Here is a 144,179-nt window from a genome sequence, read left to right on the forward strand (position 1 = left end):
GTACGTATTAGGAGTTAAAGTAACCGCAGAAGTAGTAGAATATAAATAAGCCACGCCCCTTTTCAGTGACACTTAACGACATGCGTTACTTTTGTAAGATAAACAGATTTAACATTACAGACCTACTCTCTATCCATTTGTTTTCAGCAACATTCCCCATGTGGACTTTTTTTTCTTACCACTCCAGTGATATCTGATTAAAATCTGGGGGGGGACGAAAAAAAAAACCCAAAGCAAAACACAGATTAAAACTGTCGTCTTGAGTAAAACCCAGAGTTTAACAAGGTCTAGCCTCCGCTGATTACTCCCTACGAATCCAAAACCAACTCTTGACTTATGGTTAATTTAATTCAAGCCACATTATTTTACTCCCGAGGGGATAAACAAGGACACAATTATTCTCCAAATAAACAAGTTCAAGTGAGCTATAGAATAAAAATAAAAGAGAGAGTTCGCCGGGTCGATCCCTCAGGACGAGGGAAGCATGTTGTGGCGTTTTTGTTTTATGAGGTTTTAAAACGGAGTGTCTTCTCACACCACCAGACAACGCCTCTCTCTCTCTGCCATTTCAAAGCTCTATCCTGGTAGGACGCTGAAATCCTTTCTACTGCTGACAATGAAACGCCGTGCTCTGGCAGGGTTCCTACACCTTTTCCAAAGTCAAATTCAAGCACTTCCAGGTGCATTTCCATGCTTTTCCAGCACCTTCCAGCTGTGGTAAACTCCATCTTTGTATCAATCCAATGGTCAGTATTCAGTCTACTTATGATGTCACTTGTTCATCACATTAAAGGAGATGTTATTGTCCTCTAAACAACCAACATGATGTTTGGAGACAGCTTTTTACAGAAGGACCACAAATGAAAGTAGGGATGCACGATATTGATTTTTTGAAGCCGATACCGATATCGATAACTTTCTGCTCCTCGGGACCGATACCGATACCGATAACCGATAATATTGTTATTCGTTTTTGAATGTATATTCAGATCAAATTCAGGTCAAAAACACTAATGACTAAGCTTAGGTAGATTTAGCATAGCTTTGCCTTTTACCAAACACCTAACCAGATGTATCACAGTGACATGATAATTATTACTATGAACAAAAGAAAGCCAAGAACAGTTTTGACTCTTCAATAAAATGACAATATTTATTTTTTTCAAATAAATATGTAAGTGAGTCAGTCAGTCAGTCAATGACAACTTTCCCTGAGCAGCATGGGATATGCACACACAAGTGCTGCTACATTAAACTGTTGGTCCTGATCCACACAGAAATGTAAACTACGGTAATAGGCAGAAATATCAGCAAAGCAACAGCCACTACTGCGGATGTGATCCCCTCCATTCAAGCGCTGACGCGACTGCTAAAACAAACGTTACCAACAGACCACGGAGTGAAAACATCAAAGGAAACCCCGTTAAAAGCAGTGGAAACGCGTTTTGGTGACATCGAGGAAAAGCCACTGTATTATCTCTCAACTATATTGGACCCGAGGTACAAGGACCGCTACTTCACCCGTGCATCAAAACGCTAAGCTACGGGCTCGCTGCTTCTTTAGCGGCGCCGGCGTCTTCATACGCTTTTAACACACCGTCGTAGCGATGGTGATGTGCGAGGTGACTTTTAAGGTTGGATGTATTAAAGCTCGATGCCTTTTTCCCTCCTCTTGGAACTTCTGCATTGCATTTGTTACAAATGGCAAGCGATTCAGTTTCCTCAGAAACTTTGAAGTAGTCCCACAGTACAGACGCCATGCGTGTTTGTTTACTAGTCTTCCTCCTCCACTCGCTCGCAGCCTCTACGTCACAGCCAGGCATGAGAAGGGAGCGCTCGATTTGTGGATTAACTCCCTCCTCCGAAACCTGTGATACCACAGTAACCACATCACATGCTAAACGGGAGGCGCCTAGAAAAAAACTAACGTCCCTCATCCCAATCCACCCGTATGACTGTTTTAACACAAACATCCTATCGTCGGATTATCGGAGGTATTAATAATTGTATCGGATTTATCGGGTTGACGTCATAATTCCTATTATCGGGCCGATAATTATCGGTCCGATAATTATCGTGCATCCCTACTTTTTACAGAAGGACCACAAATGAAAGGAAAACTAATTCCACTAACAGATCCACAGAAATATAATCACCAACTATTTTCATCATCTGTTCATCATCAAAAGTCATTTTTCATAAAGAAATGTCAGAAAATGCTGTTTTCAGTCCCTCAGATATGGAGATCTTCTTTTCTCTGTTCTATCATAGATGTCATCATAGAACACACATTTCAAGACCTTTAGTCTAAATCCAAGCACTTTCCTAACCTTGGAAACACCACACTAAAATCCGCTGCCGTCCTTCACCTCGGCTGTAGAAAACCACACACACTGCGGACCGTTTCAACCGCTGCACAGAAGTTTGTTTTTCTTGTTTACAGATATTCTTTGACGTTGCAAATATTTGCAAGGATGATAGAAATTCCCTGACAAAAATAAATATCTGAGCAGTACCGGTGGACGGCGCTAATGGCGAATGCAGAATATGGTAATCAAATGTGCTTCGCAAATTACCTCAAACTCATCAACAAGAGCTTTTAATGAAATAACATCCTTATATGAACACTGGGAGAGGGTGAAAAGTGAGCAATGGCTTTTCAGGGTGGTTTAAATTTTTAATTGCCTGTCGGGAGAATATTAGATAAAGCTTGATTAGAAATAAATTGAAAATCTCTGCAGAATGCATCTACTGATAGACACACTAAAGGAGACAGGCAAAGGCAGGGCATCCATAAAAAGCCTTTGTAGACTTTAGAAGTTGATTGATTGACAATCTATTAGTGTGTTTTTTTTTTCCTTAATATCTTAATAACCAGCGTTCACACCACAGTTGCGGGACATTAGAAAGTATTTGGTCTATAGGGATCTTCTAGGACTACGTACATCAGGGAGGGGAAGATATGGGATTTTATAAGAGATCATAAAAAAACTCACTTAAAGTTGATCGTGGTGAATTTCCGTTATTGGGATGATCGTAAATATCGTCATGAGTGACTTGAAAAAGAGTAGAGAAGAGTAGAAGTGAAAAATAGAGCCAAACACAGGTTCCACAAATACATTCAACCTTTATTAATGCAGAAGAGAATTACAGTAAATCCAGGCGCTGCTCTTTCTATGATGCTGTATTAATGTGACGTGTTGTAGTGACCAGCAGCCGACACCAGAGGTCACCTCTGTAGTCTAACAGGCATCTGACCTCAGACAGATAGAAACTCAGCGTTGCCTTAAAAAGCTTATAGTTTATAGTCGGGATGTACGTTTGGATTCATTTTGCTCTCGGACAAAAACATACAAGAGTCACTTGACTCATCTTTGCTGCCGCATTTCAAAGAACGACATTCATCCAGTTTTAAGGTTTGCGTTTGTGTTGCAAACGTCTTTTATGTTATTTTCCTGTTGGCTTTGCTGCCGTTGCTTTGGCACATTTTGATCAGGTTATGGGTGAATCCCCCGATCAGCTGATATTAGTTCTAAATAGTTTGATCGGCAGCCTGTCTAATGATGTCAGGAATGTATGAATAAAAACAGATACAGCCCAAACCTAAGATTACATTAGTCTGCCGTTGATGGCTTTAATTTAGTCAAATTAGCTCTGAGAGCAGCGATGTTCTCTGATATCAGGCATCGTTTCATGAACACGGTAATTCCCATGAATCCACCGTGTCCAAACATCTGAAGTCTAGTGCCGACAGCTTCACTGCTGTCTTCCTGTACATATGTCTCTCTCATGCAGGTTTCCGACCTCCGACCTCTCGTCCTGATTTATCCTGCACGTCTGCAGTCATCATCGCTTCCTGGCCAACTGGTGATACTCAATTAAACCCAAAGGTCTGCGGGATGAATCAGACTGGTGTGTGGGAGAAAATTATTTGAACTGCAGTTATGTAATTTCCACCTCTGCCTTCTCGTTGAACCCAACGGCCAGTATCAATGCTTCAAATGTATCTCACCTCTGATCACAAAGTAGTAGTGAGTCACAGCACATTTCTCACCATTAGCTCTGCCAGGGGAGAATGAGAACATCATCTTTATCTCATGACTGTTTGGTCCAGGTTTTTCATTTAGCCGCTCAGTCAATCCTCGCAATTATCGTGGCATTTCAATAGATAATACGATGCAAGTATTCATTATTGGACGTTTATGATGAAAAAACAGCTCTTCTTTCAGTAAGACCACGGTAGGTTAATGTCTCAAACCTACAAACAGATTCTTCACATTGTCGGTCGCTAACTTTCGGAGCAAAGTGAGTGAATTCCTTGAATTCAAAGTAGTTTTACTTTTGCCAACGTTATGTTTCTGTGTGGAAACAGCCACATTCAGAGCCAATACATTGAATAACAGAGATTTCATGTAGTGCTGAGATGTTATAATATATATTATAAATGTAATTTGTGGTTCTGTTGAAACCTCATTGGAAGAGAGTCTTGAGCGGTTTGTCATCCAATCACAGACTCCGTCTGTCAGCGGCTCGCTAACCTTCGCCAGGCCGACTGACAGCAGACATTTACTGAACCAAAATCAGTTTTCGTGGCGGCTCCATGGGAAGAAAACAACAGTGTGTTTGCGGGCCGATGTATTGATTGATTTTATTTCTCCGACAGGCGAGGTCACAGAACGCCCGTTAATACAAGTGCAGGCCGGAGCGTAGACCGACCAAATCATGCTGCGAGTTTTAGGAAATAATCATCTTTTTTTTTGTTTATAAATGTTGACTTATGGAAAGGGATGATTATGTAGCGCCGCTTTACTCGCTGTGTTTTTGAGAGAAAGAGAAATTAAATGAACATCATGCTGGATTGAAGAAGACTTGAAACTAGAGATTGAGACCATAAACTCATGTTTACAATGTTTACTGAGATAATACATCAAGAGAGAAGTAGGACCATTTTCTCATAGACTTCTATACAACCAGAGAGGAGTCGCCCCCTGGTGGCCAGCAGAGAGAAGTAGGACCATTTTCTCATAGACTTCTATACAACCAGAGAGGAGTCGCCCCCTGGTGGTCAGCAGAGAGAAGTAGGACCATTTTCTCATAGACTTCTATACAACCAGAGAGGAGTCGCCCCCTGGTGGCCAGCAGAGAGAAGTAGGACCATTTTCACATAGACTTCTATACAACCAGAGAGGAGTCGCCCCCTGGTGGCCAGCAGAGAGAAGTAGGACCATTTTCTCATAGACTTCTATACAACCAGAGAGGAGTCGCCCCCTGGTGGACAGCAGAGAGAATGCAAGTTTAGGGCACTTCAGACTTGGCTTCACTTTTAAGAACTGGAGGTAGCCTGCCACCTGGTTTATCTGCATTCCTTGGTAACTTGCCTAACACTGTGTTAGGCTATGCTAATATGAGAATTATCAGGACATGCAGTAGCAGAAACATATGCATGGTAAATCATCCAATCACAACATGACGGCAAAAATGAGATCAACTGGCGAAATGAAAACACCTTGAGGAGTAACGTAGCGTTGTCGTCCAGGTGGAGAGGTAAAGAAAACATCTGTACTATATAAATCACAGCGGTCCTGATCCACGCTGATCGGTGAACACGTTTGTGAAATTGTGAACTGGAGGGAAAATCGTGAGTGAGAATCTCATCTATGTCTGCAGATGGTAATTCAAGATCACGTCGGGTGACAGCTAATGGATTTATAAGGTTGTGCGGACAATAAAATCGTCTATATTAAGTCAAATATTGCTTTTAAGTCCATTTCTCACACTCCTGCCGGGGTAATCGTTCTAATTATTATTTTCAATAAAAAGAGCAGCAGGGAGGGAGGCCATCTATATGAAATAACTACTTCCAGATAACTGAGGCCATCACGGTGACAGGCGGGTCAAGAGGTCGGCAGACTGCCGAGCATGTGCAGTGGGCTGTGTGAAATAAAGGACACTGGGGACGCCGGCTCGGCTCCTCTGACCAGCCACCGGGATCCGGGCTGTTCTTTTAGTCACAGCACAGGAACACAACACAAACAGACCTGGGGAGGAATATCTACACGCTGGATTTCACTCTTCTTTGTTTGGGCTTTGAAGCATTAAAGCCGAGCACACAATGAAACATGTTTTAAGATCACATCCCATCATAATGTGCACATATTTAATAATATATGATATACATATCTTTGTATTTCTGACTCAAAATGGAATATTTTTGTGATCTACCATCTCTGCTTACATTCATACATGCAATGTTGTTCCTTATGCCTGATATGCACCGAAGAAGTCAACATTCTCAGACTTGCTATGACTCCAGGCTGGTTCCACCTGAACAACACGATGTAGAACAATAACACAGCCTCAGAAACACCTTTCAACATGATGCAGTCCAATATGGCTGCAGCACAACCATGCCCTCATAAATAAAAAAACATATATAAATAATGATGGATACTAAAATCTTAAAGCAAATGTTGATAGAAATACGCACACATTGTTCAACTATTTAACAATATATGCTGGAAAAAAGAAAATAAATTACATTTTTAAATCAACTCCAATGTTTTTTTCTTCCTGGAAAACAATCCAATATCCAATATCGAAATATAATGGCAAACTACAAACAATAGTTCCCTGAGGTTTCATAAAGGTAAATTAGATCAAATAAAGAGCAGAGAGTGGTGACTGTGCAATTAAACAATGAGATTAGTTTAATCTGCAAAATGGCTTACAAAAATAACACAGACAATCATAAAAATGCTGAATATCGACACAGATAATCAATCAACCCCTATTTTGTATCTTTTTTTGTTGTTGTTTACATCAGAACATTTTCACGACAGCGAGTGAAAGTTTATTGAAGTCACTCGTGACGATATTCACGATTATCCAGATGGAAATTCACCACAATCAACTTCATAATGGTGCTGTGTGATCAAACATCCCTGGAAGCCACCGTCGTTAGGCACATCTACTGAAAGAAGGTGAGTGTTTTCACCCTTTATTGCTTGTTTTTATATATTTTTTTCTTGCCTGAATCCAGACAGCCAAGAAAAAGCTTAAAAAAAAAGAAAAAACACTCCTTATTCAAACGTGAACGTCGCAGCAGTTGCATGAGGAGAAATCACAGAGAGACAGAGAGAGAGAGAGAAAAAAAAGATGTATTGTTGAAATGTGTCTGTGTTGTTTCATATATCATTGATTAGACAAAATAAAAAAGCCATAACATTGGGTCAGGAGAACACGGGGCTCGGCTGCTGACATTCTATCACGGCAGACACATATTGACTGGCGCTCTGAAACTAGTCACTCACTCATCAGTGTGAGGCAGGCTGATTGAGTTGCCAGCAGCCACTAAATGAGGCCTCCGTCCAGCGTGGGTCGAAATGAACTGCAATCTTTTCAGACCTTGTTGCAGCCCAGAGACCGGGCGAAGGAGGGAGGGAAACACGGGGGATTTCAAATAAGTTTACTGCAAAAAAAAGATGCTGTTATAGATGATTCTTAACCTGCATCGTCTCATCAAACCATGCAAAGACCGAAGAGCAGTCGGACTTCTGCATCCTCACCCTCGGTGACTTGAACTCTCTTGGTGTTGCAAAGACAGAAAGCATGCAGTTAATTATGGCTAATGAAAGCTTGTTTGAGCAGAAGAGGAGGGGGGAGGTGGGGGAGGTATGGGGGGGGAGATGGAGAGTCAAGCGGCTTGAACCAGAGGGTTCCACGCACAATTTGTTTGAACCTGGGTCCTCCTCACTCTCCGCATGCTAATTTACCTTGGGGCTGCACCGCCTGTTTTTAAATATCGTTAATTGACTTAAGAGCTCATCAACGTGCTTCGTCTTCATTAGGTTAATGAAAAGGCCCAGTGTTTATTTTTCGTAACAGATTGTGGCAATGACATAATCTAATCGGTTACTTCCACTTCCTGAAGGATCGAGTCCTTCTGACGTGAGCGGTTGGAGCCGCTCAGATGTTCGGCGTTCGTGGGTGTCTGTCTCTGACAAAAGGGGAGACGGGGGAGGAATTAGAATAAACACATTTAGCCCTTGGCATGAATCTACGTTGCCCTCCTCTAATCGACAGTGTGAACTAACAAGAACGTAATGGTAGTTTTGATGTGTGGGTTGTCGGGGGGGGAACGGGTGAAGAAAGAGGGTCTCTGAAAATGGGGAGATTGGTCTCAGTAATCCTAATGGGTAGGAATAAATCAGCCGTGGAGGATACTTCCATGACCCATGTCACGAACCTACGCGGGCCTCGTGAGACCCTGAGACGAGGATCCTGAGGCAAGGATCCTTAGGCGAGGACTCTGTAGGCGGCAACCGGTGTGAATATTCACGTCAACATACCGATGCATCGTGAATCATACCGGGTTTTCACTCACGCTTGTGTTGTCGGCAACGTAATGTTGTACTTTCTTCATTTAATCATCCCGAATAATCCATTTGTCTACTATTAAATAATGAATATTATGCATTTAATAGCCTATTAAATGTGTAAAATGGCTACCGATGCGGTTACAAGAAAAGTGTGCTGACCTCTAGTGGCTGTAGAAGTCATGACGGGTACAAAAGGAGGAAGTCAGGTGGATGGATAGGGTCGACATAAACGCAGGATTTCTCTGACCCCATATTCTGTGTGAGAAAACAAAAGTCAACTTTATTTTATTATTATTTAACTCCTACTTACAAAATCCAGCAGCACAGTTAGCGCTGACCACGGCGGGGTGTTCATCAAAAATACATCTCCAAAACAGCTGGACGGTTTAGAATACGTTTGTTGGTTTGAGTCTTTTTGTTGTGTTTCTGATCAAAAAAAATAGCTGTACGTGTTAAACTACAACGCGTCTCGCCAAAGAAACTTAGACTGAAACCTCAAGGAAGTTTAATGTTAAGCTTATGTGGGGAATAATATATGGTTAAGATCCAGGGTTACGGAACTAAAACACTTCAGATTAGGGGAAAGACTGCAGCTATGGTTTCTAAAAAAAGCTTTAAGGGCATGCAACTTAGTGAATTAAATTACAATAAATATAAATATACATTTCCATCAGTGTTGTAACAAAGAAAAAAAAACACTGAACTTCATATATATATATAAATATATATATAAAATGCTCCCCATTTAAATGCTGTGCTGTAAGTTAACCTTTGCCTCGGTTGATGCATCACTGGGATCACAGTGTGTCAGCCGCCCCTTTAAATGGTGAACTGATGCAAACGCGTGAAGCCAGGAGGAGCACATTAGGTGAGTAAGTCAGCCGGAGCTGCTGTAACACTTAGGAGAGCGTGTTGATCCTCCTCCCGAGGACGCTAACATTTGAGGCCATCTCTCGTGGCGTGGCCCATAAAGAGTGACGTGGTGGTAAAATAAATCACTCCCCCTCCCCTCCTCCCCTCCTCTTACCGAGCCAGTAACCATGTGGCCGTCAGAAGGCTGAAAAAAAAAAAAAAAAAAAAGAAGCTCATCAGAGAGGAACTTGAGAAACCTCCCAGGAGCTGTTCCGGGGTCAGCTCCGTCTCTTCCCCCCTGCACCATAAACAGCTCCCATCTCAAGTCGGGTTCATCGCTAACCGTTTCCCACCGCACTTTCAGCTGGCTGTCCATCCTTGCACTCCCGTTCCGTGGCACCCCAACAGCAGACGCTTCCAATAAATCATCTGACCCCCCCTCCTCATCCTCCAGCCTCCCGTCTAGGAGCCCCCCTGTCTGTCCCCGACTTGGCCCGAGATGATGCGTTCTGCTGAAGTCACTTAAATAAAAAGATCGCGGTGGGAGACATAATGTGTTAAAGTAATAAGATGGTCTCGGGCAGGTCACGGCCCCTTTCCCTGCTCCAGTGCTCCTGTGGAGGCTCTTTGAGTTAATGGGCTGTGGTCAGTGCACTGGTGAGCCATAAAGGCTGCCCTCCCAAACTACAGCCCTATTCAGAACACGGGATCCTCCAAAAGCCACTAACTGGCCCATCTAGATAACAGCACACCCAGCACTATTTCCACAGTGCATCTGACACTCCCAGGACCTGTAAATCTCCTGTATTTATCATCTCCCCCCCAGCCGACTCCCCCCTGACTCCCATCCTCACACAACTGTCCTTCAGTGTCAGCTGTGAGCTGGACTTCACTGTTTGTCCGGTGAAATACAGACGTGACACCAGCACTTTTTTAACTTGTCTAAATGTACTTATTCTGATTCGACCTGGACTGGAGCCATGCATAATGCCCCTTTTCCCATTTAAATCTCCCCATAACGAATAAAAGCGTGTTCTAATTAATTAAAATGGAAGTATTAAGATTGGAGAGAGCTATAACAAATTATGCCGGTGCATTTCTCGGGGCAGGTTATTTTTTGTGACGGCGAGTGTGACTTCACTGTGGGGGGGTGGGGGGGGTGTTCAGGCTTGCTGAACGGAGGGAGTGACCGTTAATGAATGTAGCTTAGGGGATTAATGAGAAGAAGCAGGGGGACGCGTCGCGGAGAAGTGTTCTGGCGTCGCCACGACGACACCGCAGCCCCCATCCCCGTCTCCACTTACAGTGATTACATGTGAGCCCCTGTCATGTGCTGTAAGTGGTTTTATGAAATTGTATTAAATGCCATTGTTTATGCCTGGCTTTCCCCTTCCCCATTGGTCTCCGGCTGTGGGTTTTTTCTTCTTCTTTCCGTTGCCTGATCTCAGCACGCTTCGTTTGAGTCTCACTTCAGGTTTCATCATCGAGGCGTTAGCATGTTAAGTCAAATTAAGCTAATTTTTTTCTCGTGCCACATTTACGGAAGATCAGATTTTTTTTTTTTAAGGCCACTGAATCCTTTTTGCTTGTGGATGATTAATTCGTACGGTTCTCTATTAGTAGCAACAGCAGGAGATAACTAGTGTCGATAACAGAAGCAGGTGGATTTAACCTCAGAAAACACGAAACGTTCTGCTTTTATATTCAAGCCTGCAGAACAAGAGCTCGACAGCTGAGAGGAAATTAGGACTCACACCAATATTTCTTATAGGTGTTGACGGCGTGCTGATAGAGTTAAGTCAAATGCACATCAGACCCAGATCAAACAAACATTCACAGCTCCACTGTCACAGGTCTCACCAATCCCTTTGATTTTACATCAAAAGATTATTGAACTTTTGTTCCCAAATGTCTAAATGATATTCATGAAAAAGCAAAAACAATGCTTAAAAATCTTTTTGTTTTTGCACATTTGACACCTAATTTTAAACTTTTTACCTGATGATGAAAAACTCTTAACGAATGCAACGTGATCAGAGAATAAAAGGCAGAAAAGGTGATGAAGCATGAAGCAACCAGTCTCTTTAATATATCATACTATTTTTGTTTTGTTGTTATTGATGAACCAACAGCGACTTATCACCAAACTACTGCAGATTCCCTCAACTCTGGAGCCTTTTAGCATCTTTCAGCTCAGTGTTTGTTTTCTGGTCTGCAACATTTTTTTTCTGCAAAAAAGTTGAAACCAAACAAAAGATGAATAAAGAAAGAACATGTCAGATAGATAGTTTATGAATAAATTAACGGGGGTGAGAAGCTGATCACATGTCTTGAGTTGAGTGGCAAAAAAATCAATGCATTGAACTCCATCTGTTTGTATCAATAGCAGTGTTCACATGTGTTTATTTCTCAGCCACTATCTTCCCCTCTGTGTGTAACATATAGCTGGGGGGAGGTGGGGGGAGCAGCATGGCTATAATAACCTCCTGGAGCTGGAGCAGACTCTGTGAGAGATATCCTTGAGCCTCACCTCCATCTCTCTAACAGGTCACGCCGAGATCCAGCAGATAGTGAGCTATAGTTAAGGTCCAGATCTGCTATCTGGGCTTGAATGATGGAGGAAACCATGTGGCGACATGTTTATTGTCACCCAGATGGTCCACAATGCAGCGGCTCGGCGAGCCACATCCGTCCCTAATATAATTCATGGGGTGGCACCATTGTGGGGGTGACTGATAAGGCCTTCACTTTGGCCCGTGCTGGTCACTTGTCTCAAGGAGACTCCCAAAGAAACTTCACTCTGTACAAATGGTGGCCGAAATATCTAATCCCGCCAAGGGTTGCACTCCGGCGCTAAAACTCGCAGCGAGGTTACCGGGCTGAGAAAGGCCATTTATAATAGGAGAATTCTCTCTTTACCATTTGGCTCCTTGGAAGAATTCTTATTTACAGAGAAAGAAAAAAAAAGCAATTCCTTGTGAGAAAACAGAGGAAATTCAGAGTAGATGAGAGAGACTAGAATAACTGAAGCCCACCCAGAGTCGGCTGTCCAACACAGAATTAACCCCCCCAGAGTCGCGTTCGCCTTGACGTGTCAAAACATCTCGCCGCCTTCAACTGAAGAGAATTTCAACTTTTGCTGAGCAATGTTATTCTAACAAATGATGAAATTGCGGTGCGTTTGGAGAGCGTTTTGATAGCGAAGGACGCCGTCAAACGCACATTTCAGCGGCGAAGGTTAAATGGAACCAAATGCAGAGAAGAGAGCAACGCGGCCGCCGACCAGTCAGATCACAGGAGATCAGCTCGCCGCCGCGGCGACGGCCCCCGAGTCTGTTTCCCATCAAACCGTCGTGGTTCAGACCCTCCAGAGACGCTTTCCTTCTGACAAGGAAAATATGTGTAACTGCATAAAGATATTTGGAGAAGCTGGACACCATTATCTCTGTGACTCATAGTAATGTGTTACTTCCCATTTGCTCAGCTACAAACTCACAACTGTCATCACCCTGAAAACGGTGAGACTCCGTTCTCCTGCACAGCTAAGATGACGGCAACAAAATCAACCATCTTTCACTGAAAACAATATTCACTACGACGAGGATTCAAAGGTTTGTACAAATACTTCAGGAACCTCCGAATATAAAACAAGAAAACAACGTAACGCTGTAAACAGTACTAGGTGGAGGTATACAGTACTAGGTGGAGGTAAACAATACTAGGTGGAGGTATATAGTACTAGGTGGAGGTATACAGTACTAGGTGGAGGTACACAGTACTAGGTGGAGGTATAGAGTACTAGGTGGAGGTATACAGTACTAGGTGGAGGTACATAGTACTAGGTGGAGGTATAGAGTACTAGGTGGAGGTATACAGTACTAGGTGGAGGTACAGAGTACTAGGTGGAGGTACATAGTACTAGGTGGAGGTATACAGTACTAGGTGGAGGTATAGAGTACTAGGTGGAGGTACATAGTACTAGGTGGAGGTATACAGTACTAGGTGGAGGTATAGAGTACTAGGTGGAGGTACATAGTACTAGGTGGAGGTATATAGGAATAGGTGGAGGTACATAGTACTAGGTGGAGGTATAGAGTACTAGGTGGAGGTATACAGTACTAGGTGGAGGTACATAGTAGTAGGTGGAGGTACATAGTACTAGGTGGAGGTATATAGTACTAGGTGGAGGTACATAGTACTAGGTGGAGGTACATAGTACTAGGTGGAGGTATACAGTACTAGGTGGAGGTATATAGTACTAGGTGGAGGTACATAGTACTAGGTGGAGGTATACAGTACTAGGTGGAGGTACATAGTACTAGGTGGAGGTATAGAGTACTAGGTGGAGGTATACAGTACTAGGTGGAGGTACATAGTACTAGGTGGAGGTACATAGTACTAGGTGGAGGTATATAGCACTAGGTGGAGGTACATAGTACTAGGTGGAGGTACATAGTACTAGGTGGAGGTATATAGTACTAGGTGGAGGTACATAGTACTAGGTGGAGGTATATAGTACTAGGTGGAGGTACATAGTACTAGGTGGAGGTATATAGCACTAGGTGGAGGTATACAGTACTAGGTGGAGGTATACAGTACTAGGTGGAGGTACATAGTACTAGGTGGAGGTACATAGTACTAGGTGGAGGTATATAGTACTAGGTGGAGGTACATAGTACTAGGTGGAGGTATACAGTACTAGGTGGAGGTACATAGTACTAGGTGGAGGTACATAGTACTAGGTGGAGGTATACAGTACTAGGTGGAGGTAAACAGTACTAGCTGGAGGTATATAGTACTAGGTGGAGGTATACAGTACTAGGTGGAGGTAAACAGTACTAGGTGGAGGTATACAGTACTAGGTGGAGGTACATAGTACTAGGTGGAGGTACATAGTACTAGGTGGAGGTATACAGTACTAGGTGGAGGTAAACAGTACTAGGTGGAGGTATACAGTACTAGGTGGAGGTAAACAGTACTAGGTGGAGGTATACAGTACTAGGTGGAGATACACAGTACTAGGTGGAGGTACACAAACAGTAGTTGTGGCCTAATTCAGCAGCCACATCCTTCGGAGGCCTATAGGGCATTTCCTGTTTGCGTCACTCGCCGTCACTTTACCACTCCCGTTGCCTAGCAACCAGCTGCGTTTACAGCTATAGCATATTTGATTCGTTACATTTGATTTTACGACGGAGGATCTGCTTCACCTTCATTATATATTTGGGGCTGAATGGATTTATTCTGGTGATCCTCCCTGAATGAATCCTGGGACTCGTTGGGTCAAACCTGGATCCTCATGACTCCGTGGAGAAGGAGGTTGAATTTCTGAAGGCTTGTTGGAAATGCGACAGCTTTGTCGCAGCCAGCGTGATGCAGCTGCTGGATGGGGGGAAACAGCTACCGCGAACAGCCATCTCACATATTCTCCTTTATAAATATTAATATGCTCCTGGTCTTCCGTTATCACCCTCTTCCTCCCCTTCAGCATCACCTTTTGATTGTTTCCCAGCTTACTGCTGCGTTAACAAAACAGCCAAACAGACCGAGCCGCCTGAAAAACAGAAACACCTGTTATGATGCAACGGAGTGCAATCCAGAAGTCCTGCGTTGAATACTTTATTAGTTTGTGTATTGACTAAAACTCTATGGTACTCTATATTTATTTGAAGTGTAGTTTTTACTTTAGATCAAAAAAGCAACGGCTGATGGATTTTTAATAAAAGGTCAACGGGGCAAATTTGGATGCTCAGCTGAGCTCAATGTGGAGAAAAACAAATGTTCACTTGTGAATCCACAGATAGACAACACTCCCATTACAACTAATTGTGTTTGGTGTGAAACATAAAAAAGTTAATGTTAACGAGACCTTACAGCTTCTTTTCTGTTTAGTCCGAAGATTTTAAACTAATGGCTGAAACATGTTTTAATGAAAGGTCACCGTTACCTGCAACAGCAAATAACTGCTGGATTCAGCTGCAATTACACAAACAAACAAAACATGTTGACGCACTAAAAATTCAAAAGGCATTCATAAGTGGACGTCCAATATACATCATCGGCCGGGGGGGCTTATTTTTCAGCGAGACCCATAGTTGGAGTTGTGCCTATCGAAGCAGCATCTTTATTCGGATGGAAAATGAATCCTCAAGGAACACGGCCAGCCGCTTTATTGTGTATGCAGTGTGTGGCCAGGTTCAAATTGGCAATCAATTATCCAATTAAGACTGACAGAAATGCACATCAGGAATTCCAGCCCATCAGTCCAAGCTTCTGATTGGAACACGATTAGAGGGACTTAATTAAACCCTAGGTGCTGGGTGTTTAAACATCATTTGTGCGGCGTCGGAGGGCTTGGAAAATATAAATCTGGATTCTCCACACTTATCTCACACGGAGGAAGGGAAGAAGACACGAACAAATGTCCCTTTGACGTGTGATCGCGTCCTCTAGTCGTGCAGAGGAGCGAGGGATTGTAGGAAAAATTAAAACACGTGCCCTTGGGAAGATCAGACGGGAAAAAAGGAGGTAAATATTTGTGAAAATTGCACAGTACAATGCAATAACAACAGCGGGTCATGATATTGTGCCACATTAGTCTTAAAACCATTCCCACGGTTTAGCGGGCTCTGAATAATTCAAGGACACAGCGTACCAGGGAGAGCTGTATAAGTGTGATGTGTAGAATGAAATGCAGCTTGCTGCTGAGATTCGTAGGGGTATGTTCTTACGTGCCCGGCCTCTCCTCCTCCTCCTCCTCCTCCTCCTGTGTGGTTGTTTAGTGCCTGTATTGATTTCTGAGCTGTTTCTTCCTCCTATGTCAGACGGTGTGAAATGGAAGGCACTGCATTTTAATATTGGGTTGTGAATTAATCATTTTTCCTGATAGCAAAAGCTCAGCTCCGTCCCTGTAGGAGAACACCTTATCACGGCAAATAGGATTCAAAGGGAGAGGAGCAGTATAATCCACAGCTAATTGGATGAAATGGCTGCGTTTCTCCCTCCTCGCAGGGTCGGGCGTCCACGCCGCCCCCTCCACAGGGATCTCACAGCCACCGAAGAGGTTATTACAGTTTGTCCTGGGGGAGCATTAATACCTTAGCCCTTGTTCAGACATGCAAATAATCTAATTCAAGGTCTAGCTAATTAACAACTTAGCTACAGTAAAGATAAAGAGGCTCAATAAGAAGCCGGAGAGTTTTTTTGTGGGACCCACCTCAGACACACCGATGTCACAAAAACTGGAGATATAAGCAAACAGCCGTGTACTGTCATGAAAGAGAGCTTTGAGCAAAACGGAGAACTATTGTCATGAGAGACGGATGTGAATATGAAATTAATATTTCCTTCCTCGAGGTGGGCGATGTGACCTGGAATGTATATCACTGTTGTTGTTTTATGGTGACGGTTCGACATGCGACCATATGAACATTTCATGTTTATCCTGTCCAACATCATTACGATTCACGATATTATCCTGGTAAATCAAAATGTGCTTCACTTCATGTTTAGTTAATAAACTAATATCTCTATTTATCCATGGATAAGACAAGCATCTTCTATTAGTGAAAATCAAAGCATCTTAACAAAGATAATCATAAATAATAAGGTCTCCCTGCAGAAATAAAGGATAAATACATTTAAAGAATGTAAAATGTACTCTGTATTTTTTAAATCAGGCACTAATTTTCACTTGTCTACGTTAACTAACTAGTCAGCTTTTTTAAGTCACGATATTTAAGATTATCACGATAATGGAAAATCCATCCTACACGATCAAGTTTGTTGAGTGTTTTTAACCCGAGCTGCGATAAAATCTTACATCATCCCATCCATGCTATGTTATAAAGGTGTCATAAAGACACTATAAAGACTGTATGAAGATGTTATAAAGGTGGTATAAGCATGTTATAAAGGTCGTAAATTGCTATAAAGACATATAAAGATGTTATAAAGGCTGCTTAAAGATGTATAAAACATAAAGATGTATAAAACATTATAAAGACAATATAAATATGGTTTAAAGATGTTAAATATTATAAAAAGGTTGTAAAGATGGTATAAAGACATAAAACATAAAGACGGTATACAGCATTGAGACAGAAAGTCCATTTTCATTCATGATAACTGCTGTATTGTAATATTCATACATACTTATTTCTGCACACATGATTCCTGTGGTTCATTGAATCAATGCTTTAGTTGTGTTTGAACCTCGGCTGCTAACTGTTGCCATCCACATTCTCACGTTATGTACAGTCTGACGGTTTTCGGTGAGCGATCAGAAGGATACGTCAACATTTTCCTGACACTCACCATGCTTAAGTCTACTAAGAGTTTCTCCTTGAGTGCTCATCCACTGCGGGCTCTGATTTAAAAAGCCTCTGTAGGCTGTTGTCTCATCGTAAGCAGCAGGAAAATGGAACATGTTTTAAGGCGTCTCTGGCTTATCGGGGTTAAATGTTAATCCAGCTTCAGCAAGGTTACGTGGTCAAGGTTGCCAAATTACCACCAAGCACTAATCACCCCTGCCCCGGAGCCAGTCTGGCTCGGAGAGCGAGCGATGTGGAACGCTGCTGCCGGCCGCCCGCTCAAAACGCCTCGCCACGCTCCCCGCCACGCTCCCCGCCACGCTCCCCGCCACACTACCCGCCACACTACCCGCCACACTACCCGCCACACTACCCGCCACACTACCCGCCACACTACCCGCCACACTACCCGCCACCGCTCCACCGCTCCACCGCGTGAAAGTGTGATTTACAACATCAATTTACATCTGCCAATACCAAATAACTTCTCCTTAAATACATGACGGGTCTGCTCCGAAAGGCCCTGCGTTCTCACCCTCAGGTTGTTTCAAACATACTCTAAGGCTACGTTCACACCGCAGTTACAAGTGACCTGAATCTGATTTTTTCGCTCATATGTGACCCATATCTGATTTGCTTTTGACAATGTGAACAGCACAAGTCGCATTGAATCTGACATTTTCTAATCAGATTCAGGCCACATTTAAATGTGGTACTGAATCGGATACGTATCGGATTTTTTTGAATGCGACCGCAGTCTGAACAGCCAGGTCGCATTTAATGCGACTTTGACGTCATTCTGACCCGCGCTGCACTGTTTTGTAAATGAATGACAAATAAAGTTGATTGAAAAGCGGGCGGGAGCCAAAACAAACATGGAGGACAGCAGCGAAGCAAATTTGCCGGCTGCCGCCACACACTGTTTTTAGCATGAAGCCATACAGCCCCACGTTACCGGTTGCCGTTGCCATGTTCGCTTCCGTAAACACCGCTGTGGCGTGATGTCATCAATGATCAACTGCGCATGCGGGTCACTTCAGGAGCGTCAGCTGTTCACACAGCAATCCGTAGACAGGCCGCATTTAAAGAGGTAATGTGAACAGCCAAACAAAAAATCGGATTTGAGCCATAAATCGGAATTGTGCATTAAGACCTGCGGTGTGAATGTAGCCTAAGTGTATTAAACACAAATCAGACTTCAAAGATCACCGACCTTTAGAAACAACAACATGACCTCCGATTCCAGGCACTTTATTTATACTTTTTTTAAATAAAAACAATGTGCTCAACCAGATTAAAATGACTGATCTAACGGCTTCCTTAGCTACCAACCATATACTGTTTAGTTTTATAGAAACCATAAGGAAGGTCATAATGGCCACTGCCTGTTTGTAATGTATTCAACATGTTGTTAAGTAACAACCTATAACCTGCTCTTTGTTAGAGAATACAGCCGGTAACCAACGATGAAATGCTCACACTAATAAACGCTGCCTGCAGTTTAAACCGCTGCGGGGCTTAAATCAAGCCAATGAGGGAACTTTGAGTTTACTTTGAGTTCATCCTGCTTGGGTATAGGATGCAGGATCTTTATCATGCATTAAAATAAGTGCTCAGGATGAGTTGGATTTCCATTATCGGGATCATGGTAAAAGATGTTGATGTTTATCGGTGGGAAGTAACCAGGTTACTGTACTTATGTAGAATTTTCAGGTAGCTATACTTTACTTGAGTATTTATATTTCGGACAACTTTCCAACTTTTTACTCCCTACATTTTTAAACAAATATCTGTCATTTTAAAACAGGCCAATTACTTTAGTTTAAATGGATTTGAGGGGAATTAGCAATCATTTTTTTCCTTATTAATATGACGTCAGATTCAGTTAGCTTTGCTAGACGCTTCATAGGAATACTTTATACTTTCAAATTTCAGAGCCTGTACTTTTTCACTTTTTACTTGAGAAAAGATGTTGAATCAGTACTTCTACTTTTACCAGAACACAAGTATGCGTACTTCTACTCGAGTAGAGAACACCTGTACTTCTAAATACTCACTATTATGTCAAATCAAATAGTCCTGAACAAATTCACGATTCAGCCCTGTTTCAGTGCTGCTTGCTGAAACATACGATAACCAGCTGTATTAGAGAATTAGACAATGGAACTTAAAACTGAAACTATACATATATGAGCGTTTTTTAAGGATCTATGGTTATTGGCTCTATAAGTAACTGAAGTTCAACAAGAAGTAGCCTCCTGGTCATGTGACGATATCGTCTTACAACTTGACTAATGAATACTAAATCAAACTAAAAAACATGGTGAGATAATACATTTTATAGAATCTAATCTCAAAACAAACACTCGATTTCAAAATTCGGACGCGTTCCATCGGTTTCACAACATACATGATCTGCACATAACGTGCATACCATATCGCTCTAAGTGGTATGTCTATTAGTTCCTCTTATTAAAAAAGTATTATCACAAAGGGTTAATGAAAGTATAGCATAAAACACGGTATACCAAGTGTTAGAGTCCAATCACTCTTTTTAATAGCTTTGTAGCGGCCAGAAAATCAAGTATTCATGAAGATTGAGGAAGATGATCCAGTGAACTTCAATTTAATTGGTGCAAATTAAAACAATCCATCTTTTGCAGCTGTCTATCTATCTGCTATCACCACTTCATTGCTCGTCTTGCACCTTGATTACAATTATCTTTTAATAGCAAAACTTGTCAGCAATTTCTCTCCGTTCTGATTTACGCGGCGGCCCGACGCAGCGTTGTTCCCCTCGTATTATTCATGTTTTAGTGTAATGCGTTGGAGTGAGCCTCCGCTGGGCAGACTCCAGATGTATTGACACCATCGCCTCATATCTGCTGGGTGCTTTGACATATGGCGTACTGCCTCTCTCTCTCTGCAGTACGGGCTGCAATCCTTCCCCCATTCATACAGAAAAAGAGCGTGTTTGCATGCCGGGGGTTTGATCCCCGCAGACTGCAGCCAGAGTGAAGCACATCAATGGATTACTAAATAAATGCATATGCAGACACTATTTTTTCTCCACCTTTTTTTGCAGTGTCCAATAATGGTTCCAGGCAATTAGACGGAAAGATGACACTCTGGCTTTTAATTTGGGACAAAGTAATCTCTCTCCTCCATCCTCCCCTGCCTCTCACCTGATATGCTGAGCTCAGGCCTTTTTTCCAAAAGATACATAGCTGTAGTCTTATTTTATCATAAAATGGGATCTTGGGACCATCGGCGTGACTGGTGGTTTGAAATGCTCGTCTTAAGTGACTTAAGATGTCACAGACGCCAGCGGCTGCTTTGGGAGCTGAAGACAGCGAACGTGACGATATTTGCGCGACCACAAGCAAAAAAAAAAAAAAAAAAAAACGCGATGAAACTCTCTCTCTGAAGCCAAACTGTTCTGACTTTTTTGCAAAGTATTCCTCGGCAATAGTTTGCCAGAACGGCCTTCATTAGGGGGAAAATAAATAATTGGTTTTTGTCTAAATCTTCCTTCCGAAGTATCAGCAGCAGACTCGTTGATGCAGCAATAAAATACATCCAAGTCAAGAGTTTCGGCGTTTGAAATTGCCGGACATTACAGCAAATGAGCCATGCGTGGGCAATAATCTACAGAGATGGAGGAAAAACAGAGCAAATATACATACTTCATAAAACTTCATATCAAGATATGTGATCAATGGGAGAAAAAACCCTTTGCTCTCTAGTATTTTACGGCCAATAATTATTCACTTACCGAGCATTATAGATCCATTGCTCTCTTACGATTCCTTATAAAACTCGACAATTAAAAAAAAAGGCACTTTAGGAGAATGAGAATATAAATTTGCAACTGATTTTTGTTGGGGAATCTCCATTGGTGAATAAGTGTTTCCTCTCTTCCTCGCTCACACCTTTAAAATAATAAAATAAAATATAAAAATCTGTTGGTGCTTTGGGGAATTGTTTGGCCATTTCCACCGTGCCCCAAATAAACTTGGATGTTCTCCATCCATCAGGTGACTACATGGAGAGCTGACCTGTCATAAATTCACTCAGTGGGGACGATGACAGCGCTGCAGCCAATCTTCATGAAAGAATAAAAAAAATGGCACTAGGTTCCCATCCCCTTCCCCCGTTCCCCGAGCCGCCGCCCCCTCCCTCCCAACCCCGACTCACCCTTCACCCTCAGTACCGGAGCCCCCTCGCTCCCTATCTTCCTGCCTATCTCTCTCTGCACTTACCAGCCTCCCCCCTCTCTGTCTCACCCCTTTTTTCTCTCCATGGGTAAGCAGGTAATCATGAGCTGTCACAGAAAGGTGACCCATTAATGTGATGGATACGGTGTGAAAAACAAATGGTGTGAAACGTGTGGATTGCTGTCCTTACTGCACCTTGGCCTTTTGTTCTGTCATATCAATATCCACACAGGGCCTCATTACACCGCTGCACTACACAATGAGTGGAGCGCCGGGGTCAAGACTGCGCCACGCTCCCTTTGACTGGCTCCGACTGGGCTTTTCAGCTCAACCTCACCCCAAAGGACTCCCAGGTAAACAGGAAGAGGGGCAGGCTCCGGAGCCGGAGACAGCACACATCATCCCGGGCTAAATAAGGAACCCCCCCACCCCATCCAGCAGTCCTGTATCCATCAGGGGCCCTGACTCTGCTGCTCACATATAAATATATATATGTCTGCAGACAATGCTGACAATAATTACATGGAGAAATCATGGTGTTTTCAGTTGCCGGTACGATCACTTGTACGTCCACAAGGTCAAAATTTATTGAACAAACGCCGGCGGTGGCGATGTATTTTTTTCTACAAACTTTCAGGTTCCCTGGCTATAGATCACATTTCCCCCCCCCCCCCCCCCCCCTCCAGACAATGGCAGGTCACATAGTGATAATTGAAACTCTACATTGCCAGACTGTGTGTGAACAGCAGCAAAAGAATCAATAAGCTGGACTTATATGAATGTGTATGGACTCTTAAATTGCTTCAGGCTTACTCGAAGATGGGCACTTAGATTTTCAAAGAGCCCGTACTGCCAGTCAAGGTCAGGAGGCGAGGCGGCGGCGAGCTACTGTATCACAGTCCCGGTCTAACCCGGCACTTCCCATTACCCCCCCACCCCTGCCGGATGGTCAAGCGCTTATTAAAGACCGAGGCTAATTCCACCGCCAGGACCTGTGATCCGCCAAGTTAAAGCTAATCGCCAATTAAGAAATATTATGGATTGCAATCGATTGATTTTATGTGCAGGATATAGACTCGCCGGGCCCCGGAGAGAATTGTCTTCAGACTGTGGCTGGAAATGAAACTGCGTGCAGGTCGGTTTTGTCAGGAGATGAACCGTGAAAACCTCATATTACAGAAAATATATTTACAGCCAACGTCATCAAAAGAGTTAGCAAGCTTTAAAAATTAAATTAAAACCATTACCAACATCAAAAATGTCTCTTTGTTGCATGTTTGGTCTGGAGAACCGATAATCCAACAGCGACTCAAGCTCCACAGAATCCCAACAGGATCACGCAAACGGGTGTTTCACTTCGTCGAGTGACCGTGTTAACTGGTGACTTGCGTCCACAGTTGCTCGTTACCTAAATTGTTGGCGTAGATCAGGAACACAGGTGCATTTAAAAATGGTTGCAGGCTTTTATGAGCACATCTGCAACCACAATCTGACAGTCACCAGTTAGCACGGTCACTGGTTTAACCTGAACACCACTGCCAGACTATTTCACACTATCGTCACATGTTTGACGTTCTGTACATGACCACAGATAGTTAGAAGCATCGAGTGACTCGTAATGAAGTACATGTCTATTAATATACAGCACACAGATGTGGAATGTTTTTTTCGGTTGCATTTCTTGATCTGGAATAGCTTGACCATCATTGTTTTCAGACTGTAAACGGATCCATGCAGCCGAGGTGAGATATAAACGCTGTGGCGGTCTCCACTTGTAAGCCGGTACCAGAGATGTCGATACACCCTCTGTGCCCCCCCTCCCCCGAGGTCTACACTACAGTGGTGGTCTACTGGACACCTCGGATGAAACGCCGGAGACTCTATTAAGGACAGCGGTTACGGGCCACAGACTAATCTAGTATGACAAACTGGAGGTGTCCTGTTATTTCCAGACCCGGTGATGAATGGAGGCCTGTGGTCCCCCATGCTGTCATGTCAGAGTGGAGCTGAAACAGATTGAGAGGGAGCCGACAGCAGATTGATGTCGCAGGCTTCTTCTCTCTCCTCTAAAAACACACAGAATCAGTCCATTAGCACTCCTCCCATTTACCTATCGTTTTACACAGGAAGCCCCCCCCCCCCCCCCCCCCCCCCCCCATTCAGATCAGAGACTCACATCTGGGATCAACAGAAGACCTACAGCAGACCAGTCCACACTAATAAGGCTGATATCACGTTTACGCTTTTAAGTAAAATCATGTTTTTGCAGTCTACACCTGTATTTGTGATATTTTGTCAGTTAGGTCGCTCAATAAAGATAAACTCTGCATAATAACTTTTACATTTATTTAATAGTCACATGGCAGCTATAAAGCTATTTATACCGGGCCAAGTCAAACATGCTACTTAAATTAGCAATAGTTTGCTGGGCAGATACATATAGGAGAAGTAGTAGTAGTAAATATGCTTTAAACTCTTAAACACACTGTAATCACGTCACAGTTTGTTAGACAAATATATGCATTTGTTATTTATACGTGTGAAGTGTCCTGAGATAACTTTTGTTGTGGTATGACACTATAAATAAAATAATAAAAATTAAAAAATAAATCTATTGCGTCAGAGATAAGACGCATATCTTTTTTTACCCTTTTTAGTGAAAATAAGTAAAAATGAGATCATGAATCATTTGGTCTCCCTGCATAAAGAAAGGGTAAATAAATAAAACAAATTTTTTTCATCATCATCAGGCTCTATACAATACTTGATGATGAATCCTGAGATGCACAACAAAAACAAACTTTTTCATCAAACCTGCCAACATTTCATTTATCATCTCTGTTCTCGTTGTCCTTGAAAGTTCTTGTATTTCTTGCCTCGGCGAGTCCGACAGCGGCATCGAATGTTACGTTCCTCGAACACGACAAACAAAGTCCTCTAGGGGCCAGAACAGACCCCTTTGTAGGGGACTGGTTCTGGCCCTCGGGACGCATGATTGACACCCCTGATGTAGGGGGGACGGGTCAAACTCAAGACTTTCACTCAGGAGACCGGGGTGTGAGTCCTTTGATTTACACTTATCATTTAGAGTGTTTTTTATTAAGATAAGCTCAGCTAATATAAGGTCAGATAAACTATGATTGTTTATTTATTATTTGATTTAACTGTGTTTTTAATGAAATATGTTCCACGATGGTGGACAGTAAAGTTTTATTGTATTGTATTATATTGATCCTGCGAGTGGGGTCAAAAAGAGGTAGAACATAGAAATAATATAAAAAAAATAAATGTAAGATCTATGCACATATATACACCTATATACACCACGGGAAGATCAATGAAGATGGAAGAATTTTTGGTTAGTTTTAGGAAAAATTAATATGGACAATTGTGGATTTGTATCTTATGCGAGTTCTCCAGACAGATTTCCTCAAAATCCGTAAAAGACAGAAAATATTGGGTTAACGCCAACTCTTTGATGTAGTTTAACCGTTCGTTCAAACACAACATCTAAAACATAAAGCTGTAATCTGAATTATTCACAGCGATGCAGTAATGGAGGGAACCTTCATCATCCGGGGGGTTGACTACGGTTATCGTTAGCGGGGGAATGAAGACGACGACAGTTCCCACCATAGTGGGTCCTGGTGAGTCTATCTACACCCCCCTCCTCCCCCCTTTCACCCTCCCCCCTTGCGATGACCGCATCCCCGCTGTAATGTACCTGTGTGTGTGTGTGAAGGACATCCCGACCGGCAGGGCTATCACAGACACAATCTCACAGCACTTTAATAACTTTGAGAGCGGTCAGCACCCTGCGCTTTAATAACACTCCCTGTCAGCTCACCCCACACTGCGCAAAATTGTCTCGTTGGAATTCTTTATGGTGGAGGCCAAAGAACTCCGGTGATGGGGATGGAATATAGCCGCGATCAGCCCCGCTTCTACCTCTAAATGGCTTTCCCAGAGTATGTTTTTATCTGGGGCCTCAAAACAAACAGGGGAGAGGACAAGCACTTGCTTTATGACGCGGCAATAAGCTTTTAAAATCAGCACTGTCACCTTTGGCGGAATGGAAATAAATAAATAAAAGACATGTAGGTGCTTTTCAACTCAAGTTCACTCATGTGATAACAATGTCAGAGCTGGCTTTGCTGCTGAATCCTGCTGCCATCAACCGCACTAATTACTAAACATCCCAACTATAAATTACATGGTATACAGTTCATATTTTTGATATTTATCCCTCAAAAACTCCCGGTGAGGTGCATTATGTACACGGGACGAAATAAGATTTTATCAACACTCACAATAAGTTTAATCGAGGTGAATTTCCATCATCGGGTTAATCGTAAATATCGTCACGAGTGACGTGAAAAAGCTGGTTAGCTAGCTATCGTGGTCGAGACATGAAAAAAGAAGTTTTATTCATGCAGCGAGACCTTTTCAGTCAAGATCATATTTAAGATTACTGACTATTTCTATTCAATAAAAAGACATGTATCTTATCTGTCGCATAATAAAAATATGGGTTTCTTAATAAAATGTTAAGTGATGTGCATTTGTTTGTGACATTAAAACATTTTCTGATATTTATCGGGATAATATCGTGAATCAGGGAGACCTTATGCTTTAACATCATCTTATCTATGATTGTCTTTCATTTAAAAAAGGTGTGTCTTATCCGTCACACAATAAAAATATACCTGTCTTAACAAAATGTAAAGTGATTCCAGTATAATTCAGCGTTTGATGCGTCTTTTGATGATTATTGATAATATGGCAAATATTTTGGGCCGGTTAATCATGACATGAAATATTTACATCACCCCACGTCTAAATATACATGTGTGTGACATATATATCAGGTGTGGGTGGAGTGTTACACGATTTCTAGAAATAAAAAGGAGGATTTCTTGTTTCCTCTCGGAGCTGCAGACATGCAGAGTGGCCTGGTGCAGCCTCAGTGTTCTTATCATTATGCAAATATTTGATTATCTGTTAAGGGAGATCACAGCTAGTAGCTTCACAAATGCAGCGTGTTTATCTCCAGTGTACATATTAAAAGGAAAATTCAAGCTGAGCATGTGAAGTGTAAATCACCCGGCGCTGCACGCAGTGTGTTTCAGAGCTAATGATGGGCTCGGGCTGTGTTTTTGTGATGCGTCTGAGATTATAGCTCTCTCTCCTGCAGCACTGGTGCTGCCTTCCTGGTCATCACTGCCTGGTTCTACTGATTAACATAATCAGCCCACATTAGTTATTCATGTGATGTGCAGAAGCGCTTGGGGGTCAAATCTTTGCCCTGTCTAATAACCTATGTTAAATATTAAAGAAGTACATGGGCTGCCTGATTTACATGCCTCTCATCCTGCCGTTAGATGCAGAAGTAGTGAGAGAGAAAGGGGGGGAAATCACTCCAGGCCTGTGGTCCATTACTTGGACCGAGAATAAATATATATTGTGCTGAAAATGCATTGCTTTGAAGATCCGAGGACGTGCCGTTGTGATATTACAATGCAAGCCGGCGCTGTATCGAATGCTAGATCATGTGCAAGAGCTTATATTCGTGTAAACTGAATATGTGATCATCTTGCATACAAACCAGCCAGCGGTAGCCATCATTTCTCTACACAATTCCTCTGTGTGTGTGTGTGTGTGTGTGTGTGTGTGTGTGTGTGTGTGTGTGTGTGTGTGTGTGTGTGTGTGTGTGTGTGTGTGTGTGTGTGTGCAGCATAACAGGCTTTTTCCACTCGGCTTCATCTGACAAAAAGGACCCCACTGGGCATGCATGGAGTGACTTGCTGCATCTTTATGCCTCACATTTCTTGATTAAGAACAATGAGTGCAGGGAGGCTAGCCGAGCGTTGAGCTGCCCGTGTTGGGTGAGCCATGTGCTGGGTGGAGGGGGAGGGGGAGGGGGGTGGAGGGGGTTGAGACCCCGTGGGCCGCAGAGAAGGAGACCGGCTATGAACCCTGAGGAAGTCATTAGGAGACCAGTGACCTCACTGGTGCAGAGCTCAAAAAAAAGGAAAAAAAAGCTGCCCACTGGCATGATGTCATACTTCACATGTCAACCTTCATCACAGCGACAGAGTGAAGAGGCGGCCTCACCTATGAATCAGGCAGACGAGCATCACCTGCGCTACTGTAACCGCAGACAATGAGCAATTTGTGTTAAAGCAATCTTCTATATCCAGGTTCAATTTTCCTAGTGCTTATAAACTTTACAAAGGCTAAATCATTCCGGCTTCAAAATACATTTAAAAAGGCCATTACATAGTTGGCTGTGTTTATTTCAGGCGCTCAGCCGTTCTCTGTGGGAGTTATAAAAGTCCCCGCAGCCCGACAGAATAAATACAAACACAGCTCCCGCAGCAGGTGGATCTCAAAGGTGGCACTATAGTCCAATTCCAGACTGGGCCTTTAATGACAACTCGCACTGTGGAAGTGAACGGATGCACAATTTATCACCCATATTCCCCTCACCCGGTAGGACCAGCAGGACCGAGCGTGTAGACTAATGAACTACAAACTCTCCTCTAGGCTTCCCTTTGTAATGATGGAACTACTCAGGATTTTCTCTCTCCCTTTCTTTTTTTCTTTTTTTTTTTAATTTGGTCCTTAAGAAAATAACAATCCTCCTTGGCCCCGCTCATTACTGCTTGGCTGGGGTGACCATTAGGAAATGAAAATAACTTTGCTCATTCTGTGCAAAGCGAAGGCCTGTAGGCTGAGGGTCTGAGTTAGGAATTGAATTTTCTAAAAATAACTCACGGGCTGCAGGGATGCTGTGATGGGCTAGTTTACAAGGCCACTAAATTGCAAATAGAATCATTGCCGGGTGCGAGGCAATGAAAAAGAGATTTAAATCAAAACATAAAACAACTTCATTGTGTATTTCCTCATTAGAAAGAAGTCCGGCTGCTGTGTGTTGACCAACGTCGGGGAGATTTGCTGTGTCGGAGGTGAGCTCACCCCAAAAGAGGTCTCACTTGTTTTTATGCCCAATGATCAAACATCATCACAGGTCATTTTCTATAAAAAGAAAAAAAAGAAAAAAGGTCTTACTGAGCAGCGTTAACTTGCATTGTTGTAAGAATTAAAAGCTCCCATAACCGTCACTGCAGAAGGATCTGTGACATCACAGACAAGTGAAACTGCCCGGATCGTACAGATTCATCGTTTTATTGGATTTTTCAGAATGGTAAATATCGTAAAAACAAACATTTTAGAAGATATTTTCTAAAAAAAAAGGCGAGACAGATGTCTGGCTAGTTAGCTAGTTAGCTTGTCCTTCTTCGTAGCTGTCTGGCTCAATCTCTGTAACCAGTGTAGCATGAAAGAATGGTGGAAGCTAACTAGCCAGCTATTGACTAGTTAGCCCGTTAGCTTGCTAATTCCACGAGCCGAACAAAGTTGTCACTCACCTGACAACGTTCCTACGATGTTAGTGTTTAGATGAAGCTTTAAGTTGTTGCTTCGTAACGTTTTTCCTCAGTACTTCTATTTTACATCTATATCTTCTTATATCATGTGTTACACCACTGAGGACACAGACAGAGGATCAGCGTTGTTATTTTATATTTTTAAATCTAATATCACACTTGTATGTTAGAGAATGCTTCTTGTAAACCAATGCACAACAACGTATTATAACTTATCAATGCAACCAAAGCAACTATTTGCTCAACATGTTTTCTATTCGACTCTTCAGTTGCTCACATTAAAGCATATTATTAGTTAAAACAAAGTAATATAATGCTTTATATCTCTGTAAGAAAGACATAGACCCCGTACACTTGCTATACACCAGCTAGGTAGCAGGTAGGCATGGGAAAACGCAATAAAGTTTTGAAGTCATTGGATTTAACGCTCTGACTCTGCTCTTGTCAATATATGTGTTGAATGTGTTTAGCGCGGCGTTAAGGGAACGTGGCACACAAGCACGAGGTCTCGCGGCGCTCGTACGCCATCGATTCTCTCACTCACAAACACAAATGTGGTGGCACGCCCGACGTGTTTGGCAGAGACCAATGTCCAGGCGGTTGCTGGATGAATGGGTCACAATATTGCACTGTGTGCGAGCGCACTCCCACATGGAGGCTGGACTGGCTGTTTAAATCAAGCGGGCGGTCACACTCGATGTGTACATCACCACTGAGGCATGGTGAGCAATGAGACGCCTGTACAAGGCCCCTGCTGGCCTATTGCAGGGCTGGACTGCTGAGGCCCCTGGGCTGCCTAATCAAATCTGAAACCATCACATTCACTGGGCTCTCAGGCAAGGATGCATGCAAAAGAAAGGGAAAAAAAAGACCACATCACCAATCATACCCCTCCCCCCACTACTCTTAAATACCGCCATTAGGGAGGCATTACAAAGGAATATGTAAGTAATGGAGGTATAGCATTTCATTTCTTTCTGCTGGTTTCCCCATCAGGAAGTAGCGTCGCGGTTAAACAGAGCACACATCTCAGCCGGTCGATCCATCCGGCAGCAGAAACACACAGAGCACACAGTACAGTATCTCCATCATCAACCATACGCAGCTGATAAGTACAATCTCTAACTTTCCAGACCTATGAAATTGATGTGTTTATTTAGCGTGTCCACGCCGAGGCAGAGCAGTAATGGCCTTGTCTAGGGGGCGAAGATGGAATCCCGTCGCTTTACCATCGATGTAGGATAATGGTTTCCTTTGATGGAGATTTGGGCCATCTCGACATAATTAGGCAAGCGTGAACAATGATCTCCATAAAGTGCAGAGTACTAATTAAAACTGTTCAGCTTTACAGCATTTCAAACATGACAATAAAAATAACAAGAGGACCCAAATGGATTACTATTGTGCCAATAGTTCCGAGGGGAAAAAAACCCACTGGATCAGATGTTTAAAAAAGAAAAAAGGGATTCACTGGAAATATGCCAGAACAGGGGGAAAATAGATAATATATACGTGGTAAATTCATCTCTTCTCGGTAGTTTCCTTTTATCTGTTTCTCTGTCAAAAAAATACAGAACAAAGATCCAATTACAAATCACTCAGCAATAATATTAGTGGACTGAGATGCAGAAGGCTAAACAATAACACACCTATGCAGCGATTATTGTGGCCAAAATAATTCATGATATTATCGCGATTAACATCAAAATATGCTTAAAACCGTTAACATGGTGCTTAGAGAGTCTGGAATCACTTTAAATGTTGTTTGCATCACAGATTAGATATCTTTTTTAAGTAAACATCCTTTTTAGTGAAAGAAATCAAAGAATTTTAGATAAGATGATCATGAATCAGAAGGTCTCCCTTAAAAATATCATATTTTTCACTTCTCTGCCATGATAGCGATTCACGTTATTATCATAATAATCATCAAAATATGCCTAAAACTCTAAAAATGGCACTTTTTAAAAGTGAATATCCTTTTCAGTGAAAAATAAATCTAATAATCTTGAATAAGATAATCATAAATCAGTCTCCCTGCATGAATGAAGGATAAATAAATGAATTAAATATTTTAAATTTTGAAATAAATAAAGTAAATCCACCATGATCAACTTTCTGAGTTATTTTTAAATCACAATCCGTGATAAAAACCCTCCATCATGCCGTCCCTAAACACTCCAGTTATTACTCACAGCCTCTGAATACAAACTGTAGATATTCTGTTTGAGTACTGTTTTGTTCACTGCTTCTAATTAACATGTTTCATAAGTGTTGAGTTAAGCACCATTACACGCTAGCCCTCTAAGTATCTGCAGTCCATTAATGCTTGCTGTCTGAAAGCATTTAAAGCTCAGAAGATCAGAATAATAACAAAAGGGTTTCCGATTGTGCGCGTGCACGTGTGTGTGCGTGATCCAAATAGCCAGTCTCTCTCGAGAGGCACATTGATTTCTAAATGAATGCAAGGCTAGAGAAAAATGGATTTCTTCCTTAAGATGTGACTTTATATCTCTTCTTTAAATCCCCGCAGCACTGTGTGCATTTGATTACACACCGAGATGGAGGAAATCTTTGCATCTTTATAAAATATTCATTGGAGTGGATGGGTGAGGCAAGGCTCTGTAGATGGTTGCTTGGTGATGGGAGGAAATCTTTGGAAGTTCAAGTAGATAGAAACAGAATTCGGTGTCTGCTGTGTAAATCATATAAGTAGGTCAGATGTTTTAATGCCCCCAAAAAAAGAAAAATCTGTTTAGTACTCCTATTACAGATATGGTGCAACGTATTTAATGAAGGGCTCTTTTTTTTTTAGTCCTTTAATAAATGCTGTGCATCTAGCAAATGAGCTGATCGAGTGATTTACTGTTGTGAGATTGCTTTTGTTACAGCATCTTTCATCCATGTTACGCTGACGAAAGATTGATTTAAGATATGATCGTGATTAAATTACTGCTGGATCCTTAATTACCCACTTGGCAGTCTATGGTCTTTGTTGCCAGTGTTAGCAGGAGCCTTCTTTCTATTCCCCACGTCTATAACCATGTGGTGACATTCCTGCAGTGATCACACGTTACAGCTTCTGTTCAACACTTTACCATAAACCCCCAAAAAGGGGGTTTATTCAACACAGACTGTTGATCAGAATGTATTCAACCAGAAAGGTCCCATTGAGATACAATATCTCATCTGCAAGGGAGTCCTGATCGAGATGGGCCGATAATTGGCCGACAAAATGAATGGTGAGTAATGAGGTCTTAAAACACAAATGCTAAGGCAATTAGCTAGTGTCCTCTCAGGAGTGCTTACTGGTAGGTTTTTTTGGCATGGATTTGCAGGTATAGTTTATTGAGGGTTGGTTTAAAAAATAATAAACTCAGGATATGGGCAGCTCAAAGTTAGCACAACAGTGCTTTGTAAAATCACTATTAACTTATCAATAAGATATTTATTATATAAATGAGAAAGCTGATTGGATGGAAGTCTATGAGATATGAGTTTATGGTCTCAATCTCTAGTTTCAAGTCTTCTTCAATCCAGCATGATGTTCATTTAGTAGATTATGGTCCATTTAGAGTCCACCAGACCAGAAAGCAGGGGATGCTTTAGGGGGCGGGGCTACCTGGTGATTGACAGGTCGCTACCACAGACCTGTTAGCATCGCTACCAAGCTACCAAGTTAGCTATTAAGACGACTTTAACACTTTGAATAATGGAATCTATTTTTGTTAGCAGCTTCACACCAGAATCCACATGGATCCAGATCCAGTAAGGTTGCCTCTCTGCTTCAGATCCACCCGTCGCTCCTCCACACTCCAAATATGGTCACTGACGTGGATTTCCCTCCTAGTTTAACCTAAAGAATTGGATTTCTGTGCAACAATCACAAACTGCATCCAGCAACAACTGAATTAATGGACTATATTATAACGACTGGTTCTCCTGCAGAAGACACGGCTGCAGTATTTAGTGCTAATTATGACTTTTGTAGCTCTTATGCTAATTCTGACTATACTGCACACCTTCAAGGTGAAATAAGTACCAAGAGGAAATGTAAATCCAGTCACACGTGGCCTTTCCAGCGAGCCAGAAGGTGTCACTGTTCATGCAAACGCTTCCACGCTCCTGGAAAGTTGAAAGCACCCTCCTGGTGCACTTTCTAAAGGCCGGCCCGGGATAGTTTACGGCATAAATGATTTTTAATGTGCTGCCACTATGACAGAAAGTCACTGTTACTGTTTCCTTAATCATATTTAGGAAATCAGGGGTGTAATCTGAGTAACAAACAAAGAGCTGACGTGGAACTAAAGAAGCCAGAGGAGGAGACGCAGCAGAAAAACACACACAAACACACACACATGCACACCCACACACACACAGATTGAGTGGAGGGACTTGTCAAAGCACTAATACCCCTTGCTTGGTATCTTCAAAACTGACTGGATGACAAACATGTCTGTCAGCGCTGTGCCAATATAGTTTAGGGCCTCTCGTGATGGGGCACACACCCAATGACAGAAGCAGGTCATTTCCGCTCTCTGGCATCATAAATCCACCGTCTGGCCGCTGTCCGGCTGCTGATGCTGCAGAACGCCACACACGGCGGACCTGTCGGAGCGCCGTGAGCTACTGCTGCCGTCCCCGTGTGGCACGCAGACATGCACACAAACACAAACACACTCCGTTCTTACGTGGGAGTGGTGGCGGCCAGCATGCCGTCCCATCTGCTCTCGTACAGCATCTCAGGTGAGTGCGGGGGGGGGGGGGGAAATAAATTATCTATCCATCTATCTATCCGAGTGTACGTTTTGTTATAGCTTACAGAGCATCTTTCAGGATTCTTTTTTCCCTTCTCCCCCCTTGTCAAGGAATAAAAGCAAAGCCGCCACGCTGCGGTTCACTTGTCCTTTGTGCAGAACCTGACACCTCATATTCCTGTCTGCAGTAAAAACTGCACTTAATATACAGTAGCATGGCAAAAAAAAAATACAGTGTGAGCATGTCAGCTGGCGGGGATGAGGGATACTGCATGTAATATATTCATGTTTGCTTAAATCAGGCTCAAGGTTAAAACAACACCTATTTCTCTTGGCGTCACATCTCTTTGGCAGAACAGAGTCTCGAGGTGCCAAACATGACACATCCACTCACTAATACCAGAGAAATAAGGGATGAATGATAAATAAATCTGCATTTTCCTGCAACCTTTACGCCGTGTACGCCGCCGCCGCGTGTTCTTCCTCCTCTCCTGGACAGAAATGCAAATAGGTCATTGTGCTCCCCCCTTTTTTTCTTGCCCTAACATGCAATGACAGTCTTTAAATTTCCAGTTTGAAGCCTCTCCCCTGAGAAAAGAAGAAATAAAAAATATGGGAAACTCTCCCAGTTAGCATGAAAACGGCACTAATGCCCCCCCCCTCCCCTCCATCGCAAGGCTAGGGATCAAAATATGTGCTTTAGGGAAGCCGTGACCGCTTTCAGGAAGCCGTGGCCGGGGTTGAGCGGAATGCTAAATGCCATACATCCTCAAGGTTATCTCTGAAGACAGAGCCCTTTTGGAGTCTGCCTCTGCTTTGGTTTCTTGAATGCATGCATCAAAAACCCGGCACGACGGGGAAAAAAGATGAAGGTGACTCCTGGAGTCGGAAAACGCTCTCTCTCTCTGCGTGCAAACGCTGCCTGGCGGGGTTGCAGGGGCGCGCACCTCGCGGCGTCCGCGATGAACGCTGGTAATTTTGGCAGGTTGGCGGCGCCGCCGGTTCTTCCTCTGTGGTGCTGGGATCAGGGCAGAGAGTACAGTAAGCCAGGGGCTAATACAAAGCACTTAAATGTGAAAAGTGTCATTTCCATCCCCAAGTCCCTGAATATTGAAATTAGGTCATCAGTGCAGCAGAGGCCAATTTTCACCCTCATATATCACTGGCTGCCCCTGCACCCAAGGTCTCATTACACCATACATGGTCAATAAGCCATTAACATGCAGCAGACAATGTGTAACGTTCACACAAAAGACGAGGTGTCTACTGTACGCTAACTGTTTGTGCCAAATAATCCACATCATCTACAACGTGGAGAACGAGAAGAAACCGTCACTCGGTGGGTTTTTGCAGGTTATTTTGATGCTGGTAGTCATTTTGTAAAAGAAAGGGAGATGCTTTTGTATGCAGAGTCCTTTTCTTTTTCTTTTTTTTTCTTTTTCTTTTTCTTCCCAACATCAGTTTGCCAGTGTGATATTCATTTGTTGGAAGCTGTGCTGCATAAACAAACAACGCCCAAGGCTACCACTGGCTGGTTAAACAACCACGGGCTGTTTTCTCTTTTTCTCCACCATAGCACATTGTAAATTCCTTGTTGGACCACAACATGCTCTGCGATGTTTATTTAAAAAAAAAAAAACAGCCTTGTGTTCTGACAATTTCACATTATGATATTTACACCGATGCACCTCGTGGAAGAGTATCCGTTGCACGTTTCTAGTGCCCTTGATTAATTAATACAGGATGTTTTTGACGGTGGAGTTGCTTTAGTGCCGATGGAATGGTTTGCACCGCACATCCTCTCTAAGTTATAATGATACGAGCGCTCCTTTGTTTGTCGGCATCCTGCGTTTCTTCTTGCCATTACCCGGCAATAAACCGAAGGCATCAACATTCTTCTAACAAAACCGAAGGCAGATTGAGGCTCCTGCCACTGCTGTAACAAATGGGGCAAATCATTGTCACAACCCATGTTTCTCTCTGCTTTAACGTGGTTACACGACTGTGCCGGGACATTTATGGACTGCCTGATCCAGTGCTGGCAGATTAAAACAAAATCAAGCCAAACTGGTTTAAACCTCTTCTGTGACGAGTCTCCCAGCACATTGTGCACCCAAAAAACCCAAACATTTTATTAACAATAAAACATTGTTTTATTTTATTTTCCCCGCTCTGATTCAATCTGTTTTCCTCAACGTTTTTTTTTTCCCCGAGTACCTTCTTCCTGCTTGTGAAAATGGGGTTTGTATTGATGAGCTGGGCCCAATATTGATTTCCCATCATTCCTGGTGTGGACATTTTCTGGTCTATTATACTACAGTCGCAGCATATTCCCCTAGCAGCCGTAAAGTGGATATATGGACAACCTGACCTTGGCAATATGGAGATAATGAAATATCCTTAATGACCCTTCCTGAAAGATTTTACAGGCTGGACTATAGACTGCCAACCCATGTACAATAATAGTTAGCGGAGGAGGATTTTAGAGGCCCAACTAAATCTACAGCCCTCTACACGTATTGGGAGGACTGTTAACTTGTCTGTTTACTTGGCTAATGTAACCATTAAGGGCACACGGTTATATGACGGCAGCTAATATCACAGACTGGTTTATATTTAAGGGCAGCGTCGGCCATTGCTCTCTGACTCACGCCGTCATTATTATAACCTTTATTTAACCAGGAAAATTCCATTGAGATTAAAAACCTCTTTTTCAAGGGAGACCTGGCCAAGATAGGCAGCAGCATATACAAAACAATTACACAGTTACACAATTAAAACACCAAAAAACAAACAAACAAAGGTATTGATTTTACAAGTAGATCATTAAAAACAAGAACATCGATTGGAATCAGCTTCAAGTCCTTTTAACTTACATTTAAAAGAGCTCAATGAAATTAACTCTGCCAGTTTCCAGTCATTTTGGAGCATATTCCATGCAGACGGTGCAGCATAGACAAAAGCCTTTTTTCCCATTTCGGTACGTGCAAAGGGTACAGAAAGCAACAGGCAATTATTTGACCGGGAAGAGTAAGGACCAGTACTTCTCAATGCAATTAAAGCACAAATGTAAGAAGGCAGTAGGCCAAGTATTGCCTTATATATAAAAATAAACCAATGACTAAGCCTTCGGGTGGCCAGAGCAGTCCATCCAACCCGAGCATATAACTCACAATGGTGTGTCAATGATTTGCAATTTGTGATGAACCTGAGAGAAGCATGGTAAACAGTATCAATCATATTAAGACATTGAGCTGGAGCGTTCATGTATAAAAGATCTCCATAATCTAACAAGGGTAAAAAAGTCGCAGCTACTAGTCGTTTTTTTACATCAAACGAAAAACAAAGCTTATTTCTAAAATAAAAGCCCAGTTTTGTCTTCAGCTTCTTTACAAGATTCACCACATGCGGCTTGAAAGTGAGGGAGTCGTCAATTAGTACACCCAGGTATTTATACTCCTGAACCACCTTGTGATCTTGAGACGAGAGGAAAACACGGCGCTTCCTGTGGAAATACACAAGTACGTCACATGATTTAACTACGTTTAAGAGTGGAGGATGTTCATACATAATAGTAAATAATGATAAAATATATACTTTAGCCGTAGGCAGAATAGAAACACTTATAATATATAACATATCTGTAATCGGTCTGTATTGATTTAGTTTTATAATACACACTACAATGAAGCTGTAAACAGACGAGGACATTTAATGGGTTAATTAATGTTTTTGTTAAAAACATATAAACAGTTCATTAATTATTGATAACCCAGAAGAACTTAACATATTTGTATTTTTGTAATCACGTTATGTCTTCAATCTTTTTCCAGTTAAATGTTGCTTTTTATTGCATCTATACTTTTATGATTCTGCTTGTAAAGATTAAAAAAAAAGTATTCATGTATAATGAATGAAACATTTTCTTTTACTTTAAGCTCACCGTCCCAGAAAATCAATGTTTGTACCACATTAATGATATTAACTGGCAAACATGACAAATACACTTGTATCAGGAAATGTTTGGACTAGATGAACCTTCATGCTCGGCACAGATAAATGGTGTGTTTTTATAAACTGAAAGGCACTATTGCACCATTCTGACAAGTGAATTACAGTTAAAATATATTTAATTATAAAGCAAATTCATAGCAAACAAAATACCCTTTTAATGGTAATACATAGTTAATTATGATATCTTAGTTCTTTAAGCAAACACAGGTTAGAAATTGTTTATAATGAATCATTATTATTATTCTGTCTATATATTGACTTGACTGTTTGTACACGTTTACAGCTTCATCACGATACGATATCATCACGATACATCATCACGATACATCATCACGATACTTCAGTCACGATACATCATCACGATACATCATCACGATACTCGAGTCACGCTACATCATCACGATACTTGAGTCACCATACATCATCACGATACGATCTCAAAGCGAGTATTGCGATAACATATTGCGATATATTAACTATTTTCTGCTGCAAATTATACTGTTTTCAACATCTGTTTCATCCATTAAGATTATATTTTCACTTGGTTCATCTAACTTTAATGATTTTCAACTTCCCTCCATGAACGTACCGAAAAACCCCCAACTCAGCACCATCTAGTGGACAGAAAAGCAATTGTTACCTGAATGTTTAGCTTGTTTTATTTAAAAAAAGATCGTACTTGGTGTTTGCTCATGGGAACAATATTGCAGGTAAAATACCACAACACTATGCTGCATGGATTTTTTTCTCACCTCTAGAAGACATACAGCATGAAACAATATCGATTTATCAGGGATTTGTTGCGTCAGTTACAAATGCTTGCTAGCATTGCACGCACAGCATCATTACAATGTGTTATAAAACCACTTATTATAGTTTTTTATCTGTTTACTGTTTACGTGGTGCAAATAAGTGCAAAGTTTGAAATTCCAATCATTTCCAAGAATCGTCTGGAAGTGCAGCCAGAAGGGAGGCATGTCTGAACTGCAGTAGCGCTGAAGGTATTTAGGTGTCAGAGTGGGTTTGGTGTCAGCAGGTGGAAGAAGGCAGATCATTATTCACACGTCACGCTGACAGTTGTTTCGGAGATCGGCGCCGATAGCAGCTGATAATCATCCCCCGAGCGAGCAGCGATGAACTCGCCCCGACCACTCCACTGTCTTCAGAACACTTCAAACATGCTCCACTTCAAACACAAAAGCAGCCATCTCCTTTGATGTCATTGTCAAAAAATGAGTTTTGTTCCATTGCATTTAAACCCCACCCCCTCCCCCCCGCCGCTGAAACCTAGACGGAGACGAGCGCGAAACAGATTTCAAACATGAAAAGAGCAGCTGTGTTGTCTGATACAGCCCTCCATCCTCAGGCTGCCATCTCGCCTCAACAGAACAGGAAATGCAGTCAGAGCTGTGCATCTCCTCCACACGCGTTAATAAGGTTTACATTGTACGAGGCACGGACCGTGCACTCAATAGTGATCCGCCCCGTGTGAGAAATCACCGTTGAGCCAGGGAGCGTAGTTGAAACATCCAGTGTTTCATCGCTTCTGCACAGCTTCCCCCTTTTTTTTTTTTAGCTAAAGAGGAGCTGGTTTGCAGAGGCAGCTGGCTGAGCGTGTCTGCTCCTGATGAAATCTCACTGCAGACACGGCTGCTTCATAATGACTATAATCACAGCAGATAAGCAACTAGTGCATGGGAAGGAGGGTGGAGATCAGAGAGGTGAAAGGGATAGAAGGAGAGGAGGAGGAGGAAAAAAAAGTAATTGAATCTTTTGGAAGCACATTCAGATGAAAAGCCGTTGGCTGTGTGGGAGATGCTTTTCAGTGAATGACATTTAGATTACAGAGGTGCCCCCCCGTTCACCATCACGGTCAATACCTCCTCCTCCTTCACAATAGCACTCCTAAGTCTCGGGCAACGGCCGCTCTCCGAATAAAGAAGGTGTTTTTTTTTTTCGGGCCCGAGATGCGGATTTCGGGGATACAGAGTTCAACGTGTGGATGTTCTCAGGGATTTGGGAGGGAAGGAAAAAATACACTCTCGTTTACAGGCGGCGATGAATTCACAATGCACCGGCGTTACAATTGTTGTTGCATTCACATGTAAGCGTGTGGTCATTTCAACCACCGCCTTATTGGAATGTAACCCACGGCAACCTTCTCCCCGGCAGCAGCTTTTATCCTTTATCTCCCCCCCCCTCCCGTATTGACACAGACCAGCGTATTCCTAATATTAGAGGGATCACATATTGCCCCGGTGACACACTTCAAATGCATCTCAGATTAATGATATATCACGGCGAGGGATCTACAAAAACCATTAGTAAGCCTGACACTTTGACATCAGATTTTAAAAAATTTCCAAGTAATCTTTTTGATTTATGAAAGTGTGTCCAGGTTCATCGGGAGTGATTCCAGATTTATCACATCCTGGTTAGAATTATTAATGATTTTCAATTTGTAAATCTGATGCTGCCATGTTCGGCGGAGCTCCGTGGAATCACCAAAGGCTGATATCAGAGTCAGAGCTTTGCTCCCGAAGCATGATTACTTTATCAAAATATTGCTACCTATGACTTACATTTCACTTATTTTCCACTCGCTGTCGCCTTCATTTCTCTCTCCTCACGTATACGGCGTGCCACACACATTTCTCAAACGCAGCGGCCTCCGAGCACCGGAGCAGCGGCACGCCTGCAGCCGCCGCTCGGCTAATCTCCTGAAGTTAGACGTTGTGCTATTAGTTCTCGGGGTTCCTGACACATGCACTTTTAAGGACCTACTGTGTCAACATGTCAAATGGATGCAGCGCGCCGACAGCTGTACATTGCAATCTTTCTCACCGTTGATGAGAGCCACAGCTAAGATCATCATCACTTTCCAAAGATAGCCTGCTGCGTGTTGATGTTTGAGGTTTTTTTTTTTTAATGTCAGCGCATCAGTGCAACCTGCTTCACTTATGTGGACGACTACAATGCATTCTGGGTGAGGTGCCCTTTTGTGCGGCATATGAATAAGACTGGCACTTTGCAAGTAAGCACTATGACCACATAACAAGATGTATGGGTGTGACACCTTCTGCTGAAATGCGCTTTTTCCACATTGAGGCTCGGAGCAAACAAGTTGACGTGGACAATAAAAATAAAAAGACCTCACCGCCCGGCTTGTTCAGTGGAAACACCTCAGTTAATTACTTTAAATGCTCCGCTCCATAAATAATTACACAATGAGAAATGTTTCGTTTCTCGTGTTTACGTCTTTGTGGTGAATATCTCACTTCAAAAAAACGGGGGAATCAAGAGGATGTGTGAAACTGCTGATAAGCCTTCAGTCCCTGTCCTGTTCTCGGATAAATATGTCCCTTCACCGCCGTCCCATGATTCATCGCCGATAGTGCCCACATGAATGTGTTAGTAATAGTGTCTCTTTACTTATTCACAAGACTCGGCTGCACTGTTTCCTCCAATGAATACCACAGGCAATATCGGTTCTTATAAAATATGTAAAATAAGTGTGCTTATTCGCGTTCTTGCTGAGTGTTAAAGGAGAATGGTAACCACTCTTATATCTGTCCACGAAGGCTGCAGCCAGTTTAACTTAGCTTAGCATCGACACTGGAAACAGCTTGGCTGGCTCCGTTTGAAGGTAACAGAAACATGAAGGTTGCAGAGGAAATAAATCAGAGCTTTAGCTTTTAATTGCTGGTAGGTGTATTTTGTTACATTTGGACAGAGGCAAGCTACCCGTTTCCCCCCGTTAATTTAAGCAATACATTACACTATGCTACATTTAGCATACCAATATTAAGTTGGATTGATCTTCTAATCTAACTCTCAGAAAGAACGCAAATAAGTCTATTTCCGAAATTCTCCTTAAATGAAGCTTTGTATTAAAAAAAAAGTTATAGGAACGTGTTTTTCCTCAAACTGTTCTATTAGCATCACAAATACAGCGTGTCAAGAGGAGATTATGACTCCTCCGCAACCCACACACATAATCACCACGCTTTTAAAAGGCGATAAAACTGGAATGACTGCAAATGTGAGGAACTCAGAGAGTGTTAACTAGTAAACAGACAACTTGGCATTTATTTCCCAGCTCCAGCGACCACAGACAGCCCAGCCGGCGTGCTGCATGCTGAAGTCGGACCAAATACCCTAACAGACCAAAAGTACACAATATTCTCTGCATTCGTCCCAACGTCGCCAGCTGGGCCCGACGGTTGCATTTCAAAATTATAGAAAACAATGAAGACAATCTGCCGTGTATTCGACAAGAGTCCTATAAATACATCATTATGTTAAGATATAAAAATGATGGCATTGTGTTATTATTTTAAGTCACTTCACCAGGAAATAACTCACAAAATGCCCAAAAGCATTTAAAATAATATGCAACTCCAGAGAGATGAGACTCAGAGAAATGTTACTAGTGCATAGCACATTCAAATTTTACTAAAAAATAATTCATAATTAAAATATTATGAAATATTTAACAATATCCAGCTTTATTATAATTGAACGTTCCACCTTGAACAGACTTTGAACAGAGAATTTAAGCACATTTTATTGGTAATTCCTCTCTTTCACTCTTCACTGGAGGTATTAATGGTTTTATTATTAACAGTTTTACTTCACTTCTTCTTCTACTGCCAATACCAACTTTCCACGTTGGAGAAATTATGAAAAAGTAAAGCTACATGGCGTTTGCCTGGGGGGGCCCCCAAATCACTAAATCGACCCCAGAACACACAAGTCACGGCTAATGGTGGTCAGACAAAACGGGTGAAATTATTACACCCTGGTTCAGGGGAATAAAGCAGACCAGGTCCAGACTTTACCACCGGGCAAGGCAGCCCACAGCCTGGGGCCACACAACCAACATGTACTGTTAGATACTAAACTGAATTTAGCTCTCCGTGTACTGTGAACAATGACAATGAAACTGAATCTAATCTTAAATATAATAAGCCTTATTGTGTTTTTTAAATTGTCTTAACTGTTTAAAATGTTATTTTGTTGTCTGACCATTAATATAATGGCAATAAAACTACTGCTACTACATACTGTACACCTTTTTAGTATTAATACTTGGATTATTTTAAATACAGTATTAATAGTTATTTAAAGTTATTAAATAAGCTGTATAAGAATTCAGAGGATATCTCAACATAGCGACGAATACTAATTAGCACATCTCCAAAGGAGCTAACGTTGCTAACAGCGAGCAGAGCGCTGACAGAGCTAACGGCTAAGCGGCCACCAATGGGGACAGACACGTTTCCATGACAACAGAGCGGGTCGGCGAGGGTCAAGAAGCGCCCATTAGCAAGCTAGCTAGCTCGCTGGCTAGCCTGAGAAGCTCACATGCTAGCATCGCTAGCGCGGCCGGGCGGCCGCACAGCTTCGCGGTTACTTTGCCAGCGGCACCGTTATTAGTTTTATAAATAAGTAAGATTAAAAAATAACTTACACAAGGTCCGGTCGGCTCGTGCTTGTTGACTCCGCGGGACCCCGGGGGCGTTTCCGGTTGTAATCCGACGTTCGCGTGGCGTTAGCGGGCCAAACATCCGAAGTAAACGGCAGTCAGTGAATCACACTCCACTCTTATCAACAACATGACAACATTCCGAATTTGATATTTGTCACGTTAACGTCGTATTCCGTCTGGATATTCCGAATTAAGACGTGCGTGACGTATGTTATTAGAGTTAGAGGAGCTTTTCAAACATGCGTCTCAATGTGGCGTTTTTACGGCTTTTCGCGACACACGGCCCCTTTACACTTTACGGCCAGCGTCGTGTTTGTAAACAAACCAACTAGCCAACAGACCCCCAATAGAAAAGCCCACAGGTCTGTTCAGAAGGAGAAACCCAGATACTTTTAAGCTTTGTGAAGGATTTGGACATCAACAGGTGTTTTTGCATCCGCAAAAAAATAAAAAAAATAAAACAACAAACATCAGAGACAGAGGGGCACCTTTACTGGATCTGGATCCATGTGGACTCTGGTGTGAAGCTGCTAACAAAGTGAGCTTCTATAATTCAAGGTCAAATTTACAGCTAAGCTAAGTCATCTTAGTAGCTAACTGCATTGGTAGGGACCTGTCAATCAGCAGGTAAGCCCCGCCCCCTAAAGCATCCCCTGCTTTCTGGTCTGGTGGACTCTAAATGGACCATAATGTACTAAATGAACATCATGCTGGATTGAAGAAGACTTGAAACTAGAGATTGAGACCATAAACTCATGTTTACAATGTTTACTGAGATAATACATCAAGAGAGAAGTAGGACCATTTTCTCATAGACTTCTATACAACCAGAGAGGAGTCGCCCCCTGGTGGCCAGCAGAGAGAAGTAGGACCATTTTCTCATAGACTTCTATACAACCAGAGAGGAGTCGCCCCCTGGTGGCCAGCAGAGAGAAGTAGGACCATTTTCTCATAGACTTCTATACAACCAGAGAGGAGTCGCCCCCCTGGTGGCCAGCAGAGAGAAGTAGGACCATTTTCTCATAGACTTCTATACAACCAGAGAGGAGTCGCCCCCTGGTGGCCAGCAGAGAGAAGTAGGACCATTTTCTCATAGACTTCCATACAACCAGAGAGGAGTCGCCCCCTGGTGGCCAGCAGAGAGAATGCCCGTTTAAGGATTTGGCTTCACTTCCAGTCTTCTCTGCTCTCATTTCACATGGCTGATCTAGTTGCTAAAATAATACACACATTTAGATTTGCTGGAAAAATCAGCAAATGTTTCCAAATAACTTAAAACAATAATTCAACAAATGAAGGCACTTACATGCAACATCGAATTTCTTTTATGGCTCCGGAAAACATTTTCCCATAATGTAATAAATGCTTTTTTTTAAGTGTGAAAATGTGTAGTGCTCTGTAAAAGATGAATTTTATGTTTCCTCTATTGCCTCTGTATTAAATTAACTAAATCTAAGACAAAACAGCAACCATGAAATGTGAAGAAACTGAATAATCCGAAACTAGAGTTTGAGAAAGTCTTTATGGAAAACATGATAATTGTCCCCTACAGAGTCATGACTTGGTTACACGCCTAATAATTTAGTTTCAGATTGCTTGTTGTTGTTGAAAGAGGGAAGTAACTGCAGAGTTCTTATTCAGAGTCAAAAACAGGTTTGTAAAAGGTACAAACATGTCGTTATAAATACAAAATGCAGCTGTTGTACACAATTATATGAGAAGGTTGATGCCACTACTACTTCAACCTGCTCATCTAATTTTGGACAAGAAGCATATAATAATAATATGATATAATACAAAATAAGGAGCATCAGAAACCTGTAAGAGTGTTTATTGATGTTAAAAGTAAACAGGTATTCAGCATCAAAGCTATTTCCATGAGCATATATTATTTTTGAAGGCTAGAGGAGCATTTTTATGCCGACCTGAGGTCAAATACAGTCGCTATTAAAAGTGTAAGTGCTACCAATCAGGGCAAATGGGTTTTTCTGGTTAATTGTTTATTTTATTTGTGTTTCTTTTTGCCGTTGTTCACCGATTGGTGAGTCAGTGTGATACGATGTTTATTGTTGCCTTTGGGTGAAGAGCCCAGGGGATTCTGGGTATTACTGTGGAAGTAATTAACAGAGACGGAGGGCTGAGATGATGGCTGACTCCCCGCCTCCATCACACTCATCGTTCTGTTTCCTCGTCATGAGTGCAGAGTAATCTATTACCTTCTGGATTACATGCAAAGATATTTGTTTAGATGCCCTGCTGTTAATCTTCTTACATGTTCAGTGTTGACTCTCAGTTATGTGGTCAGAATGCAGATGATTTTTGATTGAATGTTCTGAAGAGTGAAGCCAAGACTGAAGTTCCTTAAACTGTCGTTCTGTCTGCTGGCCACCAGGGGGCGACTCCTCTCTGGTTGTATAGAAGTCTATGAGAAAATGGTCCTACTTCTCTCTGCTGGCCACCAGGGGGCGACTCCTCTCTGGTTGTATAGAAGTCTATGAGAAAATGGTCCTACTTCTCTCTGCTGGCCACCAGGGGGCGACTCCTCTCTGGTTCTATAGAAGTCTATGAGAAAATGGTCCTACTTCTCTCTTGATGTATTATCTCAGTAAACATTGTAAACATGAGTTTATGGTCTCAATCTCTAGTTTCAAGTCTTCTTCAATCCATCATATGGGTTTTTTCCCCCCCGATTCAGTTTTACTCGGTGAGCAACAAAGTTTCATTTGATTTTAATTTGTGTCGTAAAAGCCAGATGCTCAGAGACGAAACAGAGACAGGTTGATTCCTTCAGTGGGGGGGGGTTAAAGCCAAAAGGGCATCGTCTTCCATTTTGGACGGTGTTGAATTCCATACTGTGTAAGAAATATATGTATGAAGGGAGACACACAGCAAACATCTCCAAGGATTGTGTTTTACATTTTGCCTCAGAGGCATTTAGGTGGAATCAGAGTGTGAAAATGATCTCTCTCTCTCTCTCCCTCCCTCCCTCTCTCTCTTCCTGCCAGGCTTTGACAAAGGGAGCTGCGAGCTAACAGACTTGACAACAAGTGCCGGCGACAGCCATACAAATTAAGGATGACTTATGATGAAGTATTGTGGTCTGAGAGGGAAGAAGCAGGAAGTAGCGGGACTTCATTTGTGTCAGACTAGTAACGACGGTAATGGATTCCTGCGGTCGGGTCGACGCCGTTGCCAAGGTCTCGGAAATTCATGCAGCGAAGACGCAACACAGATTCCCGACCCACGACGGGAGCATGTATTAAATCAAACCTAAACGATTTTTTTAACAATTTTTTTTTTTACATCCTTGTCAAATTTGTGATTGTTGGTCGTTGCTCTCGACCAGAATTTTCCCTCCATGTGCCAAGGAGGCCGATTTCATCCACATACAGTAAATGACCTTTTATTGAGAATGTCAATAGGAGGATCTGGTTACCTACACCGAAAAGGAGAGGGAGGAACTTAATTGCTCCCAGTGAGCGCAGTCTGAGGACTTGATTAGACCTTCAACCACTTCTCATGTTTTTCATTTGTGTGGTGACGACCTTCCTCCTGACTGGAATCAGCCCGGCTCATTCCATGTCCACCGCTCTCTGGAGATTCATGCCCCAGCGACTCCGACCGGCTGCTGATTTCATTCTGCTAAAAGAGGAGGAGAAAAAAAATCTGCTAAAAAAAAACAACAAAAAGGGTTCATTATATCCAGAACCATTCTGAGAAAAAAAAATATTTGGTACAAAAAAACACTTGAATCAAAGGTGCGGCAGCAGAAAACACTGAACTCTCCATCCTGACGATGTGTCACACGTTGCTTTTAACTCACAAAAAAACACACAATTGAATTTGCATATCTACTAATGATATGGTAAAACGTGTTGATGGCCGTCTTCTTTTAAAGCTGCTATTTTTTTATTAGATCAAAGAGCTACAGCCAGAGAGAGAGAGAGAGAGGGGGGGGGGGGGGGGCGGAAATCACAATTATAGCGCTCAACTGACCCACCTGCCATTAGCAAGATGAATTAGTCGGGTCCACGCTAGTGACAACAGCTACAGAGGGAAAATGAACCTGGTGCCTCGTAGACCTGGGCTCCCAGACACCACCAGGAAGTAGACGGGGGCCGCTGGGGCCCCAGAGACCCGGAGAGGGAGAGAAATAAACAAGATAAACACATTTACCGAGGCTGCGATTGTGCAGAAGAGTGATAGGGTTTTACTTCTTGTGCAATAAAATAAATTATGCAGCGCAGATCCACATGCAGCGGTTACACCGCCGCCTCAGCATCTTCAGGTTTAACGCAGAGACACGGGAGACATCTCAGAAAGTATATATAAATGACCCTTGTCTGATACTCTGAGGGCTAATGCCTGCTGAGTAATAAAATACGTATAAAGTGTAGAATCCATGAAAAACACGTGTACACTAGACAGTATTTATGATTCTACGAGTGTTAGAGCATCAGATATCACCCACAATGCAATTCAACACATGGTCCACTACTCCCTATATTCCCTCAACGCCGTAACCTAAACTTCCCAGGATGCAATGTAATCTTTTTGGGTTAGGGTTAAATGTCCGTGTCAGCAGAATCAGTGGAATCCTGGGAAATGTAGGAAGATTCTGTCCACCGTTTGACCTTTAATCCTAAAAACATGAACACTCGTCTTAAAGGGAATAATTCCACTCTTCCAGTCACTGATGCAGGAAGAATTTATGATTTATTATTATAAACCTATGATTGTTTGTTACCAAAAAAAAGATGCTAAATAAAAAATGATAAAGATATTTGTTCATAATAAAGAATAAAGCCGTTCCAGTGTATTTTGACTGATTATTGGGATAAAATCGTGAATCTGAGTCATGAAATCTAATCTGAAACGTGATCTAATGAACGTCCACGTGGCCGATATCTGTACGCCAGTGATCCACGGATGGCATGTAAAATATGACATCACACCAGCGTGAGGTCACCGGTCACCGGTCTCCTAATGACCTCGGGGTTCAGAGCGCCGCCCTCCTTCCCTCCTCTCGCATCCACCCGGCCAACGACCGCCGCATATTCTCATTCTTCTCAGTCAATAGCAAAGATTAAAAGATTAAAAATGTCCTGAAAATGTAAAAATTGTACGACATGTTCCTGTTGACTTTTATACGATGTAAATGCACTACAGTTTTGTTTTTGAATGTTTGTTTGTTGCACATCGTCGACTTAAACGTCCCCCGTGAGACACCAAACCACCAAACCTCGCCGGCCAACCCGCCCCACATCTGTGTTTGTTCTGCTCTGAATCATAGGTGGCCCAAAGCCGTCTTGATAAATAGCTGCTCCGGGCGAGCGCCGTGTATGCTCTCTGACACTATAGGTCACGTAACCTTGTTGTCGGGACTAAGACTAATGCAATGTGAAGTGTCAAGTTATTATACTGGGACTAGACTGCGGAGCGGAACCGCCGCCGTGGCGACGGCACGAAGGTGAAACGAGGAAGGTGAGCGTTAAAAAAGGTCATAAAGAGGAGGAGACGCCAGCTCCTCCACACTAAGTGGCTCTGCTTGGTAGTGAAGAGGGACACGGAGGTTCCTCGCAATCATAATTGGCCGCCACACACACACAATGCTGACTCGTTATGTTGCAACATGAGTCTTCCAGGAAGGGGAATGTGTTTGTTTATTTTTCGGGGGAGATCTAAATAATGCAGTAATAATCCTCAGCGCCGCGTCTCCCGAGCAAATGCCTCAGCACCTGTCACGGATTCTGCTGCACCATGTCTGTCGAGAGGAGTTGCACGGAGAGAAAACATGTTATTATCACAAAGCCGAGTAAACTAAAGTAATTGTCTGCAGATGGCAAAAAAAAAAACACAAAACAAGCCGCAGCTGTTAATACAGTGTGAAACATGAGATATGAAATATAAATGTAGCGGCGAGGGACCGAGAACAAACTGCATCAGACCAGAAGCTAATGACTTCCCATTACGCGGCGTAGCCTATAGCCACGCGGCGGAGGGGATGTGTTGGTAAAAGAAATAAATAAAAATGGTTGTGATGGTTTCAAGAAATTACCAGAATCAAACAGCTGGTTGAGTCTGGGTCGACTTCAGTGAAATTAATCATTTTATTTGTTTTTCTTGCTGAGACATGAATGAGAATATTGATGCTGATTTCTGTCCTCTAAATATAAAACTACAGCCAGCAGCAGCTTAGCTTAGCTTAGCATAAACAGATAGCCACGCTAGGACCTTAATCACCTAGCATGTTGGTACAAGAAGTGTTAAAGTGGCCATTTTACTGGGAGTTATTAGTTATTATTATAGATAAGAAATCAACGTAGTCATGGTGACGTCACACATGGGTTTGTGGTCTACGCTTTTGAAGCTTCGAGTTCGGAATTTTTTTGCAACCAGAGAAGGAAGTGACCATATTTGGACTGTGGAGGAGCGACGGGTGGATCTGATGAACACAACCTTACTGGATCTGAATCTGGTAAATAAACAAAGAGAGAAGTAGGACCATTTTCTCATAGACTTCTATACAACCAGAGAGGAGTCGCCCCCTGGTGGCCAGCAGAGAGAAGTAGGACCATTTTCTCATAGACTTCTATACAACCAGAGAGGAGTCGCCCCCTGGTGGCCAGCAGAGAGAAGTAGGACCATTTTCTCATAGACTTCTATACAACCAGAGAGGAGTCGCCCCCTGGTGGCCAGCAGAGAGAAGTAGGACCATTTTCTCATAGACTTCTATACAACCAGAGAGGAGTCGCCCCCTGGTGGCCAGCAGAGAGAAGTAGGACCATTTTCTCATAGACTTCTATACAACCAGAGAGGAGTCGCCCCCTGGTGGCCAGCAGAGAGAAGTAGGACCATTTTCTCATAGACTTCTATACAACCAGAGAGGAGTCGCCCCCTGGTGGCCAGCAGAGAGAAGTAGGGCCATTTTCTCATAGACTTCTATACAACCAGAGAGGAGTCGCCCCCTGGTGGCCAGCAGAGAGAGAATGACAGTTTAAGGCACTTCAGTGTTGGCTTCACTCTTCAGAACATTCAATCAAAAATCATCTGCATTCTGACCACATAACTGAGAGTCAACACTGAACCAATCGGTGAACAACCGCAAAAAGAAACACAAATAAAATAAACAATTAACCAGAAAAACCCATTTGCCCTGATTGGTAGCACTTACACTTTTAATAGCGACTGTATTTGACCTCAGGTCGGCATAAAAATGCTCCTCTAGCCTTCAAAAATAATATATGCTCATGGAAATAGCTTTGATGTTAGAACAAATCTGAAATGCATGTTTACTTTGTAATATCTACAGTCTTACAGGTTTGGGATGGACAAAGAATGCAATGATTGTTTGTCAGTTTAATTGAATAAAATGGGCCAATGTAGAGCATTTTGAGTCTGAACTTTGCATCCATATTGGCATCTTGAAGGCTTCGAATGCATCCAAACTCACAATAAAACACCTTCTGGAATGTGTGTGTTAGCAATGATCTGCTTTCACTGCGCCTTTTTGCCATTTCTACGGCATAATGACGGAAAGAAGACACCTAAATATGCAGTGAACGCACCGTTTCTCCAGCTTCGAGGAACCAGAGAGTATGACGTAACACATCGGCGTCGGTGTTTAAGTATTAAATAAGTGTTGTAACCTCCAGCAAACCAGAACGACAACTTTCTTTTGCTCGTCGTTCACATTAACACGACTCTTTAAGTGAAGTTGCATCAAAACATGAAGCTTCTTCTTCTGAGCGTTTTTAAATCCCCCTGGTGGCAGGTCGCCCACATTGCACGTCATCAAAACGGCACCTCCTGATCCGGCTTCTAGACTCCCTTTCATTTCTCCTCCTCCTCCTCTGAGACGACCTTCATCGCTGCTCAGAGGAGGATTCTTTTACACCGATGCCGTTGTGAACAATGAGGTTCACGCCGGATCCAAACCTCAAACGTTAGCACGACTTCGCCTCCCGAGCAGCTCAAAGCCGTTCTGAATGTTTGCAGAATCTTTTGATAATCCTCCTCATGTTGTCACCCGTCTTTGAATCGTCCCGCCTCCGGCACCAAAACACGCAGCAAAGCATAATTAAACAGGCCGTTTTATGTTTCTGGGAAAAAAGGAAACATCAGCGACACGAAGTCACAAACATGTTGTCACTTAACGTAGAACTTGTCACTTTATACCTTCTTATATATAAAAGGTTTTGTACGTGAGTTTAGTCTGTTGTCTGGGAGACGGAGTCGATGACCCACATGCCAAATCCTGGATAACAAATCGGTTCAGCCGCTTTATCTTTTTTCCAGAAGTTGACAAGAGGATCATTTGTTTTTTGGATGTCAGGATGTAAATCCAAGCCGAGACAAAGAGATGAAGGAGACTGAAGTCACATGTTACACTTCCATCGTCAAGCCTCTGGGAGACCAACATTTATTTAAAAAAACAAATCCTGCATAATAATAAAAACTAAAATAAACTTAATCTATATAGCACCTTTCATCCATTGAACTATATATTGGTTTGATTTATTCCAACGAGACGTCACCGGACTCTAATTCTCCGTGTGAATTACAGCTGCCTTAGAAACTCTCTTAAACCATCAAAACACTTACATTCAACGTTTCTTCCCAGAATGCATTGCGTGACTAAAAAATGCATTTCTTCCTCAGGAAACATTTGCAAATTTAAAAAAAGTGTATAATGTTATATTTAGTTATTGATCTTTAATTAAAATGTTTATATGAACTGCTTCTACATTATTACATCACAATCATAGACGAAGAAGACGGCACCGGGACTACGATTTTGAAGCCTCCAGTTTTGGACATCTTGTTTTTTTTTGCAACCAGAGAAAGGAAGTGACCATATTTGGACTGTGGAGGAGCGACGGCTGGATCTGACAATCAGCTTCTAGCTGCTCTGAGAGTCGAGGAGTTCGCTGTCCGATGACACTAAAGCTAAATTAGAAACCTGAAATGAACGCAGCCTTTGATCTGAATAACGTTACGACGTGTTTATTGAATTCGTCTGGTGTTTGTGTGTGAGAGACAGACGCAGAGAAAATGACGGCTCTTTTTTTGTGTTGTTTTTCTCTTTTCCGTGACTCGTGTCAGAGTATCTGAGCAGCACAAAGGCAGCTGACACGCGTCTGCTAAGAGGTGCGGCGAACATCTGTCTGCTGTCACTCGCCTTCACCGCTCACGCTCGCCAACCGCCACGATAAGCCGAGATGAGGCTGTGCGACTGTAAAGCAGAAACACCGGCCAAATGGGCTGAGAGGAGAACTTACAGTAAAGATGTACGTGAGGTGTGTGTGGGATCAAACGTTAATTAACTCGGCTGTTTTAAGCTCAGAGGCCACTCAGGACTCCTCGGTAATGGGAGTCGGTGCCGTCCGAACAGATCAGAGCTCCATTATCCTCCTCTGAGTAAATCAAAGTACTGTACACCACTCAGGCTTTATGAGGACTACGCAGGAATCAATATGCAGACGGGATTTCTTCCAGAAGGAATTAAAACGGCACGTTAACCGGATCTGATGAGGGGCATCGCAATGGATTTCAGGATATTTGTGTAAATATATGAACCCAGAAACACAAAACACAACATCCTGACGAAGAAAGTAGATCAATTAAACACATTCTTTGGGTGATTCTGTTTAAATAAAGCACATAATAGATATCAGCATCCCAGGACCCTCCAGGAGGAACCCAGGACCCTCCAGGAGGAAACCAGGACCCTCCAGGATGAACCCAGGACCCTCCAGGAGGAACCCAGGACCCTCCAGGAGGAAACCAGGACCCTCCAGGAGGAACCCAGGACCCTTTGCATCAGGAGGAACCCAGGACCCACAAGGAGGAACCCAGGACCCTCCAGGAGGAACCCAGGACCCTCCAGGAGGAAAACCCAGGACCCTCCAGGAGGAACCCAGGACCCACCAGGAGGAACCCAGGACCCACCAGGAGGAACCCAGGACCCACCAGGAGGAACCCAGGACCCTCCAGGAGGAAAACCCAGGACCCTCCAAGAGGAAACCAGGACCCACCAGGAGGAACCCAGGACCCATCAGGAGGAACCCAGGCCCACCAGGAGGAACCCAGGACCCACCAGGAGGAACCCAGGACCCTCCAGGAGGAAAACCCAGGACCCTCCAAGAGGAAACCAGGACCCACCAGGAGGAACCCAGGACCCATCAGGAGGAACCCAGGCCCACCAAGAGGAAACCAGGACCCTCCAGGAGGAAACCAGGACCCACCAGGAGGAACCCAGGACCCATCAGGAGGAACCCAGGCCCACCAAGAGGAAACCAGGACCCACCAGGAGGAACCCAGGACCCACCAGGAGGAACCCAGGACCCACCAGGAGGAACCCAGGACCCACCAGGAGGAACACCAGGACCCACCAGGAGGAACTCAGGACCCTCCAGGAGGAACCCAGGACCCTCCAGGAGGAAAACCCAGGACCCTCCAGGAGGAACCCAGGACCCACCAGGAGGAACCCAGGACCCATCAGGAGGATCCCAGGCCCACCAAGAGGAAACCAGGACCCACCAGGAGGAACCCAGGACCCATCAGGAGGAACCCAGGACCCACCAGGAGGAACCAAGGACCCATCAGGAGGAGCCCAGGACCCCCCAGGAGGAACCCAGGACGAACCCAGGACCCACCAGGAGGAGCCCAGGACCCTCCAGGAGGAACCCAGGACCCACCAGGAGGAACCCAGGACCCACCAGGAGGAACTCAGGACCCTCCAGGAGGAACCCAGGACCCACCAGGAGGAACCAAGGACCCACCAGGAGGAGCCCAGGACCCCCCAGGAGGAACCCAGGACCCACCAGGAGGAAACCAGGACCCACCAGGAGCAACCCAGGCCCCTCTGCATCAGGAGGAACCCAGGCCCACCAAGAGGAACCCAGGACCCCCCAGGAGGAACCCAGGACCCACCAGGAGGAAACCAGGCCCCTCTGCACCAGGAGGAACTCAGGACCCACCAGGAGGAAACCAGGACCCTCCAGGAGGAACCCAGGACCCACCAGGAGGAACCCAGGACCCTCCAGGAGGAACCCAGGACTAGGGTTGTCACGATACCAGAATTTCAGTAGTCGATACCAATACCTGTGAATTTCCACGATTCTCGATACTAATTCGATACCACAATTTAAAAACAACAACAACAGGACCCATGTACTTTTAAATTCACTAATTTATTGAAAACTGCTTCAAACTGTCTATTTAACACCACTGTGCTTTAAGATCTTTTTGCACAGAATTTAAATTGCAGTACCAGCTGCCAACAGACCTATAGTCATCCAGTATAAAAACAAACAATACTGTGCTTATAAGGCACTTTTTGCATGTCGGCTTGTTTGAATCAAGAATTGCTCCGGATTCATCCGCCTCGAATGCAAAATATTTCCACACGCGACTCTTCGCACCCGTCTTGTTGACGAGCCGACGTGTTGTGCTTTCGCTCCCACCTGCTGAAGCCATTTTTTTCGAAGTTTTCTTCTTCAGCGCCGCTTACTGCTCTGTGCTGCTCACACGCGTATACTGCCCCCGTCAGTTCCGCCAAGAATCGACACGGCTCGCCGAGTGAAAAGTTGTATATTCGGTTCTGACGTTACCAGAAAAAAGCAAGTATCAAATTATTTTTTTCGTGTCGGCATCGAATTGGTACCGAAGTATCGGTTCTTGTGACAACCCTACCCAGGACCCACCAGGAGGAACCCAGGACCCACCAGGAGGAACCCAGGACCCACCAGGAGGAACTCAGGACCCACCAGGAGGAACCCAGGACCCACCAGGAGGAACTCAGGACCCACCAGGAGGAACCCAGGACCCTCTGCACCAGGAGGAACCCAGGACCCTCCAGGAGGAACTCAGGACCCATCAGGAGGAACTCAGGCCCCTCTGCATCAGGAGGAACCCAGGCCCACCAGGAGGAACCCAGGCCCTCCAGGAGGAACCCAGACCCACCAGGAGGAACCCAGGCCCCTCTGCACCAGGAGGAACCCAGGACCCACCAGGAGGAACCCAGGCCCACCAGGAGGAACCCAGGCCCCTCTGCATCAGGAGGAACCCAGGACCCTCCAGGAGGAACCCAATCTCGGACACTCGGACTAGGCGACTCGTGGTGATGTCACGGAGGCTCTCAGGACGCAGTAACGACTCGCTAAGTGAACAACAGACACTAATCCTGTTTTTAAGTCACTTTGAGAGTGAAGAACAGAAACGTGCAGCTCGTGAATCCCGTTTGAACTCTCCAAGGATTCAATTTAGCGACGGTGTGATGCAATTACAGCGTTTCACGTTGTAGAGTGAACAATCTCACACGGGTGTGTGCACAACGCTCCACCAGCTATAAATCAACCCGCGAAAGAATTACATTTTATATTTAATCTAATATGAACTCTACCTTAATAATATAAATGATATCTTTCTCTAATTTAATTGGCACCAGCTATGTGCATATCGCTAATGTAATTCTGGATTTCCATATTTAATGATGCATGCTTTTCACTGTGAATTTTACTTAGAAAATGTCGCCTTTAATGAACCTTGGAAAAATCTCTAATAGGCATAATCTCAGAAAATGTAACTTCTTTATTTAAAAGGTTCTGGAGGCCAATATTGCTGAGTGCAGTACTTAAATCCAATAGTTGAAGTCTTGGGGAGGCAAATGCATCTATTTGTGAAGGAAGAATGAGCAAATAGATTGTAATTTAAATGGCAGAGTGGAGCAGCAGTCGACTTCCAACCAAACAAAAAACACTTTCATAAATGCTGCGGACGGAAATATGCAAAGACACACTCGCATGTTATTAGAAAATAATAAAGCAGCATGAGAACGGAGCGTCGTGATGCGTTCAATGTGGAAGGAAATGATGAAACGCTGCAAAAATCCATTAATAACAACACAACAAAGTTGGATGTTGAGTCGTGTAAAGTGAATATTTGCTTCTTAATTTATAATACTATGAAAGTGAAGTACCGTGCATGTGGACGGGTGTGATACAGGATAAAGACGTGATTCAGAGAAAAGGTGTTGAATGAAGTCCTCGCTGGTTGAGTGGACAAATGTGCTCTCTGGGGAAAACGTCTGTTACATCTCTTTCCTGTCAGCCGGCGATCCGTCGGAGTCACAACAAACACAGAAACCTGGCGTTCAGACGATCTGGACTCCAGTAGAAGTACACGTGTAAAAGTACACGCTCTGACATGTACTCAAAGTAAAAGTATCCCTATGAAGGACATTTCTACTGGCTGTTTTATTTACAAAGCTACTTGAATCTTGTTTCATATTCATTATAAAAAAAAGGATGCATTAAAACAAAAGTGTATTTTGAAAATGTGAAGAGTAGAAAGTACAGATTTGTTGTAACATGTAGAGGAAAAGCAAAGAGTAAATAGTCAAGTACAGATACTTGAAAATGCTACTTATTTGTACTTTGTTACTTCCAGCTGAAAACACGGGAATGAAGAACTCTGCTGAGCAAATGAGAATAAATGGATGTCAATGTCAACGTGAGGCAGCCTCTCTGCAACACACACACACACACACACACACTCAGACACACACACACACACTCAGACACACACACACACACACACACACACACAGACACACACACACACACTCAGACACACACACACACACACACACACACACACACACACACACACACACACACACACACACACTCAGACACACACACACACACTCAGACACACACACACACACACACACACACACACACACACACACACACACACACACACACACACACACACACTCAGACACACACACACACACACACACACACACACACACACAGGTGGCTGACATTTCGGTTGATTGCGATAACCGCGTCGGCTGCACGCGAGCTGCTAACCGGGTTAAATCTCCACCTTCGATCCGCCGCATGAAACCTATATTTGTACACATTTTTGTGTTTTTTTCCTACCCTCGATGTGGAGGAGGAAGAAGGAGACGAGGAGAAGACGAGGAAGGAGACACAGAGGAGACGATTAAGGGGACACAGAGGAGACACAGAGGAGACTCAGAAGGAGACACAGAGGAGACTCAGAAGGAGACGGGGAAGGAGACGGGGAAGGAGACACGGAGGAGACTCAGAAGGAGACGGGGAAGGAGACGGGGAAGGAGACACAGAGGAGACACAGAGGAGACTCAGAAGGAGACACAGAGGAGACTCAGAAGGAGACGGGGAAGGAGACTCAGAAGGAGACGGGGAAGGAGACACGGAGGAGACTCAGAAGGAGATGAGGAAGGAGACGAGGAAGGACAAAAAGCAAAGCAGCAGCTGTTGTCATGAAAGCAAAAAGGTTTATTCATGTTTTGAAATCACACAACTACCACAAGGAAGACTTTTCAGTCCAGGGTGTAGTCTGGTTAGAAAGTAACACTAAACATCTGGATACATCAGAATCACTGCCACACATCGTTGTCATGACCGCTTTTTATCTGTTTTTTTTTTTCAGTTTCAGAATCACATACAATAGAAAAAAGAGAAAAAGAAGTTTGAACCCTGTTGAACAGAGCTGGAAATGTACAGTTCTGAATACTGAAACCTCTATGCATTACAGTTTTATAGTGAGTTTTTTCATCTCCCCCGGCCCCTCCCCCTCCCTCCCCCCCCCCCTCCCCCGCAATGATTTAGTAACAAGATGAGCAACATTCAAAATGTTTTTTTTTCTTCTTCTTCTTCAGTATTTACAACAGTTTCACTGTTTGGTGTTAATTTATCAACAATGTTCATCAACAACTTCCTCTTCCTCACCCCGCCCCTCCCCCCTTACACCCCCCCCCACTCTTTTTCACGTATTAATATTGTTAATTTTTTTTATTTCGGTGTTTTAAAGTTGCGGTAGGGCAACAGCATTTTATTAAAAGATTAAAATATACATTAGATTACATAGAGAGATGGAGAGTTTACAGTGTTACAGGATGTAATCAAAAATAACTACGTAAAAAAACAAACATTAAATAAGAGAGGGGCGGCGGTGACGTGGTTCAGAGGTAGTAAGTGAAGCACTCTAAGCTACAGAAACGGTGGAGATGATTGGATCGGATGGAGTTCAATGAGGTAATAAAGCTGCGTTTTGATTAGTGGGATGTATAATTACTCTTAAGCTATATTATGTACAACTTTTCCTGTGTAACGGGGGGCGGGGGAATGATATACTGTGGGGGGATTTGTTGATAAGTAGTATAAAAAAAAGAAAAAAAGAAATGTTTACATATGTACACACTAAACATCAAATTATAAAATATGGAACGTGTCATGTTATTGTCAAGCCATCAATCATCACAGTCCGTGAAGTTCGGATCGCCGTTTCCTCCCGCTAATGTACGCGGCTGTAAGGCGGCGGGAAAAAAATAAATCTTGAACGTAACTACAAAGCTGCCACCGAGCTGTCAGCGGCAGCATTGTCGAGTCGCCGGACAAGATTGCAAAAGCACATTACAGTCAAAGAAACAGCTGCTTTGAATCTATGTGTGTGTGTGTGTGTGTGTGTGTGTGTGTGTGTGTGTGTGTGACGGACTGAAAGAGAAAACCAATTATCGGAATGGGAGCGGCGATTCAATCGTGACTCAGAAAAACGAGCGTTTCTTTGAAGAGTTCGGATCGTCCTGAAAGTTTTGACGGAAGGTCACATGACGGCTGTTTTTTTTGTTTTGCGTGCTTCCTCCTTACGACAGACAGATGATAAAACTAAAGAAACGACGACCAGGAAAACACGTAATGATGGTGTGTGTGTGTGTGTGTGTGTGTGTGTGTTGTCAGTGTCCGGGTCCAGCTCCAGGAGCGGATCAAGTCGAGGTATCGGAGTGCACACTTCCGGGTCCTTCTGTCAGAGAGATCACAGAAGACGGAGTCGCCGCATCGTGCCATCCCCCATTAGCCTGAGACACAAAAAAAACATCGGGATTACAAACTGTGACACGACCTCGGTGCATTTCCCCCAAAATGCAACACAATACCAGACCGTCCCGACCAATAGGAGCGGCCGACAGCTTGTCGCTACATATTCTGCTGTCAGTCAGGGGGAGGGAGGAGGGGGAGGGGATCCGGCTGGGTGAGGAGGTGGGGGAGCTGAGTGGAAGTGACAAGGCAGGGCCTCTCCGAAGAGACGCCAGCCTGACTTTGCTGCCTTGCTCCAGGGCTGACCTAGCCTTTACTGGATCCGCAGCGTCACCGCCCGACCAAGCTAAAGGTTAGTCTATGCTAATAAATCTAACTTCATATCCCAAAATACTCCCATCTATCTTTCCTGTGTGTGCTTTTTGTTTTTCCGAGTCTCCGTCGTCACGGCGACTCGGCCGGCTTGCTGGTCTGGTTGGGGGATCGGTGCCGGGACTCTGGCGATGCAGAGCCGCGGTGTGGATGCAGGCGGCGGTGGAAGTGAGAAACCTCGTGAGGAAGTGGAAAGCAGCTTGACGCTGGTCGGAGCTGACAGGTCTGAAGAGCTCAGAGCGACGAGCTCCGAGAAGACGGCACCGCGAGCATCGGACGCCCCGACGCCGTTAATTCTTCTCCACATTAATATTTATTATCTGCATATCTAAAACCTTTGTTTTTGATGCTGAAGCTGGACGCTATATTAGACTGTGATAACAATATAAAGAGAAATCGCTTCCTCTCTATATGTTCATCCTCCCTCACCACAGAAATTAATCTTTACTCCGACGGCTTCAGATCAGATAGTTCGTATCAAAGTTCATCACGTGTTCCTATTTTATCACAAAGATAAGGAGACGGGGGGATTCTGTGAAGCATTTAAAGTCAAACAAACTTATGATGTTTCCAGGGTTCCTACACCTTCCAAAGTCAAATTCAAGCACTTCAAGGTGCATCTCCATGCTTTTCCAGCCCCTTCCAGCTGTGGTAAACTCCATCTTTGTATCAATCCAATGGTCAGTATTCAGTCTACTTATTATGTCACTTGTTCATCACATTAAATGAGATGTTATTGTCCTCTAAACAACCAACATGATGTTTGGAGACAGCTTTTTACAGAAGGACCACAAATGAAAGGAAAACTAATTCCACTAACAGATCCACAGAAATATAATCACCAACTATTTTCATCATCTGTTCATCATCAAAAGGCATTTTTCATAAAGAAATGTCAGAAAATGCTGTTTTCAGTCCCTCAAATATGGAGATCTTCTTTTCTCTGTTCTATCATAGATGTCATCACATACAACACACATTTCAAGACCTTTATTCTAAATCCAAGCACTTTTCAAACCTTGAAAACACCACACTAACATTCAAGTGTTAAGGTAACAAATGACACTAAAGGGAGTTTAAAGCGTGGTACTCACGTTCAACCCGTGTGGACTGTACATGGTGTTCCCCCCGACAGCATCACTGTATCCTGCCGTCTGACTGATAACATGGCGCAGGGTATCCACCTGAGGGGACAGACAAGGGGGACGGCCGGTCAGCTGGACGTCTCGCTGCAGCTCAACACCAAACATGCTGACTAGTGTTAACCAATCACAACGGGGGTCCCATTCCTAACGAGGCTAAGACTCCTCTAACGAGACGACAACAAAAAGGCCGATGACATCACTAGCATGCTCAGACCTGCTACGTTATAAAGCGTTAACTAACTGCAGCAACATTGACGTGACTTTAAATCGTTGTGTTAAACTTTACAAAATGGAAGACATCACCAACAGACAGTAACGAGATGAGACAGGAAGATAGCCGTGTAGGAAACAGGGGAAGAAGAGGGGGGGGGGGGGGGGGGGGACACGGTACCAAAAACCCAATACCAACCCAAGAGTTCAAGTCAAAGCCAAATGCATTCAGAGAAATGTTTTGACTTCAGGCGTTTTGGAATCGTAACCAGGATAAACTGCTTTGCGGCGTGAGAGCGGTGTGGGGTGGGATTATATTTTGGCTGCCAAAATATTCCATCCAAAGCGAAATAGTCAGTGAAACACTTGAGCCAATCGCCGTGGTGATTTGAAGTTCCCTCCCGACTGCTGGAGCAGCGGAGGCGTTTGTTCTAATGTTTGGTTTAACATGTGTTCAGACTGCACTGTGGATGGCTCAGTACACAGGCAAGACAAGGAACAGCTCTGCACCGGTGGTCAGGAACTGCCCCCCGGGGTATCGGGGGTCCTACCTGTGACTGTACATTGGCTCCGACTTGTGCCCCTTGGTAAGAATCCCCATTCAGACTCTGCATGCTCAAGAACATGTCCCCAGAGTGTGGGAGGTTAAAAGAACCTGAAGAACCTGGAAAGGGAGGATGTAAGTAGCTGAATACATGAGACGGCTAGAGAAAAGGGGGGAGACGCACACCACACACACACACACACACACACACACACACACACACACACACACACACACACACACACGTCCGCCACACAACAACAGTGAGGAAGACTCCCATGAAGCAGGCAACTACAGGAGCGAGGAGGGGGAGCAAAGAAACCAACAGAAGATGTGCAGGGAGACTGAAGAGCATCTTTTTTACAAATGCAGGAGACACAAATGAAAATCACACCACATGGGTGGGGTTGGAGGGGTGGGGTGGGGATGGGTGGGGGGGGCAGTTCTATATGTGGTTGGTCGCCTAAGCTCCCAATTGTTCCACATGGCCTACTTCCAATCTAGCGTTGGCGGGGAGGTATCACATGGTAAATGACAAGGACAATAAGAAGCTTATGAAAAGACCAGTACCAGTAAACATGTTGGTTAAAAGAGTGTTTTTGCTCTCGGCAGAATCCAGCTGAAACTCTTCGTCTTTCATCTGGAATCCTGGGTGCAAGAAAAAGGGGACCACTTCATAAAGCTTACCAAATCCCAGACGGGGGTCACACCTAGTCCACACTCTCTCAACAGTACAGTACTCATGAAAACCGGACTAAGGATTAAAGCACGCCCTCCCTTTCAGGCCTCATTATTTGGTTTCATTCAATATGAACTGCATTTAATGCCGCTTTCATATATATATTTATATATATAATGTAGGTAAAATGCTCCCAGCAATTATTTTATTTGCCACTAACACTCTGCGGGACTACACATTACAAATGACAGGAAGTTGACAGAAAGTCAAGGGAAAACAAATCCCTTCTGAATTTTTTTTTGTTGCCAAAAATACATGTGTTCTTGGTTCACAAGTCAGGAAGGCTTTCTGCATGAGTTTGCTTGGCATCAAGCGTCTTCTAGACAGGAGACGCTGTGATCCCCGAGCTGGGAGCAGAGCCTGTCACTCTGGTGTGTGGAGGCTGCATGAGAGAGTGAGGCGGGTAAAGGGCTGAGGTGGAGGGCAGAGCTGCTCTGTTTGCTGTTGTTGTTGTTGTTGTCTATATGCAGGAGTGCCTACCGGAGTTGGGTGTGGTGGGGGAGTTGGCCTGGCTGTTCTGCACTGCAGCGGCTGCAGCGTGTGCTGCATTTACAGCAGTCTTGGCGGCATACAGGTTGGCCTCTTCCTGAAACTTGCCGATATTTTTCTTGTAGCGGATCCGTTTGTTGCCAAACCAGTTGGATACCTGTGTGGTAGAGCAGAAGGAGGAGGAGCAGAGGAGTCAGACGTCAAGCAGCCACAGCACCGTGCACCGAGCAGTGTGATTGTTTCAAGATGTCACGTTTGGGTCCATCAAGTACCCAATCCCCAGCCCCGGCAGCAGCGTCCGCCGGGTACACCGGCTAATTAAGCCATAATCAGGAGCCACTTGTGTCTTCTCATGGATGGGAGCATGACATGCTCTCAGTTCTGTCTCCTGACAAAACCAAAGCACAAGGGGCTTCCTACTGCACACACTTAAGTCAACGGAGTCTATATATATTTATTTACTTCTCACATCATTTCCCCTTCAGTGAAATACATTAAACGTTCATATTTTTACCCTCTAAAGAACGCTCGCTGATTCCAGATCAGCGAGTCTCCGTGATTGACATCACATGCAAAAACACAATTAGTTAATTTAAGGGAATCTATATTTAAAAAGGGGGCAAAGTAATGTCAAATTTCACATTAATATAAAAACGGAAAACATAGTTTGTTAAATATTTGATTGCTTTTACCACCTTATCATCTAATAAACAATCTGCCTTAATTAACGGTGGCCTGGGTGGCTTTCAGTTTCAAAATAACACAACGTTAATACAGCAAACACTCACTCACTGTGTGTGTGTGTGTGTGTGTGTGTGTGTGTGTGCAACTTTTTGTTTGTAATTATAAAAAGCAACTTTTAGGAGGTGGATGTGAAGCAGTGAATACAGACAATCAAGGCAGTCGGTGTTAATTGATGCGTTTCGAGAGGAAAAAAACGAAAGCATTTTCTGCGAGTGGACTCGAAGGAAGCGGCGAGAACAAAGATTTAGAGCCGTCGAGTCGAAGCGATCATTCAGACGGTGAAAAGTTGTGCGGGTCCAAACGGAGGCGCTGCAATAACAGCAGAATAATAATGAGATGATGCTGGTTTTTTTAATGCTTCTATAAATTAGAGCGTCTTGTCGCTGCCCCCCCTCTCAGGCCTCGCAGCCCCTCGGCTGGACCAGCCAAAGAGCAGCTGCCCCTAATGACGCTTTATTTAATTTCCACCCATGTGCTTAAATTTTAATATCCCCAGCAGCCCGCCAATGCTGCAGCGTTAAAAAAAAAAGAAAAAACCCGACTGGATTTGCAGGACATCAGATCATTTCTACCCTGCACGTCTCTCTGCTCTAAATCTTTAATATCTAGGCAATTAAAATTAATGACCATTCAGGCGAAGCCCACTGTTGGCAGGGTTTCCTTGACATCAATTGTTTGATGGGTTTACCTAGAGGTTAAACTAACAAGCAAGGTTTAATTGGAAGCAATGAAAGCCCTGGCCATCATCCTTTTTGCTTAACCTGCTTGTAGTGGATTGTCGAGCCGGAGACGAGGCGGCGCTCGTCTCTCCGACGGCCCGGAGTGTCCACAAACCCCCCGGATCATAAAAACACAGCTCATCAGTCTCTCTTATTTCACTAAATCTTCATGCAAACACGATATGAGACACAACTACATGTATTAAAGTGTCAGTTGGGGAAAGACGTATTTGTATCATTAAATCCGAAAGTTGCAGATTTTCCTTTTTTTTTTTAACCAAATACAGCAGTGATGCATGCTAATTGTCCACTAATGTTAAAATGTGGTTATTTCATAAGCGTGGAACTGTTGAATAATACACTTTTTGTGTGTGTTATGAGCGTATTCTGCCACTACATGGTGTTACGAGCCTCTCCTGCCCAGTGAACTCTGGCTGCAGTGATTCTCGGGTTCAGCTAAATATTGAACAGACGCATGGCACTGTGAGGTGCGGAGCACAACCCAATCTACAGAACTAATTCCCTTTTATCTTGTGGCAGGCCATGCATTCAATTGACTCCTATGTGTGGTGGAGAGCCAGGTTGTTGAGATTGAATTACCTGACATCAGCACTGAAAGGCAGCGGTTGTATAATGACCGCGCCGACTCCTTGCAGGAGCACGATAGCGCTGGAGAGGCCGGCGAGCCCTGCTTAATAATTCAAACTATTTCACCCTTTTTCAGGTCAATACTGCTCGCAAATCAATGGAGGGCAACGCGCGATCCGTCTATGATCTCAATATATCTGAGATTACCGCGCCCGAAGCTTTAAATACAAATACAAAAGGTGGTCTCGCTGGCTGTGATACCATCAATTATACAGGCGGCATTAATAATGAACGACAGCTCAAGTCTCAGCTTCTCTAAAGTCACTGCCGTCTGAAATATTGAAACGTGTCACTCAGGAGAAAAATGTAAGCGATGGAAATGGAGTCTCTGCCGTAAGTGTTGAACCGCTGGCACACGTGTGACCCGGGCAGGAACCGCAGCCGGCCAATCACGGGCCTCGATTTGGGAGGAGTGACAGAGGGAATCAGACAGACGCGCTGACGTGGATTTCTTGGGTTGGCGGTGATCACTATGACTGAAACACTCAGGTAGATCTCCTGACGTTGTTTACATCAGCGATGATGCATCGATGGGAATGTGCGGACCGCTCACGACGGAGGTTTTTTACTTAATGAACTGTTTGTGTAATCAACAATGCCTGCACATTTTTAATATATTTATATATATATGAAATATGTTTTAAAAATGACTTCTCTGAGACCTGCGAGGAGCGGCGGCGGTGGCGACGGCGAGGGATAACACACTCCTCCTTCATGGCGAAGCCCCCCCCGACTCTGTTACTCACTTAAAATGAGCCAAAGCACTAAGAATAAGTCAATAAGAACGTCTGCCGTGGCCTCCGCCGGTCCAGGACTACGCCACTAATGGGGCCTGAGATGAGTTCAAGTGAATTTTTAAAAGCCCTCTAATTTCTGCACTGATTTGTTCTCATGGGAACTGGAACGGTGGCTTGCTTCTTTTTTTTTTTGCTTCTTTTTTTCCGCGAGGCACTCAGAAATCAGAGTGGAGCTCCATTTGTGAGTTTCTTTAAAACACACAGTGACTACAGGTGTGTGTGTGTGTGTGTGTGTGTGTGTGTGTGTGTGTGTGTGTGTGTGTGAGATTTAAAAAAAGACCACACAATCAGTAGACGCTCTACAACAAACAAATAAATAAATACATGTGGTGAACAATAGCCAGAAAAGTAAAACACTTCATGTGACACATTTGTACACACAGAGCATGAACATGAGTAGCTGGAGAATATGGTTCAATCAAAAGTAGTCTGTGTGCTTGTGGGACTTAAAGGTGGGATGTAAATGCTCATTATCCACTCTTTTTTTTTTTAAGAAAAAAAATGTAACATTAGCATTGATCCAGTAGTGTGAGGGGGGGGGGGGGGGGGGGAGGTTCTGTGCAGTGGAAGACTGTGAGGCTATTACATACATAAACAAAAAGAAGTTACAAGAAAATGAAAACAGTGGATCAGGAGAAGTTATGACATACCTGTGATACTGTGATGGTGCTTCCCACCCCCTGAAGGCAAAAAAGAATGGGCTTTTACAGTATCTGACTCTTCATGACTACACTCAATATAACCCCTCAACACCCCCCTCCCCACACAGAAGAAAACACTGCAGATTATTGTATAGATTCATGTTTCTGTGATATAGTGCCTCATGAGGACAACCATAGAACAATAAGAAGGAAAAAAAAGAATCTAGATAGTAGTCACAATCATAGTGGGGAAAGCCAGAGCACAGGATAATAATAACACTGTGGGGAGGGGGAGGGGGGGTCTATATATAGAGTGGGTTATGTCTAAAACATAAAGGGTGAATTAGCACTGCAGGGTCACCGGGTCGGCAAACATACAAGTAAATAGCCGGCATCATCCCGTGTGTTTTTTTGGAAGCACCCCCGTCTTTTCTAATGGATGATGCCATTTCTCTTCCCAGCTTATGAGCCGAGGCGACTTGACCAGGCAACAGGGGAAGAGCACACATGGTGGATGGGAATGAGGGGGGGGTAATGGCAGGGGAGGCAGCGCTGGGGCGGCTAAGGAAGGACAGCATGGTGCTTTGATTGAGGCCAAGATGATATAGGCCTCCCCTCCCTGTGGCCCTGCTCTGACTGACTGGGACCAGCCTTGACTGAAGCATCATTAGGCAGCCACAATGTCAAGGTTAGCTAAGGACATGGTGGTGCGACCTACGGTTACTATCCCTCCAGGCTCTTGCCTTTCCCACCCTGATTACCCCGACGGCTAGCGCTAGACGAGCACCACCCACCTGGGAAACGGTGATGCTACACTTCTTGGCCAGCTCCTCTTTAGCCTCCTCGCTCGGGTACGGGTTGCTGAGGTGCGAGTAGAAGTATTCGTTCAAGATTTCCGTCGCCTGCTTGCTGAAGTTTCTCCTTTTCCGCCTGAGTGGGGGGGAGCAAGAAAAAAAAATAAAGGGTGAGCAAAGCCTATTAGCGGGACCAGCATTAACTCATCCATTTGGATTGCACAAATTGCACAATCAATCTGGGACATAAACGGTGAAAATAATGAGGAATGGGCTCTAAGGGCCCTCGGGAGCAGGATATCGTGTCCTGCACCGAGAGTCAACACACGGAAGACCAGAGTCCAACCAATAAACACACACACACACACACACACACACACACAGTCACCAAACACAATGTTTAATTTGGTGTGTTGGTCTCCCTCTCCAGTCCAGGCGTGTAATGTGTGGAGTTTAGCCCAGCGGATGGGTGGGCTCCGTGATGGAAGCCCAGTCGGAGTGCATCTCGGTGCATTATAGAAATCACCGCATGCACAGTTGAGCATTGTTCCTGAAGTGCCACAGCCCCAGGGATCTCCAGCAGAAACAAGCAAACTCTAACTAGATCTGGACCCCCCACCCACCCCCCACCCACCCCCACTGCCCTCCCAAGGGCACTACTTATCATGTTGTTGAGCATTTGCTTATTTCGCCTTGTTTACTGCGCTCTCACAGGCGCCGGCCGGCCAGCCGATGTGCTTCCGCTCGGCTCGTTTGGCCGCAAAAACTTGAGCCGCTCCCTCACACTGTTAGTGTTTAGAGTGAATCCACAACACCTGCTGGTGGACCCCCCCCCCCCACCCCTCCATCCATACCACATGACTCGGGGCCCTCACTTCATTTGGTCTTAACTGTTCTCAGGTGTGTGTGGGGGCCACGGTCGTGTTGAAAACGGATAACATGGACGTAATTAAAATCGTGCATCTACCGGCGGTGCTCATACTGTGTGCTGTGCCAGAAAACAGTCTAAAAATGACCTCGCCCACTGGATGTGCTTATGTGGGTCAGAGGGAAGCAGTAAAAGTTTCTAGATACCAAACACACACACATATATACACACTACACGATCCACTGACCTGGCATCAAGGAATCTGGAGCGCAGGATCATGACAGCCTCACAGGTGCTCTGTTTCAGCTGCATCTGGATGGAGCTGAATTTACGGTGGATGATTCCCACCATGCGCTCGATCTCTTTGGGCGAGATGGGCCGCGTGCGAGACTGTTCCCTCAGCAGGTTCATCACGTGGGTGGTGAATTCGTTGCACGCCTGCCGGGTGACAGAGAGACAGAGCGCCGCCGTTCAAAACAACAACAAAAAAGCTCATTGATCGTCTGTATTGTCGTATCGGAGGTTGACGGAACCGCTCACACATTACTTTGATGACATAACACGTGAAGTCATCTCTGAATATGAAATGCAGATTTGCAATTTGGCTCGGCCTCCTAATGCAAAGCCAATTTAAACAGCTTTTCGTTAAACCGGTAGTTCATACATGATTAATTAGAATAACTCATTTACGTAGTGCACACTTTAGCTCATTACTCTGAGTAAAATTCGTTAAGTATTTACATTTAGATAATTAAAACCTGGAAACACCCTTAAGAAAGATGCATTTACTCCGAGGCAGGAGTGTTGTGTGTGCCCCCGCGTACCCACCTCCTCTCTCAGAGTAAATTAGTCTAATTTACCTCGCTGGCTTGCTGAGGCATCACTGTTACACTTTCTATTTCCGCCCATAATGCCTGTGTTTAATGGCAGGCTCAAAGTGCTAGGTGAGGGGAGCTGATCATACTTTCATTTAACACAGATGACTAAGGCTCTCCTTTGGATCTCTATAATCATCAACACAGTGAATGATACTGCAATTTTTCTCCCCCGAGCTGATAACACACTTCTCTCCCCCCTCATGCACAGACGCTGCAATTTCCCTGCTTAACGCGTGGGAATAAGACACGTGAACTCCATTTGTGAGGCATGCTTACATTTAAAGCGTTTTCTTTTTGAAATGGTGGGATTTCAACTGATCTTAACCTTGGGATTGCAAAGGCTTCCAACCTGTTCGTATTTCTCCAGCTCCGTGTGGTAGATCTGTCTGATCTGCGTGAGTTTGGCTCTGTAGTCGGAGTGTTCGATGGAGTTGTCGGCCGCCCCGCCGGAGGCCGCGGCCGCAGCTGCGGCGGCGGCCGACCCGCCGCCTTTCTCTGGTCCCGCCACGCCCTCCGCCAGCAGCATGTTGTCTAAGCGCATGAGCTGGGGGTCTGGGGGGTCCTCCTCCTGGGCGCCGCGGATGCTGAGACCTGCAGCAAAACACACAACACAGGCACAGGGGGTCAGTTAAAACGGGGAAGAAATAATCTTAATAACGCGGGTCGGACTGAGCGGTAATGGGAAGCGTGGTGTTGGTGGAGTCGGTACAGTGGAGCGTTTCCCCTGCAGGTATGAACTCCTGTGTTCCTGTCGCCTGCCTGTTCTCTTTTATTTACACACTGCGCTGCACTCACTGTGTAGGAGAAGGCTGACATGACAGCAACATCCATAAACTGACAAATGCTCAATGGTGAAGTGGCACTTCCACTCTGCCAAAGCATGCTAAACACAAAACTATACTTCTAGTGAGTGTCTCTGCCTTCTGACACACAGCGAATGCTCCAAAAAACCTACTAACCTCATTTTCTATTCGCTTCTAAAAGGTTTGAATCTTGCATTATTTTAACCTGCTTTTCCTAAAACATTCAAAAGACTAAAAAATGTGCTGGTGTAGTAAAAAAAATATCCACATACGGCTCATAAATGAGCGCCGAGTGGATTTTATGCAAAGTGCTCATTCATGATTCTGTTTTTTTCCCGCCCTGCTCTCAGACCCTGCTGTTTATTTCCTCTGGTTTTCTGTCTGGCTGGTCTGTCAGCGGGTCGTAATCACCCAGCAGATAGCGTACGTGCACACCTTGATGCATTGGCAATGCACCCACAACGCCGGGCCTTTTTTTCTCTCCACAGAACAAACAAACAAAAGAACACCGCGGGTCAGAAATGCAAAAAAAACAAAAAAGCCAGCTCCGAGCAATCCGCTCTAATATGTGGATCCAAATGTTGCTCAATGGGCAGTAAACACTGAGTGGCTACTCAAACGTTATGATTACCCAGAGTTGTTTCAATTCAATAATCCCTCCCGCAATTCGGGGATTTTCAACAGCTCATTACAGCTTCATTAAGATATGGCCAGCCACTGGATTCTAAATAAGGAGATTAGTGGGTCTATTGTGTCAGCCAGTAGGCGTGCAATCAGAGGAGGCCTCTCACCACACTTTGACCGACTGACCTGGCACGCCAGCCACCACAAATACATAAAAACACTCCTTTCTTTTCTGGCTTTCATCTGAACACACATTACTGAATAAAAACTAAATTAGGAAACACATATTATGGCGACTCTTCTGGTGTTTTCATCCCTGCTGGTGATTTTTTTTTTGTCCCGACTGCAGAAAAAAACAAATTTGTGCCTCTATTTATGGATCGGCTGGCTTTGAGTCTTTGAGGTGTAATGGTGTGAGAGGAGTGGATGAATGTGGCCATTTGTGTTGGAGACATTGAGATGCTGGACAAGGCTCCGTCAGGCTTGCAGAGAGCCAAGCCATCCATGTGGACAATATGCCGCTGCTCCACTAACCCTCGTCCACATCACATCTGCAGCGCTCCACCCACAGCTCTCCTTCTGGACCGCCAACAAAACAAAGACAGAAAACGGCACATGACTCAAATGTTGACTGACCAGGTGTCGGCTACATATCTGGACATGCTCTCATGGCTGCTGGTTCGTCTTCCACTACACTTCATGTTTTCCCTAATTCAGTATTTACACCCACTCGGATGCGACTGGAGCTCAGCGGGCTGCACTTTCCTTTGTGCTGCTGTGGGTGCTGGTAAGTAGGTAGGCATGCTTTTCTTGTCAGGTATATTAAATATAACTGTGGGACGCGGCGCACATTTCCACACCAAACCCAGTTGTCACTTTCACTCCACTCACTCTATATCCAGGGGAAATGCAGCTGAGGGAATTTACAGGGCTTTTCGGCTAAATGGGCATAAATCACCGGGTTCATTCAAACTAAATAATCACAGGCCATAAAGAGCTACTAGTCTCTTACCATTCACCCCCTCAAAGTTCCCCAAAGTGTGCAATAACGTGGCCGTTGGCGGCAAAAAGGAAAAGCCGAGCGAGACATTAGAATGTGACACGTAATCCTGTTAGTCCGCTGACATGCGGAGTGGGCACGACGTTTTTATCATACACGTCCATTTCTATTTGGGAAATCAGTGGGATAAAAATGATTACTGCGCTGCCCCGTGAGGAAGACGGCCCTGCAGGAGGCCAGGAGGTGGATTTGTACAGCCGGGGCCGAAGAAATACCAAACATTAGAAAAATAAGAAAACGTAGCCTGGAGAAAAACTATTCTATAAAAAAAAAACAGGTATCTCTGGTCTCGCCGTGCACCTTTGTTGGAGGGGCTGAAAGATTGCCGGTTCACTGTCTAAGCTCGGCATCATCACACGACTCCCACAAAATAGGCCGGGGCGAGATAGTATCTTTAATTTGCTGTGTGGTTGACAAATCTGTATAGTAACTTTGCAAAGCCACAGTCACATTCTAGCACTCGGAATGCTGCTCGCCTGCTCAAATCTTTATCCTGTTTTTGTCTGATGATATGGGTATTAAAACAAGTTTGGGCACCCGAGTTTAAGCTCTAATCCACCTCCACAGTCAAAGTGGGATTAATCTCACTGCAAAGGGAAAAGTGCGCGAGTCGTGTCACCTTGGTAAAGCCCGCCGGCAATTGGAATTTAAGAATGAAAAATCTATATATGGTCCGGTTATTTCATATAACTCTGATGATGCTGGCTCACTTAATTACCAGAACGGATTTAATGATGTAAAAGAAAAGGAGAAAAAAGAAAAAAAAAAAGGTGTAACATGTCCTTAATCTGCCTCATTTGTCATTCAACAATACAGGTGGAGTAGCCGGGGAGAAAGCACTTGCCCATATGATTGTTCGTCATTTCTCCTCGGCGGCTGAGACAAAAGGAGACGCTGTGATTAATCCATCCCTATCAGTCAGGGGTGGATCTGCTTTTCATTTTTTACAGGTTTCACCGTCGCTATCAGATCACGGGAAGTAACAAATTTGACAGATAAAGACAATGCAGCCCTTTTCTCTCATATACTCTCCCCCTGTTCTCTTTTCATAATCATTTCCGGTTCTGGGCTGTTGTCTCGTACATCATTCCCTGCTTGAAGCCCTGACAGTGATCTGAGCACCGCCTCGGGCCCCTCTCCTTTCTCCTCCCACCTCCTTCCCCCCCTTGTGCCCTCTTTCATTCTGTGGGCTTAGCTGACCTTTGGCCCGCTGCTTGTTTACTCTCATCACTGAAGTGTGAGCAGGAGAGCCATAAAGGCAGAGCCCTGCTGGGTTAATGTGGCCTGCTGAAGAGGAGAAGGGGTGGCTCTGGGCTTCTCCGCCTCATCCTGCTGCACTGAATGCACTGTCAGATGCCAGACAATACGGCGGCGCTTCTTGCCGGGAGAAAGCCGGAGATTTGTCCTTTTTTTTTTGTCACTGTTTGCAATTTCTCCATGCTTTTTTTTTTTTTCTGAGACGCTAAAACGTCGCCGCTTGCAGAATGTGCATTGCAGCAAAGTGGTCCCGCCTGTGCGTTTAACCGTGCATGACAACACACACACTGTGTCTCTGCTACTTCCACCGCCGTTTCCAAAACAATCCCGTTCATTACAAGTAACCCTGACCTCCTCCCGCGCCTCCTCTCGCTGCGACCTGATGGCCGGCTCCGGCCGCGCATCGACACTCTGCTCGTCTAATTGCATTGATCCGCAAAGGTCTCCCAAAGCTAACTAATCGAAACAGAATTTATTTTCTGTCAATATTCGCAAAGGTCATCTCTCTTAAAGCGGCGGAGGAGGAGGACCGTGGCATCTCGCCTGTTACCGAGGCTTGTCCAAGGTGAGCTTTAACTCCGGCTTGGCACTCGGCATCCAAGGCTTCTAATCCAGCGTGTTATTAAAACCTGCTGCCAAAGCAACACGCCGGAGACTACAGAGGGCTTAGAGGATCCATTTCACAAAGAGGCCAGTGTCACTACAGCCGCGTTCCACGTCTCCTTTGACTTCATATCATCTCCTTTGTCGTGGCGCCTGGATCAGTGACTTTCAGCTCCAGAAACCGGGGATGAGGAGGGGGGGGCTGGATCAAATTACCATTGAAAATCTTTTGTTCTGACAAATGAAACATAAGGATCCTCTTTCATCGATGTTCTTGAAAGGCTTTTTTAAAGCTTGGCCTACATCCACATGGCACGAAAAAATCTGAGAGAACGCCCGCGGGCTCTCTCTAGCATGTACAGTAATTAACATGCCATTAACACATTAATACACATTAACTATTCCCAATGTTAATGGCAGAGTAATTACCATACCTGATAGCGCACTGTGGGGAAGCCGGAGCACATTTGCCACTTTGTGTTTCACTTTCTTTGTTGAGTGAGCTGAAAGGAATCGTTGAAGACGGCTCACTCACACTTCCTGTGTCTGCGAGTCTGCGATGCAGAGATCTTAACCCCCGAAAAAGAGCTTCAACGCGTATAAATGTGGCTGATTTTGGGTGAAAGCACACCTGAAAGTTGTCATTGGAACACCATGAAAGGACTGTAGAGGTGAGTCTGGAGGACCGGAGGGGACGGAGTAAAAAAGGAGGCAGGGAACGGGCTCCAAACTGGGGAATCCCTGTCTAGAGTGATGATGCATTTCCTCCCGGTGTGGTGAGTGATAAGCTAATCAGCCGCGCTGACAGTGAAGTGTTACAGCCCCTCAGTGCTAGGTCAAGACTTCTCCCATCATGCACCAGCAGCACACGCTAAACAGACAGCGTGGAGGAGGAGGTGGTGGAGTGGTCGGAGAAGAAGATCTCTGTCAGTTCAGGTAGCCTTTGTTCCTGGATGATGATGATGATGATGAGCCTCCCCTCCCCCCTTTGGTATAAGAGGAGGCTGTGACAGTGGGGGAAGAAGGAGGTTGAGGGTGGGGGTGGGGGGGGAGGGCAACTTGCCACTCTCTACCCACGACTGCCAAGACGTGCGCGGGGAGAGGGGGGTGGGAAAAGACAACCCAAACAAACATCTTGAAGACATTTTGCCGAGCACACCAAAATTAATCACTGTCCCACGGTGGCACTGACATTTGTGGGAAGTGACACGCAACATGACAGACTGGAGGGAGAGGATGAAAGGAGAGCGAGGCAGGGCGAGGGAGGGCCACGGTAAACAAGAGCCACTGTCACTCGCTGTGATCATGTGTGTTTTTATATGTGGACGCTTCTTTTTTCCCCCCCCCCGCCCTCCAAGACTCGATGTGGGCAAACGGCCAAGTGGTGTAATGATGGCTGACCGGGCCTGGCGGTGGCGGCCGCACGCAGCGGTCGGGGAGACCGGCCAAATGAGTGGACAGGACCTCCGCTACAGATCAGCACACTGACTGACCCTACAGGACACATGCAGCATGGGGCTCCGGCGGAGGGCTCACATGGGTCACATGGTCCGCTAGTCACAGAACGAGCCGCCATCACCGAGACGCCCGCCTGTTATTCGTCTGAGACGAACATCAAGTAGAACATAGTCAATAGAGGGAGTCGGAGAACATTTTAATATCTGTGCTGCAGGTAGACTCGCACCGACTCAGACAGTTATTGTGTCTCACGTTACAATATTTCATTTTACCCCCCCTTATATTGTGTTAGCACGTTATTTCTTTTCCTCAGTTTCATTTTATATTTCATGTACTGATGGTCTTTAGCTGCTAGCCTCAATTTGCTGCAAAGGTAGGCTGATTTGTTATTCAGACCTCAAGCAAATAATGCAAATGTGGCACTGAAAGCCACTTATGAAATACCCAAAGGCAACTAATCACTCCTCCTCTCGTTCCAGCCTTTCTGCAGCCTCCTAATTAGAAGATGGAGATTGCATGAAACCAGGTCACACAGCAGGTCTTGTACACACCGATAACCAGGCAAATACGCAGGCAAAACTTCATCCAGACACCGAGCCAAGCATGCATTATTTTAAAGGCTAGAGGTGGAAAAAATAATGCTATTCACGTTATTAATCCCATATATTTCACTGCATGCTCCACAAGAAAGGATTTAGGCTCCCAGCATTTTGCGTGTGCGTTTCTGCATTTGTGTGTGTTGACAGCGTGTGTGCGTGTGCATACGCTGGCGTGTGAAGGCTACATGCTCGCATAAACAAAGAAACGGCATTGGTAGCATACAGCCAAGCATGATCTACTGCCAGAGAGATTATTCTTTGCAGTGGCATTTCTGCAAGAGAGTTGACAGTCCATCATTTAGATTTTGCAGTGTATCCACGAAAAGGCTGCATTGCCTGGAGCAGAAGGAGCTGCTCTTTACTCCAGTGTCTTTTATAGAAGAGAATTCAGCTCCAAATTGGAAAGCCAGGATCCCTTGCTAGCTGCGCTAACGTGAAAAGGGAACTCTGCTACGAGGCAACTGAGGTTATATCGGAGAATAAGACTGCTCTTGACGTGCCGATTCTTCTGCGAGCGTCTGTTGTTGAGTGCTAAAGCTCACACACACAAAAAACACACACATCCAGTGTGTTAGTGCTGCTTCTGCTAGCATCGGCAGCCTGATGCTGCAGGTTAGCGCTGGGTCTGCAGAGTGCAGGAGGAGTGGCTGTGATGCGGATCAGGACCGGGCCAAACAACAGCTTGTGACAGAAGCAGGCCAAAGAGGATGTTGAGACACGTAGAGGCTTAACAGGCAGCCGGCCTGCCATCCACTCTTTTTCAGCTCTCCTTATACTCAACACATCACTTCGCATCCATCGCAAGTGTCTCAGAGAAACACACACTCTTAGTATCACGAGGAAGGAGAAATAACTGCAGATTTCAGAGCTGGGAGGCCATTTGACCAGCTGATTCCTTTTATTGTACACCTACACATGATACTCCACCTTTTTTTTTGTTATGTGCAATACCCTACAATGTAGCAAAAAAAAAAAAAAGGTTATTTGGTGCTAATTATTCCCAGCATGTACTTTACACACCATTTAATGAGTTAGACTGGAGGCGTGGCCATCGGCTGTGACTTGCTCGCCCAGTTATCCAAGATGAACCGTGCAATCTCCCTCACGTCACCCCTGTCATGTGCACCGAGTCCCCCTCCGCATCCAATTCCCTGCTGGGGCTCCACTGGAGCAGAGACGAGGCGCCGCTGAAGCAACGCCACCGCTCCCGTAGCGTCTCCGAGGAGGGAGGGGCGGGGAAGGAGTGGGGAAGGGAAGGGGGGGGGGCTCGCTCTCATAATTACAATAATTAACAGTTGCAGATTTAATTGGAAGGGAAGGCATTAACAGGAGGAACATTGCGGCTGCACGTGCAGAGGGGAAACCTTTGCTGCGAGAAGCTTTTGTCTTCCCCGTAGCTAACGGTGCCTCGGCTGCGGTCGGAGTGCTGACACCACGCAACCCAGCCGAGGGTTCAGACGGCGGGGCTTGTCAGGACTCAGACTGGAGGCAGATAATTAGGTGCCAGGTTAATGAGAGCACAGGCTCTTGATGGCATTTGGTTACTGTATGTGGGCAATTAATGACTTTGTTTTTGTGTTTTTATTGCCCACTTGAGTGGAAAACATAATACATTATTCACCTCGGGCCTGTGTGTGTGTGTGTGTTGTTTGATGGAGTGGCAGCGACTCTGGCTAAAGAATCGGCTCCATTCATGGCGGCCAAGCGTTTATTCAAAACAATAAAACACCGGCGTGCGACTGTGTGGAGTTAGTCAAATTAAATCTGGGTTCAGCTACGGCCGCGGCGCCGCGTGACCTTTTCAGAGCGCGTCGCCTCGTGTCGAGCCAACGTTGAAGTTTTGCAGGTCAGGCTCGGGACAGCGGAGCAAAAGAAGAAACCAAACCCCGTGGCCAGAAATGTTCACTTAATTCAGCGTATCACATTTCATAATGTATTTGTGAAATTCCAGACCCCCCCCTAAGAAAAAGCCCCGCTTTCATTCCGGAGGATTCATTGGCGATGAATCCACTGAGAGGTCTTTAGACATCTTCGTCTTTAGTCCAAGCGCTCGACGCCTTCCTATTTTGGAGTTGGTTGTTCTCTTGCCTGTGGTGGCCAATTAGAGCGCCATAAGATAAATGGGCACCCACAACTTTGATGTTCATCTTTTTAATAAGCTTTGGTTAAGATGACATCTGTGTGAAAGAGTTCAATATCTTCACAGTGGGAGAGAAAAGAGGTTTATTCTAAAATGAAATATCGTCTAAATACTGCTGGAGGTTTAGGCTGGGTGGGGGAGATCATGGCGTCGGCTGCGACTCCGGCGCTGGCATTCATTATCTTCGGCTGCAGTTGTGCAGATTAGTCAGCGAAAGATGATTTTTACAGCCTCCTGAAATCTACGCTTTCATACGACTGGATCAGCTTCAGCATAAACACATCCTTTTTTTATTAAATATATATGTGCAGTATTCAAAACATGCTTTTTAAAAATGCACTTTTAAATGGAAAGAGCCGTTAAATTAGAACGAATGCGACAAAAAGACGCTTCGGCGTTGGGAACACGAGAGCGGTACTAGAAGAAAAGTACCGTGTAACAATATCTAAAATGGTGGGGTAATAAAATGGTGTGTATGAATGCGAGGGGAGAAAGAGAGCATATATCTACCGGAGCCTGCGGACGTGCTCCTTTATCCGTGTGTGTAACTCAGTCAGGAATAATGTAAATGTCTGGAGAGTCTTAAGACTGAGCAGGCCCCGTATAAAAGCACCCTGTTTCAGGCTAGTAAAACAAGTCAATAAATACAGCGGAGAAGTCGGTGCTGTCTGCCGCACTCTGCTGAATGAAAACAGAGGTGAACTGCTTATTTTCAGTCTGGCACCGGGGGTTGACAGCGGCATAATGGGCGCTCATACATTCTGACTATCACTCGTCATGAGCTATATCTGTCAACATTACACTCAAGTGCATTTCTGATGTAAAGCAAGCGTTTCCCCCGGGAGGACTGTTTATGACTCCGTGTGGTCAGCTGCTAAATGACCTCGCCGCTTCCCGCAGCGGCGGCCCCCGACCACATTGTGGGCGTTTTTTTTCTTTTTTAAAAGACTTCTCCTGCTCGCTCGATTCATCAGTTTGTCTTTCCTTGTTGATTCGCGGCGACAGAACAAACAGCGAGCCTCGGCGGGGCCGCCGCTTCCTGTGTGAGGAGGCAGATCCTTCTTCCTGCCCGGCGCTCCAAATGGGAAGGCGATGACACGGGTTCACGCGAAATGGAAACGCCATTAGGTCGGCAAACACTTCTCTGCGATTACTGCTACCTGATTAGAGCGGGAGAGGGCAGCTGTGGTTCACCCCCCTACATACTGTGTCAACACTTTGGGAAAGCAAATATTTCAGTGACGACCCTCCCTCCGCTTTAATCCATATGCTGCGTTCTGTTCGTCACACCGGGATGAGGTTTATTTCCCCAAATAGGAAGGAGTGCACCTCCACCTGCTCCTGATACACAATGACTACACAGAGGTCACACGGCGTATCACACCGGGGCCAGCGTCAATCCTTTATTAAATTACCCAGCTATCTTGCTTTCCGTCACCGCGCTGATATGAGGGTTATCTTTTTCATTTATGTGGCGGATTTTCAAGGGATTATGCATTAAAGATTAAGAGTGTGTGTACCTAACACCTCAGCACAATAAAAGGCAATACCTCAGACAGTGCACGGCTGATGTGTGGAAGGCAAAAAAAAAAAGAAAATGCTATAAAACAAATCTTCGGCAGCCAGAACCAGACGGGGTTTATTCTCCTCAGACGTTACAAGCTGTGACTATACGGAGTGTTTCAGCCCTAAAATACTGTGGTAAGCAATACAAATCCCTTGGACAAAATGAAATGTATTAAACATGTGGATTTCATAAATCTCCCTTTCCCCGGTCTGGGTCAGAGGTATATTCACTGTAGAGCTCAGCAGGCACTTTTCCCCCGGCATTGTTACCCTGAGTCGCAAGTGCTCCGAGTGGTTTTCAAAATGAATGTCAGCAAAAGCTGCACGTGAACGGCAAACGGCAGATCCTCACAGTAAAACGGTTCAAATCACTTACCCCTGCTACTTTATAAGAGTATTACAGCGGCGTGAGGATTTAAAGGTCTGCTGTGGAGATATTACAGCTGGAATGGGTGAACAAGGATCTACATTGTGTATGTAAAAACGCTCTGGAGATGAAGCGCTGCATATATAGTTCTAGAGATGGTGTCAAGAGAAAAAGGGGGAATAGAAGCCATTGGGATGCGAGCACAACACCGCTAAGCGCCCGACTGGGATGCCTTTAACCTTGAGCAGCATACCAAAGGTGGAGGCAGCCTGGGGCTGTGGGGGTGGTGGTGGTGGGAGGGGGTGACTGGCTACCACAACTCCCAGTGCCATGCTGTTCCACAGTGGGGGCCCAACATGGCCAGATTGCCAGAGAGGCCGGCAGAGGTGGCGCTGCGGAGTCAGCGGGGAGCCGATCACTCATTCGAGTCGCTCCATTATCTATTTGTTTTGTTTGCCACGACCGCTCGTTTCCGGTCACCTCGCCGAGGAGGAGAGGGCGGCGCCCGCGTTCACCTTGCGGGTGTCGGGAGCATCTGTCGGGCGGCTCGTTCACGAGACATTTCCCCGCTCATTATTTAGCTGGCGTGATGGATAATCAGTGATCATTAAAGATCAGAGGAGCTAAGAAAAGATTGGGAGTAATTATCATTGCTCTGTGGTTCCCACTAATAAGTGAAGGGCTTTGGAAAAAGAAAAGCAGCGAGCAGCATGGATGCACAATTAAATGCTGTCTTTTAAATACTCCACCAACGGGCTGCGGTATTTTGATCTGCTACGAACTAAAAAGCAAGTAAACAAAGTATGAATGATGTATGAATGTTATACATAGCTGCCTCGTGTGTGTGTGTGTGCGTGTGTGTGTGTGTGTGTGTGTGTGTGTGTGTGTGTGTGTGTGTGTGGGGGGATGAATAAAGATGGAAGACAAATTAGCGTGTGAAAGGATATTCTCTCCCCGAAGCTCACGTTAGAGCCGAAGCTAAACAAATAATGAAGCCTACAACCTATGACTCACTTCAATCCCATTGTATAATTCAATCACTTTTTGCGACGGCTGACAATTACTTCATCACCGCATAAAGACAGATTAAAAAGTTGTCAAATTAAATATTAAAGAGGGACTGCAGGCAGCGGTGGGTTTCTTAAAGGAATAACACAGATTGGAGATGAAACGAGGCACCTATATGCATATTTTATGCCGTAAGGCAGGAATGCATATAGTTTCCTCGAGGCCACCTACTTTGTAATAAAGGATAGCGGGTGTATAGATGTGGTAATGCAGCGCGGCGGAAATGATAGCAAAGAGAAATTGGTTTTACATAATGATGTCAAAAGGAATATGGCTCTGCATGGTCATGCGGAATAAAGATAAGATTCTCTTTCTCCGTGAGTGAATATTTCGTTAATGGTTTCTTCATTTCCTTAAAGAATAAAGAAGTCAGGCTTTGAATGGACCCTGAATGAGGTTTTCTATTGAATGAAGTTAACATTTATCTTTCAATAGCAGACGAGATCTGTTGAAAACGCCCCGGCGTGCGCGTGTGCGGCTCAGAATACTGAATGTAAAAGCTTTGTCATCTGTTGAAATAAAGAGAAAGTGACAAGTGACAGTAACGCTATCAGGTTTTGAGCTGGAGCGGTGGTCTGAAGGGGAGAACAAAGCAGGGAGACGCGACGCCGAGAGGGTTAACTCTCTATGAAGAACAGACAGGAAGGTGCATTTCACAAAGTCGGCATCGATTGGAGTAAACAATGACTGATCAATACACACATAAAAGCATCGCTCTAACAAAGACTCGCGTGTACATTTCATGTGTCATATCTCACAAACAGATACTGCACTCAGCGTGTTTACTCAAGCCTGTTGAATTAGCAACAGTGACCCCCTTTGTGTTTTTTTTTTTAAATCAACACTGTTTTTGTTCTATTCGGCACACACACACACACTCCCGTGTCCACACACACTTACTCATGCAATAAGCATCATTGTCACAGAGGCTTCCATTCCAAACGGTTCAGCCTCCGCCATCTGCAGGCGTTCCCAGACACACCGCTTTGAGTCTGCCATAATGATGCATGACTAAGTACAGTTAAAGTGTTGCAGTCTGTTGGCAAAAAGCAGTCAAGCACTTTGCTATAGTGTCACTACGGATAAACCGTACAGCTGAAGGTTGACGATGGATAAAAGGCAGTGACAGGCCTGGTGATGTGACTCTCTGTGTGTGTGTGTGTGTGTTTGTGAGAAGTTAGAAACCATGGCACAGCAGATTTGTAAGTGTACTTAACTAGGATGTGAAATAGGGTCGGACACAGAGATGAAATGTTGTGCTGGAGTCTGTTGGAAACTGGGACACGGTTTTAAAAAATTATTCCCCCTGCTGACGAGCATCTCCTCTCCACTACGGTGGTTTAAAAAAAAAGGTAATCACAGCCGTGTGGTTGTGCAAAATCTTCATGTGCAGCAGATTTTATTATTTTTTTCTTGTTGGATTCTTAATTCTTAGAAGCTCATTAGTCGGAGTGTGTGTTCTCCCAGTTTATTTAGCCTTGCACACTCACAACTCCTTCAGTTGAATCCAGCAATACGGGAGTGGAGCCCCCCCTCAGCTCACCGTCTCACCGCTGCTCTTCAGGCTAGATATTCAGCGTACAGGGAATACGGAGGAGACAAAGAACTCTCCATTATACTGTACTCTGTTTGCCAAAGTCTTTAGTGTCACAAACGCTCGGCAGACTCCGTTGCTGCTTTGTCGAGTTCACCGCTGCAGCCGCTTTCATGTAAATGATCTTGAATGTTATTTTCTAAAGAATGAATTTTAAAGGGAAATTCTCATTTCTGCCTCTGCATCTTGTCACAAACCCTTTTCTCTCCTATCTCCGCCTGTCTCCCCCCGCTCTCCCCTCCGTGCCGCAGCCGTAGACTGCATAATTGATGCAAATACTGTCACATGTGTCAGGAGCGGAGGCTCTTCCAGTTTACTTCTGTGCTACACTTTATCGGAGAACATTAAGTGGAGAAAGCAGCCTCATGCCAGGGGTGGAAAATCAGCTTGTCAGTGGTCTCATTCACGCAGCCATCGCTTCGGGATTGTTTCATCAAGGTGATTGAGAACAAAAAAGTGCGCCGGCAAATTCCGGCTTGTGTTCGGGGGGTGGGGGGGGCTGCCACATACATTATTTCTATTTGTTGCCCACCCTGGTTTCTCCAGCCATCTGAATACATCATCGCCTAATTCTCAAATATTTCTTCGGATTTCCCCCCCTATTTGCGCTACATCCTTTCCCCATCAACCACGGCGAACCATTAAGGCTTGTAGAGCACGCTTTTTGTGTGTGACACAGACCTGAAATTATAGATGGCTGCTTTCAAGGAGTGCTAGGGTCTGATGGGAAAGCCGTAATGGCTGTAGAGTGACTGGAGTGCAGTCAGAGACAGAAACAGGATTTCATTTACAACAACGATACAGGAGGAATTATGTAGAATGGTAACATTCCATGCCATTTAATGAGCCATATTCACTAATGTCTAAGTCTGTGGTCTCGCGGTAATAAAACGCACCGCCTGCCTGCCAGAGCTCGCCTGCTACACGGTTCCTGTCTATTTCCAGCTCTGTATGAAACAATGGTGCATAACCGAACAGGCAGACATTTGCAGTTCTTTACCCCGTGTGCTGAAAGCTCTGCCCTCAGACGGAGAGAGGGGCTTGTCTGCTACCCCCCCCTCCACCCACCTCCACCATCAACCCTCCTCCCTCTCCCATGCTCTCTCTCTTTTTTTCTGGCCCTAGTCTGTGCTACAGATTAAGTGACTTGATCCTGCAAACATCTGAAGAATTCGGCTCCACAAAGAGGTCAGACAGAGGCCAGGGGATAGCCTTACAGGTCCTCCTCCATTAGCGGATCCACAGAGGTGTCATCGGGACGGCTCTGCAGGCAACAAAGACGCCTCAAAAAAGGAGCAGATTGCCAATTGATGTTTATCTCTGGACTCCATTATTAAAAACACTCACAGCCTGCGTCTACTTGGACACCACATCTCCCAAATTAATGGGGAAACATTGATTAGACTTGCAGCGTCACACGCGTGTCGGGTTGTATATGGAGAAAGAAAAAAACATTCTCGGACTGGTAAGTGGAATCCTGCATCTCTGCTCGACGTCGAAGCTTCACAGTTTTTTTTTCGCAAAACATTTTTTTTTGCACAAACAAGTTCTCGCTTGTGAACTGCAATACTCATGCCAAGTAAAGCTGCAAATGCTGACTGTCTCTTTGTTCACATGTCTCTTGATATAGACAAACAAACAAAAAAAAATACTCCATATTTTTCCAGCATTCACAAAGAATATCTGGGGCTCCTAGAAAAACATTTCAACAGTAATAAGCTTTCTCCATGAGAGTCTGAAACATTTCAGAAGGCTGCTTTGAAGCTCTCACTGTGTTGACTGTTCATATATAGACAGTGCTTGGAAAGCCCGAGCGCCATATCACTGTAACCTCTCAGTGCTTCTGCATTAATAATTAATTGCCAATGTGAGTAAACACCACTGTAGATACAAGAATGCCCCTAACAACACCAACTCTGCTGCTCTCACTTCAAGCTGGAGACTCAACACATTTGGATGAGTCTCCAGATGAATGCTAATGCTGCTGCTCTCAGTCACATTCATCATTAGATTAAAAAATAAATACATGTATCTAGCAGCTTCTGTGTATATATTCAGACTTGGATTTTAACCCACAATGCACAAAAAAAAAAAAAACTTCATGGAGTGGATTCAAGCAGGTGGCTCCATCTTTCATTCTGCACTCCCGTGTAGTCGGACCTGCTCGGGGGAGGGGATTTGGAGGCGTTGCTGTTGCGCAGTTACCCTTTAGCTTACAGGCAACATGCTGTGAATTTACGGCTAACACATCCTCATTTATATTACTTATAGTGAGGAATGTATGTGCGGGGCCTGTAGAACATGCTGACCTTGTCACCGTTAGCAGCAGCTCCCCTCCCCGTCGCCGGTGCTCAGGTGCCGCCGCCCCAAAACGCTCAGCGGCTTCCTGCTTCGTGTTCTACATAAAAAGGAGAAGCTAAGGGCCTCCGAGTGTGACAGCAGTTGCTTATTGAACGGCTCGGGAACACAAACCCCATTGAGCCCTGATTAAAAAGATTTTATTGCACATAGAGTATGAGTGCATATCATAGCGAAGACGGTGGCGTATGAACACAAGAGAAGTGAGAGGCGACGCGATATATAATATAATGCAAACACTAATCATATTGCTGCGGTGGCGTATGAGCCTCGTTTAGCTTTTGGTGGTGGAATATGACTGGCTATTCAGAATTCAGGAGCAGGGAGAGCGTCTTTTATCTTACTATAAATCCTCATTATTTCTAATAGCACTTCTGAAGGCTAAAGAGTAGAGCAGAGCATGTTCTCTTTATTCTGCAGTCACTGACAGACATGGCCAAGCACTATGGGTTAATGTAATATCACAGTTGGATGCCTCCTCCACTCACTTACATTCCCTGTTAGCTTAAAAAGTCCTTCCATGGAAGGGAAAAAAAAAGGGAAAGAAAAAGTATGCAATGCATGAAAGGAGGTGACGATTGTGGGAGCCCATCGTGGCGCAGGGCCCACAAAAAAGTGTGAATTCCACCCCAAAAAAAAAAAAGATTTCTTTTCACAGGGGGGCGGGCCCCGTGAGAGAACAAGTGTGAGAGATTAAAATCGCATCACATTCAAATGTTTTCAATCTAGCGATGGATTATTATGTCGTAAAACAACGTCCGACGGAAAACAAAGGGCTTAAAAAATCCACATCTGTGTTATGCATGGTCCCGTTTTGTCATGGGGAAACGTTAGTCTAAGAATAGAAAAATGGACTGTAAAAAGACCATGGTTCATCTACTGAGACTGGCATATCAATTAGGATTGCGAGAAAGAGTGTAATTGAAAGCAACAGGAGCAGAAAGAAGCGGAAATTCATCAAGGCAAGCATGGAAAGGCACAAATGAGTTGGGAGCGAGATGCCGAGAGCCTCGTCCCTTTTCTTCTGCTGCCTCTCTGCCCAGAACAGATCCACCTAATCTCTCCCACCATTACCAAACAATGAAATCAGCAAGCAAACAACTCTGCCGGCTGTAGTTTCCTTTAATAATCCTAAAGCCGGCTAATTGTTTTATTAGGAGGTACAAATAGATATTTTCTTGGACTGCCTCTCCTTCCAGCCACAGCAGATTCATAAACTTGGTGTTAACAGCACATTGGGTGCTAAAGTCTGCCGCCTCGGGGCCCCGATAAGTGGTAAATCCACTTTTATAAAACTGAGAAGAAGGAAGCTTGATGTGTAGCATTAACCAATTACTGTTAGCTCATCGGTCACAAGCTGCCCGAGTGGTTCCGCTGTACCTCTTAGCATGTAATTTTTGAGCAATCTAGGAAATTTAAGCAGCGTGGAGGTCAGAGGTCGCGTCGCCAGGACATTTATAGTTGGCTTTTATTGGGTGTGTTGGTGCTCGGTGCCTGTGATTGCTTTGCGGGCCTACTGAAAGGTTGGGTGGCCAGCAGCATCTGCGTCTTCCCATAGTCTTATCTGTGCTGGCACGCGGCGGCGCCGGCGCCGGCCTGCCACACCATCACCACGGCTCCACTGTCACTAAATGGCACGTTCTCTCAGCCCCAGTCCTCCCGTTCCTAGGCACGGGCTTCTCCAGCTGCAGCCTAATTTCCTGTGACTTGCCTAATTACTGTAATTAAGGATTAATTGCCATTAATTATTCACACATAAGCTCATCGCAAATCATGGGGTAAATGTCTTATGAAAGCTGCCATACAAGCCATGTATAAACACACTAGGATGCTCCAGGCTGCTGAATCGATCACTCAGCCCTCCAGCAAATCTCCACGCCACACTTGGAAAAACAGCGATAACTCTCCCCAAAATCAACAGCCCATCCAGGTGATGGAGGAAATCAATTCACATGCTTTATTCGCCTCGGCTACATTCGGTTGCTTCCAGTGGTGCTTCCAGGATCTCCAGGAACGTGAAGCAGATAGAGACGGATGTCGATGTGAAGTTAGAATAAAACGGCAACAAGGCAATGGAAGGGATGAGAATGAGTGACGGATAATTCTGCTTTAACCTACTCCTGTCATCTTGTTAAAGCTGTTAGCAGCAAAGAGGTGAGAAACAGGAAACTCTGATAATAATAATAATAATCTGGTAGATTAAGGTCATTCCCTATGAGGCATAGTACGATTATCCTGGTCAAAATAATTGTGATTCACGGTATTATCACGTTAGTACTTCAACATACAGGTATCACTTAATAAACTAATATTTTCATTGCATCACAGATGAGAAACCAACAATAAAAATAAGTGTAATTGAGATGATCATAAATCATTGTATCCTGTATTTTTTAAATCAGGCTCTTTTTTTCCACTAGATATCTTTTTTAAAGTCACTCATGACGATATTCACGATTATGCTGATCCCTGAAAGTCACCACGATCAATAAAAAATCCTCCACGCCCCATCACTATTCACATGGCCCTTTATTTTACAATGTTTGTCTAAATTCTGGGAAGGCACTTAAACCTGAGCTGGAGGAGAAACATGTCATTAACCCCACTGGGAGAAGCTTTTATCTCTTGGAAGAAATAAAAAGTGACCGGCGACGTCGGAGTCTGGGAACCTTTCGTGGGAGAAAAAGTCACAGACACGCCGAAGGCAAATATTTACTTGCCACTACTCTGATGATTCCCAAGCATTTTTTTTTTTAGGGAACTAGTTTTTAAGGCTTCGGCATCATAAAATCATAATAATGGCCGTAATGTAAATCTGCTGAGTATGAAATGTCTTCCAGGGGCCCTCGCATGCAAACAGTATTTAAAAAATGAGACATTTTTACAAGGCTTTAAATCAGCAGTGGAGCCATGTGTTGATAGGGGAGGAAAAAAGGAGAAGTAAACTGTCTGGTGCTTCACCCCGGGTCTGCAAGACCTCACAGTGACGCCACAGACTCCATTATAATCTACAAGACTGACAATTATTTTCTGAAGCCTGGTGGGGTCTCTGCAAAGCTGCCGCCTCAGCAGCCACCACAGATCTGCTTCCCCATGTCTTCTTGTCTATAAACACTGGTCACTGTGAGGTGGATGGGATGAGAGGGGGGGGGGGACTAATTGTCAGACCAAAGGCAGATGTGGCACATTAATGCAGGAAACATCTTCATTTTGGGCGCATAAGTTTGTGTGTCTGATTTAAACATTTATGTTAATGGCCCTTCTGGCAGCTCTTTAATGCTCGACACTCTCTTGTAAACAGCCTCTTTGCAAATCCATCATTGGGCTCGTCTGCAAAAAAAGAAATAAAGAAAGCCAAGCTACACGGGGAGAGGGGAACAGATAACACCATTCCACATCAAGACAAGGGGATAACAAGACTTCAGACATGCAGAGGCGGCTTGAGCCAATGCTGGCAGAATTTCCCCTGATCAGCATTACTGCAGCCAGAGTTTAATTTATAGCGCTGAGCTAGTCCTGTTTTATGCGTTTGTTAGATTAATGTGCAGAGCCATGCTTTTTTTTTTTTTTTTTTACTACTATAGTATTTGATCAAGTTCAATTTATTGGGATTAACCCGAGGTTCAAGCCAATGATCCATTTCAAGTCAATATTAGAAACCTTCCATTTTCTCAAGCTGTGATTGAGTTTCAGTTCTGTCAGATCACAACCATTCTAGAATGACCGGTTACTCCGACGTAGTATTTTTAAACCACCTTTTAATCCTTCCGACGTTGCAATGTGCCCATTAACTTGGTATGTGTTAATTGTACTTAATAATACTTTTCACTGAGCCTGATGGTGTTAATGTAGAGGCGTGTTGTACAGTCGACGTTAGACCCCACTGCTGACTTTCTGTGGACCCCCACATACACACACTTCACACCCCCGCCTCCCCGTGTGACACCTCCCTGTACGCACATGCATCATCGTGTCATCGATGCCTAATTGATACTTCCCTATTTATTGTCACCTTCCCTCCTCTGTCTGCAGTCGGTTCTCCGTGTCGCTTTGCATTTATGGACTCCCGGCTGCCTTGATCTCGGTAATTAGAGTTTATGTGCTAATTGGTGTAAATACAAAGATGGGAGTTGCAGGCGAACACTTCACACCGCGGCTATAAATTGTGGCTCTGATAAGTGTGGGTTGCAGTGCTGAGGGGACATAAGTGTCTCTAGGAAAGTGATGTTTCTGTCAGCAGCTCAACGTCCTTCTTTCACACTTTCAAAGTGCAAAAAATAAAAAAATCTTTGTATGGTCTGGCTTTGAAAGTCTCATTTACCTTTGAATGTCAAATGTCACAGTTAGGCTGCTATTTCAAGATCGAGTTGTTGACAGAAAGAAAGTCGCGGGGGGAAATTCACAGAAGGATTGCAAGGCCACTTAACCTGTGCAAATAAGACTAAGAGAAACACCTCTGTTAAGGAAGAGAAAAGTATCATTCCTCCAGAGCTGAAGAAGCTGAAGAGAAGGAAACGTCTTCAAAAAGCTAAAACAAGTCCAGCTGCCTCCGATAAAGCTTCCAAGCACCTATAAAGGCTGTAATGCCCCCATAACTGTGCTGCTAAGCAAATAGCATCCCAGTGCTCCTGCGCACTTATTTAAATGAGGTAACGTACATACATTTGGCGTCAAAACTGTCCCATTTCTTTGCATATGAGCCTCATTGCAAAACTATTCACCAAAATTCAGCGCTAACAGTCTCATACAGTCTCAGTGATATTATCTTCTAAGAGGTGAGAGAGAGGCGAGAGGTTGGTGATAACTGAAGGGCTTGGAGACTTGGATATTGAATCCCAGATCCTGTTTAACTTCCTCACCTGCAGTTTCTGCACGTCGTCTGAACATTTGGTTTTTCCTCTCCGCCATTGTTCAGTCTAATGTGTTCTTGGCGCAAATTTACCATTTATACTTTGCCACGTGGATAATTACAATCAGATGCAAATAAAAGGGCAAATTTCACTCAGCTGCAAAACTTCACGCGGAGTGTTTTTGCTACAATATCATTAGTGCAAAAAATCTTTTGTGAACAAGGGATAGCGGTCGCAAGTGATGCACAATTCATGGTGCCACCAATGGATGCAATCCATTCTTTGTGTATTCGCCTGCCAGCTCATTTCCATTTTGGATTAAATGGAGGATGTATGCTTTTATAACAGACCTGCAACTAGTAGAATTCAAACAAACTGTCAAACACACCCATGCAACGCCGAGGAAGAGTATTAGCAGTTCAGTGTTAGTTAGAATAGCAACATGATGGTTTACCTCTTCTTTAAATCTCCCATTTGGATGCAATGTAAACGTTTTGCTGAGAGGAGAACTTGCAAATAACACGATGCTTTTGTGTTGAAGATTACAGCTTTAACATCTGACTTTCATAACAATAACAATAATGATGCACTTTATATTTACGGCATGGAAATGCAAGCCACGTGCAACTGGTCGCACTGGAAAACTAACAATGAGTAATGGTTTGGCATCAACGTCACCGCTGTACGGTTTAATGTAACAAACATGATGCTGCAGCATCACGACAATGGTAATCATGAATGATGACTTACACTTCTTAGTCACACTGGGTAAAAAGGCCAGAGGCAGAAACAAATGTAGCTGTCAAGTCAATGTAGGTGGTTACTGTACCAGATTTCATTCTACATTCTATATTTCTGTTCTTACAAAATGCAACCTACAAGCAGAAGATTAAATCAATAGTCATCAGTTATCTTAAAGTATAACAATCAGTACAAATGAAAGAACTTTAGAGGGAGTACAGTAGCTATTCAGAAGAAATACCAGTTAAATATCATTTTTAATGATTCGATCCTTTGACAAGTAATATAACAAAAAACCAAAACACCCAAAAAGTAAAAAGTCTGTGTGAGTGTTCCCATTACTACAGCATACGCTTCCTAAACCATCTGCTTGAAAACGCTCCATCACTGAAATGCAAGACACAATTATGTAGATATCAAAATAGCAAACTTTTGCGCTGATTAAAAAAAAAAAAAAATCGCAGTTGAACCATGTGCTTTCACATGCAAACACGCAGATGTATGTTTCTCCTCACCCCCCTCCACACACCCCTTTTCAATTCCAACTTGGTTCTTTTTAAACTCCGTGTTGTCAGCAGATGTCCTTCTGACGGAGACAAAGAAAATGAGAGGGGGCTGGATATCATCAGCATAGAAATGAGCCTCCTCACGATGCCCCTTCTAAGGCACAGCCACGGTGCCGCTCCAGCCACTGCACTACCTTTTCAACTTGCAAATGACAGTGTCACCAAATGCTATCCTTCCATCAATCAAGTCGAGGGGGTCATGAATATACAAAAGGCAAAGCGGAGACTGGCTGCCTCCCGCAGCTCTACTTGGCCCAATTATACAGGCTCGGCTTTCTCCTGTGAGCTTCCACTTTTTTTGTCTCAGTCTAAAGGGTACAGTCCTGGGCAGCCCCGGGCTTAATCAAGGTAGGTCACGCATACCGGACCTCTCAAGTGGACTGCAAATGCAAGTTAAATGTGGACACCGAATGTCATGTTTCTTTTACATCACTGCTGCTGGGGGGCAAAGACAGCAGGGGTCACTTCTGCACCCCTTTTCCCCTCGTACTGAAGTCCTCCTCTTTACTGAAAACACAAGACCAGACCAGCGAGGCCTCTGCAGCCCCCCCTCCTCTCCTCTGCGGCAGCCTGCTTGCCCCTTTCTTTACCCCAGCTGTCAGATCATAGTAGTAAATTAGCATTCTAACGGATACACCTCAACCCGGGGATGAATTAGCACACAGGAGTAACTAATGACCTCCCTGCTGAAAGCAGACCTTATAGTCCTTGGCACAGCTGATCAATACCACCGCTTCAGCTCAGCTTAGCCTCTCTTTTCTCCTCGTAGTATACTTTCACAGCCTTACAATACATATTAAAAGACATGAAACAATAAGCCAGGATTATCACGGGCGTGTTAGCGCTCATTAAAACAAAAACACTCATCAGCTGCTGCTGAACGGCAACAACACAAAGCGCATCGGTCAATAACGTCTCATTGTTGCGTCTTCCCCGTGATGGAGAATGTAAACAAGGCAAATCCATCTGTTAATGTAAGTAATGCTACCTGATAGCATCAATCACCCAACACTGGGATTGTGCTCTTGCTCTGTGTTGACAAAGTGTTGCGAGAGCCGACTAATCAATCATCTCATTAAAACGGATGAGTCTAATTGTTTTTGATGAGTGTGGCATTGATGCAAAGGTTAGGACCATTTTGTTTGCATTGAGAGCTGAATGGACGCGGTGGAAATGTGTCACATAAAAGTGTGCCGCTGATGAAGCAGCGACTGGACTTTCTCACCACCACACTTAAAGAATGACTTATTTCTGGATAAACTCACTATATAAAGGGCCGTTTTCAGCCGGAGACGGAGCAGCCAATGACAGTGTGTACTGTAAAGTAAAAAAAAAAACATGAAAAGAACTCACTGTCAGTTTTGTTTATCTGAATTTGAGAGCTTCTGAAAACAAATTCACAGATAAAATATGTTCGGGCTCAAAATAGATGCGACAAGCGGTTTTGAAGCAGCTTTGATCAGCTTTTTTGATGTGTTAATGTGTCGGCTGAGGCGCCGCAATCAAGCCCACAATAAGTCTCAGAGGATTGTGAGAAAGCAGAGGGTTAATGTGGGCCTACGGGGCTGGGAAAATAAATTACTCTAAATATGTAAGTGGACGTTGGAATGGGCCCTGTAAGAGCAGAGTGGGTTTGGGTAAACCAACACTCTGTCTGCAGTAATTTATAGACGGCTATGATAAATACTATTTGTCCATGACAGTCACATGAAATAATAAACCATGGACGGCGATAAACATTACTAAATCCTGACACTATTGATTTATAATGTCTAACAGTGACATCAAACCAAACAACTGACAGAAACAATGCCAGGGCTTTAGGAGCAGTTTGTCAACTATTAATTCTGTCAAAGGGGGTTTTGCTCTAAGCAGAGAGAGCTTGTCTTGCAGTTGTCAATCCCCCTCTGCTGGAAACGACTGCAGCACGTCCTCGGCTGAGGGCCCTAGGCGCTGCTCCGTTAGCCCTAATTACCCCCATCCCTGCTTTGGCAACGACAAGCCCAGCCTCTATTAAAATGCATGTTAATTATGCAAATTATTAATTGGGCTGGTGCTTGAGGATTTGTGTTTATGCCCGGATTAGAGTTAATAACTGTATCAAGCTACGTTTTAAGCCTGACCTATGACAAGTAATGCTGAGGTGCTGAAAGGGATATTTTCCAATACATTACCCTCTCCCCTCGTCCAAGCCCTGTTCCCCCCATTACAGCGGGCCGGATAAATGACACACGCATGCTGCCTCCTCGCTGTGACATCACAACGGCGGCGCCGCGTCACACGTGTGCTTTGTTAAACGCTCTCGTGGATGTACGGCACTTTATACTCACTGGAATCTCCTTATACAAAAGCCAGACCCTCCCTCCCCCTCACACTCTCACATAAACAGTCGAGGGTCTTATTTCACGGCAGTCCAGGACTAGCCGTCAGGCTAATTGCACACACCTGTGATGGGGGGGGCACACATGCTCTGTCACCACCTGCCATGGAGAAGAGTCAACACCAGTCTGCACCCTGGACGTCCAGTTATCAGAGTCTCGATCATAAGAGCCAAAAGTCTTGATCACGGATGAATTATAAGTCAAAAGCTCTTAGCTGCGACATGTTAGCCACATAGCTACCATTTCTCCTTGTGTATATGCACACGTGGGCTACTTGTAAATGTTCACTGCTCCCCCAGATCCCGTCTGAGCTCCACCAACCTCTGGGAGCTCTGGGAGCGCTGGTTCGATATCCGAGGTTAAGCTTACGTTTGCGTGTCGACAGTCATGCATGAACGGGGGAGCTGCTGCACAAATACCCAAGAGGTCTGGAAGGAGGATCAAGTGCCAAAACCATGCCATTAAAACAGACAAACACTTCATTTATCATTGTGTTCTGATTTTTAGGTTGCTTTACATTTAACTCAGATTTAATAGCTGCTAAATAAAAGGCCATGTTTGGTTGGCCGCGTTAACGTTAGCAGTAGCTCTTGATGCTAAAAGGCTACAGATGAAGTTTGGTTTTAATACAGCTAGCTCACTAAAACGGCTCCGTTTTTAAAATCCTCGACGACGCTTCATTCATTCATTTTCTCAGAAAAATCTGACGCACTTTCTTAAACAATAAACAGACTGCAGAGGGTGTCGGCGCCCGTGTCAGCCAGTCAGCAGTCTTTCCACTTCCTGCCACAACTGAAATGGTTAAGGGCGCATTAAGCTGTTTTGCTCAATGGCCCTTGACCAATATAAAGAAGTACTGAGATAGCATGTTCTGATTTATGCCCTGTGAAGACATTATTAATGCATGCAAGCACATGCATGAACACCAACACACACGGAGTCCATGGAAAACAAGCATAGATAGATAGATAGATAGATAGATAGATAGATAGATAGATAGATAGATAGATAGATAGATAGATAGATAGATAGATAGATAGATAGATAGATAGATAGATAGATAGATAGATAGATAGATAGATAGATAGATGGATGGATGGATGGATGGATGGATGGATGGATGGATGGATGGATGGATGGATGGATGGATGGATGGATGGATGGATAGATAGATAGATAGATAGATAGATAGATAGATAGATAGATAGATAGATAGATAGATAGATAGATAGATAGATAGATAGATAGATAAACCTACAAAGGACAAAATCCGTAAAATTGCAAATATACCTTCTATTTGTTTTCAACAGGAGCTTGTGTTTGTTGCATCTAAATTATAGCTTGATTAAAGTGTAAGAGGGCTACAGTAAATCAGTGAATGTTGGCTGCAGTTGCTCTAAAATGGGAAATATTGATCAGTATGATTTCCCTGGGTACTAGGGAGCTGTAGAGGAAGAGTGAGAGGCATTATTTAAGGGACATGGAGCCTAAGTTGGAAAAAAAAAAAGGAAAGGAAGGAGAAAAATGTGACATTACGGTCTTTGCCTTGAAACATGACTTAGTCTGAGTGGCCTTTGATGGTAAGGCGAAGGTAGTTCATCATTGTCTGCATGGGAACCGGGTGTGTGTGGTGGGGGGGGTTGTCTTGTGTTGATTTTACATTATTAATTTGAGGCACACAAGGTCACTGAGGCCGCTATAGTCATGAGAACCAGTTGTTATCTTAACACAGCTGTCGGGCTGAATCTGCATTGACTGATTATGCCATTGATTGGTAACACTGTGAGAAGGCAGCCTTCAGGAGACTCTGAATTGAGAGCCTTTTCAATGCCATGGCTGCATTTTTGGTACAGAAAACACCCCCCCTGCTTAAAGCAGCCCTTATTATTGGGGTTTTACAGTCTCTGGCTACTGTGTTAACTAGCTCTGTAGCTCAAAGAGCATTGTATAACCATTACCCAGACACCTTCAATCTGCTGTAAGCAAATCAAATGTAAATGTCAAATTGTTGCAAACATATGCTAATGCGGGAGAAACCTCGTGTGTAAGGGGGGGAAACTAAATAGAAAATAAACATTACAAAAACTGTGAAATCTTAAACAAAAGGGGGGTTGAATCCTGAGCAGCTGGCATGGAATGAACTCTTCTGGAGAGGGAATGCCAGTTTCAGAGCGCCCCGAGCATCGATTTGGAGCCAAGGCAGTAAACAGCTTTTATCAGCAATAATGATGGCATAATCCCAGCTAAAGAGGAAAGTAGCATATGGTGCAAAGCTTACAACTGCAATCCCAACAAAGTAGGGGGGATTTTCATCACTTTGTCCACTTGAAAGACACTCTGCCAATTCAGATTTTTCCCCCTTCCCTTCCAATGATCATAATCGACGCTGTAAAAATCCACATGCCTTGTGTGAAATACAGACATTTTCTTCTCATCCGTTGACTCCAGGCCAGTGTGATTTATGGAGCTCCCCGGTGTCAAAATGGTAGTGCAAATCCGATAATCATATGTACACAATATAGTACATATAGGCTTTACAAGGTGATAAGTATTGCCCTCCGAGCTCCCAGGGAGTCCAGCATATGTACATATCTATATATATCTAGGTATGAAGCATTTCAAACAATGAATAGAGCTGCCACCTACGTCGAAGTCAAACAATCTTTGCTGCAATGTCTACATCTCAGGTGTCACTTGTACCCCCCCCCCCCCCCTTCATTAAACCTATCAAGGCTTCCTTTTCTGATCAGACAACCAAGGCCAGGAGACAGCTCTTTCTCCAGCAAGAGTGCAACGCTGCCAAGTAGCACTCCAGACTGGCTTCAACCTCCGTCATTGATTTTCCTCCAAGCTGTGACCATTCATTGTTTGTGACATTCTCCTGTCGGCTCTTTAACACCCTTCAACCAAATCAATTTCATATTTTTGTCAATGCCTTGCAACTGGATGAGCCAGATGGGAAGGGACGTCACATGATTTAGGATGTCGATTTTCTGGCAACAGTTTTATCTGCCGTTTTTTTTTTTACAAGGATTCAGAAAGCTGGCACGATGGGTTTATTTAAAGAAACGTGAGACAAATAATCTGGGGTCATTGGTGTCGGGCTGGAACAAGTAGTCGGTACTTGATTAGTCGATCAACAGAAGATTAAAAAGGCCGATTTTTTTTTTTTGCATATGTCACCTCACTCCAGCTCATAGACTATAATCGCTTCCTGCTTTTCTTTGTCTCATATCTCAGCAAATCAAAGCTCACCGTAACATTTATTCATCATCAATGTATTCATGTTGGTTATTTGGTGAACAGTTGAAACCTGTTAAATGCTAGCCAGCATGAGAAACTAGCAGATTATCTGTCTTTGTGTTGGTTTTACATGTTAATAAGCAGCACCGATTTATAAGTCATGGACGTGTCAAACAGCAAACTACTTCTTTTCCTCAACTCTTAACAAATCTGCATGTGGCTGCGCCCTCTATTACACTCCCCAATATCACACGCCAACAACCACAACAACAATAGCAGCGGTGACCTTGACTTCCCGTCTGGACTCTAAGAATAATATTTGATAGCGATATTAAGTGCAACAATAATGAGATGAATATTCCCCCATTTAGTGTAGACAGCTTTAGGACAAATTCTGAAGGGAGAGCTGCCCGCTGCAGCTACATGCTGGTCACTCTTAGTTGTCAGGGCTGATTTATTGCCTCCTAGCTGTTCAATTTCACATTTTGTCCTCGTCATATCCCCGACTCATGATCATTCTGCACTGACCCTTGTAGGGCAGGCAGGGAATATTGATAAAACAATTATCTGCTTGCCGTTCATTTGATTTTCCATTTCAATTACGGATTGGAGGAGGCAAAAAGAAAAGATTGCGGCATTGATTTTTTTCCCTTCTTTCCCGACCTTACAACAGGAAGGAGGCAGGCTTTGATGGGATGCTTTGGTGACATGGAATAGAGGCAGGGGAAGTGTGCAGTGGCTTTAGGCGCTATGCCTCTCTTTTGCTGTCGCTTTGTTTTATGGAGCGTTTGTGAATCAAGTGTGATTTAGCATGACCAACTAATGGCGTTTTAAAATGTACAAAGACATACAGATATTGCACCGTTTTGTCGTGTTATTCCAGACACACACATCCCATTTGACTGAGGGCTATCTCACCGGTTATTGATTTGTTATGATTCAAATGTGATGAGTGCAGTTTCTGGGCTTTTCCTCCACGGGAGGGGGGCTGCATGTTCACACTGCTGCTGACCTGAGGTAAACACTGTATGTGCCTTGCACTCTGGAGGCCAAAGGACCTAAAGGTCATAGCTGTTTGTCAGCGACACCATTCCAGTCTCTCCCCCCGTTTCTGATGGTCTGCCACTGTCTATTTGTCACTCTTAAATGACAACAGAGTTGCATCACACTTGTTTTTCCTGCAGCACTGACACAATGCTCCGCCACCTCTACATTGTGCAATGTTGCGCCGTGATGGGGAGCATAGTGCGAAAACACAATCGCCGCTGTAACAGATAAAAATAAACCAAACGTAGAAAATACAGTAAGGAGATTCAATTGTGGGGGAAAGTGCATGTTAAACGCCGAGTTTCTTCAGAGCAAGCCATGTCAAATGAATCCATTACCACGTAAAGTAAATAGATTCTTCTGTAAATGATTTGGAACATTGGTAATGGGTAAAGACCTAATGGGAATCCTGGTAAAATAGCCTTTGGGGAGCCTGGGAAAATCTGCCTCAGTGAAGTGGCCGGCTCTTGGCCAAAACCCTGTGTAGAGGGGAAGAGGGGGGGGGGGGCTTCACAGAGATGACAGAAAGCGAGAGAGAGACATACACAGAAGGGTGAGAGAGTGAGAGAAAACTCTCAAGGAATCTCCACCCATGGATGATGTTAAGTTCCACTCTTGAGCATAATCGCAAAAAAAAGAAAAAGAAATGCCGAGGACTTGAAAGGGCTGATGATAATGCTATTGCTGTCCAGTGATCCAGCACGGTCACAGGCAGCAGCAGCAAGGCACAGTGCTGTACTACTTCCTACACTGCAGTCCGCTTCGGCGAACACAGAGGCTCCCAGGGGATATCACATGGCTGACCTTAAATAAGTTTGGCTTTGATCAAAGTTTAGCATGATCGCCGCTGCTTGCTCCAGATCAGGGGATCAGGGGAGATGAAGACCTGGGCGAGGAGGGGTCCTGGCAAAGACTCCTTCCCAAAGCTCCCGTGCACCCTTCCAACACCGGATTATGCCGAGCAATTAAGGTAATGAACTGGCGTAACGTAACAGCGCATAATGATCCTTTTTATCCTCGATCTCCAAGGTGCCTCCTGTCGTCTCCCCGATACATTTCTCTGCATCACTTAGACGCAGCTCTGTTTCGCTGGTTGGAGTTCCCGACGCAGGAAATGATATCGCAGGTAATTCAAGACGAGAGAAGAAAACCGCCGCCAGGTATGTGTGAGAACAGTGGAGTTGTTGTTGGTGGTTTTGGGCCAGGGAAGGGAGCACCTGCGTGGACCGGAGGAGCCCACATAGGAGGGAGCGAGCGGAGCCTCGCTGTGTGGCAGTGAAAGCCGGCATTCCAGTTTCCCCAATCAACCTCCCACCCCATCAGTGCACAACTTGTCTGCCTGCTCCCTTTTCATTTGAACACATTTTCTAGCCAAAAATTTCACTTCAATCTCACCTCATCTCTCCATACTACATTAACCCCTGGCAATTGCCTTCCAAATGACCCCATTAAGCTGTAATTGCCTCAGCAGGCCTGCTCCCTCGCTTGTAATTCTGTGCAGCGAACCCACCAGACGTTCCCCCGGCATTGTTTCATGTTCTGGCTCCCATCAGCCAGTTCAGACGCTGACCCTCCCCCTGCACCTCCCTTTTTACTCCCCCCCTCACCTCCTCTCTGTCGTGGCCGGAGCGGTTGGTGTTTCACCACTAGCAGACTCTCCTCGTGTCCACAGTGAGCTCACACAGGAGGCGCCGTAACCTCACTTCCTCCTCACAAAGCTGCACTCGCAGTCAGCAACACAAACACATGCAGTCACTGCAAGAGGCCCAAACAAAACAAACCTCAGCCTGGCTTCGCATTATGTCCTTCCTCACTCCTTCGTTTCATAAAGAGGGCACGACAAGAATACGGGCAACAGAACAAGATGAATTTTATAAAATTCATCGTGGCATCGTGTTTATATGTTGCGCCGTCATTTAGGATGCTGGCACCTCCCGGCTAAACTTCACCTATCCTGTCCCACTCGGGGACTTACGTCAAGACCGCTCAACTCTGTTTGACGAAGGCCTTGCGGATAACTGAAGCACAAATGCGGAAAGGTGTGAGAGAGCGATCCTGACAGTGATGTATTACAACTAGTTGCAGGTGTCAAAAAGAAGATGCTCTGCCAGCACTGTACACGTGCATGTATGCATGCAGACGTCTGTGCCCCGTACCCTCGACGGGTACGTACACGGGATCTGATGCATGTGTGCTTGTGATGCCTTTAAGCCTTTCCGTGTGACCTGCTATGTAGGGGCTTGGACTAATAATCCATTCAACACTCCCTCCGTCTCAGGCAGCACATCCTCCCTGCCGTCCACGACAGATTGGTTAGCTCATAAAGGCTCTCTGCTGCCAAATCCTCACACACTGCTCCTGCCCTATAGTATAACCACACAATCCTCTCACATATGTATATATTTAGGTATTTAAAACTGCAAATGTGGACAACCTATCAACAAAATATGGTTACATCGATATCCCCCCCCCCCCCCTTTTTTTTTTTACACTGCAGCAATTGTACTGTGATTTGAAATGTGGTTTGTAAATGAATTCTAAGCCTGAAGTACACAAGCTCCCTCTGAACACACAAATTCAGAAATGCTTTAGATCATCGTGTTCTCTCGTTGCCCGTTTATTTAAATTCATTCTTTTTTGCTAAGCAAATGTTCCCAGGAATATCAAGGTGTTTTTGTTGCAAAGCCCTAACTGATCCGGGGGGATTTGCTTCCAACAGCCTGTCTCTCCCTCGCCTTTCAACACAAAACTCTGCGCTCCAATCAAAATGAACCACCAGGGACCCCCCTCCCCCTCCCTCCCTCCCCTCCCTCCCCCCTGAGCTACGCCTGCTCCGAGTGCTGTGATAGCAGCCTCTCTGCCATTGATCGCGGAGTTTAGCACAGAGCATGCATGCCACCGTTAGCAGAAAAACAAAGACCTCTCTCCCTTTAATAGTGGAGCGCGGTTAATGCAGCTAATGTCTTCTGTTTCCCTCTGCCCCGAACAATGAATGAAAGAAAGCAGATACCAATTAAAAAGGTTAACGAGGGTGCACGTCGAGTCACAACTCATCTTTTTCACACAAATCTTTTTTTACCTCATAAACACGTTGATATCTTCTCTGTGTGTGTGTGTGTGTGTGTGTGTGTGTGTTTATATCGCTTGCCACAAGTGATATAAAAACACGCATTCATGTCTTACTTATAATTGCGTTCCACGTTGCAAATCTGATTGTAGACGCTGAATCCAAAAAGGAAACACGGCTTTATTGATCCACCTAACACAGACCAGGAGGATCTCATGAATTAGGAATGAGATACATCACCATTAACCCCAGAGAACCCAGCTTGCGGTCGACCACTGACATACCGCACTGATGTTTTTTTTTAAATATATATATATATATATATATAAATATATAAATCGGAATAATTCTTCCTGGCAAAGTATAAATATAAGTCGTCAATGAATACAGCATGTGTCTGTTTATTTAATCAAGGGCTGATTTACTTGTGACAGAGAATAAATTCTTCTATTTTCCGTGAGCCTCTATAAAATTGCCATCGTTTTTAATTAATTCTTAATTAAAATATATTACACCACAGCTTCTACCCATCTCTCTTGATATTCTAACATAATCAATTCAGAACCATTTACATATCATTAATTAAAAGCTTTCCTCTCTCATCCTTAAAATCATAATGAGGGCCGATTCCTCATTAGTAACCTATAAGGGAGAAAATAACAATACAGTAGAGAATGGATGGCGCATTCCACAGTGAGTCCTTTGTCTCGGAGTTTCTGAAAAGCTTTTTTTTTTTTTTTTTTAACGCTTCTCAATTGGGTTTAAGAATTACGGAGTCAATTTTGTAGACTCAATGAAAATAAGTGATGCAACGCGGGCGCCTTTAGTATTTATGTGTGTCTCCGTGCTGCTTTAAAAAGTAAAAACCAAGCTGGTGTCATTAGTCGTATCAAATTTGTTCTAAATTAAATTTAAACTGCGGATGACTACAAAGTAGAATTGATGGTTACATGTTTTCAACAGAGCAATGTAAAAGGGAAAAAAATATTAAAGTTGTAATTTGAAGAGAAAAAGAAAACACAGTTATGGTGAGTTTGAATGTGATTGTGTTCTCTGAATAACACACCTGTGAACAATGATGCTGCACTAGAATAAATACACGTCCTAAGCTTGGATTCTGTCTACAACGAGGAAAACAAAAACAATACATGAACATAAAAGCAGCTGAGGACTTGTTGATATGCTGTCAGGCTGCATAATACAATTTCATTGTACGTTTTTAGCAAACGACGGCCTCAGATCATTTATTACCCGAGCGTTGCGTGCTATCTTCCCATCTTGAGCTCTCTCTTAAAGAAGAGTAATAATATCAAGTAATGATAGGTATTGTTATGCCGAGGATCAGGCGTACCCTGATTTTTATCGCCTGTCTCTCACAGGTGCTCCGGCGTTACTTGTCAGGACTGCATGTCTGGGTCTTCCACATGTCAGATAAAAATCGCTGCACTTGGTGTTTCGGCAGCCTGACAGCAATTTATTTGAATGTTTTGTCACACTGGTGTTGGTGCATTTTGTGTGGGCTGCTCACTGGAATGGCAACAGCTCGTAGCTTCCTGACACTTGACACACACATCAACACACACACACACACACACCTGGACTATCACAAAATCACAGATGCACACTGCATGTGCTGCATGTCTACTTTGGATAATTAAAAAGCTGCGCAGGGATAAAAAAAATAATAAATAAGAGTGTTGGTATACTGAATGTGTTCATTAGTATTTAACACCTGATATAGCAGGTGACACTACATTGTTAGCACATTCTGAAAAAATAGACATTTCATTTACACCCCCCCTCCGTGACCACACACACTCTGAGCCCAAAATATAAATGTCACACCAGCGAGTCAACAGTTTACATCAAGGTGAACCATGAAAGAAATATACATTTAAAGCGACTTCCCGGCTACCTGGCCTCAACAACATCACACTCGAGTCCAACGCGACGCAATCTGGTGACTCTCTGAGCTGACACGGAATATTGAGTAAGTTAATGAAATCCTCTCAAAGACAGGAACTCTATTTTTACACCATGATAATTAAAGTACGACACAGTTATAATTTACAGCCCTCGCTTAATTGCATAGGAAAAGTCAAATGGGAGAGGCCTATGAGAGGAGATTAAATGTGTGTGTGTATGTGTGTGTGTGTGAGCGTAAAACAGCTTCCTGTGCATCTAAACAACGGGGTTGTATCTCTCAGCATCATGGAACGTATCAAAGATTAGGTAATGAAATATGCACCGTCCTATTTTCCTTGCTACCCGGGCCCTTTGACAAATCGAGTACAATCCAAAATCTCCATAAATCACTATTAAAGACAAGTATATCATCACCAGCGCATATATCTTCCCCAGCCTGACCCGTAGACTAATGAGAAAAGGCCCAGACTATCTTGTCTGATTAATTAATTCAAAATGTCGGCTGTTATTCAAATGTGAGGCTGGTGTTATTTGAATAACACTTGACAGCGACGCCTGAAGAAATAATTTCTGGTTTGTGAGGCTGCCGCGGCATTACTGATGATGGCTCATGGAAATGTTAGAAGCCGAGGAGTGTGTTTTTTTCTTCTTCGCCAGTCCTCTCGCTTTCCCTCCCTCACCTTCTCAGTCATGATAGCTCCAAGAAGTATTTCATTACTTCACCCCCTCCCTTCACAATTATGGCTCTTATGTTTTTTTTCCACGCTCTGTCCTTTCTCTGTTTGTATTCCCTCCCACAGCCGGCCCAGATCTACATGGCAGCGCTTTGGCTCTAGTGAGAGACATGCTGGCAAAGAGGAAGGTCATGGTTTTTACAACCGCGGCTCCCCAATGCTGACAGGCCGTGCTGCCAAAGTGACACACTCTGTTTGGCTTTCCCACGTTCACTTCGTCTTTTATCACACACACACACACACACACACACACACACACACACACATTAATCAGCCTCGGAGCTGCCCCTCCTGGTGATAATCGCAAAATATCGCAACAAACAGGAATCTTACTATGTGTTTTTTTTTTTTTTAACCCGGTGGATGGAGGGGGGGACTGGAGAAAGAAAACAGTGAGCGTACGTGCTAGGGCCTAGGGGCAGTGCACACCCCTCTATCCTCCCCTCATCAAGCATGGATTCTAATCAGGGCTGGGGAGATATAAGACGCTCAGTCATTAAATAAATTAACTCTGCCACTCCATGCTCTCCTTCAGCACCCGCGAGAGGCCCGCCGTGCTCTGCATACTTACAGATGCTCCACGCAGCTCACCTTCACACCACGACCATCACACACACACACAGGTTAACAACTAATGTTGAATATATAGAGAAGGAGAGAAACCACACCTCCTGTCTCCCAACAACCCATGTTTACATTCAAAAGCTTTTACATAATTGCATTAAAAGACAACCTTCAGGAGATTTCGCTGCAAAGAATGCAGGTGTCCCCCCCAACAATAATTTTTATTTTTTTGCACGGAGACCCCCCCAATGAGTATGCGATACGTGGTAAATAATCTCCGAAGACCGGTGCTGATTCACGGGGTCTAGCGAGACAGCGTAGAGGTTTTTTTTTTGAGGATCTGCTCCGTGTGCTGCCATTCATCAAAAGCAAAGTGCAGTGACGAACAGTAAGAGAGCTCAGTGTCGGCTCGGATCACTGACACAAACAATCAAAGCTGACACAGTCTTCGTATAGCACCTGCCACTCCAGCAGCACAAATAGATCAATATGGGGGGGGGGCTCATTCACTGTTTAAAACTCATATCCATGCACCCACATCATCTTCCAGATGTAAAAAAAAAAAAAAAAAAAAAAAAGCACATGCTTAATACATATCAATCACTCTGACAGAGGAAATGCTTATTTGAGGAGCCAACGTGAAGCAAATACGCCGTGTCAGCAGAATATCCGCTGTCAAAACTTGCCATTTGAAATTTTCAACCGCATTGTGAGGAGACAAATGTCCTTAGAAATACCTCACATTGCAATTTATATCATTTAAATGCAGACCTTAATTCTCCATTACTGAGGGAGGAAGTACCTGGGAGGGTGGAAACACATTAGAGAAAGTAAGAAATGAACAGAAGGGTCTGGGGATCTCTCTTGCAGACACAATTAAATATTCATGCGTCTCCTCCTAGGACACAACAGATACAGATCATTATCATGGCAACAGCACGCCACCATTTTGTTCACATGGTTTGGCTCCAAATCAATGTGTGTGTATAAAAAAAAAAAAACCTCCATATGAAAAGAAGTTGTGAACTCCCGTTATTAAAAATGTACGACGGCTTTTTACGCTTCACTTCAAATGAAAAATATCTGCAATGACCAGCTATTAATTATGACGGTTGAAAGTGAGCAGCGTGGGAAGATATACAGGTATGTGTCTGTGCTGTCTCCCAATGTTGGTGAATTATTCCAAAAATTCATTACAAGGCCGACTCCTTTTCCTGCCTCCTGCTTGAGGAAAAGGCAAGAGAAGAATAGCAGTAATGTACTCTGGATGACCTCCACTTTCTAAAGAGACGAGAAAAAACTTTTTTTTTTTGTGCTTTTCAATCCCCATCAAAGAGGAGCAAAAAGGAGGGACAGCATTCCCCTGCTCGCCGTCATTAATCATAGCTTTCTGGGAGCAAGCGCATATTAATTTCTGTCATCCCAAACATCATTTGGTATTGTTATGCCACGGCTTAGTCCTCATTCACGGCAGACGCCGGCCGTTCCTCCTGGTTTGAGGGAAGACAGGGCCTGTGTGGCTGTGTTTCAGAGCAAGAGGCCTTTATCCCTGGGGCTCTGACACCAATTAAGCCATTTCACCGGGAGACGAAAACAGGGCCCGCCGTTTCACTGTAACATGAGCCAGCACCTAGCTGCTGGCCCCTCGCCATCTTTCCATTACTCCAGACGCTGAATATACATCAAGGACTTCAAGAAAATAAAAACATGTTTGTGAATGGTCCTACTTTACTGACCGCTGACTAAGTTACAAAAGGGAGGGGGGGCATAGCGAGCAGTGGCAGTCCAGCTTCTTCCTCATGAGCTCCGGCACCTCAGATTATTTAAAATTATTCCAAAATATGTTTAAATGCACAAACAACATCACAACAATGTGATAGTATTTTTTTGTTCTTGCCACGACCGATTTGAGAAATGCTCAGTGTGCAGTTCCCTTTATGTCTTTCTTTTCCCCACCGTTGCCTTTTGGCAGGCGGCAGAGTGGAGCTTGTCTTAGGGCTAAAGCAGAATAATGCAAGGTTTGTTATGAATTAAATATTAGAAATCTTAACACAGCAGCCGATAAGAATTATTTGCCTTATTAAAGCAGCAGAAGACGCTGATTAAAATTTCATTGCATTGCGGTCTTTTTCCCATTTCTGCCTTCAATATATCATTGTAATGTATGAAACATGTGGAACAATGGCATACAGAACAATGGGAAGACTGGCTTCATTTTCAAGCTTGCAAATGAGGAAAGGATTCCATTTTTCCCCCCTCTCTCTGTTTTTGGAAACAATCGCATAAAGAAAAGGAGAGGTGACATCAATGCATCATTCTGTTTTTGTCAAGTAACAAGCTGCGAACCGCCGCAGTGTCAAAATATTACAAATGAGATTTAAAATGTGTACATTTACTGACTTCTGCCTGTAATTCTTTCATCACTTTATCTACAGAAATCCATCACCTGTAGGAGTCACAGCTGCACACACACATGACAAAACTGTCTAAAATACAAGCATTTAACTACCTACCAAAAAAATAAAAAATGTACGCAAACGGTACATCCGTCAAAAAGATGGAATACAGGAAAAGCGTGCGCGGGCTAAAGTGAAAAATCGCGACAAAAGCCGGATTGTTTTCCGTGTTCCTGCACTCACGGATGAAAGGTCATTTAGTTGTCCACGTGTAATGTGTACAGAGTAAATGAACATCATGGTGTCTACTGTCCCATGAGGAAAACTCTTCCCTGAAACACAAGAGCTAATGAAATAGGGACCTATAAATAGCAGAGTCATTACTGAGAGAGGACTTGCTTCGCACCAGTCTTTCACTCTAACCCTTTTTACACTAATAACCAGCTCCATGGCATTACGTCGACCCGGCCATCGTAATGAACAGCGTGACACGGGAGAAAGTTCCCCTTAAAAACAATCTTTTTTTTTGTTAGCTGTAAATAAATTCAGGCGGCTGAAAGTGACAAAAAAAAAGAAGACAAAAATAACACATTTGTTTCTCAAAATCACAAGAGCATTTAAAGTGAATTTTATATTTTGCATGTGTTTGTTTCATTAGGTTGATGGATTTTTTGTTTTTCTTTTCTGACAAAAATGTATGGGAGGGGGGGGTAATCTGCTTCTTAAGAAGGTGAAAGTGTGAAATATTAAAAGTGTGTTTTGTTAGAATTAACTTTATTTAAAGCAGTGAAAATACATATTGCAACTTCTAAAAAAAGAAACTATGTCTGGCTGGTCAAAGGTCTTTTATTGTTTTGACAAGAGTGCAGCCCCGGTGATGCATGAAAAAAAATTAAAAAAAGAAGATCCTCGCTAACTCATGCCGACAAGACAACAACTTGTATCGTTCACGTTTAATCTATTTCTACAGGGGGTCATAGTTTGATCTAGCTCCTCTCTGTCTGCTTCGGGTTTATAGATTTCTAAATTCAGCGACACGCAAAAAGCTAAAAAAAGGGACATGCAAAGAGTCTCCAACAGCCAACGCTGCCACTGCTGTAAACTCATTTCAATCAATCCTTCCTCTTTGCATCCCAAGCAGCCTCTGCTGGCTGCCACCGCCTGAAGATAACCATTTCACCACCTCTGTCATGCCTAATTAACAACTCAGATGTACAATTCAGAAATTTCGCAATTAACCTACTAAAATATTGTTGGAGGATGCTAATTGTTATGCCAGTTGCCATAAAGACTCATTTGCATAACGTATGTGCAAAAAACAATTATGAGCTGTTGATCGCGCAGGAGCCCGCAGAAAACGCTCCGAGCGATGGAGGGGGGTGTCGGGGGGAGCGAGAGAGACGTTTGCAAGATGGGTGCTTGTGTGTGCAGATGGAGGGACAGCATTGAATCATCGTGCAAAAAACAAAAACAAAAAAAAAACAGATTTGAGGAGCCGTGTGTGCAGACACCAGGCTGCACCGGTGCAGAGGCATCTATCTCCTCAGCACAAAAGCATTTAGCCTTCCAAATGAAACTGATGTGTGCACTCTGGTTTCTTCCCTCTTTGTCTGCCTCCTCTTCTTCTTCTTCTTCTTCGTCGTGGCTGATGGGGGGAAATAGAGGGTATTTGGGAGCTACTTACATAATAGCCACATCTTCCCCGGTCCCCCTCGTGCTTTAGAGGAGGAAACACCAGTGGCCCTGCCATTGAGCCAGTCAGGAACCCAGCTGTGCACGAGCCATTCGGCACAACACTATCTAGTCAGTGCAGCCGCATCGCTGGGGCTCTCTGAGACAAAAAGCAGCCAAAGTCAATTGTCTCTCCCGCTGAATAGCTTTCTGTTCTCCGTCATGCATCCACTGGAGCTTTTCTCAGCCCCGTGAAAACACATAAGGTAAGAAAAGAAATCAGGTCAGATGGAATATATTCTCATGTTCTCGTAAGTAGCATTCTTTTACTTTACCTGCAGCTGCTATAATAATGTTTATATTATTATTAATAATAATAATTGGGTATTTATAATATCCCAATTGTATTGAGAGGGTCATTAGCTTTGTCAGGAGAAATTAGAATGAATGTTTCCTGCAGATCTTCAGAAACACTAAGCTCCTCGGTCCTAACTCTATTTACTCCAGGTAATGCTTTTAGTCGGCCTTGCATGTGGTTAATTACAGGCTCATCCTGAACTGTATTTAATTAACACAGACTTTCCGAGCTGAACATCACATGTAACGGAGACGAAGCGATGAGCACACGCGAAGGCACGTTTGGCGTTTTCCAGAAGCCAAGTCAAACGTGTGCAACAAAACGGCGACATTGGCTCAGACTGTGAGTGGAGTCCCTCCCTAATCCACTGCTTTAAACACTGGATCGGAGCATTTATCAGCCTGAATCTGCCACACTCTCCCTCTCCCTCCCTCCCCTACCTCTTCAGACCCCCTGTTTCTGAACCTGACGAGTCAAAGGTCAGGAAAACAACAAGTCAATACGCATCCAAAAGAAGCGCCATGCAGCTGAGAGAGCTGTGGAGAGGGCTAAGCTTCTCTGTGGCACTCCGTGATTTAGCCTGTAATAGTTTTCTGTAATCTCTTTCTATTGATTAAACCTCACATCAAAGAGGAGTCTTGCTACAGAACCTCTCTTTTCCTGGTCAGAAATACCATATGGAGGTAATCTTTCACCTTTGTTATTCTTGCCGCTCCCACTGCTGCTGTGAGCCTCTCCTCCGAGCACGAGAGCAAGCCGAGGGAGTAGCCAGCGGGATAAAACAAACCCCCGGTGCAGAGGAATAACTGCAAAGCTCATCTGAATCGCAGGCAAATTTCACTCAATGCATTCATTGTCTTCTCACGCAGCCTACGGGGGGGAAAGGTACGTGAATATAGCCTTTTGTCCCGAAACAGTTAGAAGCAGGATAAAACCGTTTGATGGCCATTTCTCTATGTATGTTCCAAAAGAGAAACATTACACACTGAAGGACAAAGAACTGCACTCGCCAACCAACTTCACATTTATAGCTTATATATAAATGCAAAAAAAAAATATATATATATATTTTGGGGGGGCGGCAAAAAACCCATCCTGCTAAAAACACTCAATTTAGTGACAGGCAAATGACTTCATGCTGCCACTTAATCTCATTTCTTGCATAATGCTCTCTAATTAGCATATCAAAGTGAATTAATACTTCTAGGGCATTAGCAATGCAGAAATATGTTGTGTCTCTACAATAACAAGTTAGAAGAGTGCCAGGAACTTCCAAACACCCCGAACCAGCTTGAAGACATCTCGCCATGACTAGAAGATGGTCCTTCTTTACAAGTAAGATCACTCTCGCCGCCTTGATTCCCATCACAAAATAATACTTTGGATGTGCGCACTAAAAGCTTTGAAAGCTGAACCCTGAACGGCTTTTCATCCGCGCGCTAGACAATAAAGCCTCGATAACGTGATACATGCACGCAGTGATTACGCCGGCCATTCTTGGACCGCGTTCAAAATGTATTATTAAAAAAGTCACCCTCGGCCAACGGTGGGATCCCATTGCTAAAAGTGGCATGTGAGCGGACATGAAAGGGCCAAGGAAGCCCTGAGAACGATGCTGCAAGGAGGCGGTGAAAGGACCAGTGTGCTGGAAACGCAGGCCGGTCAACAAGGCCACCGGACCAGCTGAGCTCTGTCAATGGCTAAGAGGGGGAGGCTGTGACTCTAAACCACAGGTTAACCATGCACACACACACACACACACACACACACACACACACACACACAGGCTTGTTCTCCCTCTCCTCCTCCATCCCATCTCTCTGTCACACACACACACACACACACACACACACACACACACTCACGTGCACATATTTATTAGAGAATTTAGTCATTTGCAGAGTGGCTTTTTGAAACTCGGCAGATCAGATCCCAGCAGAGGAATTCCAACCGGAGCGGTCGCACGAGTACCGACAAACAAACTGGTAAATCACCTCATTAAATTAAACTTGCAGAGTAACTGCTTCCAGATTTGAACGGGACTTTTAGGTTTAAAAATGTAAAATCACTTCACTGATATATATTTTATTTCCCCCCCCACCGAGGACGACGTTCTAGATGCAGCAACGCCGCTGCACTAGGAAACACTTTCCCCATCAAAGCCAGTGGTCGCATACAAAATAAAAAGCTGTGCGATCTGCAGCCTCTGGTTTTCTAGCTCTGTCTCTTTCATTGTCTAACCTCGACACACACACACACACACACAGATGCACAGCAGAGCACCTCGGCTAGACTGCGGACCCTCTGCCTGCCCCGGTGGACGCCACCTGTGTCGGGGAAGTTCATAAACTTTTATGATCTCTCCCAAGCCAATTTCCTCATAAACCGCACAAAGGTCACAAATCTGACAAGGCATCGGGTTTGCTAAATTACACCAAATTCACAGCGTTGTTTGCTCCGTGTATTTTCTTTGGACTGAGAAAAATACATTATTCGTGAAAACAAAAAAAAAATTAGAGATGTGGTGTAGTTTGAACGTTTAAAGCATCCGTTTAACAGTACTTCATTTCTAGCTTCAAGAACAGTATGAGGCAAAACACACACTGTGTGTAAAAAAAAAGAAGCTGTTATCACTATAAAATCAATTATGTCTTCACGTAATAATTTAATGGGATCCAGTTTACGATGTCCCATAAACATTATGGGGGAAGTGTAGAAGCAGATATATTTCTTATTTCTTATATATGTGTGGCTTTAATAAAAGTTGAATAAAAGGATTGCCATAATTTCAAGCTGTCTGTCTTATATTTGTGTATGCATGTGCACACACTGGAAGTTTTCAAAACCTGGTCATAGAAAATCTGCAGATGCTCCCCCCAAAATCATTTTCCCATTCTATTATTTGCATTTTAACCAGGATTAACCGGCCACAACTGCATGCAATTGCAATACAATTATTGATTGAGAGCCGTGGCCACCTTCACATGTTGAATTGAGGCAATTGTTGTCAGGTAATAAAGCATGAATTCATTGTGATCTCATCTATGTAGAGCATATGCTACGGGACCCCCCCCCCCCCTCCATCCTGCTCAGTGCCAGGATAGTGAGTGGGGCTCACTTTCTGTTTAAATGCAAGCAACCAGTGCTGGAAAAAAAAACAACGATGCTCCTGCCGACACTCGGGGAGGGGAGAAAAAAATAAAAATCAACCTCTTCTATGACAACAGGATTGTTTGTGTGTGGCACAATTACATAAAAAAAAAGTGATTGATTAATTTGGGCAGAGGTCTCCTGTAACCTGGATGCAGGCTGCCATCAGATCACTGGGACAGGAGGATGTCTGTGTGCTATTGTATTGGGGCACCACTATTATTTTTTCACATTCAAATATATATACATATATATGTATATTTATGTATATATATATTTTTTTTTAACACAAAGATCTTACCTGTCTTTTCTTTGATTTCACAGAGAACGCTGAAGAGTGCTGGTTTCATTCTGTGACAGTTCAGTCCATGTTTCCTGTTTCAGTATAAGACAAGATAAAATACTGAAATAAATTCACTGATGGATCACATGTTACACACTAACAGGTGAATGGGTTGGACATTTAGCTGTCACCGATGATCCAACCCACACTTGCTTCTCAAAAGTTATCATTTGCTACCACACAGTTAAAAATAAAAGTATATGTTAACGGTGTTAGACTAGAATAACAACACAAATAATAATTTATCTAAAAAAGCCCACTTTTTTTCAGCAGATGTTTGAACATTTACTACAGGACATGTGTGCACACAAAGTTTTTTTGAAAAACAAAAAGCTCACTGTGGCTGCAGTGTAAATAAAATGCTGCTGTTTCCCCCAGTGATAACTTTCTGGGCTGTTTGAGGCAGTAAACACACCTCAGTATGATTATCATTAAAGCCACTCCAGCCTATTGTTATGCATGGGGGGGTTAAGTTAAGCGGGCCACATCTCAATAATGATGCGTTCAGCGTTTTGGGAGAAGGGAGAAGGGGGAGAGGAGGGGTGCGAAGTTAATAAAACATATAAATCAACCAACTTTGCTTGCGCCTCGTCCAGACTTTGATCAGTTATGGTCATTATTTGATGGAGAATGTCACCAATGTCTTGTTTTCTTCCGTCTCCGTCCGTCCCGTCGTGTCCGTGCGGAGGCGGCAGTGCCATGCCTCCTTGTACCGAGTGGCCGGCCAGACTGACACCGCCGATCGACTGCATGATCCGGGCTTGATCGTCCATAGTAGCCGCCAAAGAGTCTGTGCACTGAGCCACGCAAATTGAAAAACTCATATACGAAATCGGTTAGAGCATGTGCCGCAGACAAGAGGGGTTGTAATTCTTCAGCGACACGCAGCGCACACACGTTTGTGTTTTAAAAAAAACACACGCACACAAAAACGCCCAGCAGTGATGCTTTAGCGTGAATCTTATGTGTCCAAGTTCTCCGTGTCCTTCTTCTTTCTGTTTTTTTACGCGCGGTCCAAAGTGCCAAAACGCGTGAGTGTGTTTGTAGAAAAATGCATAAATCTTCTTTTCTTCTTTCTCAACACTTCTTCATGAAAACTGCCGGTCCATCGTATCCCGCACGGATCCGCACGCAGTGTGTCTTTTCTCGGGGATTTTACCGGCTGGTAGAGACACAAACGCTCCTTGGTGATCTCTCATTTATTAGCGCTCTTCGTGGGATTCCCGGCGCATTCCTGCTCCAAAAAATGTCCAAAATCCTCCTTCGCGAAACACCGGCAATACAAAAAATTAAAAAATATCCAATGTGGAAAGGTGTAAACAAATTAAAAAAAAAAAAAAAAAAAAAAAATCTCGCAGGTGTTGCCAACTATAAATGTGCAGAAATGATTCCCGCGACAACTGACAGGCGTTTTAAAAAATACACAATCTGCGGCATAAGATGTCCAAATATGACTATCAAAAAATATGAAATGTAGAAAAAAAAGTTGGGAGATTTCTGATTTTTTTTTAAAAAGAAAGAAAAAAAAGAAGCAACCACGAGAAGAAATTAATTAGGGTACAACGCTGTATAAAGGCGATGCGCAAAAAATTTCTTGCCCTGCTGAAATTTATGAGCTCCGGCTTCTGCCTGTGTGTGTTTTATGTTGTTTGATGGCAGCGGTAGTGAGCGATTGACAGTGTGCCAATGCCACTCACTCAGTGCAGACGTGTCAGAGCAGGGAACAGGGTAGAAAAAAATATATATATATTAAAAAAAAATACAAAATACGGAATGAAAATGCACGCTCCGCCCTGCAGAGGAGGGGTCTATAGTCTTGTCACTTCTCGCCTGAACACCGAAAAACAAAATGTTAAGAGCTAGTACTTAGGACGGTGATTATATTGATGAAAGCACGGCAGAGTCCCCCTCTCTCTTTCTTGCAGCAGCGGCGGCGGCAGCAGGATATCCTCGTTTCCTCACGCGTGCACGCGCAGCTATGTGCATATTCTCTAGCAATAATAAAGATTTAGTCCTGCAACAACACAGGCAAATGCATAATGAGAGTTTTTATACAGTTTGATGTAGAACTGCATAGTCCCCTCTGTACGCCGTGGTTCAAGCCAGGCGAGCAGCAGACATGTTTATATTATTGGAAAGTAAAGCTCCTCGACCAATCAGGGGCCAGAGTGACGAAGACTGACGAGCCGCGTGTCCTATTGCTGGCAGATGCATGACGCCGAGGGCCCACCCACTCCATCCCCTCCATCTTCACGCCCGCTCGCACAAAAGGATGGGAACTTCTGATTGGCCGCTGGCCACGAGTGACATCCATTGCACAAGCAGGCGGCGCTGCTCCGTGCTCCCTCCGCAGTTGCTATGGCAGCAGACAAGTTGTTGAGCTGGATGCAAGGCAGCAAATATACTGTGTGCACCTCTTGATGGTCGGCACCTAGATCAAGAGTTAATAGAGGAACGGACAATATAAGGGGGGGGGGGGGGTGTTTTACAATAACCGGATTAAAGATGGAGTTTTTTGTTTTTATAGAATGTCTTTCAAGACCTTGATGTTGAACTTCTGGCAGCAGGGATTTGTTGATTCGGGTTTGGTGATGACCATTAAGTCCATTAACGTTGACACAAACAATTGTTTTAAAAGGAATTCAGAGCGCATTTACTGAGTCCACACAGCTCTCAACATGGCGACAGTTGAGCTAGAAGCTAATGGTGCTAAGAGCTTGAACCGTTGTTAGCACAGCTCGAGCTGTTAGCTCATGGTGCTAACAGCTCCAACAGTGCTAACGGTGTTTACCTTAGGGGGAGGGCACTTCGGTAGCGATGTCATGGGTCAGGACTTTGTTTTCAGCTTCAACAGAAGAACGAGAGCAGCGGCCGTTAGTTAGCTAGCCGGAGAAAGTTTGAGATCCCCAATGGGGGTGAAATTACAACAAACTATCGCAAGATCTGGCAACTAACGTCCAGGAAACGCCATGGCTCGATACTTTTTTTGGTAATGCTAAATATGACTGTTAGCTATGTAAATAGGGGGGTACGTCGTGACCACGCCCACTCAGGACACAGGAAGCGTCTATATGTTTTGTGTCAGGTGAATTAAATTGTGTATACCGGTTCAGACCACCGGGGGAGCCTGTAATGTGACATCTTTGAGATAGAGGATCTTTGACCTAATCAATCCAACCAATAGGGGGCAGTGAGTGCTAGCCAATCAGAGGCAGAGTAGGGCAGGCCATGCCCTCAACATTACAAGGCCTTGTAGAGTGTGTCATTATGCTATATCTTTACATAAATAGTGGTTTGCTGCTATATAAATGCTTTGAATCCTGCACAGAAGCAATGAGGGGAAACTGCTGCTTCATTTAGCCCACTGTTTGCTCTCAGAAGAACATGTATCCTCCAGCAGCCAAAATAACATTTATGGATGTAATTTCTCCCAAAACTAGTCATCAGGGAATCAATAAACACTCAACTGCCTAAAAATCCACTTGAAGAGATGTGTCATGGTCAGCGTTATCCATGGAAAATGTGGTCGGTGGTAACTGTCTGTGACTTTTTGGTTTTTAATTTCAGTCTCGTTGCTCTCTTTTTGAAGTTGGACGCTGACGAGCCGAACAGAAGTCCCGACAAAATTCATCTTAGTTTATCCTGAGGAACCTGATCTGCTGGGGGAAGAAATCACTTCAGTGTTTTTGCAGTCGCTTTCTGTGGAAATTCCCCTTCACCTCCCACCCAAAACCTCCATGTTTCAGAGGTCTTGTTGTTGGTACAGGTTTTTTACTCCGCCTGTTGATTATTTTGTGCGCAGAAAAGGGTTTTAACACACCAGAATGCAATGTTTTTACTGTTAATGCCAACACACGAATTATCACTGGCAGTCTGTGTGCTGTATTTCACAATGTGCTGCTGTTGGATTATATATGGCTTGGAATCTGCTTCACAGCAAAAAGAAAGAACACTTTTTTGGCGCTACAAAACAGGGGAAAATATAGACAGAGCAATATTCACCGGATTGTGAAATTAGTAAAAAAAAAGAAATCTTAATATATGTTTATCCTCTTCAACAGAATTAAGTAAAGAGAAAAACACACTTTCAAGGTGACACTGAGATGAAGTGCGAGCAGAGAATCATCTCTATGACAGAAAGCTACAGGTTTTATGGAAAATGAAAAACATCTCTGACACGGAAGCTTGTAATTATTTCAGGGTGTGCAGTGTTTTGACAGCAGCGTTACACTTTAACCCATACGAGACTTTAAACTCAATTCTCCTCAGGAAAGTTGCGATTGAAAATGAAACACAATTTTCATCACATTCTATTCTATTAACTACAGAATAGCGAGTTAAGTGTAACCTATTGTAATACTGCCCAGAGACCCTCTGAAAGTGTAATCCGTACAACGCACAGATACAGTAGATCATGAACCAGCAGGTCTCCAGAAATGATTCATCTCCGTGAGTCAGAACTGTGTGACTGGATTCATCTTCAGAAAAACAGAGAACCTTTTGCTTTAAACTTAGATGCAGTGACTCATTACTGAGAATAACTCAACTCTCTTCGACATCTTTTTTTCTTCTTCTCAATTTGCAGAACTAGATGACATTTAATTAATACATTCTATTAATACATCTTGCATTTGGCATTAAAAGGCGAACTGATGCAAATTGATGCAGTTAACGTGACTATATGTGTTAAAGTCTAATGTTGGAAATCACAATGATTGTCTTTAGCAGTCTGTGTGGTTCTGCTCCTTCGTTTGACCTTGAAGTATTGGAGCAACACACTCCTGAGTTTAGTGAATGGGAGTCCCAGGACTACTGCATTTATCATTGAAATACTGAGCTGTCAAGTCACACTACATACCTGTCAAGAGGGGCTCAAAGGTACAGCTCCGGCTCCTCTCCTCTGTTGCAGTGCATGATTCTTCATTGCATTGCATAGCAGGCCTGTTCGCCGTTGTTTTCAGCCATATGTCAACATAATTCATTTCCGTATGTGACAGCTCCCGACAGTAAGACACCGCCGCGCTTCTAGTTCACAAAACCTTGTTTACATAACCGAGAAGTTGTTTCATTCACTGTATTTTTCACACGTATCGCTATAAATACATTTTATAATAATAATAGGTCAGTTCTTCTAAGAGAAAGAAACGAGTTGTAATTTGACAAGTTTTAGTCCAAACACGCTGTACATTAGGTTAAATAAAATGACAACATTTTTATAAATGAGCTGAGCGGGGCAGAGGAATTAGCACCTATGAGTGCAGAGACAACACTTTGTCATCATGCCTTTCTTTGTGACATCTGAAAAGACCCACAGGTGCTGTAGAAAGTGACTGTGTTGTCATATTTCATTTAGGCATCCTTCTGCAAAGCTGTAATTGCCTAATTAGCTTGTTAATTAGGAGATTAGCATTTACTGATAGAGTGGCTTGCTCTGTTGTGATGAGAGTAATACAGATTAAGTGAGAAGTTTATGGGTGCATGATTTCACAATTTTGCCGTCCACAAAAGGGGGGGGGGTCACAAATCATTCAAAAAGATTTGTTGAATCGCGACGCTGTTTCACATCTGGAGACGATGTGCGTCTTCTCTCCCAGCCTTCCTTGCATCAGAATAGCTGCCAGAGACAGTGAAAGTATGGCGGTGACGGCAAGCCTGTCACGCCGCGCCGAAGATGCCTCCTGGTTTGAGTGTCGCCTGTACGATCTCCTGTTGCTCAGGGAGATTGGAGGAAACGGCCGAGCAGACGGTGCCAGAGACATTACTAACCCAATTATGAACAGTCTTTCATTTGGTCCGGATACTTTATTCTTATTTATTTGCTGGTATTCGTGGCTGCTGGTGTGCATGCACTCCGTCTTCATTACGCTTGCACATGTGAAAGAGGGAGCAGGGATTTATTCCTGAATCTGCTGGTTTCGTGTTGTAAACTATAACACAAGCAACGGTGCCTTTAAGAAATCATATGTGTGGTTCAATGTTCAACATGTCAGACGCTGTGTATTTCACACGGTGGTGTGAAAAGCATTTGGATCATTAACTTCAGAAAAAATAGCAAAATCACGGCTTAATAAACAGCTCCAGTCTTACATTCACGAGTATTATGAGTCAAATGTACTAAATATGGATAATTATTAGCAGGGTTGAGAAAAAGCTAATCTTCATTATTTGATGTACTGCTGAGAAGTTAACTCTGCAGCGATGTGTCATATTTAATAAGCGAATCAGTTTTTGTATGGAAAATATTAATTAATACACAAAGTATGTAACTACAGCTATCAAATCAATGGAGTAAAGAGTACAATATTTCCCCTTGTTTCATACAGCTCAGCGATGTGGAGACAATCAGCTATCACAATATATTTGACCAAATTAATATCGATATTACGACAATATTTACAGAATGAGATTTAATCATTTCATCATCTGTAATGTGGATTTAATGACCAAGCGGGTAAATGCAAAGAATAGAACGTGTAGAATAGTCTGGAAAATTGATTAAATTTGCTGCAATTCAGCAACACTTTTTATGCCGTGTTACAATATCACGCTATCCAAAATCTGAGACGATGTTTAAAGTACAAGTACCCTTATATTGTACTATATTACAGTACTTGAGTAAAAGCACATCGTTACATCCCACTACGGTTTGCATGTACCGCCGTGAAAGGTGGATAACCATGTAGGAAATATTGCATCTGCTAATGAGTGCAGTTAACTCCCCCTGTGGTTATTAAGTCATTTCAAGTGTCAGTGTGGGAGGTAAACTAATAAACTGTTGAGAATGTTAAATGCACAATTACAGAGTTGATACATCTCCAACATGTTTGTGGGGACGGGAGTGAGTTTGGCCAGCGGGCTTTGTAGATTTGTCGGCGTGGACCAGCTGGAAAAATAGGGGGGGGCTATAAACACCCAAAAGCAGAAGCCCCCTTTTCTCTAAACCACTAAAGGCTCTTTGTTAATTAATACATGTAACGTCAGTGTGTCCAGCTGCATGAATGTAAAGCAGAATGTTCCTTTAAAAAAATCACCTTTCAGACAAAGTTTAATCCCCAAGAGTGAAAAGTATCATATCGAAGGAATGGGTTTCTTCAGGAAGTGGAGACAGATGTGAGAGATCAGGAGCAGGCAGTAATCAGGGGGGGTAACACAGCTACACTGCTCACCGCGATCAATCATACTATACTTGTCCTCCCTCGACTCTCTCGCTGTTACTGTCTCCACTGAATGCACTTCTCTCTTTGCTTAAAATTATTACACAGGCCATAAACCCGGAGAGGTGAGTGTCCTGCTAATGTGGGTACATGTAGTGGTTGCAGTAACCTTTAAGATTCGCCAGTGAGTGGCGGCGGCGGTGGCTTGGACACGGGCCATATATTGTGGTCAATACCACAGACACGGATTGATTCGGGGAGGCACTTTTAAGGCCTTACGTTTTAATTGTCAACCAGGCTGCAGCCCAAATTGATTCTCTGGTGTGGAATAAAATCCGACCTTGATTGCAGCGCTTTGAGTTGCAATAAAAGATCACATTCATTTGGCACAAGATTTTTTTATGATACAAAAAACTGGGGGGGGAAGTCTGTAGAATGGATGGACGGATGTAAAAAAAAAATCTTCAGGCAAAAATAAAGGTTTTCATTCAAACCATGAATATCGACTAATGTCAAAATTACACTCCGAGCTCAACCTTGTGCACAGTCTTGTGAATCGAGCTGCAGCAGATCTACACAATATTGACGTTGGGCTTCATCCCGCTTGCTTTATCTCCTTCATATATTTAATTGTAAAGATTTAAACATTAAATTTAACAACTTTACTTCTCTCTTCAACATCAATTTGTCTGGTAATGAAGAGAAAATCTCAGAAGAGGTCAGAGTGTGGCGTGTCTAAATCACCGCAGACAGACTGCCCTCAACTCAGCTTGAGTATTGACATTATGCCAGCTGTGACACCATAACTCAGCCCACTGCGATGGTCATTTGATAAATGGTATCATAAATTGTTGACAAAACAATTTGTGATGTATTATGTTACCGATGGGTTGTACTGCTTATCAAATCAAGTAATCTGGCAGGGCTCTCCATTCATCAGCAAAATGCAAGCGCCCGCTGTAGATAGTGATGACTTTGTTGCTTTGTCGACACCGAGTTCAAATGTAGTGTTGCTGGAAGCACGGAGAGTTTCATTATTTTTAAGAGGCTCTTATGGAGGCGCGGTGTTACTATCTTTTCTCTCTATTGAGGGAGAGAGAGGGTCGCGCGAGCAGTATATTGTGCATTGTTCAGAAATAGCTTGTCTTATCTATAACTGTCATTGTACTGAGAGTCTTTGGAGCATGAAAGAACAGGGGGGGCTGCAAACAAACTTCACATTCTGTATACAAATGTAATGAAACAATAGTAAAACAAAGAGGCATAATTCATTTTTTGCATGCAACACCTGACAATGTTTTCATCCAAGTTTGACGTTTTTAATTATTAGCTTTCTTGCAGAGAGTTAGCGAGTTTGTTTTGTACAACACATTTCAACAACAAGGCAATTGAATGCAGACATAAATGGTGTTTTTAAAACATAAAAATAAGACATGAGAAAAAATCTGTAAAGATCTGAGATGTGATGTGATCCACTTTCCTGGTCTACTGAGGAGCCTACTTAGAATAGTTTTTTTGAATCCCACAAAAACCCATGAATTCCTTAATATTGTAAATGTCTTTATATTGTTCCAGTCATCTGCATAGTTATGGCAAGATATTTTGTTGTTTTCCATAATCTGCGGCTGTGGGACCATGTCGATTTTTAAGAGAAGGGGACCGAAAATAGAGCCTTGAGGAACTCCACGTTATCAATATCAATGCAAATGCAGTACAATAATAAATAGTAGTAAAATACTTTTGACAAAAGCCCAGAGGTAGAATATCAAGGTAGGATTTTAGATGCTGCACAAGAGGATCGAATTGTGTCATGCTAATTCAATCAGTTTTACGTAATGATACCTGATACGGAGGTACTGAAAGCTTCTCTATTTTTGAGAATTTTATCACTGAAAAAGGGCAATTTCTTGTTTTACATGTCAAGATTGATACCACACTCATGTTTACAAGTACAGTTAACATGAAGATACTGCCAGCAGACGGTTAGCTTAAAGTACTATACCACAAAAACTGAAAACAGAGTGGAGAATGTCATTTTAATGTCAACTTTGGGCAATTCAAGCAATGTTTTCCCCCCATGTACTTCCTTTTTGCTAACTAAGCTAAGGTAGATGATTTTAAACATACAGATTGAGCGGTTTATTCTTCCAAATCATATCTCAACAAGAAGATGAATAACTAATTATCTAAAAGTGTCTAATTCTACTATTTCTTTAGATTTAACAGATTTCTGCAGCATACAATTACAATACAATACAAGACACGTGTTCCAGTTTCTTCAGTGAAAACTCCATTAATAGCCTTCAAATTAAATGTGATAATAAGGTTTACTTCCTAATGTTTCATTTTGACATGCATGTCAAGCAGTAGTCAAGACAGTTGTTTTTCCTCGTTCCAAACATTTGTCATCCTTTAATTCTCAGGAAAACGCGGCGGATAGAAAATGATCCCATTGTACCAAACAACTCAGCGCTGAGTTCATTAATGTTGGCGCTGACAAGCGGTGGTGCCAATGTGACCGTACTCACCAAATAGCTGTCTTTTTTATTTTCTCCTCTCAAGTGGATGGAGAGCTCAAAGACGGGAAAAAAGAAAACAAAAAGAAAGGAAGAGAAAGATCAGCTGTGTCTAAGCAGTCAGCCAGGTGTGTGTAATCAGGAGCATTTTAATAAATGCTAAAAGCAAAAAAATCTTTATTTTTAGCCCCTATGAAGTCACAAGATTACACTTTTTATTGTCAGATTTCTTCAAACATCTCCAGGTGAACATGTCTGTCTGTGTCCCCGTTCGTCTTGTTAGCGAGGCATTCATGTGAAACATACAGTACAATATTTATGAAGCACGCCACCATACAGCCTGCGCTACAGCCAATTTTCACATGAAATATTTGATCTTAAAAGCCAATGCTCAACAGAAGCCTCACGCTCTTGATCAAGAAACAATGGTGTGTCTTTTCATCATGCCGCTCTTTGCTGGAAGTCGCTTGTCCGTCCCTTCTCTGACAGTGCCATTCCTGTTTGGCTGGCAGTGGGCGACCCCTGGGCTTCAAAGATACATTGAAGTTCTGCAAATAATCTGTCAAGCACGGAGACCAATGACTATAACAACATCTGTCCACCACATCTCAACAAACCTATTCATGAATGCGCCGTTTGTTGTTGACATGATGGAAAATGCTTGTTGTCATCGGAGTATTTTAGCGCGGCGAAGCCCCTCCAAACGCAACCGCTGCTTATTCCTTATCATTGTTTTAATGCAGTTTGTTGAGGAAAAGGGATTAGGTGACCCACTGGTTTGTGACATTTAGTATCCACTATCTCGCTGAGGAGGCGATGGGATTTATGAAATGGGTCATACGCATGCACATGAGTCTTACTTAAGCCTCCCGTTAAAGCCACATGACCTTAAGAGAGAGGGAAACGTATCACTGGAAAATGCTAATGTGGTGCATTTGGTGCACATTAATTCTGTGCATGAATACGACACATATTTCACTTCGGGAAAAATAAAAAATGGAGCTTAAGAGTGATGCTTTCTTTTCTCTATCTTAAACATTAAGGAATCAGCAATTAGGACCACGTGTAATTTGTTAAACGGTGATATCATCGTGTCTATGATTATTTTTCTTGTGAGAATATGCGAGTTAAGGAAAAATTGCTGATTTGGGAAGGTTTTTCAGCGTGTCAGCGAGAGCATCTTGAAATTCAGTTAATTATGTGCGTCAGACGAAGGTGCAAAGTGAGCGCGTTGCTAGAAAGATGCTCAGGTTTTAACGCCACCGTGTTCATTGGCAGCATGTAATGATGTAATGTGTTTACTCAAATTCGTTCCACATTTTACCTCAATTTTCTCCACCAAGTCGCGGCGTTGATTTCTCTGGATAGCGTACCTCACTGAGATCTCAAGGTTAATGCTTCTCAGGAGCCTTTACCTCTGGCCTTCTGTGCAGATCGCTGCAATTAGGCTTTTCACTCGTGAATTTAATCTGTTTGAAACGAAGGGGTCAGCTTTCATCATCTGACCGCGTGCCCTCAAAGAGGAAGATAACACAGAGTTCAAAGGTGTCATATTACAGGGCTGAGATTATAGTGAATTGTGGAGCGGTGAATAATTTGATGTGCCCCCTCTGGGTTTTCACTGTTCAAATATGCACACATATTTCGGTGCGCTCAATGGGCCTTTCATTCTGCACTAATTTGTTGCCTTAAATGCAACCCTGGCCCCTAGAAGTTATGTATATATTCCACTAAAATAACGTTTTCCGGCTAAAAGTTTTGAGGGAACGTAATTGCTGCCAGGATTATTTTCAGTAGGGGACGGAGTACGGAGGTCACGGTGAGGTGGTGGATGTTGGACATATAAAGCCAAAGGACTCCAGGGTTCACATTCAGAGTCCCACATATGTTAACGATAGAACTTTGGTTAACGTTAGGAAAAGAAACGCGTTGTGTCGTGAGCTTCAACTAACCGCTTAAAGCTATTTTATGAAGACCACGATTTTTTCCTGACATTTAAACGGTAGCGATGGAGAAACATCAGAAGTCATGTGTCAGGCAGCTCCACTAACACCTGATGGAAATATTTGGCACTTCCGCCATCTTCACTATAGTCAATAACGTTATCCGTGTATACATGCGACATTTGGCTGAAAAAAACCCTCCTGCTGTGGGTTCATCGGATACTGCATTCATACTTGACAAACATCATGTACATAACATACTTAAAAGGTGCAACGTATGGGATTCAGTGCATTAACATATCATCAAACTACTCTATGTAAAGATATAGCAGAGAATAAAGCTGCTCTCCCGCTGTGTGTGTTGTTATCAGTTTCTCTGTGCTCATACATCCGACTGTTCCTTTAAATCACTGTGTGTGGTGATACACCCTCAACACTGTTGAATCATGCTTAAAAGCAGCGTGGATATTGCAGATAAACAAACAAAACATGTTTTAGCGTTTTGCGACATGGCAGATACATTGATTAAAAATATTCCTACATTGTTAAATAAAATGTTTTTATATTTTTTATTGTTTCTCCCCAAAAAAGCGAATTTTTCAGATATGAAATGTCATATTATTATGATAGTTGACATTATTGTAGACCTAAACTTGCATTGTGTCGAATGGAAAGAGTGGTAACTGTGAGAAAAAAGTGATTGATGGAGACGGTGTTAATAAGATTGAGTTAATTTGCATTTAAGCACGCTAACCATGTGTCTATTGATATTCTGAGAAAATAGAGCATTTTGCAGTTCAATGTATCGGGAGTCTGCTTCGGAGCTGAAGACGGTGAATGTATCTCGTGTGAGGCGAGATAGCACAAATAGTTTCTGTTGATCAGGAACTATTTTTTTTTTTTTGTGCCATTTCATTGCACTGTGACATATCTTTCATTAAGGTTTAAGCATTAGATTAAACTAGATTCAGTATCCAATAGTAATTAACTTGAGTATATCGGGAGGCCATTATTCACATTAAAGTAACCTTTTAATAGCTGAGCCTTTAACTCCACTGCAGGTAATGACTTTAAAGAGTGCTTATTAAAAGAGAAATGGTAATGAGCTTTAATAAAGCAGAACAACTTTGAAATGAAGAGCGCTTTTCAATAGAAAAGGATGGAGGGATTGGACCTGTGATTCCATTAACGAGACTAATGATTCTTTATCAGCCCTCTTATGTGTACACGGAGTTAACATTAACAGTGATTGAGGACGGGTTTCACTGAAAAGATGGGCCTTTTCATTGCCCTTTAAAAGATCAGATAAGAGAAAAAGAACTTTAGCAATTTAAATCATTGAGAATTGATAACACAAGTCCTACGACCTCAAACTCAGCGAGCGGAGCCTGAATCTCCTTCAGCACTTATGGAGTGTAACAATACAGTACATCCCGTAATTATAAAATGAATCTGCCTCATTATGTGTGAAAATGAACCGAATGAAAGGAAGTAGATTAAGTGATACGAGAGTCAGAATCGGGCTTCGGAAGATGTGAGCTGTCAAGCCTTTTTTTTCCCCGATTTGAAAATGTTCTTTGTGCTGCTTTGAAATGAGGGGAGTACTGTCACACTGTCGTTAAATCAAATTTGATTGTGCATTGTGTTTGATAACACCAGACCTTAAGGTTTTTATATCACGACTGAGAGAAGAAGCCAAAAAGGCAACAAGGTATGAGACAAAGAATTAAAGAAATGCAGGGACAGAGAGAATGGAAATAATTAAATCAATCTTTGGCGAGCAGCTGGAGCAGGACTCCAGCTGACAACGGCACCTGGGTGTGCAGGCTGCCGGGGGCTTCGCATCCCCCGCCCTCCCTGCACCCCCACCCCCTCCAAAACCCCCAAACAGCCCCCGGCCCCTGCAGGAGCTCTGGCTGGTACCTCCAGCCCCCGTCTCCCTGTTTTCATGCGGAGGCAGCGTCGTCACTCGCAGACTAATTAAAGGCGTGATTTGTGAAATGCCATCTTTTTATTCAATTAATCACCAACACAAAGCCATAAAACCCATCATCTAAAAATATTCTTGTTGGTTTGCTGTGTTCCTAATAGATTTAAGGTGCATTAAAGAAGTGACGGGATGATCTATTTTAAAACATGCGCCCATGAAAATGGCTGGCAAACCTCCCAATATTTGTTTTATTAATTTTTTTTTATTTAAAGGCCTGTCAATCTGTTTTGTTGCGTCAGCACCAGCGCAACAATAGCAACAGCTCCGTCTCGCTATTAGTGACAACTAGCTCCGTGTTCGTACATCACTTTGTTTCCTTTTAAAACAGAAGCCAAGCGCACGCGTCCAAATGAGTGACTGTGCAACTTCCCAAACAAATGCTCCCCTTCTTCCCCGAGTTCCTCCTCATCTCAACACGTTTTAATTAGTTGTGAAAAATGAGTTCATTTGGAAGATAAATAACGTGAGCTGTGCATGTCTGTTTTTGGTTGGCAGGGCTAAAGACGGGTGTTTTTCACCCCCGGAGTGGAGACACACAATTTGCATAGCTTATAAAACTACTTATAGGAGGACGCCGAGGGTTTCCTATATATATATATATATATATATATATATATATATATATATATAAACATATGCATGTATAACATTATAGAAAGCCTGGATATAAAACAGTTGTGTTTGTTCAGGGGATTCACAGAAAACAATCTCAAAATATTGCCATATGTGCACTGTAATCACCACCCAATGCCACTTGATTAATGTTAGTAAATGTTAGTTAATGACTGTGCGGTGACAAATCCTCGTTCCCGTCAATGAGTTAATCTATGAGATGTCACACACATTACACACACACACACACACACACACACACACACACACACACAGGATTGGGAGTTTTCTGTTTCCCGTCAAGGTAAAAGTTAAGCGCTAAGACGGCCTTAGGAGGTCAGTTTATCTGGAAATAATTCACAACTCCAACATCCAGAATGGTCAAGGCACAGCACGGTGTTTGAGTTTTTAATTGTTTCAGCTTTACCTTGCCTTGAATAAAGCCTTTCAAGTTTTCCCACCTTGAGGAATTGCCCCTCGGCACCTTTTCGCCGGCGGCGTCTTCAGCCGGCAAAAATACTCAACATTATTTAGTATTTTTTTTGAAAGTTCATCTTTATTTTTCTAAAAACATGCAGAAGAAATTACACGTATCATCAATAAATATTTATTCAGCGGTTGCGGTGAGCAATGGGTGTGAACTCAGGTGTAATTTGGTTTCAGTCTATCAAGATTAATTTTGTCAGGAACATGATGAATGCGACGCGGGGCGACGCTCCGATGCATCAGTGTCATTCCAGATGAGATTTTTCACGGGAGTTGAGAGTTTCCAAGATTAAGTGCAGTATTAGTCAATGTTTTTGGGATAAGACTTCACACTAATTTAGTGAAGAGCAACAACCTGCAGAGGAGGCTCCATTAGCAATGACAATGAACTACAGCTCCGCTGGGAAAATCTGATTAACGCCGCTTGCTGGAATTGTGAAGACGTTTTTTTTTTTGCTGGCCGGGTGATAATTCCACATTTGCAGCTCAGGAAGTGCCTCCTTCCATGCTAAAGTCTCTCTTTACAGGAGTATGTCACGTGTCACCACCGTGTTTAGATATGACAATAATGGCGAGGAATATTTGTTCCCCAATTAAGAAAAGAAAATGCTAGATTTAATTTGTGAATCATGCACCAAAACCTCAAAAACAAAAGCAAGAATCAACATGGAGGCGCTACGAGATCGGTGCTTTTTCCCCCCCCAAAAAAATCGATCCTCATCAGGATGCTGAATACTTACAACGCGAGCAAATCCTGCTCTGCTTTAACTTTATTCCAAATGTAGGATTGACCATTTGCCGCCAAATATCTCTTCATTATTTCCCCCCGTTTTTCCTTCAAGGAAGTTCCTCTATTGAGATCAGATGTTCTGAATATATAACAGTGACAAGCTGCTGTCAGCATTGATTTCCATTTCTCCCAGAAATATGGTGTTGAAATCCTCTCCGGGCAGATAAGTATCTTTACACATGACTGCCAGATTTGATTGCCTTCTGTAAAGGAGGCCGTGTTGGAGTCACTCTCAATGCATGCCACAGTACATTGTATTCTTCTTCTGTTATGCCATACTGTGCCCCTCGCAGAGCCCTCATCTAAATAGGAATATTTCTTCCATGCTTGGCTGTTCTCGGAGGGAATAGTGTGCAGCAGGGCTGAGTTGTTATTGGGGGGGGGGGGGGGGGGGGAGATCCACTCTCTGCTCACTGTAACGGAACATGTGACCTTACCAAACTGGAGATGTCGGCTTGTATTGCTATCCAAGTGTTTTTTTTATGTACAGTGCACTAAGGATGTCTGTTTTATCCTAAGAGAAGAGAACCGCACCATGAATCAACCTTTTATATGAATTGACTGTACTTGGAGTTGGATGAGAGGTTTATTTTTACTCTATTTTATTTCTGCCTCTAAAGGTGACTCCAGGTAAAAGAATAAAAAATAAAATCAAAATCCTTAAAGTGGAGCTGAACCGAGATTCCTAGAGTCTATCTCCAGTGTGACGTATTTCTGAATGAAATGGGATACGACGGGAGGAATTTCATCGTTTTAAAAGAATGACTCACCACCTTCTCTAGCGCTGTTCAACTGACTGACTGATTGATGGATGTCATGATATTATTGGTTGAAATCGGTTGGTACTAGCTGGTGTAAGCATGCGTCATATTTTGTATTCTAGGAAGAATAAAACTGTTAAATAGTTGAACATTATGATCTAAAAGGAAATATATACCAAAAATACATAAATAAATTAAATTTGAAATATTATACAGTCTTGATGTCACATGTGTGTCAGGTATCAGTGCTGGAATGTATCTAAATGTACAAATGATGATCCATCGGTGAAAGTAGTAATCATATTAACAATATTAATAACAATCCAATGATGTGATGTGAAATCATTCAACAATTACAGAGGCCATTATTCAGCGTTATGAGTGCCTTTGATAGTTTTAAATACAAGTTTCTGATGATAATTCACTGCAGGATTTGTATCCTGTCATGGAGTATTTCTTTCTTTTTTTCCCAGTAAAGGATCTGAGTACTTCTGTCTTCCACAGCACATGACAGCTTCATGAATGACGGCCACAACAATAGTTTTGAGGCAGACATTCCCTGTGACAGACTTGCTGTTTGGCCTTTGAAAGTAATTAGATCTCATGATTATTCATCTTGAGTCCAATTTATATTATGGTTCTCATAACAATGTAATCCTTCTCATGAAAAACAACGCGTGCCGCTAACAATACAAACTACCATTTGCAATTATTCAGACACCCTATAGACATTAATGAGCAGTTAGCCGTTAGCCGTCATGAAACGAGTCGCATGCTTTGCACGTTTGGGTCGACACCGGCTGCCGAGGGCGAATAAATCGGCTGATTCTGCAGTTCGACTATCACCTTAATCAGAGAGACAAAATATTAAACGTTGTTTTGAAGATGCGTGAAAGGAAAATGGGAACAAGGTGCGATCAGGAAACCCAGAGATTTCGATGCACGTGTTCGCCACCTATGCATTTCATATTGTGCGAGCGGTGATGTGTTGTGATGAGGGGCTTCACACGGTGCAATAATAAATTTGGGGCTATGGGGGTCTGACATTGTCTGTGCTCAGTATAATTAAGCGGTGCATTAGAAAAAGGGGGCTGGAATAAAACATGAGTATGTAAATGCAGCCTGGAGCTGATGTTCTAGTGATTATTACAATGCAGATAAAGCATTTCTCACAACTGCCTGTGTCTACTGAAGCCTCCAAAAACATCTGGACCTTTTAATTGAAAAATGGCGTGGTGTTTCGCTGCGCTGCTTCGTGCTAAGTGAAGTCAACAATTAAGACGAAAATGTAATTGATAAGAATTGCGTTGCTTCATTATGTGGTGTTCTAGTCAAGAAAATTGATTTATCAATTATTTACAGGTCACGGAGCAGAGGCCATGCATTTCTGTTCTCGTTGCATCGTCACCCCGCAAAAAAACAAAAAAAAACATACAATATCTCTGGAGTTCCTCTACATGAGATCAATCACAACATGCACGTTATGTTCAAAACTAATGACTTTGTCGTGCTGGCGTTAGTGGACGTGTTGGAGCAGGAGGCAGTTTGTAATTCTGTTTAACCCACGAGAACCCTATTCTCCTGAAAAGGAAATACAGTTTATTAATAGTTTGATTAAATCACTTTTATATACAGTTTGAATGTAACAGAGGATTTGTAATTAAAGCTTTAGTTAGTTTAGTTCACTTTTTTGTGCATTTATGTGTCACTACACCGAGTTAGAGTCAAGGATGAAGCTGGAGGAGGAACTTTTTAGAGGATATTTAAAGTGTTTGTGAAAACTGTGTCACCGTGGGTTCTTGAGGGTTAATTATAAACTAGAAATGAAAGAAATTAAAATGTGCGAGAAAACAAAGGTTAATAAAGTTGCAAATTAAGTGCAATCTGATCTTAAATCCTATTTGTATTATTTGACAGCATTAATTATACAATCTCATGTGGAAAAACTTGAATAAACAGGAAGGAAGTGACACGATAAACATTAATGAGTCGTCTTTATAATGAGGGTTTATCATTTAAGGCATAATAAAACTTAAGACTAGAAATCCGCCTTTAAACTAATTTTCTCTCTCTTGGCTGAATTAAAATTCCACTAGCCACGTGTACCAAGATAATTTATGAAACAATCAGCCGCAATCCAACTAATCAAACTGCTAACTTTCCTTCCATCAACTCAAGCCGACACGTGGAAGTTGAAGTTATAAGTGATTGGATTAATAAAATAAAAAAAGAGAAAGAATGATGAAAACCAACCAAAGATCATCTTATTCCACGTCTGACAACATCACATATATATTCTGTACCAACTGAAGCTGTATGATAAAGGACTTCATGTGTTTTATGGTCCTGTGCATCATTTAAAAAAAAGATTTGACATATCTTGTGTCAGAAATGGATGCTTGACTTGAACACAAGTTCTTGGGGTCAGTGAAGTTTAAGGAGGTTTCTGCAAATTGATATTTGCTGGTTGCATCCCTCATGTGATGTATAGGGAAATGGCACAAGCTTATAAAACTATCTCAACAGTCACGTGTAAATCTGGACACTCAGTTACACAAACTGTTGCAAGAATACCTAATTTTGAAGTAAAAAAAACACCTCTCTATTATACCCTTTTACCCTTCATACAGTTAAGACAAATTACACCAAAAATCTGAATGAGTTTGGAAGAAAAAACAATAAATATAACAATGTTAAAATACTCCTTTATAAGTTAAACTCCTGCATTCAGATCCCATCATAGTGTAACACACGCATGTATGGCTGCTACTGAATGAACAGGAGAAAAATACCCAAAACAGGTTTACTGTTAATATTACTGTTGAAAACTGTTAAGACAGACGTAAACACAATGTTCATAACAGAACACTGAATGTAATAAATAAATAGGCCTAACAAAAGAGACAAATTCTAAAAGAAAATATTGAAGATAAAGGAATGTTTATATAAGAAAGATTGATTAATAGAAAATGAGGAAGCTGTATGTTTGATTTTTGCCACCATACATGTTTCATAAGTTCATGTAAATTCCAGGGGGTCGTGTGGGACCACCTGGAAGTCTATTACATGTGCAATGTAGCCGTAACCAATCACACGGCTCCGTGTACGCCGACGCCGAGAGAGTCCGGTGTTTTTGATGCTCGGCGAACATTCCTTCATCCTCCCTGTCTGAAGTCTGTAGATTAGTGGGCCCGGGGCAGAGGCTGTTCATCTGCCAATATGGCACCAGCCTGAGTGATGGGCACGTGGCGATGTCACTAATGATCAGGCCATAATGATTCGCTGACAGGGGAGGAGAGCAATGGATTGTCACTGGGGGTTGAGTTAAAGAGGGTCCCCTAATGATCTGCCTGCAAACACTGCCGGAGCCGCCTCCTATATCACTCCATCTCTTCACCATACACACCACTCATCAGGTTCCTCTCCAATGGAGGGAGCCACCGCGTTGTGTCTCAATGCCATCTCACGACGCACTGTAAACATCTGTCACCTCCGTATCTATATTTCATGCTATTACCTTTTAGGCCTTGGGCTGCGCGCTGTAAGCCTCGGGGTACTTGATTTCCGCCAGCGTGAGCTTTCAGCGGAGGAAGGATCAAGTCGTAATCGCGGCGCTGCACGCCGCTGTTTTAGCAGCGGGTGTCCTATATACCAAACATCCCAAGTGGTTCCAGTTCTGTAGCGCTCAGCGAACTGAAAAACCTTATGACCTCCATTTCATATCAGATGCTCCCGTTACCCTGTCTCACGTTTCTGTTTCCGCTAGTTGTAAACCTGCAACGCGAGTGAATCTGACAGAATGTATGCGTTTACTCAAAACTATATTCAGTTTACAAAGAATGCCTTTTAGTCATTTGAAGCATTTCTGGAGTTCCTCCACATGAAATCAATCATGACATGAACGTTATGGAAACTGATGACTTAGTTGTGCTGGTTGATGCATGGTTTGTGTTTTATTTTAATATTCTGATTCAAAACGTGATTAAACAAATGTGAATAAAGTTTGGATTAAAACATCCTGTCGTCACTGAATCAGAATCCCAGAGGTCTACGATAGTAGCTCACATTAGTCCAGAGACTGAACCAGACTATGTGGAGGAACCAGAGACTGTCTTTAATAATACTACTTATGATAATAAATGTATTCATAGGGTTGCTGCCGTGTTTATGTCTAGATGACCTTATTTGGAGTGTTGATGTAGCAGCTACAGCGTTAGCATAGCCTAACACCCATCAACCAGACCCCCTTTGGAAAACAAGCATTTTAAGAGTAGGTAGCTTGTCGTTTTGCAGACAGACCTAACAAAGCATAATTTTTACAAATTGTTGTCATTATGGAGTTATTTCAACATCTTTTGTATCCATTTATTGTAATTAAATAGCAAAATAGTTTGTTTTGGGTTCATACCACTGTAGTAAACCAGCAGATGTATCTTGCTTTCATCAGATGTTTCCCATCTTCCTGTTCTGTACCTTCTGTAGCTCTTAACCATGAGAGTAATCCGACAGAATACAGCAATAAATATACGAACCTACATTCAGTTTACAAATAGAAAACATCTTTTCTCTCCCCAGGATGCTACATATATTTAGATATTTTATATATTTGCTGGCTTAAGACTCAGCTCAGTATTCCTTTATTAACAACTAGTTATGTGTTTTAAGGCACAGATATTATCTGTGTTGACTGAAACACGCCTCACATGATCTTGAATCTTTACATCTTCAAACACCGCAGCGTGAGAGAACGCTTTAACCCCGTCAGTGTATTTTAATTACGGTTGGACTTGATTCAACGCTCATCCTCAGTATTATTTTATCTCATTTAAGGGAAAAAATGAAAGGTGGAGGGAGGGAGGGAGGGAGGGAGGGAGGGAGAGAGCAGAGAAGAGGAGGGGAAAAAGCTGCAAGTACTTTCGTAATTTAAGAGAGTGTTAATGAGTTGGTGCTAACCTTTCTCAGTTATCCATCATCCGGTAATGGAGGGAAGGATCCCTTTTCCAATCTGCTTCATTAAAAACTTTCTATTAAATCTAAATATGACGCCTCGTACTGCTGAAATTAATAGAGTTTCTGAATGTCTAATTCATCCTTATGGTGCTAAAACCCTCCTTGAACATTTTAACCGCATTGATTTTATATGAATATTATTTAGGAAGACAGAGGTCCTTAAAAGCATGTCTGAACAATAAAATGCTCAACCAGAATTACTCGAGACTCAAGTTGCATCATTAGCATTTCATTTATCACGGCTGCCCGTGTGCTGGAGTGGTATTGTTGGGAACTTTGTCAGGTGATGGCCGAGCTTTATTAGTCGAAGGGGGAAAAACAAACCAAAGTAAATTTTTAGCTGCTGTTTGGATGGACTAATGGCCCGAGGTTACGGGGACACAGCGTTCCTCTTTAACGCCACAAATCTGATTAAGTGCGATGTTTATGGGGCCGACAAGGAGCCGCTTGGCATCACAGTTTTTAACTATATTTTTATGAGTTTGCAGCAGCAGATGACCCAATGCACACATCTCTATCATCTATACAGTAATGTCACGATGTTTGGTTTTTTAACTTATTATAACTTACCAGTAAAAATAGCAATACCACAATGAAAAATACTCCATTATAAGTTAAACTCCTGCGATCAAATCTTTACATGTTTGTTGATTCTCAATCTGCAAATGAAATGCATCAAATGTAGTGGAGTAAAAAAAAATGTATTTCCCTTTTTACAATGAGTATGACGTAGCAGACACTTGAAGTAAAGTACAAGTATCTCAAAATAGGACTGAAGTGCAGTACTGGAGTTAATGTGATGGCTTAATGCTACCTTCTAGCTGAAATGTGTGTATAACTTCTCCACTAAAGAACAATTACTTTCTCATTAATTGACGTCGTTTAAATCTAAACGACCTCGGAAAGTATCGGGAAGCGCCCAACTCTCTTTTTGTCTTAAAGTGTTTTTTTTTTTTGGTGAGAAGGAGAAACATCATTGTTGAATTGCACTTTGGGTATTTAACTCTCGTTCAATAAAATATATTGGGAAACAAAGGTGCTAAAAATAACTTTTTGTTTTATTTAAAAAATAAGGATTTAGATTAGCTCAGCTATCAATGCATCGAATTATGACGTGATTTCCATTTGACTTAAACAAAAACTAATTAAAAAAATCTTCCAGTCAGTCAGGTGGTCCAGCAATATTTCACCCACACACCCATGATGAAGAAAACCTGCACTCAGCAGTATTATTAGTATCATTATGGAATGATGCAGCAGGCATCGTCCAATATTTCTGACAACGTGACAATGCATGTTAGTATATATCCCCTTGTATGTATATGAATAATAAGCTCACACAGAATCCAACAGTGTCTCTTCCCGCATATTTCCATTCGTCCATTCACACCTATTTCCTTCAGATGCTGGCTGGCTTACAAAGAGGCCTGGCTGCATCTCCGAACCAGATGTGTGCAGTTGCTGTGTCAATCCACTCCCCAAACTCCTCTTGGACGATATGGAAAGTGCAGGAGGGCAAATGGTGAAGCTACCCCCCTCCTTTTCTTGTCATAAATCATGCTTGGCAGCACAGAATAAGCTACTTCTAGAGACATCGCTACTGGCACTATACCCATTGCCATTCATCACCTCTGGAGGAACTACAAAAAAGCAAAAAAAAAAAAAAAATCACCACGAGCTACCCATGTAACCTCTGGACCAACACCGCCAACATTAGCAAAAGTGCATTCCTCTCCCGAAGACAAGGCAATGTTTGCCACCTGTGCAATCATTCCTTTTTATCTCCGGCGTGGCCTTTTGGAGGATTTAACGGAGCTAATTGCTCTTCATTTACTCGCAGGGACAGATATAATCTAACGAGGCGTCTGAGACTGAAAACATGACTTTATCCCGTGGAAAAGACTTTTCAAAGTGTTGAGTGTGTGTTTCTTTTGGTCATTTTAATGTCATGAACTAATCCCGACAGCCTGTAAAAAATGAAATCCCAAAGTGTCCGTTAGTTTCAGAACTTCTTTCTGTATTTTCTCCACGTAACCTTTTCTAAAAAAAAACCAACACAGATTCAGAGGCCTTTTTATGAACTTTGGTTGCACTTTTTATGCAAAGTGCAATACATACAGAATGTACTGGCATGGGAGAGAGACGCAGGCAAGAAATGATGTGCCAGGCCCGTCTGCATGAACTAACCTTTAGCCTGCGCTGTAAAAGAAAACAAAAAGAAGAAACGACTGCTTTTTCATTTCGCTCGGAGGGATCTGACGGGCACGGCAGTAATGGCGCTGACGAATGCCAGAGTAAACAGACGGAGGGAGACAAGACAAAGACGAAGATGAATGTGTCTGAAACGTAGGTTTCTTGGCAGTTCAGAATTCAGCCGAAAACCTGGATTTCATTTTTGGGAATTCACTCCGTTTGCACAAAAAAAAAAGGCTTCCAGTGTCCAGACAAATGTGCACTTTTTTTATACGTGCTTCATGAAAGTTTTGGGCCGTGGGCCACGAGCAAATTAGATGGGGTCTCCCTGCCCCCCCTTCTCTCTCTTTGAGCATGTGTTTTTGTTAATCTTTGGTTCTCCTGCCAGCTTCAGTGTGACACAGCTTTAACCACGATGGATATGGGGAGGGGAAGGGGAAAGGGCATCCATTTGTTGTGTTGATGGTTGTCAAATTAGAAAAATTGGTTTGGATTAAATAATTTAGTTAGAATATGTTAAATGCAAAGTAAATTATGATTATTTCATGGTGGTACTCACTGTGAATAGCAAGACACACATCTGCTGGTTTACTACAGCGGTATGAGCCCAAAATAAACTATTATTATTATTTATTTACAATGAATGTAGAAAAAATAATGCTGAGATAACAACACAATGACAACGATTTGTAAAAAGTCATGGTTTGTTGGATCTGTATGTACGCCGATAAGGAAAGAACTTTTAAAATGCTTGTTTTCTGAATGGAGTTCAGCAAGGTCGGAGCTAGGCTATGCTAATATTGTAGCTGCTCCATCAACACATAAAATAAGATGATCTATGCATGAATACGGCACAGACCTTTGTTTGTACTAGTACTTTGTTTTATACATAAAGTTGACTTCTGAAGAACTTTGATTTGTAATTAAAACTATTGGATGAGATTTGCTGTCTGGGAACTTTCAAGACTTCATATGATCACTTAGGAGTAGTAGTATGAAAACCTAATAAATGAGTTAAAAAGAGTTCAGTTAGAAGGAAAAAAAGCCAGAAATGGAGATTTCCTCACTGCTTTTAGCTTCGTCCAGCATCTCTGCATGGCGTTGCCCCTCGCTGCCACCCGTCCACATATACGTAGACAGTTTCTGCCCTGTGTGCCGAGTATTTATTTGAAAGTGTTTTCCTGTAGCTCAATACTGTAAATTACCCCGGCTATCAATCTAGTGCCGAGTCTAGCAAGCCAGACTGGACCACCGCTTTATTCATCACCTACGGTATTGATTTACAATATTTACATGAGTGCACATTAGCAAAAAGTATGATCTGTCATGTATTGACGGTTAATGCCAACTTCAAAACAGAGAAGCCCATTACTAAGAGTGACAGACACTTTGTTTGCATGTTATTTAAGGAGGAAGTGTTCAGAACGATAAGGCCCGTTGCTTCTGAATCAGGAGGAGGCATCAGCTGATTTTTTATTCTTTTTTATTCATTTTTTAGATCTTGATCAATTGTTTTGTGGCTACTATTAAACAGATTAGAGGCTCTCTGATGAGCTTCACAGCATTTCTGAGCGATACATGGCTAATAACACACTTTTGTTAGTGTTTGCCAACAGTCACATCTCCACGAAATGAAGCATCTGATCTGGATTCTGGTGTGAAGTTGCTCCATTTTTGGATTTATGATTGTGCTCTTAATGTGAAGGACATGCCGAAGCATCCCTTAAAGGTCTTTTAGAGAGCGTGCTACAGAAAAGGAATGGAAAAATAGGTTTTCACCGCACTAGAGATGCAGCTTATTCGAGAACATTTGCTTAAAAAAAAAGAACGTCCTTCACACGTCTTCCCGAGTTAATTCACCTGTAGCTCACTGAACCAAAAAAGAAATCAGATTCCTCCCAGATACTTGACCTTACCGAGGACTTCCACTTTAATTTGCATTAAAAATGTGAAATATAGACGGACTTGCGATGACGAATGTTCTTGGGTTGGTTTCTGCAGAGCAATATGAAAATTTACAGTTGGCATTAATATTAATGCATCATTATCAGCTGTCTGATTTCATAAATAAGTACAGCAGTGTCAGGTCTGGTGTAGATCACTTGGATAGGAGCACACTTTGCAAAACCACACTTTGTGAATTTAATTGGGAAAATTGCAAATCAGGTAGTCAGCCATATAACTCATTGTCACATTTAATCAATAAACTTTGTAAATCAACTCATTTAATTTATAAATGATCTTATATAGATCAGGCAACCAATTAAACAATTAGCATACATTTAGCAATTAATTAATTTAACCATTAATCACGCCGTTGCAGTTCAGATTTTTTAAGCCAGCAAATTTGGGAGCAGACGTGCAGGCTGGCGTCGGAGCGGTACATCATGCCTGGGGAGTGCACATTGTGACACAGCTAGATTTACTGGGCTAAAAAAATCAATGCAATTAGGAGAGAGGCTGGAAGCTGGCCGAGGGTCCAGTGTGGTCTTTTTTTTGACACACACTCACTTCAAAACTTTTTTTTGTTCCATGTTTTATTTGGGACATACAAGGTCGTCATTAGCAGCCGTAACACTGAACGTCCACTAAGTACTCAGCAAAAGATCTGCATAAAGGTGCAGCGAGCTGCGTTTTTAAACATCAATATGTCATCGTCAAATTAATTGTGACACCTCGGTGTAATTACCGCAAACAAATGAGACAACGGTCCAGATGATTGGTTGCCCCTTGTCTCACGCCACCTTTATTGATGTTGGTGCTTATCAACATTAAGACCACATTTCCCAGAAACCCCCTTTTGCTCACGATACCTCCCCCTGGTTCACGTTAACCATCAGTGCCTCTCCATGTCACCGACAATAAAACTCAAGATATGTACGATATTTCATATTGTGCAGTGAAGAGACTTTTACTGCCGTTTGCTCACAGAGAGTTGCGTTATGTAACGTATCATTTACATTTCCTATTGACTTTCGGCCAATTTGAGAGAACAAGCTGAAAACGCAACATTGACCTATTATTAACTTATGATATCTATTAAACATCCAAAAGATATTAGCATTTATTTAGTCATTTCTACACAATATTCACCCCTTTTAGGCCCTGCATTTGTCTTCATCGCCTCCTGAGGAGAAGAATAACAATACTACCAATAATAATATTAGTAAACTTTATTTATATAGCACCTTTCATAACATAAAAGTGCATAACATCAAAGTGCTTTACAAGAAACAATAACAAATAAGGTATTAAAACAGAAAACAGAGCGAGAAAAAACAGTAATAAAAAATACTAGTGATAAACAAATGAATAAGGCTGAAAACTATTTTTTTTAAATACAATTATGAGAAATATTGAATAATATGAAAAGTATCAAATAAAAACAAAAGTGGAAATGAATTAAAAGCAATTTTATAAAATCACATTGAGCCGCAACCACAACAGCTCATTTCAGTGCATAATAATCAACATCACCAACATCACGTTTCTCCAAACAAGACTTCCAGAAGGTTTCCGAGCAGCAGCCTCACCGCGGATGGAAAGGTGAGTTCAGGTTTGAGAGGTTGTAGAAAGCTGCCCTCAGACACAGGATGCGGGCCGCGTTGAAGAACTGTCCGGGCCTCGGTTTACTGATTGTCTCATCTGTCTTGGCTAAGTCAGCAGGATGTGACAGCCGCCCTCTCTCCCGTTACCCGCTGACCACTGGGCTTGGCATCCTCGCCGCTCACCTGCCCCATCACGCCTCCGCCATATCTCTATTCCTTCGCCTCGCTCTCACCTCAAACTCTTGTTGCAGCGAGAACGAGGATCAACGCCTCGGTGTCAACGAAGAGGGATGCAGGCTAACAACTTCTGACTGCGGACTCACAAGTATTGTTTCCGCGTGCTGCGTTTTTTTTTTTTTTTTTTTAATGATGCTTGCAGTCAAAATGACAAACCTTCACTTTGAACGTAAGTGACCTATCAGGTGTATTTCCTTTAGTTTACACACTTTTTTATTTCTAGCATGAATAGTTTTGCAGGAAAAACTTATTTTTTTCAGCATTGCATGCTATAAATTATTTACCAGTGTAAAAGCTGGGAACGAGCCGGATGTGTTTGTATGTAGAAGATGGAGCTTCCTCTTCATCCTCACTGAGCTGTCTCAGTGATTGTCTTTCAGGTTCACTGTGCGTCACTCTGAGAGGAACTGTATATCATACGTCTGCCAGTGTTGCTGTTCCCCCCCCCCCCAACACAGGATGTCAAAATAATATTATGGCGTGTCATGTATGATCACTCTGCAACATGAAATATCATTTCAGTCAGGTTTTCCTTGTCAAGTATCAGCTAAGAATTACAATATGTGTTTGATTTTATCTCCATGTGGTCTATCAAATTTGACAAAAGTGTAAATCCGCGGGTGACTCCTTTATATTACCAATTTGGAATTACAGCACCAAGATATTATGTTTATGAGCAACATAAAAGTTGTAAATTCAAAAGAAAGATTTGGAATTTCACATCTTTAGATGTATTTTTTGTTTTGTTTTTGTATTTCATCTCAGCTCCTTCACACTGGCTGCTCACCACAGTCCTGATCCCAGACTTGAAGCCGGCTCGTCGGGGATAACAGATGAGCGTAGATGAACAGTGTCAGGTAAAGTGCTGTGAAAGACATTTAATGTGTTTTATATCAGTGTGTCTAAATTCTCCGGGAACACTTGAATCACTCAGTGTCAACCAAATACGGCGTAATGAGACTCGCCTCCTCTCATCTGAAGACACATGTCTCTCTGCTGTCACTCAGGCTAACGCTTGGAGAAAAAAAAGGGGGCTTTTTCCAGCCTTTTTGAAGCACACGGGCTACGTGATAGCGCTCCGCTTTGCATCAGGAACTGCTCATGCGGGATTATTTCATTACCAAGTCTCCCAGAGAGAGGACAGAGGTCACACTCTGGAGCTCATTCAAACATCTGGAGTTCAGGAACATAAATTGTTAAATGAGGCAGCAATCTGGACTAACTGTTTTTCATGGTAAACTTAAAAGGTATCCTATTTCACGTTTATTTACTTTTTCAAGCGTTCTGCGTGTACCGAGCTTTAGCTGTTTTGAGCAGTAGATTAGTCTTGGCCGCGAGTCCATCTGCTTGTGGGTTTTTGCTGGGCTTCTTCCACTGCTGTGACACAGCCTGGCCTGACAGGAGAAGGTCTGCAAAAGGAGCTTTCCCTTTGGGATGTTTCCTGATGCCTGTTTGAACGCAAACCACTGCTAGGATGGGTCCAGCGGTGTCACTAACTATAAAGGAGAAGCTGAGCAGGGGGGGTGTGTTGTTGTTCTTACCAAGGCTTGCGATGGAGGTAAGGAGGCTGATGAGGGGGGGAGGGGCGCATCAACTAAATCACGGCTCTTTTTTTCTTGTCGCCACAACTGGAATAAGAACGGAGCGGAGAGCGAGATCTCTAATTATCCCCACCTGTGCCCAGCTACGTTGGGAGGGTCGAGATGAAGCCATTAGCTGTCTCTCTCTACTGGCACTACCAAGAGTTTGTATACATCTGTGTCTTATTTTCTTTTCTGGCACAATCAGTCCAGCAAGCTAAGCAGGCATGACCGGATTTGGCAAGTTCCAAGGACATTGGCAAAGTTAGAGAAGGAGGAAGCGGTGAGATGTAGAGAGGGGGATAAGTTGGCATGGACTCCATGTTTGCTTTGTCCCCTGCCTGTTACTTGAGCTGGGCGTGTTGCTTGGAGAGGCTGCTGTGGTCAAAACAATCCGCCTGAACGCTGGAGGAGACACGGAGGAAAAGTTGCACAGAGAGAAATGTGATTAAAACGACGCTCCTGTTGCACGTTGGGACGGCCGGACTGTTCTTGTAATTTTGGTAACAGGCAGCAGAGCCTTCCTTCCATCCAGGTTATCTCTGTTGTGCGAGCGCTGTTCAAGATTATTGGGATACTTACGCTCATCTCCCATTTGACTCATAACGCTTGATAGAAAAAGGCTCGTTGCGATTTCAGTATTGTCAGTTTTGATTAGCGGAGTCGAGCCTTTGTCTGGCCCCTGCAAGTGTGCATGTTGTCAAAGCTGTTTACGAGCAATGACCAGATATGAAGCCCAGACTATTGCGGTCATGTAAACAGCCACATCTGTTTGAACCCACCTGCTCCCCAGTGTTTACTGGCCCTGTAAATAATGAAATAAGTCCAGCGTATTACTGCAGAACAAATATTGCAGCAGCATGGACTTTGCATTAAATGACACAATAATTAATCAGCATTATAAAAACAAAACATTACGTTGAAGTAAAAGTAATCCCCCCTCCAAAAAAAAAAAAAATCTATGCATCTATGGAGTCCAACCTATTTTTTCCTCCCCTCCAGGTGCAGCTATGTACGTATGCATTCATTCAGCGCCTCATTCATTCATTTCCATCTTTATTTATTTATATATCTCCATGAGTGTTTGTTTTCATTTTAGTCCCTTGAACCTTGCCACCCGGCGTGTGACACCCGGGCAGTGAGCGAAGACGAAGAGGCGGGCTGGTTCAGAATGATCACTATCATTAACATTCACGGGGGGTTCACTTATCATCCCTGACTGGAGGGACATGGCAGCCATTATGAGACGTCCGCAGGTGGAGCGCCATGATACATATTGCATCTTGCCACAATGGATTTATGTATTCAGTAACAAAAGAAAAGTCTAATGAAAAAATACAGGAGGCAATCCTTTATTCCTCGCTCGGCTTCAAGTGAGGCCACCGTGTCCCGCGATGGGGAGGCGGCCGGGGAATTCCAGGGCTGAACGCTGACCTGTCACTCACTCTATGAGGGGCCACACAACACGTCACACCGGCCCCGCGGGTTTTATCGGCAATGTATCAGTGCTCATATCCTTACAGCGAACGTACTACAGCGTTAAAAAGGAGATAGTTTATTTTTTTCTTATTGTCGCATGAAAAGACCAAAACCAAGGTGATATATCTTATTCCACTGAGCTCCATTGAAACGCATATCTTTTGCACTGGATTCCTAAATTCCTAAAATGAAAATAAAAGCGTACTTGTTTTTGCTCTTCAGTCGGAACTGATAGGCTTGGGACTTGGGATTATTTAACCTGCCATTTTGATGACTTGGTCACCAAACGAACACTTTCGCACTTCCTGCACTGGCACCGAATGTTGGATGTGAAAAAAAAAACATGGGAGGTACATAATAGCCAAATTCTGAATACAATTAATTCGGGATACAGGGCTCGTTAAGTCATCGCAGCACTGAAAGCATTGCTTCATTGTCAGGCAATCTCCAGAAACTGCAGTGAAAACAACGAACACAACTAAGATGATCTCCTGCATCCTTCAATCCTACTTTCTTTGTGCATATTATGTCTAATTTTAAAGCAAGCAAGCAATCAACGAACGGAAGCATTATGAATCTAAATATTTACTTTGATTTAATATTTGATGCTACAGACTCATTTGGAGTTGGTTAACAACAGTGACGTACGTTAGTGTGCGCACACAGTTTGGCAACGCAAGTACGACGGAGTGCAACAGCGTGTCAAGCTATGTAAAAACATTAACCACCAGATGGTGAATGCACCTAAAACAAATTGACTTTCTATATCCGAGTGCTATTAGTGAGCGGATAGAATACATTAGTAAGTGCCTCAGTATTTAGTGGCCTGATATAAACATGTAGCTCTAGCATGCATCTCAAAGCAAATGTCAAGAAGCTAGAAATTGATTGTTATTTAGTATTTTTAAACAGACACTTAAATACCCTGGTGGGCAGACACACTCAACGAAGAGGGATGTGACTGCATGTGTGACGTGTGGCGGCGGTGTCTAGCAAGGCTTGTGAGCCAATAGAATAACGACGTTGGTATCAAGAGTCTTTAAAGTTGCCAGTTATTGTAGAAAATAACAGAAAAATGGGTTTGACGGTAAGCAGGCAGCATTTCAGTACCAGTTCCAAGTGCTAATGGCAACCCATTGCACAACAGCTGTGTTAGGATGTGAATGCAATGGAAGGAGGCAGTGCGAGATCTAGTAGCTGGATGTTATCAATGTTGTCAATAGCACCTTTAAAGAAAACTAGCTGTAAGAATAACTAGGGGCAGCATTAATTGCCCCAGGGCTACATACATTCATATATATGCACCAGTGAGACATTACAAGCTTGTAACTATGTAATCTGTGGTCATATACAGACCATAAAAACAGCATGAGATCTTACTATAGTGGGTTTTAGCAGTGTGTTTAAAAAACAAACAGTCCAGTAGCAGTCAACAGGTTTCAAAGCTTGCATATTCATACTCCTTTTACCTTGTGCTTTATTGTATCTCACAGTACTCTGTTTAATTTCTTTTTTTCTCATTCTTTTAATCTATTTTTTTTTTTTACAAAAGAAGGGATGGGGGCTGCACACATGCTTGCATTGGATAGCTGTTCTGAGTTTGTCTATGCACAATGTATTAATAAATCATAAATAAATAAATAAATCTGGCTTAAAGTCACCATTTGACACGGTTACTCGTTAAACTGAAACACCCGTTGGCTCTGACACGGTCGTGACCCCGTCGGGATTCTGTAAAACTTGAGTCAAAAATCTATTCTGACATCCAAACATGCAACAAGCAGACATTTGATGTTTTATTTCCACCTCCGCTGCCGACATGCACGCACACATTTTTGATGACGTCGCTTGTAAAAGGGTGAATACTGGACTACAGGAAGGAAGAGGAAGTGCTTTGAACCCAGATGAAAGAAAACAGCATTAAAATCAACTACCCCATGACAGATTTCCTTACTGTTGATTAAAGACACAATTTCTATTGTGAAATTTCCTTGAGTAGAAATGCTCCCAGACCAGTAATAACCTAATTGGAGAGGAGCCTCCAACCAGTGTTGCTCCTCTGTGTCCCTGTGTATAAATAGAGTCTATAATGGACCGGGGTGTGAAGCCATCATTCATCTCTGCTCAGAAACACTCCAGGTTCAGGTCTTTGCTCATTTTCCTAATGATGCTCTTGTTTTAGGTATGTTTTCACTTTAAGGTTTGTTAGATTCCGGCTTAATGGATACTATTCATCACAGGCTTCCGTACCCAAGTCCAGTTCACCCAGCAAACTTATTTGACATAACAAATTGCCAAAATGAAAGGCTTTTCAGGCGGGGAATTGGTATATTTTTCAAACCAATAGGTAAATGTGTGTGGGGGGGGGGGGGGGCGGAGGGAGAAAAAAAAAACACATCCCAGTCCTGTCTTGG

General features: G+C 43.3%; 1 protein-coding gene across 8 annotated transcripts; it reads right to left on the reverse strand.

Annotated features, from left to right (window-relative positions):
* Nucleotides 1–58,295: 58,295 nt before the first annotated feature.
* On the reverse strand, nt 58,296–113,562 carry LOC311022602 (pre-B-cell leukemia transcription factor 3). Of its 8 annotated transcripts, none has more exons than XM_084023975.1 (11): nt 112,043–113,562; nt 111,425–111,504; nt 69,282–69,523; nt 68,302–68,492; nt 67,187–67,322; nt 66,402–66,431; nt 62,835–63,000; nt 62,186–62,263; nt 61,623–61,735; nt 60,811–60,900; nt 58,296–59,385 (listed from the first exon to the last, which is right to left on the reverse strand). In XM_084023975.1, the coding sequence occupies exons 1-11, from the start codon at nt 112,288–112,290 to the stop codon at nt 59,293–59,295; spliced, it is 1,467 nt and encodes a 488-aa protein (XP_083880101.1). In that variant the 5' UTR covers nt 112,291–113,562; the 3' UTR covers nt 58,296–59,292. The 8 variants fall into 8 exon arrangements, with proteins under 8 accessions (XP_083880101.1, XP_083880102.1, XP_083880103.1 ...); XM_084023976.1 differs by having other exon boundaries at nt 111,425–111,498; nt 112,043–113,561; XM_084023977.1 differs by lacking the exon at nt 66,402–66,431.
* Between the last annotated feature and the right edge of the window lie 30,617 nt (nt 113,563–144,179).

Source organism: Eutrigla gurnardus (assembly GCF_963514095.1).
Source record: "Eutrigla gurnardus genome assembly, chromosome: 13".
Taxonomy (NCBI): Eukaryota; Metazoa; Chordata; class Actinopteri; order Perciformes; family Triglidae; genus Eutrigla; species Eutrigla gurnardus.

Bases quoted from the DNA above. Each gene is read 5' to 3' on its own strand.
- LOC311022602 (XM_084023975.1), bottom strand. From the start codon at position 112,290: ATGAGTTTTTCAATTTGCGTGGCTCAGTGCACAGACTCTTTGGCGGCT. The intron at 111,505-112,042 runs GTTGGTTGATTT...TGTCTTATACTG, and splicing joins CTGGACGAGGCGCAAGCAAA to AAACAGGAAACATGGACTGA. The intron at 67,323-68,301 runs GTCAGTGGATCG...CCCCCCACTCAG, and splicing joins TCCAGATTCCTTGATGCCAG to GCGGAAAAGGAGAAACTTCA.